The 144,179-nt window shown below is 34.7% G+C and overlaps 3 protein-coding genes across 6 annotated transcripts in view; 1 reads left to right on the forward strand and 2 right to left on the reverse strand.

Annotated features, from left to right (window-relative positions):
* Positions 1–9,472, reverse strand: part of LOC144446889 (uncharacterized) — a 12,391-nt gene extending 2,919 nt beyond the window's left edge. Inside the window, exons 1-3 of the mRNA XM_078136735.1 lie at positions 9,348–9,472; positions 6,663–6,926; positions 4,130–4,300 (exon numbers count right to left, since the gene is read on the reverse strand). Coding sequence (XP_077992861.1) covers positions 4,130–4,300; positions 6,663–6,926; positions 9,348–9,444 — 532 coding nt within the window. The 5' untranslated portion in view covers positions 9,445–9,472. The remainder of the gene's footprint in view (positions 1–4,129; positions 4,301–6,662; positions 6,927–9,347) is intronic.
* A 23,191-nt stretch (positions 9,473–32,663) lies between these two features.
* Positions 32,664–95,166, reverse strand: LOC144446949 (prominin-1-A-like). Of its 3 annotated transcripts, XM_078136796.1 has the most exons (28): positions 94,519–95,166; positions 71,427–71,491; positions 70,669–70,877; positions 69,624–69,744; positions 69,127–69,193; positions 68,172–68,261; positions 65,857–66,053; positions 65,383–65,490; positions 63,535–63,598; positions 62,346–62,422; positions 61,435–61,511; positions 59,800–59,958; positions 56,975–57,101; positions 56,667–56,770; positions 55,469–55,553; positions 53,947–54,093; positions 53,429–53,533; positions 49,356–49,424; positions 48,568–48,621; positions 45,396–45,482; positions 43,179–43,247; positions 42,876–42,965; positions 41,951–42,066; positions 41,060–41,083; positions 40,371–40,403; positions 39,894–39,917; positions 39,109–39,146; positions 32,664–37,015 (listed from the first exon to the last, which is right to left on the reverse strand). In XM_078136796.1, exons 1-27 carry the CDS (start codon positions 94,772–94,774, stop codon positions 39,143–39,145), a joined length of 2,628 nt encoding a protein of 875 aa, XP_077992922.1. In that variant the 5' UTR covers positions 94,775–95,166; the 3' UTR covers positions 32,664–37,015; positions 39,109–39,142. The 3 variants fall into 3 exon arrangements, with proteins under 3 accessions (XP_077992922.1, XP_077992923.1, XP_077992921.1); XM_078136797.1 differs by lacking the exon at positions 39,894–39,917; XM_078136795.1 differs by lacking the exons at positions 39,109–39,146; positions 39,894–39,917.
* LOC144446951 (putative thiopurine S-methyltransferase) lies at positions 90,858–113,866 on the forward strand. 2 transcript variants are annotated; one of them, XM_078136799.1, is made up of 8 exons: positions 90,858–90,963; positions 104,828–104,920; positions 105,631–105,763; positions 106,772–106,824; positions 109,243–109,317; positions 109,960–110,045; positions 110,881–110,925; positions 113,172–113,866. In XM_078136799.1, exons 2-8 carry the CDS (start codon positions 104,907–104,909, stop codon positions 113,285–113,287), a joined length of 522 nt encoding a protein of 173 aa, XP_077992925.1. In that variant the 5' UTR covers positions 90,858–90,963; positions 104,828–104,906; the 3' UTR covers positions 113,288–113,866. The 2 variants fall into 2 exon arrangements, with proteins under 2 accessions (XP_077992925.1, XP_077992924.1); XM_078136798.1 differs by lacking the exon at positions 90,858–90,963 and adding an exon at positions 103,826–104,107.
* Positions 113,867–144,179: the final 30,313 nt, after the last annotated feature.

Genomic DNA, 144,179 nt, shown 5'->3' on the forward strand with positions numbered 1-144,179 from the left:
GATCCGAGCCAGGGGTAATAATTGCAAAGTGAAAACTGGGAAAGTACTGTATAAAAACTGTATTATTACTATTATTACTATCATCATTTCAACGGAAAATTTGTATTGCAACTGAGTGGGTAAGAGAGAAGTGAAAGATATTGTCATTGCGGACAGCATTTGAGCGTTATCATAGTGGAGTGTAATGGACATACAATATCCAGATTGATAGTTAATATTCACACATCGTAGGAAGAGACGATGAAACGGTATGATGGCGAGAGATGAAGTGTATTTCTTCATTTTTATTTCTGTGATATGCCAAGGGAGTAAAATTCTATTTGAGATAAGAGTGACCCTATTTTTTTTCTGTTTCTCATTACCCGACCGCCCCAAGTTTTCAGCTCCGATATCACAATAAAAAATATTTGAATTTTTCGCCCACCCTTAATTTTTTGTTGAACAGTACCCCTGTGGCAAGAATAAGCAAGTGTCTTGACTGTCGACGTCATCTACAGTCATGGCGGCGATGACGACACTTGTTCATGAACAGAGCATTTCTTTCATGGCGGACGTTATTCACGTAGGGAGGCTAAGAACTTGCCAATTTTGTAGACAAGTTCGGAAAGGGATTGTTATCAGGAATCAGTTGAAAAGAAGGGGGGAGAGGCAGAGAAACATGAAGATGATCTTTTTCATTTTTTTTACTTTTTTAAAAAATTGACCGACCCATAGTTGCCATGAAAAAGTAATGAGAAACATAAAACAAGAATCACCCTACTATACACCATACAAAAAATCCCCAGGGGGGTGCCAGATACCTGTGACGTAGTAAGATAGGATAGTCTTATGCCCACGTCCGCGTTAGTTAACACTAACGTCAAGTCCATCATTCTTTACAATTTCAATCCTGGGGTAGAAATTAGACAAGGTTCTGTATGTCGATGCAAAGAAATGGGAGCTTTTATTGACTTCAAAATTATGGAAGGAATTATGTTAGAAAATGTCTGTGGTTGTGGTCATTGTTCATGTCACACAAGTATAGTAGCCATGGGGAACAAGTGATGGGCCAAAACTTGAGAAGCGGTCGTACGTACTTTGTAAAATAAGACGGGTTTTTATGTTAGTTTTCTATGTGTTTAAAGGACTTGGTTAGATTGATAAGTTTTTCATTCGTGCGAACAGACGAAAAGTGAGCACTAGAGCAACGTTAACAGAGAACAGGCATTTCCAAAATTTGCGGCTATATACGGCTTGGATACTGTAAAGCGTCGTTTTCCTTGATTTTGTAGTTGTGGAAGTGATCCAATCTGACTGGAATCTAATGTAGGCAATATGGTTCGAATTCTTCATTTACCTCAGCTCTATTTCCATGGTATAATGTCTTTAACGTTCGTTTTTTGTAGTTACAGTTCTCTTCCTATATAGCTATGAGGCGATCACAGAGGTAATATTGAACCGTATTCCTACATCATAATGTTGGATCGGAGAGAGGGATCACTCCCAGAACTGCAAGATCAAAACCAAACGTTAACGACACTACACGACGAAAACAGACTGAGTAAATAAAGAAATCAAGGCATATCCCGACATCAGATTTTAATCCGATTGCTGACAGCATAGCAGGACAGTTTTAACTATTTCTCGGTACCTGAAATAGAATTACTGCCTGTGTGCATCATAAAAATAACTAACATTCGATTTCATGGTCGTCATCATAACGCGTGTGAAAATAAGTAGACCTTCTTACTCTATTTTGACCCTCTAGCATAAGGTAAAAAGCTCTTTCAGGTATCGAGAATTATAGCCCCACGATACGACTCTGGCAACTTTGAAGTAAGTTTTATTGTAACGTAAACTCTGAATGGCTACGGATTCGTCGAACTTTTCTTTCTTTTCATTTATTCGTTCGGTAGTTTACGATCTATCAAAGTTGAAAGTCTGTGGAAAGCCAATTGACATCATGGGTTTACAGTTCATAGTTCATTTGGAGGCGAAAATTTATTTTATCAGTCACGTGAGCAATTATAACATGAGGCGATGTGTCAATGCGCTACCGCTGGGGAGTTTTATTGGTGGATATGTATCAACAAAGAGTAATTACTAAGCGTACAATGAGTTGTTTGTAAATATTTAAATGAAAATAAACAGGGCTGGTTTACTAACATGTGACGACCTACTTTTTAAAAACCAGGTCAACATGCCAACCAGTCTAAGTTTTGACACAATATTAATTCTCTGGAGAAAAAAAATAAATAAGAATTCTTGAGAGAATGTTTAGACTCAAAGTGAAATTGACAACCTAAAGGACCTCATCAAAATATGTTTCATCAATTTAGCTGAGGCAAAAATGGCAATCTGACGTAAATCGTTCATATCATTTTGAAGTTTGTGAACTTAGGGAAGTTGTCAAACTGTATGAATTGACAAATATGTAAGAATCACAACGTGAAGCGTTTAAAGAAATATTTATGTTGTAGAGTACCGCTTTTGCATATGATTCACTTACTTTACAATCGCTAAGTTCTTCAATTTATTTCTCTCTTTAATATAAAGTTGATGTTTTGCTCATCATTCTTACCATGAATCATTTTGTGATCGCTAATGGAGCTGACTGTGATACACAGTATTCTCTGTGTCGCTATCGAAGAGTTTCATTTAATAGACTTTTGGTGAGTTAGAAACACAAGTCTTGTAGAAAAAAAAATAAAATGGGACGTTTAACCACAGTTAACCTTTTCACACCGGTAATTGCTTATAGTTCAGCCAATGAGGTTCGAGCGGCGACCTCTGAGGGTCAACTCACAGTAATTTACGCGGAAGATGTTTGTTTGTCTATTTTTAGAAGATAGATACTTAAAATTGATGGTTTTGGTATTTCCGATGAATGGGACAATTTAGACCACAAATGCTGACTAGATATTTCTAACCCTACTCGTACAGTTTTTGTCCAGAGTTTCCGGAACAGACCACACAATCCTCGGACCAAACAACATTAAGTTTGGACACACAATTACAGCAATAGTACACAATCGAGTTTTTAGTAAGTGGTACAATATAGAACACGTGTGACTGGATAACATCGTACCTCGAAGCAAGGGGTAATTAATTAAGAGTCATTAGTTCGTAGTTTATCTAGATACCATATCATCTCCTTACTTTAATAGAGTAATTAAACTTGCTTCAGACAGACAGCTTACCGCATCTGAAGATGATACTCAGATATAGGCCAGACTAAGTGGACATCAAAGACAATACTGTCAGTTAGTTTTAGTGGCCGTGTCACAGGAGTTGAAGGTGGCGATTCACAGACTAGTCTGCTTCTTCTTTAGACCCCATTACTTTACAGGCACTCCAATGACTTCCAATTTGACCGCTTTTACATGCATAGAATACACTCACGTCGTTTAAGTAATATTTCCAGCAGTGAACGAGGCTGGAAACTTCGATTAGTTTCGCTCCTCGACAGGCCTTTTCAAGAAGTTTGGATTTTGAAAGTTTTGGTGATATTTTATCGTATATTGTACTATTGCATTTGTCCTTCACAGACTCACGGGGTATTTGCCATATAATTCAATTGTATCGTAGAACGTACGATAAGACATGTTTATGACTTGCTTGTGATTAAGGCCAAGTACAATATTTCTGTTTCGTTTTTGGGAGGGGTTTCTACCGTGATAAATAGATGTGATGACCAATAACGACGATGACAAGTTTACAGTAATCTGACAAGGTTTACAGCTGCCAACAGGTTTTCTATCTACCGTACATTCATGCATTGTTTCGTCCATTCATTCAGTCACCACATACCCCTTCATTCGTTTTCCACTTATCCCCGCCATCCACTCATCAATCTATATATAATTAATCGATCAACCAATCGATCGATCGATCATGAACTGGTCAAATATTTTATTGCGATGGATCGATTGATTGATTGATTGATTGATTGATTGATTGATTGATTGATTGATTGATTGATTGATTGATTGATTGATCAATCAATCAACTAATTGCCAATCAACGAAATGCCGAATCTGAAACTTATTGAATAATAATTAATTGGCCTTTCATGATAATTGATTTCGCAACATTGTTGTATCTTTACTGAATATTATCAATGTGTTCGTAATCTTGTTAAAGTACGTACCTGGTGTCGGCGGGGGTCTTGTAGCACACAGTTTGCCACACAGTGTGGTACATTTACAATATTCGGATTGCTCGCACTCATTGTCGTGATGACAATATGTTGCATTTTCACAAACTCGAGTTCTAAATCCAAGGATTATGACCGCTTTATACTTAGGTTCAGGGCAATATTCTAAAGAGAACAAACCAAAAAGTTCCATTAATTTAGAACTATTAAAACGTGTATTTTCTTACAAGATTCGTTAGATTGACCAAGTTTTAATAAGCAATACCAAAGTTAGTTGAACGCAACTCTCCGAAAGCTGAAATATAAAGGCAAAAAAGTAGGTTAGAAATGATGAACGCAAGACAAGATTAATGTGGTCGCCTGAGCCCATAAAGTCAAACACATAATAGAATCTCGAACATGGATTTGATTCAATCTTTCATACTTCGTTTTTGAACACCACAGCTAAACTGAAAAAAAAACCCTGAGCTACACACAATTCCTTGAGGTAAACCTAGTACGGGCGTAAAATACCGAAGAAAGTTTTACACGTACCGAAACATCGTGATTCCACTATTTTTTGCAGCATCTTATATTTATGTTATACCTAGCAGTTTTGTTAGTCTACTTCACAGTTTCTTTACTACACTGTAAAGTTTATCTCACAACTACTTTGCTGCTCCATAAAGTTTTAAATTGTTGTAAATTCTACAATAAAAACTCAATTCGCATCGTCTTTGCTACAGTACACCCCCCCCCCCCGTACACAGTTTTGTTGCTGCAATATAAAAGTTTATCAAATTGGGTACTACCAAAACTGAGTGACTATACAGTTTCACTTAAGCAGCATGCTTTTAACATCTCACACAACGTGTATTTACAAATGACACAAAAACAAAATACAGACACTGGTAGCGTACAAAATGATATTTTTTATCTCACTGTGAACACAAATCAACATCACCGTCTGATAAAACAAGGAAAATCAAACACAAAATTGTTTATTTTTGTTCACATTGAGATAAAATGTAACATTTCATTTGTTTTATGTTCAATACACCAACTTCAATATTCACCGGTACATTCAGTGTATCGACTTCAATATTCACCGGTACATTCAGTGTATCGACTTCAATATTCACCGGTAGATTCAGTGTATCGACTTCAATATTCACCGGTACATTCAGTGTATCGACTTCAATATTCACCGGTACATTCAGTGTATCGACTTCAATATTCACCGGTACATTCAGTGTATCGACTTCAATATTCACCGGTACATTCAGTGTATCGACTTCAATATTCACCGGTACATTCAGTGTATCGACTTCAATATTCACCGGTACATTCAGTGTATTAACTTCAATATTCACCGGTACATTCAATATACCAACTTCAATATTCACCTCTACTGTTCAATATACCAACTTCAATATTCCCTGGCACTGTTCAATATACCAACTTCAATATTCACCGGTACATTAAATATAATATCAACTGCAATATTCACCTGTACTTTTCAATATACCAACTTCAATATTCACCTCTACTGTTCAATTCAACGGTACATTCAATATACCATACCAGCTTCAATATTCACCTGTACTGTTCAATATACCAACTTCAATATTCACCGGTACATTAAATATAATACCAACTTCAATATTCACCTCTACTGTTCAATATACCAACTTCAATATTAACCATCAATATTCACCTTCACAGTTTCTTATAATATCACGTTTACTTCGAGATTTCTTTGCAACAACAATTGTTTAGTTATATCTTAGTTCTTTACATAAAGTATCTGTCGAAATTCTTTCCCACAACATGAAATTTTTCTGAACTGTCTCTCCTAAATAATCATACCAACGAATTATAGCATTTCAAAGTTAACTTGACTTAAATATTAGTTGATTTAGTAGTTTTCTTGGTATACGATATAAGGTTGACTTGAAAGTATCCTAAATGTGCATTGTTATTCTTTGACAATCTAATTTTTAGAAAGACCATCCTATGTTAGTGTATTTATCATTTCATTTATTAGTTAGGATCATGGACTAGATTAGTCCCCAGTGGACTATATCCATGGTCCTTACCAGAAACATACTATCATTTATTAGTCAGGATCATGGACTAGATTAGTCCCTAGTGGACTATATCCATGGTCCTTACCAGGAACATACTATCATTTATTAGTCAGGATCATGGACTAGATTAGTCCCTAGTGGTCTATATCCATGGTCCTTACCAGAAACATACTATCATTTATTAGTCAGGATCATGGACTAGATTAGTCCCTAGTGGACTACATCCATGGTCCTTACCAGGAACATACTATCATTTATTGTAAACATTTATTGTGGGTACTGTATTACTAGCTATTGTATATATTCAATTGTTTTATGCTATGTTCTCATTTTCTGGTGAAATAAAGTTCAATATATACGTGTAATGTACATAATGTGTGTAACGATCCGTATAGAAGTGTGTGGCATTTGAGTAGTCTTTGACTCTTTCCAACTGAAAAATTAAAGCCTTTGCTCACCAGGAGTTGGAGATGGTCTTTGAACTGTCACATGTTGCTGTGTTGATGACATGTCAGTCACTGCTGCTATAGATGGCAGCACCGGAGACGTTTTAGGTTTATTTACACATACTTTTCCACAGTTATTTATACATTTACAATGTTCCTCTCGAGCACAGTCTCCATTTGTTGTACATTTGTTCCTATTAGGACATATAGTGGCGACATATCCAAAAATTCGAAACGTTTTTGGAATTCTGCGTTGAGGACAATGTTCATTTTTACCTGGAAAAGTACAATGTAAAAGTTATAAGTGTCATGAAAATAATAAGTGCGATGATAAGTCTATCATACACGATTGATTCAATATGCATTGAAAGAACAAATCATGATAACCAGATAACGACAATTGTAATATATTGTCAACGCCAGACTCTTAAAAAATATTTGTCGATAGACTGAGGGCTTGGTAAGCAGTGGCACTAGAGTATCTCCTAAAAAAATCTGTTTTTGTAACAACTCACTCTTCGTAAATAACCTTGACAGTCGTTTTCATTTTTAAAAACACAAGACTTTCGAGCATAGCAATTAGGCCTAGCTGGCATGTAATACTAAGCTAGAGTCAAAGTACAATCGCTAATAGTCCAGGACCTTCTCCACTGAAAGACACAATTTCCATGACGCATTTAGTGGGTGGGTGGGGGGGGGGGGTGCTCTCATAGACGACCATACGACCATACCGGGAGGGTCCGCTGGAAAGGGGGAGGGGCTATGTTCGTAAGGTATGAGGAATGGTATATATTTCACCACAGACGTGTACTGTTCTTGCAAATGGGACATGTCAAAGAATCCCATAGTATCAACTTTATATATACAGTTGCTATGAGAAAAGGTCGTACTCCTTCTTGGGGGGGGGGGGGGTAGGTTTGTCCAAAGTATGGGTTTGGACATCTCAGAGGAGCACCCCTATAATTTTAATGAGTTGTCCCCTGGCTGTTGACACGCAACAAAGGTGTTAAGTTAAAAACTACTTTAAATTGGCAAAATACCTTGGGAAGTAAAGTATATATTTTACCGATTTACCCTCTCAATAAAAAACACCATATATAAACGAAGACAACACTTATTGTACAGAAAAAGTTTTAAAATCACCTGAAATCATGACAAATTTACAAATGTCATCAAAAAATCCGTTGAAAATACTGTTACACGAAACATTGAGTGCATTGACCCAGACTCACAATTCACGTTATCACTGTGGTGGGTATGTTCAACACCGGCACTGGAAATAATTAACAAGGGCAGTGGAACACATAGCGAAAAAAAACACCACGTCCAGGCTTTCGACTTGTTTCAAGTCCTGACAGGCTGGAGCGCCTGCGCCAAACCTTACACTTGTATACTGCAAGCTAACCGCAAAATTTGGTTATGATACCGTACCATCCTGTGTTACATCTCTCCATGATATCGGGTGACGAGATCAAGTACTGGGTAGAGATAGGCAAGCCTCGATAATTTGAAGACTAATCAACTTGAGCGTGCTCAAGATTTGCTTAGGGGCGACATCAATAGTTCAATGTAGGATAAGAATTAAATTCTTTTACTTTGGGGGTGGGTTTTTTAAAATCATTTTTAGTTCTCATCCTACAAAATCGATTTTAGTTTTAATGGATCAATCTTGTAACATTTTATGCAAATATTTCTAAAAAATAAATGTCATCAAATTGAGAAATGAAAGAATTTTTGCTATGGTAAATACATGGCACTAAAATAAATGTAGTGAGGGGGGGGGGGGGTGCTGAAGCAGAGTTTAGTTTTAATCCGATATATTTAACTCTTGGTTTCGCACCGTATTGTCCAAGTATGAAGACTCAACACAAAATATGCGAAGGGTAGTTATCCGGGTCCTTTTAAAGACCCCTCCCCAGTCTTTGTCTGTTCTTAATTCGTGTCTGTTCTCTTCATTCCTTTACCATCCTACGATAACTAATTGGGACATTTCCTCGGTTGGATTAATGATCAAAAATGGAGTGTTGAAATTGGACGTAAATAACTTAAACCTACTGTTGACGAAGTCATCTCCTTATTAAATTGTAATTCCGGTATGCTATACATTTGTATTTTAACCTCACGATTCCACCTTCGAACTCTGAAAGCAGTGCTAAGTTTGAAAACGCTGCTCTAAAGAAAATTATATAAGTCATGAAAGGCGTGAAATTTGGTAAACAGTTGAAAATAAAACGATGTAAGATGAACCCTCCTGTCACAGACACAGTACCTGCAACCAGTTTTTAAACAAATACTTCAAATCTTCCATTTTGTTTTTGACAACTTATACAGAAACTGAGGCAAGAACGACGAACAACATCACTCAAAATAAACCACCAAAACAAAAAGACTATTGCGAAATTCTCTTCGTGACGTACATGTAAATGAAGTTCTTCTCAAAACAACCGATATCACCTGGTGTCTTCCCCACAATTATGTAATTGTGTACTCTGATGAACGATGTCAATCTTCATGATAAGCATGTTTTAATACAGTGACAGAATGCTGGCACACACCATTGTTTTCGCGTTATGTTCACAATGGACTTTACTCTGTCAGACAGAAATTCTCAGGTATATGAATAATATATTAAAGTTCTACAAAGAGGAGAACTTTTCAGTGATTATGAGGGTTTTCGACTAGGCTAAGCATACTCACCCGCAATTGTGCCTGCCATCAGACCGATCAAAATTAGCAAAATATATAATCTTCCTGTCAATATCATGGTGAACAAATTGATCATGAGTACTATCATAGAAGTCCAGGAGCTCCTGGTCAAATTCAACACAGTATTTCTTAAATCGAACTGTAATTATTGGCAAAATATACCCGCCGTCAGAGAGTACTGCCGTCGTCGTGGAGAGATCTGACACGGTGTGGCCGTAGAGTGAGCTGCCCTGTCATCGGATGGGCCTTATATGTATTGCTATCTGCACAGACTACAAACAATGATAAGCTAAACAATGTGAACAGATAGCAACCCCCATCGTCTCCATCACCGACCCCCATCGTTAACATTTGAATGTTTGTTGGCTCCAGCTTGCCAATAAAAGACATCTTTACGGTCTAGGTTATTAGATTTTTTGTCTACAACTTTACGAAAAGGAAATACATACTATATATCGCTAATAAAATGAAGTCACGTAAAACATGAACCCACACTGTTCGTCGTGTCTGGATTCTCCCAACGCTAAAATTTAATTCCGCTCATTCCGAATAAAACACCATCGACGTCATCACAAAATGTGACGTCACAGAAACCAAGAATACAAGGAGCGCGGTCTGTGAACAGGGCCTGGCAGCAGTGGGAAGATACGAAAACAAACAGGAAACGACCGCGACGTCATTTCTTGAAGACGTCATCAACTTGAGTATATGTCTTCTCCTTATACATGGGATGGGTTAGTATACTTGTTAACAATAACAGACTTGCCTTGAAAATTATAAAACTAAACGACTGAGTTCATCATAGCCTTGAGACTGTCGTATACGATACAGGAGATAGCCTCAAGGACACCTGTCTTCCTGTGAAGACATCTCTGTAACTCCCAATTCCCACCCTACCCAATTCCTCCCGTTTCTAACACATATGTAGTAAAATCACTGGTATTAAGTCAGAGTTTTGTCGCATTACAGTCTAATCATGCTAATAGGGTTGATGTAGATATACAACATGGCCTATGCTTTAAAAAATCAGTTTAGTTCAGAAATCACTCGCGATCGTTCCTAGCTTGAGACTAAAGTGATATCTTCTACAAACAAAGACATATTTGCGATCACAGTGTGGAATGCTACTAGACTATGTCTCTCGACAGTCACAAAAATGTAGGAACTTTTCGCGGGTAAAGGTAAAACTTCACCTACATATAGCTAGTGGACAAATCCGAATGATGGTGTTCACGAGGATTTCTACAGCTTAGTGATTCCCTTATTTGCATTAAAAGGTATAGAATTGACTTATTTCAGCTCATATTACACCACAAGCAAGTCAAACTACTAAAGAAAATATGAACATGACAATATCATTCTTGAATTCGACGTTTCCATGATTCATATCATGCCGGTTCTACTGGTTTAGCTGACATTTACTAATTTGTTTGTGTGGTTAAAAGATTGTAATTGCCCCGAACACAAGTTGTGATACAAAATATCTATGTTTGGGGCACACAAAAATGTCACGCCATTGCTGTCCCTATCCCTAGCTTACAACCTTTGTAATTTAGCTAAACTTGACAATGTCCAGTCAACCAACGTTGAGAGAACATTGTCCAGAAAAATCAGCTTGTCTCCCTCCAGCAGTTATGGGTATAAAACTGTAAGAATTGTGAAAGTGAACGATATTATAGAGAAATGTGATTTGTCTTCTGGATTTATAGTTTAACTGATATCTCAGGTTCAACCGAAAATGTTTGAAAGGTACTCTCACGTCTTTCGAACAAAAACAAAAACAACAACAACAATAACAACAACAACAACAACACGTTTCATTGGTTTTCTACGAATTCCAGGAACCGAGTTTAAAAGCTCGGGTCGGAATACATCTCAGAATTGATACACGTAGCACATTATAAAGAGCACGTATTTAACCACTGTCAACATTTTACATGTAATACTAGTAGCAATTTAAGCCTAGTAAGATAGTAAAATAGATGTATATAAACAAGTGTCCTTGGCAGTGTTCTACATTTTTACCGACTAAGCCAACGGTCAATAAATCGACCTAATTTGATCAAACAATTTTCTAACGATCCGCTCTGTGTAGATAATACAGGTTCATGTGACCTTTTATAAGGAACAGTGTTTGCATTATACGAGAGCACAAGTTATAGGTTATGCAGTCCATAACATTTAAGTGAAATCACCGACGTTTTGCGCAATTATTTAACATGGTAACAGTACGATGAGCGATCGCGAGTACCAAGGCATATGTATGTACATGTACCTCTAACCATAATCTATCTATCTAAATCTATCTATCTATCTATCTATCTATCTATCTATCTATCTATCTATCTATCTATCTATCTATCTATCTATCTATCTATATATCTGTCTGTCTGTCTGTCTGTCTGTCTGTCTGTATGTATGTATGTCTGTCTGTCTGTCTGTCTACCTACCTACCTACCTACCTATTGTCTGTCTGTCTGTCTGTCTGTCTGTCTGTCTGTCTGTCTGTCTGTCTGTCTGTCTGTCTGTCTGTCTGTCTGTCTGTCTGTCTGTCTGTGTCTTGAATTGGACAGGAGCAAACCACACCAAATATATTACACGTTTATGTCAGAGTTAGATATATTACCAACACAATGCAAGGATATGTATACAGTTTCCACTTTCCTCGGTATCATATTCGAGTACAATCTTATTTGTTGATAGGTAGGCAGTTGCAGTTTGACAACGACAAAAGTTCTAAACTGAAAAATCACTGTTTTACATGATACTTTTTTGTCAATTTTGGGACATAATTCTGACCCATTGTTTAATGGTCTCTCAGTGGAATGGTCAGGTTTCCATATGAACTACGTGTAGACGGTTATAAAGCCACTTTAACCAGTACGTCCCTTCCATACAAGGAAAGAACTCTAGAGAATGGAATAATTTTAATTGTAGTAACCCTCGTGGGTGAGAATGCATCGAGCCCAAAAATGTACAAGTCGTGTAAACTCACTTGACTTCACATGCAGTGGCCATAGCAGATTATAGGTCCTGGGTAATAACCATGTAACACCATGATTCACGCCACGGGAGGTTGAATTGTCAACCCAATATCTGAGAAAAATGTTGTTGGGAATTGAGCTATTTTCTGTGAAAGTTTGATACGGCTTACAAAACTTGTAGCACTGAGGTCTGAGGCTTTGAATGATAATTACTATTGGTTTAATTTGGGGTGGGTGGGGGCCAAAAAGACCCCGTATAATACCGGAACATTCAGCTATTTTCCTATTTATAGATTGAGATCACAATATTTCGTAACAACAACAACAACAACAACAACAACAACAACAACAACAACAACAACAACAACAACAACAACGACGACGACGACGACGACGACGACGACGACGTTAAGTCGAATTCAACGACTATACTAGAGGCGAGATGAATAGTTCAATGTAGGATAAAAACCCTAGGTTTTTTAGGCCTCAACCCCCCCCCCCCCTTATAAAAAAAACCAACCTATTGGCCATAATTGATAATAGTTTCAGATAATACAATACATTTCTAATCAGCATGTAGTGCTATTGAATACAAAGCCAGTATGCAGTGAGAAAAATGCTCTTTTATTGACACTTTTTGTCCTTTTAGCCCCATAATTTTAAATTCTTCCATTTCTCAATTTGACATTTTTAAAAGAAATATTTGCATTTAGGGGTTCAAACCAGAATCAATTGCAAGTAAAATCGTTTTTGTCGGACGAGAACTAAAATGGTTCAAACACCCCCCCCCCCCCGGCCTCACCCCAAACTAAAAGTATTACATTATGTTATTTTTTGTAAATCTTACATTGAACTATTGATTTCGCCACTACGTGCTTTCATTCCCTCACTTAGAAGGAAATGTATTTTTGCAAGCCTGTGTATATTTTTCCTGCTGGTACGTCTTTTGCCGTAGAGAGACTTGTATCTGATTTTTACTCTTAGACTGGTATTTTCTTGTATTGTTAAAAATTTCAACTTATTTGACCTCAGGTACACAGTTGGAAATGGGTTCATTGCCCTTTGGTATTTGAGTCAATCACGTCATTGCTTGTCAAACTGTCACAGCTAGATTGTGACAGTGATGTTTATAATTAATTGATGTTGCGACGATAATAACATATTCGGTGTTTTTATTACCGTATTTGGTATCTGATAAGAAACATACACATGTTTATCATGATTTTATTTTGACAACTTTCATAAATTCAGCGCTCATCAAAAGGAAAGACATTATACAGAGTTAAAAAAAATTATACATTACATTTATCTAACCAAAAGTTTACACTTTCGTATTTTTGTTAACTATTGTTACTCTAGAGTTTATATATTTACTAGTTTGATTTAGCACCAAATACTTATTGCAGAAAATCCAATGAAGAAATTTAGTTTTCTTGACGAATGCAATAAAGGTTCTATTCTATTTTATTCTATTCTATCCTATTCTATTCTATTCTATTCTATTCTATTCTATTCTATTCTATTCTATTCTATTCTATTCTATTCTATTCTATTCTATTGCTAGTCTGTCTCATTTTTGAGTTGTGTTCTTTTCTCGTATGCGCAGCCCATGGGCCTACACGATGCTGTTTGCCACGTGATATACACGGCAGTGCAGCATGTAGGATGCGCGATGTCTGCGTGTTCGTATCATTCTTGGCATGCATCACATCCCTATGTTCTGTCATGTTCCACTCACGTGGTCTTGTGGATGCGGACTTGGATTATGACGGGGTTCAAAGTAGGTATAGGCAGTATCACTCTTATGAAAATATACTATCTTGGTCATGACAATTCTGACAGGACTTTGACACATATTTGGTCATGCATGCCTTGACCGTGATGAAACTTTTGGTTTTCAGTACAATACAACATATCATGAGTACAAAACTACATCCTAATTAAGATCAATTATTGGGCAAACAGTGTACGTGCTGCATATGGATTAGGTGTCCTTGAAGGTAAAACCAATATATAGTGATGCAACAGGAGTAGAAATAACTGACTTCAACTAAGTTTGGTAGCCAATATAGCAGGTTTACCATCAAACTGACGCAAAATTTGTTTCAAATTTGTCTAGTAAAAACCGTTGGCCCACTTGTCAATTACACAAAGCATGATAAGACACTGTGAATGGTGCAAATAAACAACGTGCGAAATGCCAAATACCAAATGCAAACAATACAAGCGAACAAAAGGGTCTGTATGCACTCTTTTAGCCCGACATTTTGCCTAAAATCAAGCTCACATGTGCGAACGGTATGTGAAAATGATACATTGTTACTGAAAGAGAATGACATTACAATGTTTCTCTGATCGATATAAAGTTCTGGGTTGCTTCACTCCTTAGTAAAATCACAATTTCATTCTACAACTTTTTGTGTTCGCGCCAAGTATTTTCGTTGACGTACCTAGTACCGAGTAGGCAGTGATGTAGATAATAGCCGGTTACCTACCGGTCACAAGGCCCAGCTATAACTTGTAAGTATAACAGTTGTGGGATCGGCTTATTAAAGTACTCAAACCTCACAATCATTGAAAAAAATTCTAAGGTTGGAAAATTAAATATGAGTTGCCCAGAAGTTCTAATAGCAATTAAAACACCCAAAGTGTAATAAAAAGAAATAAATTCATAATTATTTGGAAAACATTTGACGAGTACGGGGTAAAACAAGACTGGCCACGCTATCGCTAGCGAAAGCCTAGTTTCATAGGAACGTTGAAGGAAGCGCGAAGCGAAGTGTGAGGTCAATGTGACGTCTTTTGATGTATGATGCAACAACATGACGTTTACGTACAGTAGAACTAAATGTTTTCTAATCTTCAGTGGAAAGAAATTTTGTCGATCAGACACTGACTATTTCCAAATTCTTAAAACATCTGAGAAAACTGAAGAGAGAAAGCAAAATGTGACACTGGCAGACAAGATAGACGTACGGTACATGTACAGGAGGCGAGGCACACCATGTGGTGAAAACTGGACATCGATCGTGTCACGTATAACTTAAGGCATCAGATGTAATACATGTAGATAACCAAATATTCTTGGAATGCAGTCTTTCTTGTAACAAGTATTGGAAATTGTCAGAAACTTGAGGATTTTATGACTGAATATGTTTCGATCAAGAATTCCCATACTTTCAGTTAAATTTTCTGATGACCGGGAAGCAAGACATTTTTGAAACATTTAGTGCGACGTTTGAGGGTGACCCTAAAACGAATGACAACCCGAATGACGGAAAACGAATGACAGCATTTCCAGTATGTAAACAGTGGAATGACACCCTTTTCTACATTCAGTTAGTTGAATGACACCTTCTGCACTGTAAAACCGGTGGAATGACAGCCGCCACTCTATAAGATAAGCGGAATGACAGCATTTCCAATGCTTTGGAACTGGAATGACAGCATTTACAGTGGGTAAACAGTGGAATGACAACCTAGCTTTTCTGCATTCAGTTAGTTGAATGACACCCTCTGCACTGTAAATCTAGTGGAATGACAGCCGGCAGAGGGTGTCATTCACAGTTTGCATACTGGAAATGCTGTCATTCCAGTTCCAAAGCCTTGAAAACGCTGTCATTCCACTTAATTTATAGAGTGGCGGCAGTCATTCCACTGGTTTTACAGTGCAGAGGGTGTCATTCAATAAACTGAATATAGAAAAGGTTGTCATTCCACTGTTTACATACTGGAAATGCTGTCATTCCAGTTTCAAATCATTGAAAATGCTGTCATTCCACTTATGGTATAGAGTGGCGACTGTCATTCCACTGGATTTACAGTGCAGAGGGGGTCATTCAACTAACTGAATGTAGAAAGGGGTGCCATTCCACTGTTTCCATACTGGAAACGCTGTCATTCCAGTTCCAAAGCATTGAAAATGCTGTCATCCCACTCGTTTTACAGTGCAGAGGGTGTCATTCAACTAACTGAATGCAGAAAAGGTTGTCATTCCACTGATAACCCACTGTAAATGCTGTCATTCCAGTTCCAAAGCATTGGAAATGCTGTCATTCCGCTTATCTTATAGAGTGGCGGATGTCATTCCACTGGTTTTACAGTGCAGAGGGTGTCATTCAACTAACTGAATGCAGAAAAGGGTGTCATTCCAATGTTTACCCACTGTAAATGCTGTCATTCCAGTTCCAAAGCATTGGAAATGCTGTCATTCTACTTATTTTATAGAGTGGCGGCTGTCATTCCACTGGATCTACAGGGCAGAGGGTGTCATTCAACTAACTGAATGTAGAAAGGGGTGTCATTCCACTGTTTACATACTGGAAACGCTGTCCTTCCAGTTCCAAAGCATTGAAAATGCTGTCATTCCACTTATTTTATAGAGTGGCGGCTGTCATTCCACTGGATTTACAGTGCAGAGGGTGTCATTCAACTAACTGAATGTAGAAAGGGGTGTCATTCCACTGTTTACATACTGGAAACGCTGTCCTTCCAGTTCCAAAGCATTGAAAATGCTGTCATTCCACTTATTTTATAGAGTGGCGGCTGTCATTCCACTCGTTTTACAGTGCAGAGGGCGTCCTTCAACTAACTGAATGTAGAAAAGGGTGTCATTCCACTGTTTACATACTGGAAATGCTGTCATTCGTTTTCCGTCATTCGGGTTGTCATTCGTTTTAGGGTCACCCGACGTTTGATACTGATAAGCGACGTTGATGATGGGTAGTGATATAATTCATAAACAAATCTAACGTTGGCAACACTTTTATTTCTGTAATGATCCTCAAATCTCAAGGACAACTGTCTATGTTGTACACATAGATCCCCGGACATAGATCATACATCACTGCCTAGTCTAGTTCCTATACCTGTCGACTGTTCTCTCTACGATCTCTAGCTCTGTGCATGTTGTGGAGATGAACGTAACGCGAACTAACTAGACTACAAGTACAACCATGGCGGCATCAGAAAATATTTGTTTCATTCGAATTTGAGAGTTGAGAAATCGTATTAAATTCTTTCCAGATTTCTCAAAAATTGTTTCCATATATTTTGGCACTATCCGGCATTAACCCTCGTCATGCGTAAATGACATCGACTGACATCGTAGTCAAACATATGGAGACAGAGCGGAGACCAAACTAGAGTCGGTACTCACCCCACCACGACGTATGCATTTTTGCGTTTGTTTTGAAATAGCTGGGGTGGTACTCCTACTACACATCGGGATAACTCGGAGAAGCACATGTTTGCAGGGCCGTAGCCTGACCAAATTGCCAAGGGGGGCAGAACTTTGTCTTGGTGCAATCTTGAAATTAAAATTCAGAAAAGTGCTAATTTACATAAATTTGCATTCAATTTACATATATATTTTAGCATACGCTAAAATTTACATATATATTTTAGCATACGCTAATATCATATGTAAGGTCAGAAAAAAATTAAAAGATGCTGGTCAACGGGTAACCTAACCCATCACATTGGGTAAGTAGGTCGATTTCATTTTTTCACAATGCTTGACAAGGATAAAACAAACCATATATAATGATAGCAAAATATTTCAGGTCGAGTTTAGATAGAACTTATTCAGTCATCTTGATACTATCTCATGCAATTTGTCTGCATAGCTACAGTTAGGAAATGTACACAATTTACGGTTAAACAAATGGTGTAGTTCCTCTCACCCTCTCTTCTCAAAAAATGTTAAGCCCCGCCAATTGAAACTCAAGCATTATTTTAGCCACCCCTTCTGTCACCTACACTACAGTGGAGATATAAAATCATATGGTACAATGATGCATTGGAAGGAGACAACTCCAAGAAAAAGTGAAAAAATGAAAATAAGACAGTGTAGGAGGCCATTTAGAGGCATAAAATATCAAACCATAGACATAATAAAATACCAGAATTGAAACAATTATGCTATGCATTACATATTATTTGGAAGTGTATTTTGTTGTGGCAAAGCTGAAAGATATTATGCGGATGTGCACATTGTAAATGACTTCTCCTGAATTTTATTTTGGTTCCAAAAATCCCGAATAAAGAGCAAAACATTTCAAGACTTTCAGACTTTTGATGGCCCAATGGTCGTAAACTTTTGTTCAATTCTTTTTAGTGCACATTGGATATTTAATCTCAATTCATGCTTGCATGCAACATCAGAGCCAAGTAAACCACTGTATAAGATATTATATTATTTGGAATAGACTCAAATGTATATTGTTACATGTACTATTCAGAAAATATTTAAAAAAATATCCTTAATTTTGAAACAAAAATGCGAAGCCCGTATGAGGATATATTAAAATATTTGGGTAGGTTGAACAGCTTTTTCATTTTTTCGGGCCTAATGTCGTATATTTCGAAGTAGTTGCCGAAAAGATGTCACATTCAAAGTAAAAAAAATGGATGGTGCTTTCTCAAATAAGTAACACAACAAAATAATCATTTTCTTTACCCAACTCCCAAAACTGTTATGGCCTCGTTTATGTCGGAACCCAAGGTGAACTCAGTGAATTCTCCTTGTTATTATCATTATAATGGAAATTGAAGTTTGGATTTTGATGTCGAAGGTACATCCCTGTTTACAAATTCAAGGCCATTCTTTCCATAGCAAATTGTCGCTTCAAAATGAATTGCGGAATAACGCTAGTGTCAGTGTGCAATGAGATATTTATATCAAACAACATTTTAACCAAAGACAACGTCGAACACAATTATTGAAAGAAATATCTTCAAATAGTGGATCTTAAACTGCGTACCTAGTTTAATAGTTTTTCAAGGCCACCGAATATTCCAAAAAGAGATCTGCCGTTTTATCAGTATGACATGTTTTAATATAAGGAACAAGATGTAAATGAGATCGAGCACATCTTCGGAGTCACTGCATGCAGCATAGCAGGCGACCTCACGTTGAACGTCTTTTTTTGAGTTTCATTCGCTGACATTATAATTGCGACTTGCTATCTTCAAATGGAGGAGACTTTCAAGACTACTGTTACTCGCAGAAAATGCACAGTGCATGTGCGCACTTCTTTTGTACTTTCCCGCACAAAGAATTTTTAATTTGCTGCAAAAAGTTACAATTTTTAATTGGACACATTTTTATTCAAAGTTAAGCCAGGGTACAATAGCGATATAAGATACACATTAGCCAGGAATCAGCAGTGAACAATCACTTTAGTTAACTATCCATTTAAATCGCGCATGCTAGGAATCGTCACGTAAATAACGATTTTAATAGCATCGCTATGTATTCAAAAAGTAGCTTTTTTCTTTCTTTTTTCCAAAATCTCGGGGGGGGGGGCAGCTGCCCCCCTTGCCCCCCCCCCCGCAGGCTACGGTACTGGTTTGTGATTAAATTGACTGTTTTCTGAGATGAGACATTGGGTTTGAAATACAAGTTTAATCAATCTGACATAACAGATACTTTCAAAGAATTAGAACACGGAAGGAAAATAACGGGAACATCAATGACATTTCTACCAAACTCGAGATCGCATGTAGCTAGCTACAGTAAGTATGGAAGTGTAAAGCTTAGTCCGCTCTGGTCCGTGCGATACTTGTGAAGTTAATTTTGAAGTTTTCCCGATTATGTTGTTCAAACACGAGGCCTACATGTAATCTGTAATCTGTAAAACAAAAATTGTCATCTATCTAACGATTTTGGTGTTTTCAAATTTACGTAACGATCGACCAAATGCCGACGCTAGTGTACGTGTGCAACTGTAATAGTATTTTGTACAAATGATACGTAAGTAAGTTAGTTCGTACCCAAGAATATTAGTTTACAATTTCAATTATACAAATTTGGATGGTTTTGGAACAGGTCCCTCAAAATATAATTTTCTCGGGCTATAATTTTTATATATATCTTTATAGAAATACGTGTTTCACCAAGACTGGGTGTCTGGCCGTACGTACAACCGGAAAAAAACGTAGCAAAAACACTAACTTGGAAAAAATGCTGTCCTGTCAGAGCTTTGATTATATACATAAGCTTTGGTGAGTTAAATAAGTTACATAATGAGTGCATGCCTGTGTGTGTGTGTGTGTGTGTGTGTGTGTGTGTGCACGCTCATGCATGTATGCATGCATGTTGCTTGCGTGCGTGCGTGTGTGTTTGAGTGTGCATATCTGTATAGATGGATGGATGGACAGATGGCTGGATGTAATTATAGGGAGATAACATTAAGTTCACTACAAACTTACTTACTTTCACTGTTAAGGTGATTAGTGATGTCATACCCAAATGATTTGTTACATTGGTGTCATTTACGGTTGGACTACTCTGGACAAAGGATGGGATATGCTAGCAATATCAAAGAGACCCAAACTAATCCAGCTGTCTCTGTGGCCGAATCTGTCATTGTGTCCAGGGTTTACCTTTATCAACCTTTACCTTTATAGTTTGAAAACAATAATACATACTAAATCAACACAAATCCAAAATTAGAAAGACTACAGCATGTATTGCAATGAATAATATCAGTGTTTCTATGGAAACAAATATTAAAATAAATTTTCACAATGCACTGTACATCTAATAGTTATCTTTATGTGTTGATATATTTTTTCTCTATAGTTGTCCTGTGTGTGTGTGTGTGTGTGTGTGTGTGTGTGTGTGTGTGTGTGTGTGTGTCTGTCTGTCTGTGTTTGTTTGATTTCTGTAAACAACACCTTAGTTGCCACAGTTTTGATCATTTAAAGTCCAACACCACTTCAGGAAATAAACATATTTTTATAAACTTTGGTTCTTGAGAGTCATTTCATGATTTCACCTCACATCATTTTTCACTTGGTTGCCAAGAACCATCAAATTGAAATTTGTTCATCTATATTATATTCGTTCAGTGCTTCACTATTGCATCATGGCTCTTGGTAGACATGAATATTTATTAGGTGAAAAATATACATCCATTCATGACTAAAGGAAGCTCATTTAAATACTACCAACTTAGAACTCAGTTTGGACAGACAGCAAATTGAACGAGTTAATAGCCTCGATCACTTGGGAGTTCACAAAGACAAAAATTTGAACTTTGAGGCACATATTGATAATATTGTCAATAAAATTAATAGAGGTCTTGGTGTTCTCAAGAGAATAGCGCCAATGTTACCTCTAGATATTCGAGTAACCATTTACAATACACTAGTTCTTCCATATTTCGATTATTGTAATACTGTGTGGTCCCATGCTAGTGAGACCAATATTTTGCGGCTGCAGCGGCTGCAAAACCGTGGCATGCGTATTATTTTGAAATGTCACTATAGAACACAGTGTTGATATGTTAACACGCCTGAAGTGGATGTCAGTGAAGCAAAGATTTTACTTCTGTAAATGTGTTTAAATATATAAGATCAACAATAATCTAACTCCTCATTATCTTAACAGTATCAACCAAAATAGATATAAAGTTCATAATTACAGAACCAGGGCAAGTGCCAGAGGAGATTTCTATCACAATGACTGCCATAGAAGTTCTTTGAAATATATGGCATCCAATATTTGGAATAGGATTCCCAGATCTATAAGAGATCTGGAATCTCTGAATGGTTTTAAACAGACATGTGCCCGACACGTACTCAATGTTTTGTAATCGTTTCTTGAACTGTATACATGTTTTAAATCTTTAGAGTCAGTACACGACTTTGTACTCTGTTTTCTTTTGTTTTGTATATTCATCGAGTTACTTATTACTTTGTGTTTTATGTACTTTTTAAAGATATCTTTATGGCTCCATGATAAATAACCACTACTTTGTAGAAAGCTGATTGGATTCCAATAAAGAATAAAGAATAAAGACTATATTTATTAGATGAACAATATACATCAATTCACTCGAGTACATTAGGACCTGTGACGCAACGTTAATTTATTCAAAATGGCGTCGACTCATGAATAATTCATATATTCATGTAATAACTTAATATGTTGAAAAACGCTAAAAATGTGACCATCAGATCACAGTTACAGACGTTTTATTTGGCCACAGAACTTAAATAAAGTAATAAACTACAATTTAATGTAAATTTCAGTGTGTAAAGACATTATTCTCAACTAAGCAAGAACTGGGGTCAATGAACTTTTCTCAATTGCTGATTTTTGCATTTGAAATTAATTTCCGAGCATAAGATCGAATATTCCCGTCCATTTTTTTCTGCCAAGTATTTAGTAACATTCAGTACTTAAATAATCATGGGGGAATGGATAGGTTGTTTTGATCCTTTTCGATGTCTCAACAAATATGTCTATTTTACAGATAATTAGATAAACCTTGTAATTTTAACATTTATGTTTACTAAAAACCAGATTGATTTAGCCATGTCTTCCTACCTAGATATTGTAACATGATAAATGGAAACAATGAATAACATCTCGAGTCGGCGATTGTTGGAGTCTTTGTCCATGAAATTTCGATCTTACAAAACTTACCATTTTCGATGTATAAATAATGACGTCATCACCATAATTTGCATACGAAAAATAAATCACACCAAATTTCAAAAGAACATTATACAGTGAAGGATTGGTGTTAATTTCATAGTGTTGGGGTGACTTTATCCTGATTTTTAACACTGTCATTGATTTTATACTCAATCACATGCCATAATGTACTCGAGCATGACTATATCATTAGATGAACAATATACATCAATTCATGACTATATTTATTAGATGAACAATATACATCAATTCATGACTATATTATTAGATGAACAATATACATCAATTCATGACTATATTTATTAGATGAACAATATACATTAATTCATGACTATATTATTAGATGAACAATATACATTAATTCATGACTATATTTATTAGATGAACAATATACATCAATTCATGACTATATTTATTAGATGAACAATATACATCAATTCATGACTATATTTATCTGAATGAAATAAACAATTTAGGAGTCATGAATATTCCACTACTATTTTCATGTGCTAGCTGTCTTGTAAGTCAGAAAACCTGACAAATCTATTTACGGGTCAAATCAACGTGTGTTTGCATCTCTAGAACTAATTAGAGGATACATCAAACTAATAACTGATAATACATTAAGTGTCCTTTGCCTGATATGATTTAGTCCTTGATTTTGATGAAAAAATATGATGTGTATGATGACTGAAAATACCCCTTTTTTCTCGATAAAAAATAAAGAATTTGACTTGAAGCAGAATTAACTTTAGGGAGCGATCAGTTTGTACGGACGGCGGGGGGGGGGGGTAACCTTATTTTCAAAGACTGAACAAAATTATGAACCCCTTGGCTGTACTTACATTTCCATACATCAAATGTATGTGCATACAATAAACCATATAACAATGGCTATAAATATACGTTCAAATATAACATGAACTCTTTGTCTCTTGATACATCCCAAGCATATGACATGGAGTCATAACATTGCACCTTTTAAGCAACAGTTTTGTTAGAAATGACTTCTCAATATTGCGGGCCATTATTAGTTGCATTGTGTCATCATGTGGTATAAAAACTTGCATGTGTAGCTGTACACGTAACACAAAAGAAATGAAATACCTTGAAATTTACGTACTGAATAAATTGCTCTAAAATCTGTGCCTCCATTGACCTGAACATGTGGAATTGCACACAAACATAGCCAATAGAGAAACACTTTCAAATAATTTAATGAATTTGTATCTCTAAATGGTAACTGACCTCCACTGTGCATGTTTTCCCAAATGTTCTCACTTTCTACTTGATCTTTTTTTATTATTTGTGTCAATATGACTTAAAATGATTTACACTTTGAAACCCTAAAATTAGTGATACTTTTATGATATAACTATATAAAAAGGTTGTGTTTTATTTCTGAATGGTGCAATAAATGGCCTCCAAAGGGTGTTCTTTGCTCTTACCATGCTCTAACCATGGGAGGGACGACACCCCCTCCCCCACACCTGCATAGCAGGCGGGGGCACGACTTGAAATGATTTAAACTTTAAAATTAGTGATACTTTTCTGATATAACTAAGTTGTTTTACTTCGAATGGTGCTTTAAATGGCCTCCAAAAGGTGTTCATTTTCAAACAGCTGTTACCCCCCCCCTTGTATAGCAGGCACACACACACGCACGTAGCGTGCGCTATTTCATACTATTTCAAGTTCTCTCCCTACTTTGAAACTTACTGAAACCTCTAGGTTTACAATTATATTAACTCCATTTCTAATATTGTACTTTATAATTAGCTGAATTAATCTATAATGGTAATAGTTCACTCAATCTAAGAGATATCCTAGAACTTTTGGTTACTAAACCATAAATAATTTGCATGTCCATGAACAGACAATCATACTTCTCATAGGATTCCGGTCTAAAGAGCTTTATACAAGTGATGCAATGGATTTGGGATAGCAATTTACCAGATACACTTAAAATTACTGTAAATGTAACAAGTAAAATTAACTATGCAGTGTGTGCTGTATTGTGCTTTGAGAATCTACAGTGTCTTTTGCAAGAATAAGAAGAATGTTTCTTGTCAACAGATGTCGGGGGGGGGGAAGGGGGTCAGTGTTTTTTTTATTTGTCGGGGGGTTGGATTATTTTGTGGATGAATCGCAGGGGGTCACTATTTTTAAGTACAACATGAACAAGAAGTCACTGGCCCACCCCCGGCCGTAAAAACTGATCGCTCCCTAAACCCATTCACTGATTCAGTCTTGTTACTTGTCTGTAGTGTGGTTGTCACGGTCGGTGTCTCTTAGGGACAGGTCAGTTTCTTCGGCCTGGAGGTGGATTTGAAGGGGGGGGGGGTCACCCTGTTTTTGAAATTGGCAGTGGGGGGGGGGGGGGGTAATTGTGTTTTGGATTGTGATGGAAGACCAAAATCCTTTTCTACAATGGCATATAGCCTTGTCTGAAATGTGGTACATGTCAATATTTGTTCTTGTCCCTGTTTCTTACATGAATTCTTTAATATTATTTATTAGTTCAAACATAACTATACATATACATATACATGTATTACCTAGCTACCACACTAGTTACAGAACATGTCATGTAAATGCTTGGCTGTTTCACAATCAATGCTTAACTTATATTGCACTTTGGGGCAAAAGTGAACTTGAAGATTTCGTAATGGTAATCTTCATAGATAGTTTATAAAAGAAGTTAATCTAAAATGTTCTACTCGTCAGTATGAACTTGTCAGAAGGGATTAATAACACTTTCTATTTTGGACACTATATGTTATTGACACTAAAAATCACCACATCTCATCAGATTCCAGTTTTTATTATACACGAGGTATGACCACCTAAAGTTCTCTAACATACTGGTGACTTTACTATACATGCAATATTAATGCCCCTATACCAATATTACGGGCCATTTTTATGTGACATAGGAAACTCATTTAAAACTCACATTTACGTTAGCTATTCAAAGCTTGAAAATATTACCACAAAGGTTATGAATAACCTAAACATTGCCTTAATAGAAGAAAAAACTGCAGATCTGCCAGGGGAAAACCCAAGGACTCACTCACCCCCAGAGGTCACTCATGCATTCAAACAACAATCAGATGCACCAACAACCTTTTTACTCTGCTAATGGTATTAAATTTTTCTTAAATATTTTCACCCTATTCTAATTTGAGATAATATTACCAAGATAGTCTAAAATTGCCTTAAACTCCAAATCTCCCCTACCAATGATACTATCATTAGATGTGCTCACCTTTACTACATGTATGATGATGCCATTTAACTTTTTAGGAACACATTTCAACCCCATGTAAGTTATAAAGAAAAGTTTCTGATACTTGATGGTGCTGTCTTGTAAAGCATGGATTAAGTTATTGCTTGAAAGGGTCTGAATAGCCTAAATATTGGCTTCAAGAGTAAAAATCCTCCAGGGCTTCTAGAGGGAGACCCCTCGGACCACCCACATGAGGTGGACATATCCTAATCTCAAGATATTCCCCTCTTACTGTCAAGATGCTATCAAAGTATATTTCAAAAGTATTTCAACCCTATGTAGTTGCTATTTACATGTTGGTGCTGTCTTGTAAAGCTTGGAAATTATTTGTCTGAAAGGGTCTGAATAGCCTCAACAGTGACTTTTCAGGTTAAAAAACCTCCAGGGCTTCTAGGGGGGGGGACCCCTATAAGAGATGCACATATTCCCTTTTCAAGCTTTCCCCTACCTTTCAGTCAAGATGCTATTAAACTCCTTTTAGAATATATTTAACCTGTGTCGTCAATAATTATAATTATGATAGTGCCCAGGATCTTATAAAGTAGATGCAAGACAGTCAAGTAGTCCACATTGAGTCACGATAAAAAAAAACCTGTCATGTGAATATTATATATATGGGGGGGGGGATCATCATGTTTTAGAATTAAGTGAGGGGCGGGGGGGGGGGGTCAGCCTGTTTTTGGTTTTTACAGATGTCAGGGGTCAGTGACTTTTTCTCGGCCCGATTTAAGAATCCCCCATTACAAAACCTTCAAGTTCACTTTTGCCCCAAAGTGCAAGATAAGTGAAGCACTGATTGTGAAACAGCCAAACACTTACGTGGCATGGCATGTTCTGTAACTAGTGTGGTAGCTAGGTAATACATGTATTATATGTATAATTTTATGTATAGTTATGTTTGAACCCTTACATGAAGTAATATTTAAACCATTTATGAAAGAAACAGAGACAAGAACAAATATATATATGTACCACAGGCTAACGAAACTGACTGGTCCCTGACATGTGTTTGAAACTGTTTGTCATGATTTGACAAGTGTCCTGGTTGGAGAGGTACGAGCAGGTTGAACAGTATACTTGATCCTGTGCATCATTTCCCTTCCAAGATATTTTTTTTCTAGCAGCAGTGGTCCATCTTTTTTTTCCCATCACCCACTCATATCCGAGTTTTTTTTTCAAGCAAATCCACTTGGCATCTTTTTCCCCCCCGAAATCTTCCAAGCCCCCCCCCCCAGGATATCAAATGGTCCACCCCTTAGGCTGTTTTCCGACGGCGACTACTAACTGTCAGTGTGACATGTCCCCACTTTCATCGCTGATGGTGATGCATGTTAGAGCCCAATTTCACTACAAAAAAAAACACATTATAAGTCACTGTTGAGATTAGTATAGCAGTCAACTATGCTATCACTTGGCAAGAACATGGATGTATTAGTGAGATGGCAAGAACAAGTTGACGGCCCGTTTCAAAAGGAGACTAGCTGCATTCTGCCTTCACTGTAGTAATACCATTGTTACAGTCGCATGGACATGTACACGTACGTATATTCTCCACTGCGTCACAGTGTCACACTGCCACCATCACATTTACACTAGAACATAACACCCTTTTAAATCTTTTAAATTTCTACAAAACATTTCTTCAAATACTTTCGAGTATATAAAGTCAAATATGGTTGTCGATGAAGTTGCATGGGTAAAAACAGGCGAAAAATACGGATTTTGAGAATGGCTATGAGAACACTTACCAACATCAAATTGGGCGCCTGCCTCGTTCTGAGATATATGAACCTTGACCTCGAAAAAGCATCATCGCCGATCGTTAATTTACATCGTGATCTCGTCTTCCAACAGTGATATAAGTTGCAATAATAAACAAGTGATGTAGAATATACAATAAAATGAGATAAAATGAATTAATACTTAGTCTGGGTTATTTTTTTGATAGATCGAGAATGTGCGACTTGTTGTGGAAAAATCAACTAAATTGAACAATAGTGCCTTGAAATGTGCAACCTTGCTAGTCCACAGTGATTCGATAGAACATTCGCCATGGTAACTGTTCAACAGAGTAAACAGTACATCACAACTCAATTTTTACGCAACTATCATCATGTTTTAAGGAATATTATAACTTCCTACGACTTTATGTTCACGTGTTCAGCAATAAATAACATCTCTTGGCCCTTGGGTATCGCAAGTACACATATATCATGAGTCGTGCGCTCCTTTGTACGCGCTGAACACTGTATAAGACCCGGATGTTGTAAAGAGCTCGACCTCTACCTGAACGTTCTTAAAATCGGCAAAAAAAAGTATACTTTTGAGCGTATCTTTTTAATTTGCGTCTTTGGTGTTCTCTATTTTAGTTGTGAGGTTAATCAATTATGTTGTCGATCGTAAGGTGTTGTGTATTTGGGGTTTGATTTTGTGGCTTGACTAGAATTGTTTGGCCTGGGAAGCTTCAACCCGCTCGTCTTCCAACAGTGAATAAGTAGCAATAATAAACAAGTGATGTAGAATATACAATAAAATGAGATAAAATGAATTGATACTTAGTCTGGGTTCTTTTTTTGATAGATCGAGAATGTGCGACTTGATGAGTTAGCTGGATTAAACGTGTGTACAAATAATGACAACGGGTTAGCTATTTATAGAACACCGACATCATTCCACAGTTGACGGTGGCATGGCACGCGCTTCAACAACACTGTCACCTGTACCATGTGTACACAAATATCTAAATGTAGGAAAGGGCGTGGTTGATGTAGAAAGAAATCTTCCTGTTCTCATAGGAAAGGTAAACCCTGCGAGGAACGTTTGTAAAGTAATCCTTGTTTTTTCCCGACGCTTTTCATGATTTTGGATTTCACTTTGTGTCGTACGCGTGGCCGTGGATGGTTGCCGTACTATGGGGGGGGGGGGGTCAATATAGACAACAGTCGGAATCGAGTCACGGACCCACACACGCCATGGAAACTTAACTTCCACCTCTGTCTAACGTCTGCACCGTCGTAACGGCAAAAAGGCACGAGGTTTAACCCCGGGGTTTACTATTTCACACCTGTACATGAGCAGCCACTGGGCAGATTTGTGGTTTTCATGTTGTTTAGACCAAACATGACGATCTTAATAGAATCGCTACTCCCAAAGAAAAAACGCACACAAAAGTGTGGGATGGGTGTTTAGCTGTTCTTACGTGCCATCCCACTGGTGGTGAAGGATATCCGCCCTCTCTCTCTCCCGCCCATCCATTGGGTTTCAATTTGCCCGCCAGCCTACTCACTGTCTACCTACTATCGACTCCCCACCAGGAAAACTATTCGTTATATAGCAACAATTCATTTTGACGTACACAGTGAGCGCCCATCCCCCCACAATTCCATGTTTTCCCCTCCCTTTGTAAAAAGAAATTCAAGCCTTCTCTGTCACAATTCTTCCTTGTTGACTCCATCCCCTCCCAGTAGCTACCGATCGAAACAGTGCCTGCCTCCTGAAAAATTACACAAGAACAGCTTCGTTGACATGCACTTGAAAACATGACTTGACCCATATATGGGTCACTTTTAACTAAACTTCACGCGTGATCGCCTAACTGCGTGAGTGCGCAAAATTTTAAACCAATCAAAATAAACAAGTTCAGTGACAAGAAATTCAGGGTGAATGAACTATTTAAAATGTGAGTAAAATGTTGTATCGACATCTGACTAGTACGTACTACCATGCATGCCAATACAAGGGATGAAAAAAACTGAGTGGCAAGGTTTTCTAAGCTAGCCTAAATCATGTTAAAAGCTTATTTCGTTATTTACTCCTTAATGTATCGTACACATTTTCACAATCAGGCGAGCGATTTTTGAAGTAGGGTGGCCAAATGACCCCGATTTTTCTAATTTAAATTAGAAAAAGTCGGGAGAAAAAGACAGCCGAGGAGCGGAGATGGGCAAATTTGTATGTACAATCTAAAACAAAAGTAATTTCCAAGGTCTTGGTCGAGGGCGCTAAATCTCAACACAGCCAGCGCACGCGCGCAGAGAACTAGAAGTAGAGAAGCGACCACAACATTCAGTTGTCGTCTGCAAAAGTTCCGCTCACATTCTTGCAACGTCTAAAGTGCATCTGTGTTGTCAATTTTGCTCTTGAATCACCATTAATCTATCACACGTAACATTTTTCGACGTTTTTGCTAGACCCAAGCTGTGAGTCGAAGGTAAGGCCATCGTTTTGTAGCTAGTACTAGTTGGACTATACCGTGACAAATTATCCTTGACTTGGTTTCGTTTGGTGGCGAAAGTACCTATCCAGAGCTGACATGTACTATGACATGGTTTTTATTTGATTCATCAGACCTGTTACTGTAATAGATTACCCCTTTAATATTAGCATCGTAGCAAACCACGGCCTGTTTTACGGCAACGTTGTTAACGAGCCTCCCTTTCGGTGTAGTACTAGTGGTAGAAATAATAACTCTGGCTTGTAAGAATGAATTTTAGAGGAGGGACATTGTCAGAATCAAGTCCCGTCCTACCCTGGCCGTCTGCAAGCAGGAATACTTCAGGGCCGTAAGCTATAGCCTGACCAAATTGCCAGGGGGGGGGGGGGGGGGGGGCAGAACTTTGTCTTGGTGCAATCATGCATTTAAAATTGAGAAAAGTGCTAATTCACATAAATTTGCATGCAATTAACATAATATATATTTTAGCATACGCAATTAAATATCATATGTAAGGTCAAAAAAAATAAAAAATGCTTGTCAACGGGTAACCTAACCCATCACATTGGGTAAGTAGGTCGATTTCATTTTTTCACAATGCTTGACAAGGATAAAACAAACCATATATAATGACAGCACAATATTTCAGGTCGAGTTTAGATAGAACTTATTATTCAGTCATCTCGATACTATCTCATGCAATTTGTCTGCATAGCTACATTTAGGAAATGTACACAATTTAGTGTGGTTAAACAAATGGTGTAGTTCCTCGCACCCTCTCTTCTCAAAAAATGTTAAGCCCCGCCAATTGAAACTCAGGCATTATTTTAGCCACCCCTTCTGTCACCTCTCCACTACAGTGGAGATATAAAATCATATGGTACAATGATGCATTGGAAGGAGACAACTCCAAAGGTGAAAAGAAAATTGAAAATAAGACAGTGTAGGAGGCCATTTAGAGGCATAAAATATCAAACCATAGACATATTAATAAAATACCAGAATTGAAACAATTATGCTTTGCATTACATATTATCTGGAAGTGTATTTTGTTGTGGCAAAGCTGAAAGATATTATGCGGATGTGCACATGGTAAATGACTTCTCCTGAAGTTTAATTTCGTTCCAAAAAATCCTGAATAAAGAGCAAAACATTTTAAGACTTTCAGACTTTTGATGGCAAAATGGTCATAAACTTTTGTTCAATTCTTTTTAGTGCACATTGGATATTTAATCTCAATTCATGCTTGTATGCAACATCAGAGCCAAGTAAACCACTGTATAAGATATTTTTAATTTGGAATAGACTCAAATATATATTGTTACATGTACTATTCAGAAAATATAAAGAAATATCCTTAATTTTGAAAAAAAATGCGAAGCCCGCATGAGGATATATTGCCCATCACCAGAAAAAAATATATGGGTAGGTTGAACAGCTTTTTCATTTTTTCGGGCCTAATGTCGTATCTTTCAAAGTAGTTGCTGAAAAGATGTCACATTCACAGTAAAAAAAATGGATGGTGCTTTCTCAAATAAGTAACACAACAAAATAATCATTTTCTTTACCCAACTCCCAAAACTGTTATGGCCTCGTTTACGTCGGAACCCAAGGTGAACTCAGTGAATTCTCCTTGTCATTATCATTATAATGGAAATTGAAGTTTGGATTCTGATGTTGACGGTACAGCCCTATTTACAAATTCAGGGCCATTCTTTCCATAGCATATTGTCGCTTCAAAATGAATTTCGGAATAACGCTAGTGTCAGTATGCAATGAGATAATTATATCAAACAACATTTTAACCAAAGACAACGTCGAACACAATTATTGAAAGAAATATCTTCAAATAGTGGATCTTAAACTGCGTACCTAGTTTAATAGTTTTTCAGGGCCACCAAATATTCCAAAAAGAGATCTGCCGTTTTATCAGCATGAAATGTTTTAATATAAGAAACAAGATGTAAATGAGATCGAGCGCATCTTCGGAGTCACTGCATGCAGCATAGCAGGCAACCTCACGTTGAATGACTTTTCCGTCTTTTTTTTGGTTTCACTTGCTGACATTATAATTGCGACTTGCTATGTTCAAATGAAGGAGACTTTCAAGAATACTGTTACTCGCAGAAAATGCACAGTGCATGTGCACACTTCTTTTGTACTTTCCTGTGCAAAGAATTTTTAATTTGCTGCAAAAAGTTACAATTTTTAACTGGACACATTTTAAATCACAGTTAAGCCAGCGTACAATAGCGATGTACGATACATATTAGCCATGAGTCAGATACTAGATAGCCATGAAGGGATCATGTTGTTTTATAGTCTCATTTATGACACATCAAACACAATTTGTTTACAAAAAGTAGTTTTATTACAAGTCAGTTCTATTGTAAACATTTTTACATTACAGCCCAGGAAAGTTCAACCTCAAAGAAATAGAAGTATTCTGAATATATACAGATAAAATTCATGAAAGTTATAAAATATATCATGACTGTCATAAAACTTCACACGCACCACATCAACAAGCATAATAAAACTTTGTAAAGTTTGATATCAGTGAGAAGGACTGTTAGTTGGTTAGAGATAATTGAGGAGGGATGGTATCTGTTATATGTTCGATATCCCCACAGGGACATGTATTATTGCTTAGATTGCCGTTTTCTCAGGAAAATATCATATGAATTGGGCTGCTACAAATGTATCAATCTTTATACTAGTAGAAATATTAAAAGGGTGGACATCGGGGTTGTAAGTTTAGTCTGTAGACCTGGAAAATAACAATCTATGAAATATTACACGCCCCTATGGATATCCCTACCTCCTACAACAAAAGTCATCATCATTGTAAATTAAGGAAGAATGTACGTCCAAGACATTTAGTTTTCTAGCAGATACTCATATGTGGACCTGATGAGCACATATAGTTTCTCCAATAACCAAAACAGATAGTCATGGATCTGCAGTGTTTATGCATACCAATTACCATGGTCTTAAATGAGAGCTTCTTTTTTCATCACCCCTATCCGATTCAAGAAATGAGGAGCAACCAGATATGTCAGTGGTTTGTGTCCTGCATGTTTTATTAGATAAATTACTTGTAAGAAGTTCTATTATTTACCTAGTGTACATCAATTAATAAACGTTTGGGAACTGGTCGGCATATCCATGCCTTACATTTGTCCAACTGTAAGTTTATTCGATGCTACTCATTTTATAAGATAAACACTTAATTATTCTGACTTAAGGATCAAACAATAAAGGGAGGCTAAGAGTAACTTGGTACTAGGATTGATCTGTCATTTTCTCTTACCAGAAATCAAAGCAAATAAAAAACACGCATATCATTCTGATTCACACTGATCTGTTACCTGATTAAAATCTAACTTTTCTACACTGAAGATTCAATAAGGGTAAATTTGAATACATCAGAATTTTTGTCAAATTGTGGTACATATATGTACATGAAAACAAGCTCAAAAATGTAGAAAGTGGTCTACGCAAATACTGTAATACTGGATATGTGTACAAAATTAGATGTCCATGACAAGATTTACTATTTAACATGATATATTATCGGTATACAAATAGTAAACACACTCCCATATTTAGCACTCTGACCAAAATTATATTAAACACACAATTAAACTTGGAGAACCACTGAGTTTTTCTCCATTGTGCTTGCCTCTTGCTTTAATAGTTACAAAAGCTGACCTTGAGTAGCCCCTCAGAAACATGTAGTCTGTTGATCATGTACTATGTACATTATAGACTTCAGCTGTGTATGAGTAGACTCTGAAAGGGATGGTTGATTAGGACAAAGCTTAAATGTTCTTTTGCTAAGTATGAAAAGTTCCTGCGTTCTATACATTCCACAAATATCTGTTCAATGATTTCTGGTTTGATAATATTAATTGTGTAATTTTGATTGAAATAAACCACACAGACATAAACAGCCATTGAATACATTAACTTCAGTCCATCTCAGTATGTTACAGTAAAACCATGGAGATGAAGAAGATAAATTTGATTTGCTAGTGCTTGTGGCATCATCAACCAAATCTACAAGTTATATGCTTCTGAGTTGTCACAAGTTGCGAAACAGACAATTACATATTTTTCATGAATCTGTCTTCAAGTGCTTGATCAGTGACACCACAGTTATCACCCAGGGGCTTGATGAAGTCATCAAATGTGTGATAATATTAGTTTCATACCAAAGAGTAACTTTGAGCAAGAAACCGTTTGATACCATCTCTGTGTCCCTGTTTTTTATAAAAAGTTAGTATCATCTTGCTTTGCCCAACTTTTATTAGAAAGACATTTCTACTTTTAAGAATTTAAAAGTACTTTTTAATGTAATGATGCATCATTGTACTAATAAAGTTTAGCTTCTGCGTTTAACCAAAAACTTTACATAAGTAGCCTTTACAAAATACATTTTAATCCGAACTGTAAATGTGAAACAACTATTAAAGTAGTAAACTATCCTTTTAAAAATATCTTGAGTAAATGTAATAATGGTGGCCATCATATCATAGATGGCTCTTTCATGTCAAAGCTCAAGTCATTTATGAATATTTCTAACTATCAGACAAAATGTTTTAATCATACACTGATATATATATATATATATATATATATACATATGTATGTGCTTAATGTGGTTAGATTTCAGTACATCACACCTCTAAATAAATGTTGCTACCTTGTGTTATCACACGCAAATGTAATTTGGCCAAATTTTGAAATTGAGTTTTCACTGTACATACTTTGGTAATACTAGTTTGTTTGCCTAGTTTTGTCATGTTTGAATATTTAGCAAAATTTTGATTATTTATTTGCTATAAATTGTAACCTATCTAATATAAACCAAACACACAATTAAAATTGAGTGATGACTAACATTTAGTATGTCATTTCATGTGCTTCACATCCTTTATGTATGATATTAATTATGCAAACACATTATTCTCGAGTACATTGTCAAAGCTTCAGATCTTATTTCTGAAATTTAAAAATGTTGAATGTATAATATAAATCATTCCTATGTGTACATACAGTATGTTTAACAGTTTCTTGTAATTATATGTATGACTCTACTACATTATATGTAGCTCAGTGTTTTTGTAAAGGTTTGGAAGTCCTGTATTAACAGAATGGGAAAAATTTGTACTTTTTGTAGATATATAGCTAAGCCATACTTGTACAGCAGTGCCAAATGTATTCATGAGTTAAATTTACAATTCAGTCAAACTGCATTGTATTTGTAAGCACACAATGCAGTCAGAATATCTTGTATGACAATGATATGCTTTACATATTGCATTGTACAGGCACGGAATGCTAGCTTCCATACTAGGCTGGCAAACATTTTTCCACTTGGCCTGCAATCTCAGTTTTTCAATTATAATATTGTTCATGGATACCATGGTTAGAAGCTGGTTGGTTCAAAATGTTATATGATGCCTATCTTATGCTGATTATTAAAGTCACATGATGCTGATATTAAGTCGGGTGTCAAATTACCCAGATATGACCTAGTTGGCTGTATACAGAAATGTGACCTTCATACAAATAATCTGTTAATTTAATGGTTATTTTTTGTCATGGGTAATGGCTGCAGATATCGAGGTGTGGCCAAAAATACTGAGCTTGAATTACCATGCAAGCAGGCTGAGTGGAAACAATGCATGAAAGGCCAACCATCCAGCCTAGTCTGCTATGATGGCTGCAGAATGCAGTAATACTGCAGCTGCATTGTATGATATGATGTAGTCACACACTAAATGTATACTGTCCATATTGTAACTATTCATGAAAGCATTTCCATCATTGTTTGACCACACGATGAAACAGTCAGTGTGTGACTACGTTATATTTTTAGTAAATGCTAGCCTACATACTAAATATAGACCTTTATCCAAAATATAAAAATAACAAAATATCTTTATGCCACAGTGTTTTAATTCAAATTTGTTAACCAATGTAACGGCTCAGGTATATCCTAGACCCCTCGCTTGGTTGTGTCCTCTCACCACTTGCTTAGACATCTGATTTAAATATTTATTTTCCTTTAATGAAGTAATGCAATGTAAAGTCTTACTGGGTTTTTAAATCTACCTGCTGTGTCATGTCAGTGGAGTCACCAGTGCCTGAACTGAATCAATGAGGGTTGGAGCGAAGCAATATAAACATATTAGTTGACAAGATTAGCCAATCACAGAGGGAAATTTCAAAAGGTTTTATGATGGACTCAGGCATTTGGAAGTGGGTTGAGTCATTGCTATGTGAAATCATAATCTGATTTTAGGTTTGCATACAGTATTGTCAGGCAAATGTCGAAGCAAGGTTTTCGAGAGAGGAGATAGCTGAAATCAACCAAGCGAAGGGTCGATCAAGGCTAGTTCAGGCAGAGTTTGTAAAACCACCATACTTCTGCAATAACATGTATATGCTCATTATTGTTAATCTTTTCAATCTGAGTTTTCAAATACACTGTCAAAGATTCATATAATAATCTGAACCAAGTAAACTATGAAAAAATGTGAAAACAACACAAACTTTTCTTTGACCATTACAATGCGAAGGTTAGTATTTTCTACTACTGCAGTTTGTTAAAATCTCATTTGTAAATTAGTAAATTCTCTTCATATCCCCTGCAGCTCAACATCTGCCATGGTCATTTGTGACTTGCTATAAAATGAATTGCTAAAACCATCTCTGAAAAAGAAATAGGAATGAACAGTTAGTGTCAGGGGTGGGTTTTTTTTGTGTTCAAGAGAAAATCGTACAAAAAGAAAATAATTGTGTCAGATAGTATTGGTTATTTCATTGTCCATACTCCTTCCCTACCCCATCACAATAGTATGCAATTCTTCGGGCAAAAAATATATGGTGTTTTTTCACTTTCTTTTTAATTTAGAACCATACAAATCAAAAAGACATTCCGTTTTGTCAAGATTTTTTTTACAGGGTTTCCTTAGCTATATGGAAGCAGCGTGACATTATTTAGAGAATAAACTAGATATTAAATATGCAATTTGTAGTGGAAAGAAAAATTTTACATTTTGGCTGATAAACAATCAGAGAAATTTGACAACAAAGACTGATTCAATTGAATAACCATTGAAATAGATTCTCTTTTGATATCCATTTTTATTTTAGCTCACTTTTTTCACTAGATGAGCCAAGACAATTATGTTCGAATTCAGCATATATGGTTGACTGAAAATGTTTCAGAGTAAGTTTATTTAACACATGGTAATTAATGTAGTTCCTTCAACAATAGTTTAGCATTCTGGCAGTAGCTAATGATAATTCAACAGGTTTTAGTAATTTATGACTTTGGTAGCATGCATATAAAAACAAAAATAAGTTAGAAAACCCATAAATTTTTGACTGTTTTTCTTCAATATAGTCAGATAGTAGTAAGTGTGCCCTCTGAGATTGCAATTTCTTGTGAGTGACCAAAATCTGGTGTTCCCTTATCTCTTACTGACAATAGTATTCTGGCCTGCAACAACACTTTTTTTGTCTTTCATTAGAGAACACACTGGTAGTACTACAGATTTCAAATTAAGGGATGACTTATGCACAAAGTCTCCCCACTTTTTACTCATGTATTGATGTTAACGTTAATACCATAACAACATTTGCTGTTCTGCAAAAAATCTGTTTGTTACGCCAAGTGTAATGTTATTTTTATAAATTGTCTTGGATTACTTTAGGCATTATTAGGTTGTGTGTCAATAATATACAAAAGCATGTTGCTTTTATTAAGTATGATACAGATGCAATTATACTTCTTAAGTTTTTGAAAAAAACTAATAATGATAATTTTAAATTGAAGATACACTATGCATTAAGTTTAATAATGTTATTTTGCAGCATTACCAACAAATACTATTGTGTTGTGCTTATAAGTAATGAATAAATTAAAATGAACATGATTTTTAAAACAAGAAGATATATTTGGTCATTTGTATTTTATATGAAGAATTGCTCTGTGCGTAAGCTTGTTATGCCCCTAGGCTTATACCTGTAACCATTACTGTAACGATTTGTGCTACATGTATGTTGTAATAAACAACTGACAGCAAATATTTGATTTCAAACATAAACAGAAGTACTGTTACCTCTATGCTCTACTTACTTGCTCCAAAAACTTGTCTTTCATTTTCATCATATATAGAAATTATAATTAGATTATCACCCATATAAGACAATATAAATCATACAATTTGGGATGTAATGTATGTTGAGTGGTGGGTTATTGGAGTAAGAAAAATAGCTGAATACTAGTCCAGTCTGACCTATCAGACGTTTATTGAGATTTCATTCATTTAAAAGTAGTATGTGTCTTCTTAATAGCACAGTAGATTTTGAATTTGCGACTTTTGAGTTGTAAATTTATAAATAAAAGGGAAATGTGAAATACAAAATAATTTTTCATATTGTAGATCATAGATGTTTCATTATTCCTGGATTTACTGTGAAATCAAACACTTGCTGTAATACAGTACCTGTTTGTTGATGTCATGTCAACTGTATATAAAGTGTTAGGAAACTTATCAGCTTTCAGAAGGTTATTGTTATGTTGTAAGCTTTTATTAAAGATATGCATGCTGGTAAAAATGAGGGGAAAAATGATGCAGTGGCAGGAAAGAATGCTGCTTATTTACTCATTATTATGCATGGCAGAAAGACTTTGCTAATTAAGAAACATGTTCAATGGACTTAGTCTAGTAACTTTGTCCAAAGTGAACCTGTAGTGGTACTTTTTAACTATTTAAGAAAAAAGATATGAAATGCACCTGTTGTGTCCCTGTAGGTTCTTCAGTCATGCATTTAACTGTAGAATAACACACCAAGTATTATAAACCAATGGCGAAGATGAAAGGAAGAGACAAATTAAGACAGGACATTGTAAAAACATGTACAGTATAGTAAGACACACAGAACATAGACTCAGACTGCATGTAGCAGTCCCTTCCACCACGTATATGAACAACACAACATTTTACACATCTAATGGTAAAGATTTTACAGATTGCTGCTTCAGTAAAAAAAATACAAAGAATGTCAGTATAGATAATTAGATATTTTTAGTGTGTATAACAACATACACTTATTCCCATTTGGACAGCATCACATACATAAATGCATTTTGCACAAATTTAAGTATGGCAGAACAGCATTGGTATAAATGTTATTGTGACTATTGTAAAGACACTGAACAAATTGGTAAACATACATACATAAACATAGATCCATTTACTCATCAATGCTACTATGATGTGATATGCCAATATTCATGCATCGATGCATTTTCTACGGTATACCTCAGTTTACATCTTACTAGTTAACAATTATGGAGTCGGTTTGACCATGTCTCCCTAATACATCCATGGTTTGACAAAAATACATGACATTGTGCAGACTCCTTCATTTAGTGCTTCATGCAATTTGGTGCATTCTAAAATTTAATCATGTTATATAATTTTTTTAAGCATGCATTGATTTTCATATTGACTATTTTAGAAAACGAATAATTTGGAAAATAACAAGTAATTGCAAATACAAGACATTCCAAACTCACATAGGCCCTGCTGCCACCTTGTTGCTATGTGAAAAAAAGAAGAGAGCAAAAGTTGTTAGATTAGTATGCTGTGTATTAATATGACAGCAAGAAAAAGGAGATTTTGTAAAAATTGTGTACAGTATTATTGTAATTGGAATTTATGCATTTAGATGTTTACAAATGGAGCAGTACGGAGTCATCTAAAGTGTCAATCTTACTGACACATTCTGTATGTGCTATTGTGATCATTCATTCAGTGATGGAGCTAAATTAGTACTCACACATATAACCTTGTATTATGATAAAAAAAAATTGTAGTTGATTTTCTTTTGAAAAACAATATATATATTCTTTGTGCATGACTTACACTTCCACTGTAATATCTAGTACAATTGTAGGGTAATTTTCTGAAAGCACTGCCAGTCACAAAACAGTTGCAAAATGTATGTTGTTACTTATAGTAAACTGAATGTGAAATTTGTTCTTCATACTTACTTGAAAGGTGCTCCATGCCCATCATCAGGGTAGCTATATAAAATGAATTCAGACAGACGTAGATAAGCTATAAATTATGTAATTGATATTTGGAAATTGAATAATTCTGGCACCAATTGGTATGAGGAGTATATACTAATTATTACTAATTATGACATTGTTTAGTGTAAGCCACTTTGACAGGCTTGAAGTTTGCACAGTGAAACATATTCCATTGTAGGAATGTATGACCTCCATGTCTGGTTTAGTGTAGAAAACCTATTATTAAACAAACACTAAAAATTTTTTTACTCACAAGAAACATTTGTGCTGTGTTTTTATCAGTTGATTCTTATTTATTACCTTAACATGTATTTTTTGTCAGCTTTTCATAACATAACCCCAGACTTGAAATTAGCACATACACTACACTGCAAAACATTGTATCGAGACTAGCAAATTTATGAGGAGGTAGTCTTTTAAGACCAAGGGAACTCAATTATGGAAAATTGTAACAAAAACAGTTGACATGGTTATAAATCTGAATACCAAATGTAATTAGTAGGCATGCTATCATGTGTTGAACAGACTGTTATGCTTTCCTTTCAAAATGAAACAATATTGTTAAAAGTAAAACATTAGTTGACATAGCATTACTGTATATATTTTATACAGTGGTTCTGCATAAATTAGTGAATATAGTTACTAACCCTTTCATTTCTATATCATCATCACTGAAATAAATAAAAGGAAGATAAGGTATTTTATTTTAATAGAAACAAATATCAATATTCAATGACAAAATAAAAAAATGAAGAGAAAGTCTGAAAGTACTTGAGAACATATTCTTAAAAGTTCACTGCAGTTAATTACTTCTTTGAAACGTTAACAAAACATTTCAAAAAACTTCAAGAAATCATTCCTGTATCTTTGTGTAATCTCATTTAGTATGACCAAATATTTTTGGATAATAACTTTTAACATGTATTAGAATTTTTTCTGCAAATTATCTAAACCATGAAATTATGTATTGTATGCTTTGTTGAGCAATTATCTTAAGTATGTGTAGAACAAGATGCAAAGGGATAGACATTTATAAAGTAGATTTGATGTGAAGTACACCATGGATAAAAGAATCAAGCCAGCTCTGAAATAAGTTTTTAATCTGATTAATTGATTGAGCATTGGATATTTACAGTTGTTTCTGAGATCAATCAAGTAGTCACAAGTTATCAGTCATTTGCAACATCAAACCAATGCATCATTTGTATTAGAATTACATTAATCTTTTCATACTGTACAGCAGTGGGATCTAAGGGAAAAGTGAGTGTGTGAAATGATTGTATTCCATATATGCAAAATAACCAGAGAAGATAGTTTGCTGAAATAAAAGAATGCTGCTACATTTTCAAAACAAAAGCCTTCTGAAATAGTAATGTGACAATGAGAAATATATTCCAGAAAGATTAAAGCTCATTCCAAAAAAAATAAGAACATTAGCAGAAATATGGTACAGTACTGTACAGTACAGTAGATGTTTCATTGCTATCTTTATTGATGTCACATTGTCAGTCAAGGGCATTTGGAGAACATGTACTTACTCTTCATATGAATCAGCAGTTTTCATTCTTCTAAAGAACTTGGCCAACTTAACACCAAATATTATGCTTGGCATGAAGAAAAATACATACCATCCATTGACAAACCAGAAAGCATTCTAGTAAGAAAAGGATTTACATGTGTTGGTCAGCAAAGTTATCTTTTTACTCTGAAACTACAGGGGTATTTTTTGAATCTGGAACAATTATTGTAATTTCAAAATTTCCCATTTCCTCCTCATATGCATATTCATTGTAATTTGGGTAAAAAACACCATCTGATACATGTAGATACGTTCACTTTGTTAATTTCAATCTCAAATGTATCATCCTTTTTGTGTCCTTTTTGTCCTTCCATTAACTTTTCCATGTTGTTGAATGTTTATGATGATATGTTATTATATTATGCAACATATATTCAAACATTGCACGTTACATTGTTTTCAATGGAGAAAGTGATGACATAGCCATCCGTATATAATGGTACAGGCCGAAATCAACCCAGAGCTGTTTTCTATATTGACTGACATCAAACTAAAACTAGTTTGGTAGATTGAAAAAGCAAACAATTTTGCTAACATCAAAATCAAAATTTCTTTCTGAAAAAGGCTTGTGAATGGAAATTCTGTCAAAACCTACTCATGTTATAGACTAGTGTTAGATTTGAATTTGCATACAGGAAATATATCACAATAACGTATCAATATCTTTGTCCTATTGTCCTAATGTATGTCAGCAAAAGTGAGGTACCCAATATTCCACAAGCAATATAAGCCAGTACAGATGATCAATAGTTTACATGTGAAACAACAATATTTGATAAATTCAAAGATTAGTTAAAAATCATTTAGCGTCATTGTTGTTGCTGGAATTAGACTCACTTTACACAAATCCAACACAAAAATGATGGTATATATAGTATACTTACAAAAGGATCCAAGAATGATCGGCAAATCAAATTGAACACATTATCAATGACATTTGCAACAGGTTCACATTTACCAACTTCTTTTTTCAACTGTCAATAAATGATACAGAAGATATTATATATATGTATAAGAAAACCAATGATGACAATCATTGTTACAGTAATAATATTTTTAGCACATAATTTATTCAGACTGGATTACAGTAAAGTGTTGGCAACAGCAGAGAGCAAACTTTAACTGAAGGTAGAAATATGAATTGTCATCCTCGAAAGAGCTATGGATGTTTCATAATAATCACTCACCATATTTGTGATATAGCTGGAAAATTGTTCCAGATAGGATGTTATACGGTTCTTGTATGCGTCAGTTTGCTGAAAGTGGAAACGAATTAATGTTAATTAGTATAACATTTAAAAAGCATGTATTTCAATGTAGAAAGTTGAAGGTACATGTTCTGGAATTCAGAAAACCCTTTCTAAAAGTGGATATAAGTAAAACCTAGTCTAGTATTGTTTTACTCAGGGAGATACATGCCCTGAACTGAATCCAAATGCATTCTAATTCAAGTGTTGTTTTCACATAACACATTTGTGGTTGACCTTGATTCTGAATGAACTACCCTCTTTGATGTTTGCAAATTCTATTCATATAAAGATTCATATAAAAGTAAATGCAGTAGTAATAGTATATCAGCACATCATGTAAGAGTTTTGCAAGTGACTACTAACTTCTAAGGAGGCATGTTCCAATGAGTAGTAAAGCATAATGAGCTTTTTATTATGAAACAAAAATGATGAAGTTCCAGACCACATCTCTTTAATATTCAGAATACATTATGTGATGGTTGAATATAAGTACTAATTTTATACTTTTATACTTTGCTTCAAAAAATAAGTTTATGTGTGAAAAAGATTTTCTCCAAATTTATGGTGAACAAAGCTTAATAGCTCGCGCAGCGGCATCGAAGCTGCCGCGAAGGGGCTCAATGACTAGTACGCATGCGCGTCGTATATACTATTCGAAAAAATTTGGTGGTTCTCCCAATGATGCATTGCGGCGCGCACTGACTACGCATGCGCCTTCCATATACTACGTGCATTCTCCACGCGCTACCGTATCATCGTATATCATAGGCGACATAACATCACCATGCATTGCAATATTGTAACAGTAGGCCTGTTGGCACGATTATCGTAACATTGTAACGAGTATCGAGGCATCACTGTACCTCAAGGAGAAATTGTTACACTATTTGGAAGTTTGATGCACGGCGGTACGCGATACGGACCACTGATGACATAGCGCAGTTTAATTTCCGGGTTGTGGAAGTGTGGTTTTGATATTTATATTGTCGATAATTGTTTTTTTTTACATGTTTTAAAAAGAATATCTACTTTCCTATGTTTGTTGGTACAGTAACATTCCTAAATCATCGAGTTGAATTGTCCAAAGACCAACGTACGTTGGTGGATGGTCTATGATAAGTTGGCTGATTGAAAATGAACAATATTAATCTAATGGCTATGATGGTTTTTGAAACCAACAACTGCATAGAGTGTTACTTCTCGTCCATGTCAGAGAATTAGTTGTCATTCAATAAAATAAATTTTGATGGTCAATACCCCTGGAAAAGGACCCAAATCAAGTGTATCAACCCTGGCCCAGGCAGCCGGTCACAAATGAATCTACCCTGCGCGAGCTTATGGGCTTTGCCTAGTTATGATATTATACAAAAAAGAAAAGATCATAGTCCTATGTGGTGACAGTGTCTTCATGCCACATACATGTAGTTTTTAACTATTACTATGATATATTGAGCCCTGCATAAATAATAGCAAAATTTAAGATTAACAATCAAACAGTAAAATCATTAAAGGAAAAGAAATGTTTGTATCATACAGAAAAGACAAAAAAATAATAATGGTATTTAAAAATGAAAATAAATGATTGGCACATCAGCATTATATAATTTATAATATATTATCTTAAGTTTTTAAACCTTTATATTTGTAAATTTGGTAGTAACCCTTAAATTTGGCAAAGTTAAATGATTGTGGCCCCTTCCCCCTTTGGCTTTAAAGATAGTGTAAAATAAGGTCTGACAAGTCTTATAAAATGCATACAACTAAAATTATTTTGAACATAGACCCCTCATGTGTAGGGTATGTGTTTTGAAGCATATCAGAAGTGACACAATACAAACTTAAGGTATGTTAATGGATATCATATGTGTACAAAGGGAATGGTAACTAAGACTATGGTGGTGATTTTTGAAATAATTGATAATCAGTCATTCTGAAACTATTTTTATGTTACACTGAAATTCCTAATCCCAGTAGACCATTAAAAGTATGTTATTAGTAGTTGGAATTAGCTAAAATTTCAAAACAACGTACCCCTCCATTCACTACTCCATCACAGTGTTTCAGCTTGTACCCTTTAAAGCTTTAATCACCAACATCACCAGAAAATTATAATGTACAGTTTTGAAACTCAAACAATGTAATGAATGTACTTACACCTGTTAAAATTCCATCTATATTACTTGAATCAGCAAGGAAGTCATCAGCATCATTACCAGATGCAATAGTATTATCAACATTACTCTGAAAGATGAAAAATTTGTAATAATATTTCACTGTGACAGCTAGTTGTAAAGGCTGATTAGGTATGTGAGATATGAATTTTAATTGTGTTTGTGAACAGATTTGTTGGAAATACACTCATGACCTACTCTTCTAGTTGTACTTATTGAAGTTTGTTTAAATAAAACATTAAAAAATGACATATAGTTACAGGGCTCGAAATTAACTTTTTTCTTTGGTAGTCGTAATGGGCTACCAGGCTCAGAAATTGGTAGCCCAAGGATTGTGACATGTAGTCCTATATTCCTGAACTGAAAACAGATTTCCTATATTGGAAATATTTGTATTATTGAAATACTTTCATGTCCATAAATCTTCCATCCTCATCACATAATCAGTGGTAGCCTGAGTGGGCTACCAGCTGCAAACTATGGTAGCCCCATGACCAGAATTGGTAGTCTGTGGGCATGGGACTACTGTTAATTTCAAGCCATGCATTACTATATAGCTACCCCTGGTAGCAGTGGTAAAATGATGGACCCAAATGATGTGTATTGCAATTAGTTAATAACAGGATTGGATCAGCATGTTGATAATCATTTGAAAAAATAACAAATAAATAACATATTCTGTTGTGCTGTATAATGCCAATGGTGATAATTTATTTCCCTCATAGTAACTCTGTCAATGCATCTGTCCAGAATTCATCACTTCTCTATGATACAATATTAAATGCATTCAGACTTGGCTCAATGTGGCAAAGTTCATCATGGAAAATAGGCATGTCACTTTGTTTTACAATGGTGGACTATTTGTAGTTAAAAATCAATATCTTAACTCAAAATCTTTGATACATAAATTCCATTCAAGTGTTCACATCCATATTATAAGGGGCAAGTTTTGTTTTTGGGACATTAATCTTTGACCTTGGCCTTCAGGTTCAGGTGTCAAAATCAAGCCATTTCCTGCATGTCATAGTTGTATTTATTTGCTGACATTTCCTAATTTCATGTTCGCAGGTACTCAGTAATACAGAAGAAGAGTAATAATACTAAATATTAATATTATTATTGGTGCTCATACCAGTTACCACTATGATTTACTGTAAATCTGATTAAAATCCGATGTACATGTAGATGTCAGCTAATCATTCATTGCTATTTTACCTTCGTTATTTTGCCTGAATTGACCTTCATAGTACATATTTACGTTTATAGCCTGATCGCCTCCTCTACATCTGAACTGGCGCCCATGCAAACGAATTTCTGCTCAGTGAGCCACACAGCCAATCAGGTTGCGTCTTACTTGTCATGTGCATACATGCACGCATTGAATATCAACAAAGAACATGGCGTTACTTGTGCACACAGGCAACCAACAACGTACAAAGTATTTCAACTGTAAAAACATTCAGTGATTGCATTGCTATATATTTACGGGAATTAAAGAATTCTTGTTTAGATGTACCTCTATGCATTTCGTCTTATGTACATGTTAGCTACATTGGAACGCGTTTCCCCCGGTAGTGTTCATGTTTATCTCAGCGAATGCCTACGCGTTCTCTGTAGTACATTGTACGATTCATAGAAATATTTGCGACAGTTGTGTTATATGAATTTAGAAAAGAGGAAATTTAAGATATAATTTCTAAAAAACAGTCCTTATTGTGAAAATTTTGGTTGCTTTGCATTGCATTGCATTGCGTTGCGTACACTACAAACTGTCTTCAATAAGACGCAACCTGATTATGTTCGATGACAAGTAAGACGTAACCTGATTGGCTGTGTGGCTCACTGAGCAATAATTCGTTTGCATGGGCGCCAGTTCAGATGTAGAGGAGGCGATCAGGCTTTAAACGTAAACATGTCAATTCAGGCAAAATAACGAAGGTAAAATAGCAATGAATGATTAGCCGACATCTACATCGGATTTTAATCAGATTGGATTTACTGTATAACTCAAACAAGGTGATGCATAGAGACTCCATTCAAGTGTCTACCTCCATACTATCAAGTACAAGTCTTCTCCAAAGACCTTCACAGTTGACCTTCACCTTCAAGGTCAGTTTTAGAATCAAGCTATTTTGTGCATATTGCAGACCCTGTGATATTTACGTGTGGCCATTTTTTTGTGAACTTGGGGTCATAAACTAAAGAATGAGGACAACATACCCATGCATTTATTTCACCCATTATTTACACAGAAGTAAGATTTTTGTAGGACTGACATGTTTTCTACAAAAAGTTGTTCTTGATGATATAGCTGGACTAAGTAAGTGTTTATCTCTCGCAAATCCATCTAATGTTCATTTTCATGATGGAAATGTCATTATATATTGCAACAAACCTAAGCCATTCCTCATGTCCATTTTGTGGAAACATGATAATTTGATATTGATAATTTTTATGCACTGTTAGTGCAAATGAGATCACAGGACAAGCATTTTTGTATGGATACTTTTCATACCAGGTGAATATGACGTCTTTGGCTACAGATAGAAGATATGCCAGAGTGTAGGAAATCTATAATTTTTGCAATTTTCTAAAGATAAAGTAGTCACACTTTTTTTTCAAAAAGTACTTTGGAACTATTGAAAGAACAAATTTGGTAATTAAACAAGCAAGGTTTTGCAGATTTCTGTGTTGTGCTTGGAGAAATATTCACTGTTACAATAGTTGTGCACTGAGTTACAGAATTGCCTGGGTTTACCCATCACTATTATAATTTCTACTAGACAGGCAAATCATATATGACAAAGGATACAGATGAGGTGTATTTACTTACAACACATGTGATGTTTGATCTTACAACATCAGTCAGTTTCTCTACTGTCTGTGGGTCACCCCAACACAGACTGTTTCCCTCAATTGATATTTAGGCTCTGCCCTAAAGGAAACAACTATGTTGGGGTAAAGCACAGTCTGAGGAAACAGGTGGATGTTGTTGCCATCCACCACTTGTCAACATGTGTATAATGAAGACCAATTGTTTTACAATGTGTATGGATTATGTTTTTGACCAGAATAACTTGTTTTTAAAAGTTAACAATAGTAGTGTAGGAGTTGAAGCATTATATATTTTGAAAATAATAATAAATTTTATTTACATTTATTGAATTTGCATTATCCTTAACAGTAGCCAACTTTGCTTCTACATTGTCCTGTAAAAAGAAAAAAAGACAACAAAAATTATATTTATAAAAATAATAGAAAAAGTTGTCTTCAACTTTATCATTAGACATATGTATGAACTGTGACAGTGATAATTAAGATACATATGCTTCTTATTTGAAATACATGTTCATTCATAGTATATTTTTAAACATGTAATTCTGAAATTGTGGGTTTCTATGAATGATTTCATATACTTCTCAATTCCATACAAGGTAAATTGAATGTATTTACAGTTTCTTGTCCAATGTAAAATGCCAAAAGAGATTTAAGAAAACATGAGGTTTACAGAATTATATCTGCTATCATGTTGTGTGAAGTACTTCATTTCTTGGTAGATATCAAACAAGATCTTTGTAAATTGCATTGTATGATCACTTTTTGTTTGTATTGTTAAATTCCTCGGACAGAAGCAAGGTTGAAATCATAGATTTGTGTGAAAATTCTTCAAAATTTGTTCCACTTTCTGAAATGTGATGAATTTTTATGATGCACTGAGACCTTGATTTTATGATAGATCAAAATAATTGTTTATTTGGGCTAAAAAGAACGATAACTTTTTGTGTTTTGCTTTCATTGTTGTTTTGATCAAGAACCTTTCTTCCTCTGAATTTCACATATTTAAGAAAAATACAAAAGTGAATTAGTCACAACTTGTATACTACATGTAAAGTTGGATTGAACCCTTGTTAGAATTGCAAATTTGAATCTCTAATGACCTTACCCTTTGCGCTTTCATTGGAATCATTTTATCTGTATTAAATGTCCTTATCTTGGCAATCGCAGCATTTGCCTGTAGGGAAAGAAATATTGATATTCTAGGTTATCTATCAATAGTAAATTCTCTCTCCATTATAAGGAATTGGAGATACTGAAGAAACAACATTTGTCCCATTTGTAAGATTGTCTTACTGATGAAAGACCAGTTTTGTTTACATGCTGGACTTGTATTCTGTGCTGAAGTATTTTCAAACTGTATATGCAGATACTAAAATTTCGCACTCTGTGCTTTGATGCCTTGCAGATCAGACATCATCCGACACATTCAACTTTACAAAATGTAAATTAAATCACATTTAACATCTATAATGGCTATGCGCATCATTACATGAGAAACCAAGCACAAATATACAGAAGTCATTATAGTTATACAAGAAATAGCATTAATTCATCCTTCATGTTCCCAATTCCCCAAATAAAAAGTTGACATTCAGTCTTTGCATTATGGAACAGTTTATGACTGTCAATAAGGACTAAGTCTTAGCAGTATGGACAGTCTCACTCTAAAAGTGTATTAAAAAACCATGTAATATCTCAAATGCTTGCCAACATTAAAAATGAGTTATGTAAAACTATATCATGTTATTAAGTATGTTATTATGTGTATGTAATTGTATTTTCAGGAGTCATTTCAATGATTTATGTACAATTCCATTTTACCAAAACTTACTTCAATTATATATGACCAGAGGTGTACCGGTATGCCCACAGCCATTTTGAATTTTTTGAAATCGAGGACCACAATGGAACTAAATATTATTTGCTTTCTTGTGTTATACTCAACAGCACTTTTATATGTATTTTTTACTATATTATTTTGCCAAGTAAATAAATCAAATAGAACTAGATTTCAACTGAATGCCTCCCGTAAGGGAATCACTAATTATGCAAATAACTCATTAAACTAAAAAACTATGGTAACAGGCTTTTTTGTGGTCAAGTGTGCTTTCTTAGGTTAATTATACGGAATTTGAAGAGTGCATGATAATGCTTAATTACTGAATATCGTTCATTATTCAAAATACTCATTAGAGGTAAAAGTTGAAGCAACAAACTTCATAGGACAGGTGCGTATTATTGTGGTTGATATATGTACCATATTATATGAAATTTGAAGCTTGCATTTTTAAGATACAGCCTAGTTACCAAAAATCATTAATTATGCAAATTTTGCATTAAAACTGTAAGCTATATCAACAAATTGTATAGGACATATCCGCTTTGTTATGGTTAACGTATGTACTAAATTATATGCATTCTTATGATATATCCTAATTACTGAAAATCAATAATCATGGAAATTACTTATCAACACTGTAAGGTACATCAACAAACTTTATAGGGTGTATAAACTTTGTTACGTTTAATGTATGAAGTAAATTATATTGAAATTGAAGTGTGCAGTCTTAAGATATAGCCTAATTACCGAAAATAATTAATTATGCAAATTATTCACTTAATCTTTAAGCGAAATCAACTTTCATAGGACATATGCACTCTGTTATGTTTAACGTATATTGTATTGAAATTGAAGTATGCAGTCTTCAGATATAGCCTAATTACTGAAACTAATTAAATATGCAAATTATTCATTAACACTATAAGGTACATCAATTAACTTTATAGGACATACACAATTTGTTATGGTTAATGTATGTACTGAATTGTATTGAAATTGAAGTATGTGGTTGTAAGATATAGCCTAATTTGAACCAAAAATCATTAATTATGCAAATTATTCATTAACACTGAAAGGTACATCAACAAGCTTTATAGGACATATGTGATTGTTATGCTTAACGTGTGTACTGAATTATATCAAAATTGAAGTATGTATTCTTAATAAGATATAGCCTAATTGCCGAAAATCATTAATTATGCAAATTATTCATTAACACTGTAAGGTACATCAACAAACTTGATAGGACATATATACGTTTTCTTATGATTAACGTATGTACTAAATTATATTGAATTTGAAGTATGCATTCTTAAAATATAGCCTTATTACCAAATATAATTAATTATGCAAATTATTCATTAACGCTGTAAGGTACATCAACAAATTTTATAGGACAAATGTATGTTGTTATGTTTAACGAATATACTAAATTATATTGAAATTGAAGTATGTAGTCTTAAGATATTGCTTAATTAGTTGATTTCATTGATATGCAAATTTCCCTAATTAACATGAACAGATGTCGCTCAAAAACTAATCAGGTCTAGCCATTACCCCAAACATTATATGTACTAAATTTCATTATAATTGAGCCAGCCGTTTTTAACAAATTGGTGACACACACACACACACACACACACACACACACACACACACACACACACACACAGACGGACACATGACAGACACACAGACAGACATCTCCCTTTTAATACCTCCCGTATCCTTACGGGAGGTAAAAATTAAAAAATTAAGTGTTTAACCAAATAGGGAACTTGAAAACTGCAATAGTAGATCAAGCATACTGAGATGCGAGGGATGATGGGAGTTTGATACTTTTTAATGTGTGGCAATCAGTTAATAATAAGTTTTCAAAATTCCATCCAATTCAAACTTCTTCAGAACTCTGGGTCATGATGTGAAACTCAAGCTGATTTTCTACTGAATTACTACTGAATCAGTTATAGAATAACACAGTGTCTCATACAAGGGTCTGCAGTGTAACCATGCCGTCACTACACATCATTTGATAAAACCAGATTTAAACTGAATGCCTCCCGTAAGGGAATAACTAATTATGCAAATAACTCATTAAAATAAAAAAAACTATCATAACAGGCTTTGTTTTTGGACAAGCGTACTTTCTTAAGTTAATGTATGTGCGGCCACTGCCAAATTATACGGAATTTGAAGAGTGCATGATACTGCTTAATTACTGAATATCGTTCATTATTCAAAATACTCATTAAAAAGGTAAAAGTTGTAGCAACAATCTTCATAGGACAGGTGCGTATTATTATGGTTGATATATGTATCATATTATATGAAATTTGACGCTTGCATTTTTAAGATACAGCGTAGTTACCTAAAATCATTAATTATGCAAATTTGTCATTAAAACTGTACGCTATAGCACCAAATTTTATAGTTATGCAAATTATTCATTAACACTGTAAGGTACATGTACATCAACTAACTTTATAGGACATGTGTTTTCTTATGGTTAACATATGTACTAAATTATGTTGAATATGAAATATGCATTCTGAAGATATAGCCTAATTACCAAAAATAATTAATTTTGCAAATTATTCGTTAACGCTGTAAGTTACATCATCAAATTTTATAGGACAAATGTATGTTGTTATAACGAATATACTAAATTATATTGAAATTGAAGTATGCAGTCTTAAGATATTGCTTAATTATTTGATTTCATTAATATGCAAATTTCTGTAATTAAACATTAACCGATCTGGCTTAAAACCTAATCAGGTCTAGCTATTACCCTAAAGATTATATATTCCAAATTTCATTACAATTGAGCCAGCCGTATTTTAGAAAATGATGACACAGACACACAGACAGACAGACAGACAGATGGACATTTGAATTTTAATACCTCCCGTACCCTTACGGGAGGTAATGATAAGGCCTAATAAAGCAAATTGTGTGGTTCAAATTACACAAAATTTTAGAAAAGGTGGATTTTATATGATTTTTTCTCGCATATGTGAAAAAAAGTTTAGGGTCGGCAGTGAAAAACTAAGGTGGGGTCAGGTAACCAAAACCATATTTTAGGCCTAATAATATGATTTTATAGTACTCCTAATCTATGCAAGCAAAGCTCTAGTCACAGTTTGTGTTTACAGAGAATATTCCATGCTTGTTTATAACAGAAGATTGATTAATAAACAAGCTTGGCATATTATATTTCCCATGATTCACCATTCAGGATATTCATCATGGTAAGTTTGCAAGTTCCCTTTTGATTATTACAAATTCATGTGAATGATGTTGATCGTGGACATGAAAAACAATTTCTTAAAACATACTTTAGATATATCATTACTATCAGTTAGTCCTGCAGCCCAGGTCTCCCAAGCATTGAGAAAATCATCCAGATCATCATTTGGTATGTCAGTCAGGTCACCTGCTAACTGGAAAATTTAGATAGAAAATAGAAAATAAACCTATTGTGATGATAGCGTGTTAGTGAAATTAATTTACAATATTTGAGAGAATGATGATTGAAAACACTTGAACCATATATTTCCTCAATATTAAAGGACACTGTGGTAGATTTTAAGAAAAACACATTGATTACAATATTAAACAAAGATGAAAATGGCTATGGTCCATGCCATATATATCAAAGACAAAATTAACTTAGATATTTAGCAAGGTTTAAACATGAAATGAGTAGCACACTTCATCTAACTTTTAATTCCTATCATCTTTTGCAATCAGTGTACACATATAGATGTTCTGGACATGAAAAAGATGAATCTCAATGCAGCAGCCATGGAGCTGAAAAAAAAGCTATTTTATATAATTAAAATATGTTATTTACCTCAGTGTCATAACCTGACCAGTCTATTGCAGCGACATTAGCAGCTTTGAATTGATTCAGATTATTCTCAGTATCCGTTGACATGATCTCAACACCACTCAGATCAATGTCGTCCGCCACCTCATTAAACTGACTGTCATCAATATACTGTAAGTCAATATGACAATTACTTGTGAAATCTCTGCTTCACAAATGGAGTTGCATTCATTTTCATTTTCCTTAGAAGTGTATCAAACTAAAAATCTACCTTCATACAAGATAAGTTATTCAAATTCTCAGTACCTGCAATAGCTTTTTCGCACATTACTGATATGGTTCAGTAGTGCTATATAAGGCATGTGCGGTGTCTGTCTGTCTGTCTGTCTATGGGAACGACATTAACTCAAAAACTGTCAAACTGTTTGCCTTGTAATTTGGTGGCGACATTTATACTTTTAGACTCTATAGTTGGGAATTTTTTCAAATCAAACTTACACTCCAAAACTACTGTGCAGATCGGGGTGAAATTTGGTGGGAAAATTCTTAGGTGTGTTAGATTAAAAATTCTTCATGACATGGTGATACCATCAGTGATATGCAAATTAAGGCTAAAAATATGTCTTTTTGGTCAAAAATCTATCATTCCAAAAATATTAAGCAGATTGGGCTGAAATTTAGTGGCGGTGTATCTGAGTATGTGTAGATGAAGGTGTATTCACAACATGATGATCCCATCAGCAATATGCACATTATGTCTAAATATCTAACTGTTGGTCACAAACTATAAACTACATGGTGAATGGGGCTGAAACTTGATGGGTATATTTCTGGAGGTGTTATTCTGCAGTTATTCAAAACATCTGACACAACTCCATGGCCCTAGCAAACCATGGCCATGCCCATAGCAACAGTGAAATGATGCATATTACAAAGATAACAACAGCCTCAGGGATGGGTAGGTAAGTGAATAAAAAAATTGTACGCAAATATGCCCAGCAAATTTAACAGCTAAATACAGTGTTGTGCTGTGCTATTGGTGCTATTTTGCCCTCATGCTGGAGGGTCGAAATAGAACAAGAAGGCAGACTTATTCTCATGTGTGCCTATAGTCATGCATGTGAAGCGCATGAAGTGTGTGGAGCAGAAGTTATGGTGTTGACCAAGAAATTGAATGTACACTATATTTTTATGATGTGTGCCTACAGTAATGTATCAAGAATTTGATGTATGTGCATTCCCTCAAGTTGCTGTCACAACAATAAATCGTTTGGTCAACTCAGAGTTTGAGCTTATCATTATCCAGTACAGTATACATAAATGTGTCATGAGGTTTGTAACAGTTGATGTTTAAAAAATTTATTTTGAATGAACAAACGATAAGTATTAAATGAGATATAATTACATGTTATTTCCCAATATTTTTTATTCATTAAGCCAAGGAAAATATAAGTGACATGAATCGAAGGGTCTTTGTCACTATAAGTTGCTAGACTGACATTGGCTGGTATACGTGCCTATATACAGCACATTTATATATACTCACCTGACTGAAGTCTGTGTATTTTGATATGTCAACTAAATTCTCTAGACCAAAGGCAGTGTATGATGTGGCACCATTGTCACATTGGCTGAAAATAAAAAAGCAATTAATTTAAAACATCTTCCATTAAATATGCAGTGGTTGTAACCAACACATGCATGTATGCTCATTCATGTTATAAATAAATGGCAGCAGTGCAGAAAATAATGTGTATTATACCATGCACAAGCCAAGTTGAACAAAAAGTCTGGTTGTTCTGCATCACGACAATGTTTGTCTGTGTCCCCTGACAACATGTGTCTACATCACTGGTTCTGCTGTGTGTGAAATGTGAGTCAAAATGTTCAAAATTGCCATGAATTTCTACTATTCTTCTTTGATATTAATGGTGCTGGTATAATTATGGTATTCTCCAATATTTGTCTTCATTCAGCTGGAAAATACTCTGACCTAAGTCTTGTCACTGTGTGTCGCTATAGTGACAAAGGCCCCTTAGATCACTAGTATTTTTCTTGGCTGAATGAAGAAAAACATTGGGGAATAACATCTATAAAGTGTAATGTAATTGCCAGACTTGTACATCTCATGACTGAAGACATTTGAATAGTAGTAATAGTAACAGTGGTGTTGTTACTAGAACATAAATGATGCTCACAGACACAAGGCTTGGCTACAGCACAAGCCAGCACAGGCTGTCTTCAACTATGCAGCATTTAGATGCTGTAAGATATTTTAAATAATTATAGATAATGAATAATAACAATATGCCGTATTCCAGTGACTGAAGTTCCAGCCATTTCCCAGGTAATCACCACAAGAGGAATCAACGTTGGCAAACTCAGGATTAAAATTTGTGTCATGGCCACTGGTTGCATGAAGCAGTGAATGAAATGTGTGTGAAAGAACTCTGAATGTTCATAACTGTAGTATTACCATGATAGTGGTTCGGCATGTTTTGATTACTGATAATCTCTAATAAAATAGTATTGTGGGAAAAACTTAGAGAAGGTGTGGTAACTTAATGTTGGCTGTCTTTAAATTATAGTACCATACTGGCCCTCACTTCCTACCATCAAATGGCTTGTGAACAGCACTCCTAGTGGCCATACCATGAAAACTGTTATCTTTCTTATATCTGGAATATATCGTATTGAAAACATGATATGCTAAAATCAATAACAGTAACTTATTTAGTGCTTACTTTAGTGTTCCAGTGACAGTAAAGTTGATTGTTCCATCACCAAATATTGTGTCACCCAAGAAGTATCCATTGGAACCCATAAACCCATCTGAATTATCAATTGTCTAAATATAATAGAAATATATTAATAATAATATGTGAAAGGGTAAAATAAAATAAAATAAATATGAATATATACTGAAAATATGATAAAAAATGAATTATGTATAATAGTGATGAGTTCATATTGCATAGTTTCCGTTTTAATTGTGCATGTTCCATTGCTTGGTAGATTTTCCTGAAATTGAAAGTTGTTACTGACTACTTACACTTTCTAGAATTTGTCCATTGAGAAGAGGCTGACACAAAAACTTGTTAATTGGTGCACCAATCATGAATGGAATAGTTGTCAGGAACATATAGAAGCAGGCAAAGATAAAACAGAAACCAGCAGACCTTTGGAGAAAGAATAATAGGATGTCAGTAATAAATTTGGATACTAGCAAAATAAATCTCACTATGCACTGAGGGTCTACAGATACAATGCTTTCAGATACAAATGTGTGTAGAAGTTTTTCAAGCAGAGATTTGCATTGTTTTTTAATAGCACAACTGAACTGAGGTTCTGTAGTGCTATAGGCAAGGGAAAATGTGTGTGTGTGTGTGTGTGTGTGTGTGTGTGTGTGTGTGTGTGAACGACTTCAATTCAAAAACCACCAGACCAATTGCCTTGGTATTTGGTGGGAATATTACTTTTTGGTGTGTAGATGAAAATTGTTCAAATGAAAATGTTCACATCATACATATGTGTTTTGGGTCAAAAAACATCATTTCTTGTCAAAAAACTTGAACTCCAAAACTACTGGGCATGTTGGTCTGAAATTTGGTCAGAACATTCTTAGGGGTGTGTAGATTAAGAATTGTCCCTGACATGATCCCATCAGCAAATTAGGTCCAAAAATGTGTCTTTTTGATCAAAAGCTTTAAATCCAAAACTATTGGAGATTGGCCAATCACGTGGATAAGTAATGATAATATACCCAAGACATGCTCTCCATGTCAGGAAATGGTCATGGGGCACATGAAACTGTATTCAAATTTCACAGGTCACACTGCACAGAGATGAGAAAATAGTTACAAAGAGAACTGACTAAATTTTCTATGTCTTGTTCTACGACTTCGAAGCAAAGATGATAACCGTACGTTTGCCTACAGTAAGCCCCATTTGTCCCCTGTTTATGACATGTCCCCACTGACACATCCCAAAAATTGCGTCCCAAGTGTCAAATAATGTGTTAACGTGACCTCTGAAAGAATACAGTTGTGCTACAATACCATTTGCACTATTTTTTACAATGGGATGAAAGTTAAATCTATCATGCTAATTGTCAAAAGATAGTTAATCGATATTCTTGTAATACTTTGAATCTTTCTTGGTATTTTCACAATCATGTTATCCCATCCAACAAATTTGCAGATTGAAATATTCCGTTTATCACATAAACACATGCAAATCTTCGCCTGTGTGATGTCAAAACAGGGCAGATAAAAAACGCAAATCACCCCCGTAAGGCCTGTTCTACCGAACATTGTTCTCTCAACTGTTCAGAATGACTTCCCTGTTCATGCCCGGCGAGGCATTCTATGCTATGATCACATTATCATAATAATTATGTACTTCCAAAACTGGTAAATGTAGACATTACTTTACATACATCTTTGGGTAGTATGAGTCTGATGTGTGGAGGTACTTTTATTTGAACTTTATAATTCTATCTAAAAATTATGTAGATGATCGATGGTGATTTGTGTACCATCCAGTAGCTTATTTCCATTGAGCTCAGCTCCAAACTTACAAAATCCAAAACAAATATAAAGAAAGTAATTAAAATGATGGAACAAATGTCATTTTTACCTCCCATAAAGGTATGGGAGGTATTAAAAGGGGGATGTCTGCCTGTGTGTGTGTGTCTGTCTGTCTGTGTCACCATTTTCTTAAAAACGGCTAACTCAATTATAATGAAATTTAGTACCTATAATGTTTGGGTTAATGGCTTGACCTGATTAGTTTTTGAGCAAGATCTGTTCATGTTAATTAGGGAAATTTGCATATCAATGAAATCAACCAATTAATTTCAATATAATTGAGTACATTCGCTAAACATAACAACATACATTTGTCCTATAAAATTTGTTGATGTACCTTACAGTGTTAATGAATAATTTGCAAAATTAATGATTTTCGGTAATTAACACGTACTTCAATTTCAATACAATTCAGTACATACATTAACCATAACAAATTGTGTATGTCCTATAAAGTTAGTTGATGTACCTTACAGTGTTAATAAATAATTTGCGTAATTAATGATTTTTGGGAATTAGGCTATATCTTAAGACTGCATACTTCAATTTCAATACAATTTAGTACATATGTTAAACATAATGAAGCAGATATGTCCTTTAAAATTTGTTGATACAGCTTACAGTTTTCATGAAATATTTGCATAATTAACGATTTTAGGTAACTAGGCTGTATCTTAAAAATTCAAGCTTCAAATTTTGTATAATATGGTACATATATCAACCATAATAATACGCACCTGTCCTATGAAGTTTGTTCCTACTTTTACCTTTAATGAGTATTTTGAATAATGAACGATATTCAGTAATTAAGCAGGATCATGCACTCTTCAAATTCTGTATAATTTGGCACATACATTAACCTAAGGAAGCACACTTGTCCAAAAAGAGACTGTTACCATACTTTTTTAGTTTAATGAGTTATTAGTGATTCCCTTATGGGAGGCATTCTGTTTAAATCTAGTTAAACAATTATGTTTACTTACGTTTTAAAACTAAATTTGATATTACATGCACATTGCAAGGTTATACAACCGATGATTTTGGTTGAGAAACCACTGTAGCATTGACCTGTAGGTAAGCATGGTAAGCATGACAGATCATGTGATTACATAATTTGCATAGCTGTTGGATGCCTTTTTTCTATGAACATGACCTTGGAAAACAGAGTATAATTTAATCTTTTGAAAGTAAGATATTTAAATGATAAGATGGAGCAATATCAAAATGACAGAGTTTAAATTGTCAAAAGTAATCTTCGAATCCAGTAATATGATATCATAGAACTTACGCCATAAGGAAAAGCCCACCACAATTTGATAATCCAGATCGTTTGGTTGGGTTTGAACTCGATGAAGTACATGAACCAACCATTCCAAATAAAATGCCAATCAGATTAAACACAACAACAAGCAACACAACAGCATGTAGGCCTGTCATTGCATACCACCTGTAAATGATAAAATGACAACAACATTTAAGGTTTTGGAAAAACAGAGTAAAAGTGTTGCACACATTTAAAAGTCAGCAGGACTATCATAATGGCAACATAGCCATTGAGTTCATGCCTGGATTTCAGTACTTTAATCACTCATTCATGGTACCTTTAATACATCATTTTGCATTAGCTTAGAAATAGCTTTGATAAAAAAAGACATCCCTTTGGATGGTGTAGATTTGACATATAATCATCACATCAATTGAATTTTACATTGTTTATTCCTTCAAGTCAACAAGATCCACGATGTGAATTCAATAACAGCACTGTCAGTAAAAGCTAATGAGTTATTCACTATGGTGCAGTGAATATAATTTTGTTATTTTGTAGAGTGGCAATTTTAATATACCCTGAGAACACTACACTAGCACTCGCATGTCATGGGGTTCTGGCATATTATTGTATCTTGACCAAACATATCTCTGCTTTCCCTTTACACCATCAATATACTGGACATGTATAAGTACCTGTTATTTGCCAAATACCATTCCATATCTTGCTGCGAGAGGTAATTTTTCCGGTAATAACGGAGAGCCAGAGGCGAGCCGTTATACCGGAAAAATTACCTCGAGCAGCAAGATATGGAACCGTATTTGCGGATAACATACTTATACGTCACCTGCAACTACGAAATTCAATTTTTGAATGTCTAAAAATGCTGTTTCATTTTAAAACAAAATCACTTCCGCGTTATACTTTTGGGCGTAGTATCACATACCTCTCTAATGACTGCAGTGCGGTTGTTCACATCTCAGCCTTAACTTTATCATCCAATCAGAGTGTGCGTTTGCTCAGTAGTATGACGTAATGTTTACTATTTGCATATCACTCAAAGATATATTCAAACTTATAACCTTCAGCAGAAAAATGAGTGCGTCTTTGTTTTGCGTACTGTATTCCATTAAATGTACAGAAATGTTCGTGATATACTTTGTTGTTCTAGTTAAGGAAAAATTGCACCCTCTGTGGTGGTAATTTTGATATCGTTCATAAATTTAGGAATTCATGTTCACGATCGCGTGACGACCGTGCGTTTGCCGTATCTGGACTATCACCGTTCTGCATGGAATTTTTGACATTTTCCCTCCGACACAAAACATACATTTCAAAGACTTGTTACAATGTATACAACGATGATATTTCATACGGTTGACAATAAATTTGGCATTTGGAAATGTTGGTTATAGCTGTATTTCTAGTTGTCTGCTTGGTTTGTTTACAAGGGGACATCCAGTGATCACGTGATACAACAAGCAAAAATACGGCTGTTGGTGAAAAATACGCCTGTGTATCTGCAGGGCTCTTGACCAATCAGAATGCGAGATTGGTGACAGGTGACGTATAATACAATTAAATTAGTATGAGATACAATATTTGAATTATATAATTGCATAATGATAATGCATGTACATGACTAAGTGCACTTACCTATATTGATCATACTCTGTAAGTATACTTGAAAAGCCTGTAATTTGATCCTTTATATCTGTCACCCCACTTGTCATCTAAAATAGGACATTTGAAGTTTTAGGTAAAGAATATCCAAGACGGTGTGACATACTGTACATCCTATTTTCAGAAGTTCTATGTTTCAGTACTACGGTACCCCATAGTTAGGTGGCTTAATAGTAGAAATAAAAACAATCTGGCACACTGACACACTGGATTAAAAGCACCATGGCACAATTGGTTAACAGGGTATATAGAATGACTTGACAGCGGGGGGGGGGGGGGGGGGGGGGGGGGGTTCAAGTTATTCTCTATATATACCTTGTTAACCAACTGCCATGATTTCACTCAAAAATAGGCCTAATAGCCACCTGATTACCTATGTACCGTATACATCTATATATGTAACACTTGCATTTATAATCTTCTCTACTGAGCATGATGATTTTATAGTGACAAAATAGAAAATTACACTAGGAATTCATTTGAGGGAGTATGGTATGATTATTTAGAAATAAACCAGCACCTGGGGATGGTTTATTGCTGTAACATATAATTATTATTATACCAGCTGAGAATATTTTTAAAAAAACATAGATAACAAGTAAAGGCTTTGTGGATTCTTTAGCCACTGGAATATGAATACAGTTGTATTAATTATTCACACAATTACTACAATGAATGATATTCAATCTTTGTTTAGAGTTGATTTGCTTCCCGTCAGCTGTCAATGTCGTTTTATAAAAGATTGTGATGACATATACTATCAGCCCACAGAAACAGACACATTTAACTTGATTCAATCTAGTATAATGCAATGGGCAGGTACATAATGCATTAAATTTTGGAGTTCAATGTAATATGACTAGCAAAAAAGCACTTAAACTTACCCCAGATAATTGATCTATTAGTGGATTGATTTGACCATCAATTTGGGTAATAAAATCTGAGAAAGTTGTATTGATGTCTGGTATCAAAATGAAAAGTAAATATACATGTTTGTAATCAATACTTATAATACCAGGTAATCATGCTGTCGTTTTCCACACCAAGGCTCAAAACAGTAAGAACAGAAGTCTGTGATGAATTTGAAATCAATTTGCCAACAAAAGCTTTGTCATGGCAAATCTAGCTTGGCCACAACTCACTCCACCATCACATGATGCAGATTGGAAAGGAGTTGAGTCATAAACAAATGCAATTTAACAAACTGAATATTGGTAAATAATCATTAGAACAGAATCAGTTATAATCTATCACATTATGATATGAGGCTTGGCATGAAATGACAGCAATAAATAAGATATATATAGTAAACATGGCAGGTTATCTTGAAAGTGACACGTCCCAATGTTCGTTTACATATGAGCAACCTATTGTAAATATGTAATACAATTACTCTGAGGCCTAATAAAAAAAGTTTTGTGGTTCTGGTTACACACAATTTTAGAATAGGTAGGGTAGGTAGATATTTTATTTTATTTTATTTCATTTTTTTCTGTGTGAGTGCCTAGTTCAAGTTTTCCATTGTTTTCCAAATGGTCTCTGTGTTATTTATTTCTTCATATCAGATGTAAAACCATTACAGATTGGAGGAACAGTTTTAGAGTATCTTGTTAAGTTGATGGCAGTTTCTGCATCCACTATTTTTCATTTTAGTATTTTTTTCTTGATACGTAAGAAAAAGTTTATGGTTGGCAGTGAAAAGCTAGGTTTTGTCAGGTAACCGGAACAAAACAATTATTTTTTTAGGCCTGATGTGTGTGGCAATTGAATCATAATGAAAGAAGAGGAAAATCTCCAGTGTCAGCCAATTGTCATTTTAACTGGGTCTTCACCTTTACACAAAAAAGTATTCAAAATTTCTTTTGGCGATGATATAGTTTGACCTATATTTACACTAGATGTGTATACTTCTCAAACAAAGTAATATTCTGCAAATAAGTCACATGTATATGCTTATTAAGAAACTATGTATGAACTGATGATTATTGATTGCGTAAGACACGATTGTGAAAAGATAATTCCTATTAGTACAGGTTGATTAATTTTTTTAAAAATTATAAAGAATCTACATACCTTGAACAATTGTTGCAGTATTGGTAGAAACTGTGTCAGGTATATTATCAAATGTAGCTTTACTCTGTGGAAAAATACATAATTATGGTAAAAATTGCAGGATTGTTCTATATCGCAATTACTAATATGCTTCTGTATTTCAACTTTCTCCAAATTCATACGGAAGTGAATTGATCAATTTATTTTCACAAGATAACAAGACAAAGTTACATTAAATTTTGCAAAGGACATTACAGATTAAAGTAGCCATATTGATGAGGATTGGGAATAAATTTTGGATTTTTAATTTATAAAACAATTTTATCATGGCTTCCTTCTTGAACCAGAGATGAAGTGAAAATGCTCCGGTATAAGGGGAAATGTTGTTAATGTGCTTGCTGAGACTTTGAAATGTCTCTCTGTACTGTTATACCTTTGTGTAATCAATATCTGTAGCAAGTTCACTTGATTTCAGTACAGTCCTGGCTATATATCTGTTATTGCCAGAGTTCATCATTTATGCAAATTTGCTATTGAATTGATACCATCATGTCTTTGCTCGGTCAAATTCTTTATGATCAATATCTGTGGCAGTTTGCAGTTTAATTGCCAAAGTTCATTAATTATGTAAATGAGCAATTAACTGACACCACTAAATTTCATTAAGAACTATAACATCTCTATGATCAATATCTGTGGCAAGTTTCATCAAATTTGGCATAGTCTTTCTTGGTCTGGGCCCTATTTGCCAAAGTTCGTTAATTATGCAAATGAGCAATTAATTGACACAAAAACTTCTCAGCAGATTGGTCTGAAATTTGGTAGGGAATTGTGTTCTAAAGGATAGTATAGATGAGGAATTGTTCATGACATGATAAAAATGCTATCAGTAATATGCAAATAAGATCTAAAAATGTTTTTTGGTTAAAATGTTTTCATTCAGAAATTACTGGGCAGATTGGGCTGGAATTTGATGAGTACATGTCTAGGGAGTGTAGATTAAGAACTGTTTGGCACATAATGATCTTATCAGTGTTATGCAAATTAAATGTAAAAATGTGAATTTGCCTTGTCAAAAATTACATATCTCAAAAATTATTTGGTGGATAGGCCTGAAGTTTGGTGAGGATGTTCCTATAAGTGGTATTCTGCAGACTGGTGTTGTTTAAAACACATTTTGACAAAATTGCCCTCAGCAACCATCAAAATCCTAGCAACTTAGCATTAACCAAACGCCAGTATAAACATAGCAACAGCCAAATGATGGTGTGTATTGCAAAGATAAAAACAGGGATGGTTAGGCAAGTGGATAAACATCCAAAAAGTGAATGCACATATATGCCTAACAACAAGGCCATGCCCACAACAATTAACAGCCAAATGATGTATATGGTAGCAGTAAAAACAGGGCTGGCAGATGGATAAACAATCAGCAAATGAACACACACCCATATGCGTAGCAAGTAGACCATGCCCATAAGCAACAGTGAAATGATGATGTATATTGCTAAAATAATATGGATGCATGGTTAGGCCAGTGGATAAACTAAACATTTACATATATGATATAATCATCCAGCAACTAAGACCACCACCAATAGTAAGAGTAAAATGATGGGTGTATAATCCATACTAGGTAACAACAGGGTTGGATTGTTGTGTGGATACACAGTCATTTAAAAAAACAAAACCCATATACATTGCACTGTACATGCAGATTATACCACAATGAGATTGGCGCTATTTTTGTTCAGGTTATCTCGCAGCAATATAGCGATTGCAACTATTACACACAATTATTTCCTATTGATTGTTTGAAAACAATAAAATATGGATAGCTAAAGAGATTAAACTGTTATTTATACTTACATCTTCAGCAGTAGTCTTAGGATCGTTTGCTAAGACAGCATCTAATGCTGCTATTTTCACAGTGACTGAGTCTGCTGGTGTGATCCTAGGATAACTTCCACTACCACTCTGTATGATGTAGAAATCATGACAAGCTTAATATGTGAATTCTATCACTGTTGTTACAGTACCATAGTTAGACTGTTAGTGTTACAAAGTACTTTTCAGAAATTCCTAGTAAAACAAAAGATATCATGCCTCACTTGCTAATACTGCTTCAAAAGTTTGAAAGATAAATAGAATTGGTAGAAGTAATCTTAGCACATGAATAGCATATAAAAGTCTACTCCTCTCTCTCCCATAATAGTTAGTTACAAATTTGTTAAATTATCAGTGTATGCAAACAGTAAAATTGCTTATTATCATGAAGTAACAATGTTTTAAGTATAATGCTTACTTGAACTAGGATATGTAGATTATCCATATTTTACTTACAGCATCACTAAAGTCACGCCCAGTTTTACATGTTAAAAGATCCCGAGATGGGATGGCACTATTGCAAACACCACATGTAGGTGCACCAACATCACCTCTCAATGTGTCCAATGCAGTACAGAATGTTCCATAATCATCATTAAGATCAGTACTCAAAGTGTTCATGTTGTTTAAACCATCACGAGTCGCTTCGATATCTATGGTGAAGTGAAATGAAAAAAATCAATTTGCCTACAATGTCGAATAACACTGAGACAAAACATTAATTCATAAATGTGCTAGTATATGTCTTGTACAACCCTTATCCAGGCTTGTAGTTGTGCAAGACTACAGAAATTGTACAGTAAAGTTGAAGTACAGTCAATATCTGGAACTTTGTAGTGAGATGATGTAGATGAGTTTCATCCCCCTCCAACTGTCTGTTTCCATCCAGTTTTTACATGTCATACTAGAGTGATATCATTTAGATTTGAATATTTCTACTACTTTATTGTATTTCATCCACACAGTAAACACAGGTGTACATGTAGTTCTAGTCCATGAAGACCAGCGTACTTGGTGCATCATTTCCTAAATTGGTAACTCAACCCAACTGGTTTTTGCTATTAAACCTAAGACTTCTGAGATCACTGGTTTTAGTCGAAGAACATTTCAGATATAATCTGATGGTTTTGATTGGTTTAGAGTGAACATTAATTGTAATAATGATTAATAATATCATGTACAGTGAAATACATTGCAGATATACCCCCCGCCCCAAACAAAGAAAAAAAGAAAAAAGAAAAAAAATAGAATTATTTCTGGTCAGCATGCATCACTTAAATATCCTTGCATCAGTCCTTTTTCTCATGCTTGTCCACCCCATGTAGTCTGCAGATATGAGGAAATGCAAAAATAACCCTCCCTACTTCAGTGAAGACAACTGCAGACCCAATCATGAACAAGCAAATGACATCTGCCCCACATACATGTACACACGTGCTCTAAAGTATGTATTAAAAAGAATAGTACCTGCCATAAACAGTAGATTTAATGACAGGTTTGTTGAGAATAAAAATTTGTTTCGTTGCACAAAGACAAAATGTCCTGAACAGAAACAATTCTTCTTCTCTTTTTTTGGCCCAAGCCAACAATTTTTGATCAATTTGGAAAGTACATAACAATGGAATAGATTAACAGTGAAATACAATTTGTAATATGAAATTGACATAACATTAATGCATTTCAGATATAATCTGAACATTTTGATAGGTTTGGAATGAACATAACGATTGAATTAGATTACAAATTGACTACTTAATATTTTATTACATATTAAATTCTTCTCATCAAATCAATATGATCAATTCTTTTTTTCAATTCAGTGACAATAAATGCAGACTATAAACGTCACAGTCAAGAAATTAATTAAGAAATATTTACACTAACTTATGAGAAGATGTCCCATGATAAACTAAAGAGGTTATACTTGTGAACACTCAGGTCAGTAAGATATTGATTTAATAATAATTTATGACTTTGGGAAAGGGATTGAAAAATAGTTGCCTGCCAACTAATCTAGTCCCACCTCACTGTTTTAAATTCATTCATCCAAAATACTTTGGAAGTAGTTAAGGTATAAATCTGCACAGACCAAGAAATAATGTAAAAACATAAAATACTAGAATTGTGTTGATAAAATGTGTTCATATATTATACATAAGAGATGTATATATTCTCTTCATAAAAACGTTGCTGTAGAGTTCTATAGTCAGATGGACTCCTCTCATGAGCTATGCAACATTTTGTGTTTGCTGTTGATGATATATCATGACAAATGGTTTGATTAAAAGGAACATGTACATGTTTCTTAAGTTTTCTAAATAACTGTTCTGCACTATATAATTATAGATGTATTTATGTGATGTTGCTAACACAAAGATACACAAAATTCACCTCTAGATTAATAAGAGAGACATATAACACAAACACACAGTGATTGTTTACCCAATTACATAGAAAAGTAAGCATTGCTGTTCATTTGAAGTGTTAGAAACAGACTTCTGTTGCAAAATGTATACACACATGGATGTGAATTATGATTTTAGCGACTTCAATTGTTTACTGTCCCATTGATAACCAACATGATTTAATTTACATGTACTAGTCTAGTCTCTCTGATGTGTGTGTGTGTGTGTGTGTGAGATAAAATATGTCTCATGAGTGAAACACCAAGGTATCTTTATTTCTCCTGCAATTACTGTGTACTTGATTCAGGTGTTTTGTGAATGTTTTTGATTGATTAAATGAAAAGAAGTTAATATAAAGATACTTACTGTCAACCATTATAATCATACTATCTATTGCTGGTTGTACTTCTTCTCCTAAAGCATCTCTGATTGCTCCACCTAGAACATCTCCAATATCTGTTATATAACAGAAAATGAATTTTAAAAGCTTTTACCAGAAAATATGATTATTTCATGCCAATAATTAAATCAATAAAATGTGTTATAGCTCTCACAATTCTTGTAAAATAGTGATGATGTGTATGATGTATCCAAATCTGTCCATTATGTTGCTTTTTAAAGTGGTCATATGGACGAGGTTTGGTTTGGATTTTTAATTTATACAACAATTTTATCATGGATTCCTACTTGAAAAACCAATGTGAAACATCATAGATAAAGTCTGTGCTTGAGACTCAATACATGAATAAAAAAGTTTAAAAATGTGTGAAAAGTTTGTTATTGTATGTACAATAACAAACATTTTTACACATTAATCTTTTGCAATGTATTGAGTTACAAACACTGACTTGGTCAATGTTGTTTGAATCACATTGATTTTTCAAGTAGGAAGCCATGATAAAATTGTATTAATTAAAAATCCAAAATAAATACCCAATCCTCGTCCATATGGCCACTTTAACATTTTGTTAGCCTATCATTTACCTAAAGGTTACAGGCATATTAGTGTGACTGACAGGTACAAATGGGGCTCAGCGAATCGAAACAAATGTCATACACCAAATGTTAGCAAAATATAAAATATACCCATGAGTGGTAGGAATTTAAAAAAAGAAAATACAAAGACACTGGTATGGAAAAGAATTGATGGGAAATAGGATGCCAATCTTTTGCTACACTGTATCAAGACTTATACATTGTATAACCACATGATTATTCATTTTAGTTCCAGCTAGGTCACATAGTAACAGTATAGCCCAACGATGCATAAGAAAGATGTCACTCAGCTGTTTATTCTCTCTTGTTGTATTTAAATACTTACTTGAGAAGTCAGATAAAATTTCTCCAATAAGCCACGTTGTCTGTTCAATAGCTACAAATTTCAATTCCTGGAAGAATAACAGATCAAAATTTTTAAAAATCTTTTCAGGATTACATACACACTGTTGGATTATTTTTCGTTACTAGTTTGAAAATTGACATCACTGCATGTATGTAGATTAAACAAAAAATTAATGAATAAAAGAACCAGTTATAGATTAACCATTACAAATAAGATACTTTATTCATTATACTCTATGGTTGATTTTCTCCACAAATGTTCAAGGTCATTTCATGTAGCTTGTACAATGTATGCAATACTTTTTCTTGAGTGTAAATAAACAGTTTTCAATGTAAGTTATTTTTTATTTTGACAGAATTGGTTTAGGAAATACTATGATGATAGTGGCCAAGAAAGGAAAAACCCCATCATTATTTGTACTGGTTGATTAAGGAGAATGTCAACACAAAAATCACAGTACTTCATTGTCAACTTACATCTACTGTATTATTTGAAAACTTCAGCACATCATCCAAAGTGCCAATTATGTTATCATCAAGACCTTTCAGGACATCACCGGTACGTTCATTGGTAAAATACCCACAGGCAACTCCAAATCTGTTCACAATCACAAAGAAAAAACAAAATGAGGAGAAAACAATATAGTCTTTAGACCAAATAAAAAAAGTTGTTTGGTTCCGGTTACCTGATCTCACCTAGTTTTTCACGCCAACCCTAAATGGTTTGTTTTTTTAGATATTTGGGGGGAAAAAATAAGAAAAACGTGTGAAGTCTCATCAGAAATAGTGGAAGCGGAAACTGTTCTTTCAATCTGTAATGGCTGTACATCTGATGAGAAGAAACCAATAACATAGAGACTATATAGAAATCAACAGAAAACATAACTACGTTAAGTAGACACTCACATATGAAAAAAAAATAAAAAAAATAAAATAAATAATCTACCTACCCCACCTATTTTAAAATTGAATGTAATCAGAACCACACAAATTTTTTTTTTACGCCATATCTCCACTTTTTAATCTGACTACAAGTGCCTTGATGTAAGGTTTTTTAATAAAACAAAAGTAAGCAGACGAAACTATATGGTCTCTAGGTGGCGCTAGATATACCTGTTCTACCGACAATGCAAGGTGTAAATTCTGTGCGACATAAGAAAATTGAATTATAATTGGAAGAAAAGAAATCATTGAACAATTTGGATCTCAGTATGGAAATTAACCAAGCTTAGTTCTGTATTATGCAAAAATAGTCTGAAAATTCTGTTTTTTGAACATATTTTTACGACTTTTCAAAAATTTTAGCAGGTCCATCCCCACTCACATTAAGAGTGAAAATTACTGATTAGAAGATCCACTGTAGGCTATCTATCATGATGTCATTATCAAAAACATTGATAAAACATTCATTATATATTTATATTATATAAGCTATTAATTAGAAGCTCTTATCATTAAAAGTTGAGCTTTAAAGATTTTGAAATTCAAAAAATTTCTCAGAATTAAATAAAATTGTTCCTACCCTAAAATACCAGAAATACAACTCAGTACAACAAGAAAGACAATTTTTTTGCATCCATTGGAACTTGAATGTTTCTGGTGCATCTTTCCACCGCAGTTTCCACACATTCTACAGCAACAGAAACAGCAACACACAATAGGGAAGATAAGTAAGAATAGAATTCCTATGGTTATACATGCAGCAAATCCCAAGAACAGATTGGTCAAGTTCTAGTAGGAAAGTAAACAGAAAACAAGAATGTCAGCTTTAATTCATGATATCATACACAAACCTAATTCTTAGAATGGAACATAAACTTTTGTTGTTGCCCCAAAGTGGTTGAAGAAGCTAATACCTAAAACACTACTAGCCATAAATCAAGCCTTTCAAAACAAAATGTACACTTGTGCCATCATTGAAATATAGACATGTTTGGGTCACAAATTGTTAATTTTCTTAGGGGGGAGGGCAGTGTTTGGTTGTTCGTTGGTTTGTTGTTGTTTACTCATGTATGTATCTACTCATTTGTCAGTTTATTTTGTTTGTTTGTTTGTTTACTTGTTTGTTTTGTTTGTTTGTTTACTTGTATGTTTTTTTTTGTTTTTTTTATATTTGTAAACAGAACTAAATGAGCCTGGGCACCCTGTGGTTAAACTTCCGACGGAAACATTCTATTTGTTTAAGTTCATGAAGTAACTTTCCCTTTTTATGTGGAATAAGTGTAAAATTCCAAATGAAAACAAAATGAACACAATCATATGAGTTATATATCTACTTACAGCCTGTAAGAATTCTATCAATACCGCCATATCACTCAAGTCACTAAATATGCTTCCTAATTTACCTGTGAAAAAAGCAGACAACAGATAATAGGTTACTATACCATGCATAAGCCATAAATATAGAATTTATACCGCGGTTGTTCTACAATGTACATCTATGTCACAACAATGCATGTCACTCAGGTTCTACTGTGTGCAAAATATCAATTTTGAACACAGTAGAAAAAAACATTCAAAATTGTCATTACTTTCCCTGATTTTTCTTTGATATTACTGGTGCTGGTATAATATTCTCCAATATTCTTCTTCATTTTCCGTGGCAGAACGAAGACAAATTTTAGGGAATAACATCTAATTATACCACACAACCAGGTCTGATGTGTTAGAACAGAAAATATGGGTTCTTATGCTAACACTAGTCATTCTAGGTCATAACAACCTGCTTATCAGCATTATTTTCTCGATTTTCATAAATTGTGCTCGAGGAGGCATAATTCAATAATTGAAGTCTGCTAAATCCAGCTCTGGAGTGTAAATTGACATTTTATTATATATCTCTGTATCATATAATATTTATGTACAAAAATGTCAAGATATATAATTATATAAGTATAAGAAAAAGATCACTGAGCGAATACATTTCAAAGAAAGTGTGCCTCAATGGCATCCGATATGGCACACTGGTTCAGTGTGCATGCTCTCCATTGAATTACAAATGGGAAGCAATTATACTGGATACATAATAACTTGTACTGCTTGCATGACTTGTAAACTGCACAAACAATAAGTGTATTGTATCTGTTAGCATAAAAGTAATAAGAAAAATGAGATCAATTCAACAATAATATTGAGGGTAAGAGCACTTTTTACTATCTATTGTGGTTCTAGTAGCATGAATGACTTTGTTATGGAAACCCAACATGGTTGCCAATATACACACTTGCAAGTCTTCTTATATGCGTCACTTTGCTTTTCCTTCGTATGATAATTACATGGAAGTCAACATTATTGCACATGGATGACCTATTTTCAATGCGAATGTGGCATGTTTAAGTTGCCCATAGCATAGATTTAACTTGTATTGAGATAAGTGACACATTGGATTCATAGATTGAATAAACTGACTTCACAAAATAAAATAATGAAAATATGTAATTAGTGGATAGATGAAAATAGATTCTTTATTTTCACTGAAAAGCAGAAGTGAAGATCAATGAGATTGGTTCAGTATATGATATTATAACTCTGACATTCATTCAATATTTGCTATTTTAATAGAATTTACCAGAGAGAATTTTCCAGATTCAATATTGATTTCATGTTTCTGTTCTCATTTATCAACTGCAGACTTTTGTACTTTGATTATTATAGTTGGCAAGACTAATGATGTATAGACTTAGATATGGAATGGCAAAAATTGACCTTCATTTGTCTTTTAACCTCATTATGGGTTCATTGAGTCTTGTGGCCATGACATGTATTTTATATCATATTATGTACTGTTGCTATGGCAATGAGCATTGTAATACTCTCTATTCATACCAATATAATGTGCCACTGATACATATTAGCAATTTCTGATGATGCACCAAAATTTGGTGTTCCTTTATCTAGTATATATTGAGTCACAAAAAAACACATCATTTTGACCAACAACAAAAAATGATGTTTTTTATTAGAAGGTACACTTGTGAATAGTGTTTATTTGCCCACCATGAGGGCTAATACAATTTTTACAATAATTGTATGTCAAGCTATTATGCACATTTTTATCAAATGAAATCATTCCATCTCAAAGTAATTCCTGTAAAGTTTGGCTGAATTATTCCACATTAAATTTCATTAGTCTAAACAATTATTATTATTTACTTGGAAGAATGGGATACATAGATAATAATAATAATAATCAAACAGTAATGTACGCCCTCCCAGCCCATAATGGATGAAAGCAAACTTTGAACGACATAATGGGCGAGGCGACAGCCGAGCCCATTATGGAGTGCAAAGTTTGCTTGAGTCCATTATGGACTGGGAGGGCGTACATTATTGTTATTATTTTATAGTTTTGCCAATTCCAGTGAATTTGTAGCCCGAGAAACGCAAAACAACGTATAATATACACAGCGCTGAACATCGTCTGCCATGTTTGGCCCGGAAGCTGAATACTAATCCTAGCGACACACGTACGTACATAAGCTTGTATTGTTATGCTCGTTCCGGGGCCGCGATGCCCAATAACGGCGTACATTATCAGTAATAATGTACAGCGATGACGTCACAAAATTCACTGGAATTGGTAATGCTATAATATAATAATAATAATAATGATAATTTATTGTTTAAGGACTATTACACAATACACGTCTTAACAGTCTGTTCATAACAATTCACAAAATTTAAAAACATGATTCAGAGAAGAAAAAAACATAAAAAACTGCCAAGCACATCACATCATAAAATTACAACAGTTTGATTAAAAACAATAAAAGACTCACAATTCAGGACACACCAAAAATCCATACAAATTAAGATACAACAACTTCAACAATAAATAACATATGAACGAAATATGAGAATGTTTTAAGATATGTCTTGGATAATTCGAAATTCTCTATTAACTCTGTAACCCTCCTCCGGGGATAAACGGAGGTATTTTCCATTATTGGAATAAAGAAAGATTATACTATAGAGAAAGAAAGCCTATATACTATACTATCAACTGAAGATCAGATGGAAAATGTGGTGTTTGAAGACAAAATATCCCAATATATTGACAAATTTGTAGTGTTTTGTGACAAAAATGTCCAATAATATGACAAATTTGTAGTGTTTTGTGACAAAAATGTCCAATATGACAAATTTGTAGTGTTTTGTGACAAAAATGTCCAATAATATGACAAATTTGTAGCACAAGAAATCTGTCCAAGAACATGCAAACAAATTTGTTATTTTGCAGAGAGTCTTTCAAAATTCTTACAACGTTGTTGCAGTTTGAACAAACATTTGTCCAATGTGACAAAATTATCATGTTGTGTGAACAAAATATGCCAAATGTTTAGAGTTTTGAAATCAATATTTCCAATACTCTGACAAATTATGCAATGCAAACAGCTTTTTAACCCAGGACTGTAGTATTGACTAGTTGAGTTACAGTTATTCTAGACTACATGTAGGTAAAGTTGTTTTCTAGTAGACTCGTACAGTTGTCATGGGTCACTAAAACACCATTGAGGCAGTTTCACCCTATTACAAAAGGTGTTTACTGCAAGCTTTACAATTGAAGCAGGATCTCCACACAGTCAGGTTATAGTATGTTATATGATCTACACTTCCACCCACAGCTATCTGGACAACAAGTATAGTCTTACTTTTTTTCTTTCATTGTTTCATGTGAATGTTTTAACTTAAAAACCTCTCCATTTCCAGACTGGATTAAATATGTTTCACTCAAGTTTGAAAGGATTCATACTAAAGAGAAATATATTATAACTCTTATTTCTGCTTTTGCACTGAAATATTTCTCTGTATATGAAAGACAAAACTATAAAATTAGAAAAATAATTAAAAATTCAATTTCACAGCATATTTTTAATTTATAGTTTTAAAATTACATTTTGTGTAATTTTTTGAGTTATTTATCATGGCCATAATGATGTAAATTTTTATATAGCACTATTTCCCACACTGTGCTCATTTTACAACTATTACTGCTAACATAAACCTATTTACATTGTAACGAAGGGCACAACTGCATTTATTACATACTTTATCAACTCACTGTAGAGTATACTATCCCTGCTACTTTATCTGTAAAAACATAGAATTAAATCCTTCACATACCAACCATCTCTCTTGCAAGGTCCCCATTTCTACACATTTGTTGGGACACAATATTAAGCAACGATAATAATGGATATTTCATTTTGTACTTTCACATATATATTGAAAGGCTTATTATAAATTTTATAAATTTAGATTAAAAACAAATGTATTTTTAAAGTAATAAATATTTTTCCATGATAATAACATCATTTATGTGAGTACAGTTCACTGTAAATTTGTTCACAGACAATTCTGTAATATATGTGATGTCTTTGTGCAGTACTTGCTGAAATATTAAATCCTTATTAATTCCATACATTCAGGTTATTAACCAGCAGGTAATCTTTGCTAAAAAACACAGCAGCTGCTGCTTACTGCCTGGCTATATATGCCAGATATATATTCAAATGAAAATTCATCCATGTTGGTAGACCAAGTAAATTTCAGGTTTAATATGTAGCAATTTTGAGTTTGTGTATGTGTGTGTGTAATAAAGGTAAACTTTTATTACATACACACACACACTCTCATACATTTACTTATTGATATACAATGGAAACCACAAACCCTGAAACAAAACATCGCCAGGTTTGACAAAAATCTCACTAACATTGCCACAGTTTTTGTCTAGCCAGACAAAATATCTCTTTGATGTTGTAAATGTTTGGCTCGACAAAAATCTAATTAGTATTTCCACATGTTACCGTCTGGCACAGCAAGAACTGAACTACAATTGATACATTAGTCAATTGACTCAAAAAAATATCAAAGAGCGTGCCAGACCTTAGGTTTACCAGGCAAAGACATCGGTAAAGATGTTTGTCATGCCAGACAATTGACGAAACGCTGTTGGTAAGATTTTTGTCTAGCCAGCCAATAGAATGTAGCTTTGTTAATGAGATTTTTTGTTGAGCCAGACAACGTTTTGTTTCAGGGTTTATGATTTCTGTTGTATTTTGCTATAATAGGAATATTCTCTTTGTATGTACATATCGTCCAGAGAAATTTATGTATGAAGGTCTCATGGGTGTTTCCAGGGTCATATAAAACATACATTTTAAGGTAAAGTACAAACAGTGTAAAGGGTTATTTATCACAGATTTTTTTACACAATCCCAGAAAAACCAGCATTTTTTAATACATTTACTCCAGGGTAATACATTAGATTGGGTGCACAAACTAAATTTTTTCTGTCTACTTGATGACCACATTAAAAAAATTTAAGTGTGATTACAACAAACTTTGCTGTCTATTATCTCATGTTGATAGTTTGACAAGTAACTGAAGCTGAAAATAAAAGAAATTGTTGAGGGACATATCAAAAGGAATGTGAAAAAAGTGAAGGCTTAACAGTGTATTTCTGAAAAATAATTACATAATTTAGTTTGTATATGCTACAATGTTAAGAGTTATGCTAATACTTCAATACTCGGTAGTACTTCTCAAAATGAAGAATCTGATACCTTTTTTTTTGGCATATGCAGGCACTACATAATTTCTCAAAGATATACCCGGTAGGGCCAATAAATGTGTAGTGTTATTTGGGTATGATGGAACTACATGTATTACTGGTGTTTTCTGGTATGAAGGAACTACATGTATATGAAAGTATTGTATAACACAATTGAAAAGATATACACAATATTTTATAAAATAATCTAATTTCCGCATTGTGGTATAAAAGCCATAAGCTTTACTGTAGACCAACATTTCTTAATTTTATTGACATATGCTGGCTATAGAAAGTAATACTGAATGTTAATAAGTAGTTCCTGTTACACAACCCAGAGTTCTAACTATCTGCAGGAAATGTTTCACCTGTTCAGGTCAGTATTCATTGTTGAACTGTTTGTTGCCTGGCTTTACCATCTAAGGTTGCAATGATCATGCAATGTTAATAATATGGCACAACATACCCTGCCATAAAGCCAGCAAAGAAACATTTTGACAAAGCCTGTCGACCTGACCAGGTGGAATGTTACAGTAACTATATGAACTGATATACAACTCCTAGTTGTGTGATAAGAACTATCGATATCTACATTGTTTTGTACACTTTGATTTACAGACCTAGAATACCATGATGAAAGCACATGATGCATGGATGCAAATGAGGTGTTCTATTTGCATGAATGCTTGAAGTGTTCTCTGTGGTTGTACGTACGTTCATGAGTATAGCAAGTGAAAGTGCAGCAGAAAACACTATAAGCACAAGTGCAAATATCCATGAGGATGATATCCATTCTGACAAACACACACACAGCATGGAGTTCTGTTATTACAACATGAATTATGTTTGTCTGAAACAGTGAAAATCATATTGTACAATCATATGATTTTGTGTGTAAGGAATGGCCATGTCTTCATTTGCATATCATTTGCATGGCTGCAGCTATGCAACAATGTTTTCAGTATACTGTACTGCAGTGCAAATACCACTTAGTATGCACACAAACCTATGCAACTAATCTCTGCAGTACAAATGTAATAATACACATTACTCTATTTGGATAGCGTAACTTAATTATCATATGAACATGTAAATATTCATTATTTTTTATGATACTAACAATACTGAGATTTTGTTTCTGCCAATTACTGATTGAAGAACACATTTCATTTTAATTAGTTGTTGGCAACAGATATTTTGAATTGAGATGTACGGAGAGATATCAAATTTGTGCAATTTATGCAGACTCTGTTTCTGATAACAACATTATCAAAATAGATTTCTAGACAGCATATGACAAATTAAATATCTATAAAGTGTAACGACCTATCAGAAATATGGATTTCTGGAGAGTATTGAGAAGGCTATTTTTGATTGGCATTGCATTTGATTGCATAAGAAGCATACATTTGCTACAGATTTTTTGGTGACACTGCTTTCAAATAACTGTTCTTCGATTTATGTTTTGTTGGTAGTAGTTAGTTAATAGGTTAGATCTGCCTTACTTCCGCAGTCAGTTTAAAAGTGGCTAAATTTATTAGGCCCACATAAATTACCAATGTGTGATAACACCTGGAACAATAGGAGTCAGACCAGAATTGCCTACTTGTAGGTTATAAAAACTAGCTTATATGGGCCCATATCCCACAACTGTAATTTACAGAGTTACACAAAATAGATCACATGATCTTTACAAGCGGCATTGGAATTCTTTGCCTCCTTTCTTTCTGAATTGTAACACTCCCCAGAGGAATTACAAAAGGTTGGAGAAGAAAAAAATATTAGTAAATTTGAATAAAAAGGTAAAAATTGCAAATTGTAAGTATTGAGAAATTAAGGGAAAAAATTGTTTCTTGTCAATACAGTTTGTCTAAAATGGTGTGACAATGCTCTTTTTTATTCTCAACAAACCTGTCACTCAGTTTACTTTTTATGGCAGTTACTGTTCTTCTTATTTATGTGGGGCAAATATCATTTGCTTGTTCATGATTGGGTCTGTAGTTGTCTTCATTGAAGTAGGGAGGGTTATTTTTGTGTTTCCCCACAGATCTGTAGACTGCATGGGCTGGACAAAAAAAAAGACCAACCTTGAAGGGTTTAAGTGATGCGCACGCTGACCAGAAACAATACTTTTCTTTACTTATGAAGTCATATTAAACAAATTTTATGTCTAGATATATATTTTCACAATCCATTTACTGTAAGTAAAAAATTTCAGTGTTCAGGACACTCTTTTTTAAAGGTAATGTCTTTGCTTGGAATAGGCACCTTAAAGGTATACCAGTTGCAACTGGAAAATTGTTTGTTTTTTAAAACTGTTTTGTAATAGACATAATGACTTACTTGTAATACCATACATGCTGAGCAGTATTGAATCACCTGTGGTTAAAATGTCATTGTGTAGTTGTGTAGTATACATTATATGATACAACATATCACATCAAATTGATATTTAGGCCCACACCCAAAAAGTCAGCACGCTAATGGATGAAAACTTCAACCTGTTGTTGTATTATTGTGAATGTATTTATTGGTTGTGTGATCGAAAAAAAAATACTCTAGTTACAATTAGTGTAACTTTAAGAGAAAGCTAGCTTACATAATCCTCTATGTTATGTGTTTACAAAGTAAGCATGTTCTGTTGTTCTAGGGGAGTTATAGGTGTAGTGATAACCGTTGCCAAAATAGAAATCATGGAATACATCTTCGACAATAAATACAAGCCACCACTGTGTTTTTATACAATACTGTATAAACTTTTGAATCAGGACGGCATTATATATCATACATCATACCAATTGTCACACTATATATAGGTGGTCAATGTCCCCTTTGTACTTATTTTACCATGTGGACAATAAAGTACTAGTATTTGCATCACGTAGTCATAGACACTTGAGAAAGGTGCTGGCAATGCAGGAATGAGCCCTACCTAGACCTTACTTACACACTTATACATATTGTACAATGTTGGCTAAACATTCATCTGCATGGCTATACCACGGCCGTATATTTCTATGATGAGTCATCACAATGCTATTTCATCCTCAAAGTGAAAATCAGTGTGATGTTGCCATGATGATTGTGATGATGATGATGATGATGATGATGATGATGATGATGATGATGATGATGATGATGACAACAATGATTATTATTATTGAATTGTGTACATGAAGATCATACATTCGTGTACAATAAACAAAATAATTATGCTAATGAAGTTCACAAAAAAACATAAGCACAGGAGCAAAAGTAAAGACATGAGATAAGCAACCAAAGAAGCACCAACTGTGTATCCAACTGACGTCAAAACCACTTTTCTGAAATGTGTGCTGCACAATTGTAAACATTGTGTTCAGGTTTTAAAACATCCTTAATGCATTTTTGACAATTATATAAGTGATTGCCATTGTATTTAATGAGGCGGTGTGCAAATTATTCTGCACGACTGAAACTATTAAGGATAGTGACATTAGAGTGAAGGATATTATGGGCTATATAGTCAGAAGAAATATCTACCAGCTTTATCTTTTGTAAAATCACCACTCAAGGTTTGAAAATTCAACAGTTCTTTAAAAAAAACAGTACTAGTGTCATAAAAAATGTATATTTAAGTTTTGGGGAATACAGATAGTAAATGTATTTAAATTTTTTATAATCACATCTGTTATGGCATGGTTGTAGTAATTTAGATGTTAGAGATCGACTTTCAAGAGCTGCAGACATTAGAGTTTGATACAATGGTAGTCAAATTTGTCTCACTGATTTTACTAAGTTTAACAACTATCTTATAAAGTTACTTTCACAGTGGCTATTGTATCAAATCTGTTTGCCTGCTGTGTATAAAAGGAATGATTTACAGCAGGAAATAAGGAAATGTAGTAAAACACTACAAGTGAAAAGCTTTATTACTTAATTGAAGCATGAGTATCGCACCTCTGAGAATTCCACATAAACCTATAATAAAAGTAGGTGTAATATTCACAATATGGTACACAGGTTGTTCTTTGAACCTAACATTTGAAGAATGTACTTCAATAAAAAGAATAACCACATTGTATAGCACCAATGACTAGCTGTCAGAGATCGGTGAGCGAGTTCAGAAAGTAAGATTTATAGTAGACACAACTACTTCCTAGTGTTTGTCAAATCAGTGATATATGTATTTTGACCACCTACTTTCATGGAGACTACCCAAGCTGTCAAGGATTTGCATTTTGATGTATTTTATTCTCATTGCAGTGATATGGATATAACTACAATGAAAATCATAAACCTGGAAACAAAATGTTGCCATGGTTCAACAAAAATCTCATTAACAGCACTACATTTTACCATCTGGCTGGACAAAAATCTTACCAACAGCACTTTGAGCTCCGTCAATCGTCTGGCATGCCAGACATCTTTACCGATTTGTTAGACACTTTTTTTGTAAGAGCTACCACTATCTTAAGAACTCATCATCAAATTTATTCAATGTAACTACCATGCATTTACAGACAAGTGACCTAAGAACAACAAATTTACCAGGAAATGAATATCAGATTTTCTGTGCTTATCTGCACATTTATTCATTCATTCATTAATAGTAAACTCTACACTTGTTTATTTATGTTTATTATATGTAACATTATATCTGTCAATAACCAGTTTTTCCATTAACTCCCATATACCATGCAGTGCGATATGGCGTCATGTATAACTGTCAGTAAATTGTCATGAAGCAATTGCCTATAATAGTCGCGCTTCTTGTTGAAGCAGTTTGCAACTGGAGTAGAATCCAGTGAGTAAGTCCAGGGTCATCTACCCTAAACAGCTCAAAGTCCTACCTGAGGTAGGATAGGTTTGTGTCTACATGTAGGATGGTTACTGTGTAGATGTCACATGATTCCTCCTCACCCTATCCTGACCCACTCCTCAAAATATATGTTGTAACGTAATGAAACTTTGTTCACGTTAGTTTTACACTCTTTTTTTTTTTTACTTTACATAAATGAAGTAAAGTATTGGGGGGGGGGGGGGGGGCTGTGGGTTCTACGAAAACTTGTTAAACAATCTTTTGCATAAAGCCTACACTATCAAAAGTTGACGGCTAAGGTCCTCAAAGCTTCTCCCCTCAATTTAAGATTGAGCATATGTAACTAGTGAGGCATTAGTGCCCTGAGGCTTGTAAAATATTTCACAGCTTCACATTCCATATAACTAACTTCTAGTCTTCTGTTTAATTACCTAATCCAGAAATGATTGATGGCTGAAATGCATATCTTCTATTTCATGTTTTCGGTATTGCACTGCAGTGAAAATACTTCTAGTATGCACGCACATCACTCAAAGTAATCTCTGGTACAGATGTAATAATGTGTCACTATAGTAATCTTAATTCCATCAGTTTTTCGTCTTTTATTTGAAAAGGTAGAATAAATTAATTTAAATTTTTCTTTCAAGCAGTAAAAATGTCATGTTTGTTTGATTTTGAAGAAAACTTGTGACGATTTCAGCCGAGGTTATGTTGTTAGGAAATGATGTAGCATGGACAGCCTATCAAGAATCAAACAGTGAATCAAATCCAACTATATGATTAATTTGTTTGTGTTTTGCCAAGTAAGTAAATTGTATTTGTTTTCATATCAGTTGAATCAAATTTATAAGAGTTTAGCTAGACATTCAATGATCCTAATCTTCATTATTTGACATATCTGGTTTTTTTGCTTGCTATAGTCAATATTTGTAACCATAAAACAACTGAATACACCATTCTATGAGCTGCAACTTGTTTGGAAATTGTATTGATCATGTCACCCGGAAATTTCCACCCAACAACTGCTCTGAACTTAAATCTTGATTAATTATAGTTATACTAATATGTCAGTCTTGTAAATGTAATGTTGTGATAAATTTATGAATAGGGCCTATTCATTTTTACAGCTCCTAACATCATTTAAAAAGAAATGATTCAATACAAAATACACTGAAAGTCAACAAAATAACTTTCAATTTGTGAATAATAAGTGCGATATTTTAGCAGTACTTTTTCATTATTGCATGTATTCAAATATATAAGCCACTTAAAAGTAATTCAGAAATTATACGGAAATATGTTACAGTAATTCAAATTTTTCTGCAAATTTAAGAAATGCAATTTGTAGAGTAAGGTATGAGTCACCAACCTATACTGATAAGTCGTCCCCTTACTTCCATTTCTCTATCAGTACAGGGTGCCGATACTTGAATCTCATGGTTCCATGTAGGAAACAAATATTAACAAACTGACTAATGTGGGGTACTTTATCTACATGTACTACCTATTAAACTACCTTTACGATGCATTGGTGCAATCTTCAACCAAACCTGGATTGCACTTCATATAGATATGACATAGACAATCAATCCAGTGTCAAATTTCATTGTTCTCATGATTTGTTCAATTTTTCTAATTGTCCTGGAATTAAGTCACATGTGATGTCATATTTTATGTTGAGATGCATCAATGTTATGTTGCAATCACAAATAGTCTAAACAAGCCATTATGCTATTGCTGTTATCTTCAACTTGCTACACAGTGATGTTTTTATTTTATGTTAGCTTTTTTAAGTTTGACTATAAACATTGTGGCATAATATATGATGTGATGCTATCAACATCAATCAGGCTGCTGAGTATAAGCAATTGGTATACTGTGTCGCGCATTTTTAATTTCGCGCAATTTCGCGCTTGATAGTGAGCGCGAAATTAAAACTGCGTGGTTCAGTTTACACGTTGTTTGCATGGTTATTGGTTATTCATGCCATTTTATTCATAAACGTTGACTACTGCTTTGGGGCTGTGAGATTTCCAACTTTCATATTGTGTGATCTGGTAACTTGTCTACATAATTGAACTAATTAACACCTACATTTGTCACAAATCAACGTGTTACAGTATGTTAAATTCACAGTTACAAACAATAGAGGACTGCAACTGATGGATGCCGACAGCAATACTGCCCATAAATCCAGTGTCAAATTTCATTGTTCTCAGCTCAACGTATTGTTTATGTTCACACACAAAAAAAAACCACTGACAGCCTTGTGCAAAATTAAACTGCGCGTAATCACCGTGATCTCCCAAAGCGCGAAAATAACATTGCGCGATAATTTCCCAGTATACAGTATACCAATCAAGGTGAGTACCTAAACAATGGTATATGGTGAGTACCTAAACAATGGTATATACCAATCAAGGTGAGTACCTAAACAATGGTATATACCAATCAAGGTGGGTACCTAAACAATGGTATATGGTGAGTACCTAAACAATGGTATATACCAATCAAGGTGGGTACCTAAACAATGGTATATGGTGAGTACCTAAACAATGGTATATACCAATCAAGGTGAGTACCTAAACAATGGTATATGGTGAGTACCTAAACAATGGTATATACCAATCAAGGTGGGTACCTAAACAATGGTATATACCAATCAAGGTGGGTACCTAAACAATGGTATATGGTGAGTACCTAAACAATGGTATATACCAATCAAGGTGGGTACCTAAACAATGGTATATGGTGAGTACCTAAACAATGGTATATACCAATCAAGGTGGGTACCTAAACAATGGTATATACCAATCAAGGTGAGTACCTAAACAATGGTATATACCAATCAAGGTGAGTACCTAAACAATGGTATATACCAATCAAGGTGGGTACCTAAACAATGGTATATGGTGAGTACCTAAACAATGGTATATACCAATCAAAGTGAGTACCTAAACAATGGTATATACCAATTAAGGTGAGTACCTAAACAATGGTATATGGTGAGTACCTAAACAATGGTATATACCAATTAAGGTGAGTACCTAAACAATGGTATATGGTGAGTACCTAAACAATGGTATATACCAATCAAGGTGAGTACCTAAACAATGGTATATACCAATCAAGGTGAGTACCTAAACAATGGTATATACCAATCAAGGTGGGTACCTAAACAATGGTATATGGTGAGTACCTAAACAATGGTATATACCAATCAAGGTGGGTACCTAAACAATGGTATATGGTGAGTACCTAAACAATGGTATATACCAATCAAAGTGAGTACCTAAACAATGGTATATACCAATTAAGGTGAGTACCTAAACAATGGTATATACCAATCAAGGTGAGTACCTAAACAATGGTATATACCAATCAAGGTGGGTACCTAAACAATGGTATATGGTGAGTACCTAAACAATGGTATATACCAATCAAGGTGGGTACCTAAACAATGGTATATGGTGAGTACCTAAACAATGGTATATACCAATCAAAGTGAGTACCTAAACAATGGTATATACCAATTAAGGTGAGTACCTAAACAATGGTATATGGTGAGTACCTAAACAATGGTATATACCAATCAAGGTGAGTACCTAAACAATGGTATATACCAATCAAGGTGGGTACCTAAACAATGGTATATGGTGAGTACCTAAACAATGGTATATACCAATCAAGGTGAGTACCTAAACAATGGTATATACCAATCAAGGTGAGTACCTAAACAATGGTATATACCAATCAAGGTGAGTACCTAAACAATGGTATATACCAATCAAGGTGAGTACCTAAACAATGGTATATACCAATCAAGGTGGGTACCTAAACATTGCTATATACCAATCAAAGTGAGTCTATAACACACAAAGAAGGAAGCTTGTCTGTGCTAAACAATAGTATATATACCAACCAACCTAAAAGCAATCATAATACCACAAGCTTAAGCCTCTGTAAGGCAAAGCCCAAAACACATTGCTATTATTTTCTGTTGCGTCGGAGGAACTATTTGCTGGAGTTTGCCTATGAGTACCAAACCAGTGGTCATAGTGTGTTTATTACTATAATGGTATTTGGTACAATTGTTTATGATTCAATAGGTGAAACCTTAGAAATGCATTTTTTTTCATGCCTCATATAGCTTTCTATCCGTAGCACTCCTTCTATTCAGTAAGGTATGTGTAAAGCTATACCTAGACTGCAATAGGTAATACATTGTGTTACAATTCATTAAAGAGCATGTTGAACCCCAAAATTCTTCATCTGATTTCTCTTGTCTGTGGATTATTCTCTTCTCAATATAGCTGTGTGCTTACATTAGTATCGAGTTTTCTTTATATCAATATTGCCAAGAATTGTCCAATAGATTATTTGACGAAAAAAATAAATTTGCCAGGCCTTTGAAACCAAGGGAAATCATTTAATTAATACTTCTATTATATAAAATTATATCAAAGGATCAGGGTGATGTAACATAGCTTTTGATTTTTAGGAAAAACTTTTCGGATTACAGATGATCATGTTCATACTTTGTGATAAAGAAACTGTTCAATGATAATAACATCATTGATAATCTTGTTCCTGAAAATAATTGCATTTACTGGGTAATTATTCAATTTGTATAGATAGTAATATATTAGTCAGCTTGAAATTGTATTTGTTCGTTAGTCTTTTAACCATTAATATAATTTGACATTTCGATTAATAACTATTCGCCTTGAAAAATCCTTGTATTCTTTACTGAGAAGATTGAGATGACAGTAAATAACGTGGGGGGGGGGGGTACTCATCCTCTAGTTTGATGGGGGGGGGGGGGTACAAAATAAAAATAAGTACAAAATGCCAGTCTGACCCCATTTTAAACTAATTAATAGTTATGAAAATGTACCCACATTCTAGACCAAGTTGTCATTTTTGTAATGGAAAGATTAATACCATTTTAGACCAAAGCTTGATGAACCCAATTTGCCCAAATCCAGCCCACCCCTCCCAGATGATTTTAGACCAATACTAAAAGTGATTACCCATAATTTACATTCAGTAACACCATTCCCCCCCCCCCCCATTCTCCCCCAGGTTAATACATAGTAATTCAAAATTTGGAATAGCTTCCAGACCTCAGTCATAAAGTCATAAACTATTGTCCCTTTCAGCCGAGATTTTGGTCTTTATTCAATAACCTTTAGGGTACCAAACACTGTGCATTTAACATGGAACTTTTATTGGTACAATGAAGTAAAAGACAGATGTTCAGTTGATGAATATGCTCCGTTTCTCTTATCACCTTGACAGTAACATAACATGATTGTCTGGTACATCTTATAATACACAGTGAAAACATAACATTCGTTATATTACAGGACTAGTTTCAGAAAGTGTGAATATATGCTGTAGTCATGTAGGTTTATGCTCCTTGGTATATAAGCACTGTGCATTTAACATGGGTTGAACTTTATTGGTACAATAAAGTAAAGACAGTTTTATGCTCCATGGAATATAGGAATGTACTAATCTTTTGTTGATAATTTATCTTGTTATGTATTTATGGTTTAACTATGCTCAAGCATAATCTTATGCCAACCATTCATATAGGTGTTTTCAGTAGACAATGGAATTTCTGTTTTACCATGTACCTATACATGTTTGTGTATCTACCCTTTACTTAACATATACGCAATTCAATTCAATTAAAATCAGTAAACTAATATCATCACAGTTAAAGTGTTGTGTAATTAGTTTTTCAAGATTTTCACTGTTGCTTACTTTACAGGTTACAACTGTTAAGACACCTTTTAAAGTCAAAACAAAATATTTGTACTTTTATGACTACTTTGATGTTAGCATTTCTATAATAATTTATAATATAGTTTGCCAAAAGGTGTATTCAATTGTCCTATATGCTTGACCAATTCAGTCTGAAGTATTTCCCACAGTGCTTTACATGTAGTTAATTCATTGACAGGGTATAGAAGCTATATGAAGAATTTTTATTTCATTTTATCGCATAAAACTTCTTTTGTCAGTTCTGTCAGTTCTCAGTGATTAATTTTATTTCATTACCACATAAAACTTATCTGATTATTGAATTCAACGTTGAACAAGAATTAACTTGAAATCTGAAACCAAATGTCTGGCGCAACAAAAATCTTACTATACTGCTACATTTTATCGTCTTGCTTGACAAATATCTATATTGGTAAGATTTTTATTGAGCAAGATGATAAAATGTTGCAATGTTAGTAAGATTTTTATTGAGCCAGATGATAAAGTGTAGCAGTGTTAGTAAGATTTTTATTGAGCCAGACGATAAAATGTAGCAGTGTTGGTAAGATTTTTATCAAGCAAGGCGATAAAATGTAGCAATGTTAGTAAGATTGTTATTGAGCCAGATGATAAAATGTAGCAATGTTAGTAAGATTTTTATTGAGCCAGATGATAAAATGTAGCAGTGTTGGTAAGATTTTTGTTAAGTCTGATGACATTTAGTAAACATTTTCCTAATTTCAAGTAATTTCTCAAATCAGTGTACCAGGTTGAGCCTTTTACACTCACTTGTACAGTGATTGCATTTTGTGTTATACTTAGTATTGATCTACTTTTATTGATGTAGTATAAGGTAAAATGAAAAGGGAAAATAATGTAACGTGACGTCAGAATGTAATTTTATCCTTTTAGGAAAGATATGATGGAGGAATGATTGAATGTAAATCACACACTGAATATGTTGATAGCCAATCCCATTTTCAAACCATGTGAATAGCAGGCAATACTCAATCAATGGTTGCTATAGATACAAGTAAAAGGGGTAGGATGTACCTTTCAAAGGTTAACCTGTGGTTGTTCAGTATTTCTGGTAAGACTTCTGTAATTATGGGGGATGAAAATGCATTGAAATGCTAGTGAAGTGGAGAATAGCTTGGCACATCACTAGCAAAGTGGGACATATTCTAGGATTTCAAACAAAAAAATCAGAAATACTTTTGCTGAACTATATTCTAAAAGATTCAAATACTAATAATGTCATACAACAATATTTAAAAATAAAAAAAATAAATATATTTTAAAAAATATTCTTTAATTTTCAAGGACCAATCATATTATACAACAATATTTCAGGAAGGAGGAACTCATTTCCATCTCCAGTAACAGATAGTCTTGGATAAGCAGTTTGAAGAGGAATACAGCTGCAGACATCAGACTGTGGACGAACGGAACCTATTACAAACAGGGAAAGTATACAACTGAATTGGATTAATAACACTTGGCACCACATGTTGGAAGTACAGAGACTTGTATTATATTCCATCATATTTGATAAGAACAGTTATATGGTCACTTTACATAATAGTTCACGTTCACAAACAAATTTCCAGTTCCCCTGGCATTGTATATGCACATAAAGAAGCCATAAAACTATTCTTATCAAACTATGTCGTGTAATACAAGTCTCTGTACTCCCAACATGCAGTGCCAAGTAGTATTAATCCAATTCAATTGTTTACTTTGCCTGGTTGTAACAGGTTTCATTCGTCCACAGTTTGTTGTCAGCAGTTGTTATTTAACCATGAAGCATGTTATTAATGTTTGAAAAATTATTATCAATAACTAGCAATTTATGAATGGCACCATTTATTTGAAAACCCTTCTTTCAAACTCTTCGAACTGGTAACATATTTGTATTTAGTGGAAATTTAACATTGGAGCATTTACAACGTGATAATTGTCTAGGCTTTACAAGCTATATAGGGTGGCACACTGCTGTTTATATTAATATTCAGAATCAAACATGCATGGAAAAAGTCGTATTCACTAATGTTATTTTTAAGATAATTTCATATTTTGTGATTAATTTTGTAGTCAGTCTGAATGAAGAAATGCCACCAATGCATTATTTCAAGGTAGGTGATGAGTGTGCATTTGTATTGTATGTACGTGTGTATGGATGTGTTTCCTAGGATACAAGCAATTAATTATGTTCAGCAGGTGCTAATAATCACATTCTGGTGGATTGGGCTGCCAAGGCATGTTCATACTGTTTATTAGCCTTACTGCTAAATAGAGGACAGATTCCAATTAGTGTTGATGTTTTTCTGAGTTAATGGAGTGGCGACGAAGATTGTATCATTTTACAGTTGAATGATTGAGTACCAATTGCCAGTGTGACTAGTAGAGGCATCCAAAATATTGTTAGTTGTAATAACCCTAGCATACTGTCTGCTAGACATCAACTGCAAAGTTGCTCCATTTTTGTAATGTATTGGATTGCTTTATTTTCACTAATGTATGAATAGTAAACATACACTTGCAGACACCAAAGGCACAATAGTAACATCGTCGCAAACCACGGCCTGTTTTACGGTACCGTTCTTAACGAGCCCCTCACTGAAGTGTAGCGGAAGAAATAACAGCTCTGGTTCAAAGTTGCGAGAATGAATAGTGAAGGCCATGACAAATACCTCAAATACCCAATTTACCTATTTCCAAGTCCATGTCTCCAAACTGATTCGATCGTTATTCTGGTTGACCTGACTGCAATTTTTTAAAATAATATTATTATATCATGACATTTCTTTAAATTCTCACATTGAGTGACCGAATTGACATTTAATATTGTATTAGATTAGTTTTTAATTGAACGCTCATAGGTTGTAATTATTTTTGAAATGCAAATTGTCTTGATTAATATAATGTAATGATTTCATTGCTTGCTAATTTGCGCTTGGCTAAATCGGCTGCATCATTTCAAATTATAAGTTATGATCACAAAATGGATGGACACAGTCGTCCTTTAATATATTAGCAGACAATCGTAGCCCCTTTATGATAAAGGAGTGGAATGTTTTTTAGTACAGCTGAATGCAGTGCTATAGGTATGGTGAAAAGGGCGTGTGTGTGTCTGTCTGTCTGTCCGTCTGTGTCTGTGTGCGCGTGCCTTTTGTCTGTGTGTAAACGATTTAAATGCCAGACCGATTTCCTTGATATTTGGTAGGGACACTGCCAAGAGTGTGTGTAAATGGGATGTGTTTACTCCGTAAATGAAAATGATCGCGTCAGTGGTGTATGTGTTTGGTTTTAAAAATGTGATTTTCTTTGTCAATAGTTTGTGGTGGGGGTGTCGTCAGTGTGTGAACTTACTGTGGAGCTTTATGTCGATTGAGTACGAAAATACCTTTGTCACTCATAGTGATGGAGGTTATCTTTTATTCAATGTGAGTCACTCCAAAATAAAGCACGTATAACACTTGGCATTACTCAACATACTTTCAAGTTATTTTTTATGTTGTCACACCCTATCTCCGGTACCAGTGAACGTTTTATAAAGACCAAACATCGAATTTGATACAGGTCATAGTGGCATCCGTACAATGAAAGCGCAGTGTTACCGATTGTGTTCATATATTGTGTGTATATATGCGAGAATAGACCGAGAACAAACAACGTTTCACAATAAGGTAAGAGGTGATGACGACCCTCCCTTTGTATTCATCCTGCTCTTGTGTAGACTTGAGCACAGTGTGGCTGTCCGTTGCTGTTGGTAACAAAACAGACGGTTACCTGGTAACGTAACAAACTAAACACGTGATCGTAATTTGATGCCATTTCATAATGGAGTCATTTATATGTATACGTGCATGTTTCACCTATATTGTATTAAGTGATCAGTCTACTTTATATTATACAAACACTTCTATGCATGTATTTATACCAGCGTTAACAATACGACGGATTGATTCCGCTAAAATTAGTTTACGCTAAACATGCTAATTTCACGCATGCAATGGATGCACACATGTACATGCATTCCAAAGACCTTAAAAAGTCTTTCTACATGGATGTTGTTGAAATGAATATTTCCCGAATTTAATTTTATGTGTATGTATGTATATATATATATATATATATATATATATATATATATATATATATAGCACTGAATTCTGTTAAGCATATATATGCCTATTATATATCGCGCCACGGACGTAATTATTCTATGGAAATTAGATAGTAACCGGGCGATTTTACTGCTGTAATTCGCGGCCAAAACTGCAATGGGTTTTACGAAAACGGCAGGAAATGGTGAATAAACATGTGATTTATATGGAGATAATAGCGTTTCGTCATGACTGTCAACTCACAGTTATCAAACTGATCTCCATTTTGTTTGGCATAGTTGGCAATTTAATGGAGAGACGGGCGATTTGAAGTATGCCGCTGACGAAAACAAAAACCAGAGATGATTTTAATTATAATGCAAAAACAAAGGACGACTTTCCATGATTGTTCTCAGGTTATAGGATAATGATGTTCAAAATGAGACGGAGTGGAAATTCCTTCGCTGGGATGCGATTGAATGCTTCGAATGTTCAATATGGTTTGACTCCGTAAAAAAATACCCTACAACCTATTTGTTCTCCGTGTGTATGTGTTTGTGTCAGATCAAATTAAGTGCAAAAAGCAGAGATGTGCATGTATGCAGAGCGACATGAAAGTAGCATAGTGTAACTGTGTTCATCTTCAGTGTCAAAATACGTACATGTATACATTATCGTATTTGCAACAGGCCTGGAAATGGGCCAAGTCATAGTCATGGCCTATCACAGAACAAAGAAAGATACCGGATAGAGAAATACGTTCGTGGGTTTTGTTTGTCATCTCAGTACCATATATCACAAAATCTGTTCTTTGTTGGTACGCCATTACCGACCGATCTCACACGTCGTCTGTATTTCCCTTCACTTTCTCTTTAAATTCCCAGTATTAGACCACGCCCCATCGATGTATTAGTCATGACCTTGTTATTTCGATTGACGTTGACAAACTACTGTGACATCTAGATCACTACGTATATTTACTGATAATTTCGTACTGATGGCACTCATTTTTTTACAAGAATTTTTCGTTAGTGCAAGCGCTAATTTTGGCTAATTGGCTAATTTTGTAGTCCGTCGAGTAAAAACCTGCACACTGCAAACATAATTTGTGGTCAATCTTTTCGTAAGGAGTATGTAACAACATGTAAAAGGTACACCAATTTATTTATAAAGTCTTTTTTTTTTTAAATGTTAGCTTGAAATAAAGTGAATAACATGTTGATATAAATCTTTTTCAGATGTAATTTCAGATTTGTAATTATAAAGATACATACTGATAGCTTATAATAATGGTAAGTATGCCCTTCATCCGGCCCGGCTAAGCAACGTCAAATTTGTATGGCGACCCTTGTGTTTCCTTTCGATTTTAGTGTCACCTATATAACCGTTGACCACGTCACAGAAGTATAACCGACGGTTATATACTTCCATGCTTTGACATAGGTGTACTAGGAAAAACTCACGATCGGTCGCACACTGATTTTTTCATCTCTTTCGATTTTCAGAAAATTGTCTATGTCAACTCAGTAATATTACAGGCATTGATAGGGGTCTGATCGGCAGTGATTGTGTGTGTATGTGGGGGTGGGGGGACGAGTGTCAAGAATAGTGGCTACAAAGAAATTTACACCTGTCTGATATGTAGTTTACTATATGTCAGTGTAAAGCTTCAACTATAACAACCACCTGTTGATGGTGCCTTGAATATAATCTTTGATCTGTAACGACAATTTGAATCAGGTAAAAATCAGCAGAGACTAATTGTCGCATAATGACAGGTTGTCACACGTCTCTTTGTTTACAGTGTGTATGCATGGTTTCACAACTAGGACAGGAACAGGATAAAAACTTGTTCATGGGCCTTGTCCGTCATCTCAGACCATCAAACCATGTGATATTTTCTTAGTACTCATTTTTACACGTCGGTATCTCCAATCACTTCCTCCTTCACTTTCCCTTCTAATATTCCATCATAGTTTTTCCCCCATTTGTTCTTATAACGTGTGGAATTTTCTTGCTCGTAAGAACACATGAGAAGTTATAAAATCGTATATAGTGTGCAACACAAACTCAGAAGCTATAGGTTTTCAGTTTATGGCATACTGCTAACGCTAGCTGACTGTTCATACCCATTTGAAATCAATGAAGGAGCGTTTCAATGAAAGTGCATATATATGTGTGACTGTGTGTGCTAGCTTTGATTCAGTTTGTACGTAACACTCACGGTATTTCATCCACATTCATCGTATATTTGTAAGGGGCCTTATATGATTTCATTTTACTGTGCAATATACACAACTCTGTCAATACTTTAACCGTGACGAATGTGTACTAATTCTATAACCAATATTGCACATTGTTATATTGTATTGTATCAGCGGGTAGAAAAAACTACACAAGGTTGACACGTTTATCAGGGAAAGACATCTAGTTGGTACAACATTGCGTCGTTTCTCTGACTATCATCCAATGATTACCTTCTACCCAATAGGTGAAATACAAGTATTGTGTGTAGTCCAGAAAAAGACTTCGACATAATTCGTTCTAGCTTACTAACTGTGGTGTATGAATTGGGAGATAAACATCTAAATTTCAAAGGTTGCACTTCCCATTTTATACCATGATCTTAGATGCTGACAATCAATAGCTTGAATGTGGAAAAAAGAAATCCGTTTACTGTTTTGTAGTGATGTTATATTAGAATAAGGTAACCGTTAAGGTTTCATGTACAAATCTTTGAACAACTCCAGTACATTCGACTTGTCACACAGATTTACCCAACGTATGCTAAGTCCTTGTTTGTAACTCAATAAATTGCAAAATCATAACAAATGACTGAAATACGTACAATAACAAACATTTTACACATTAAATTGTAAAGCTTTTTGCAATGTATTGAGTTCCAAGCACAGACTTAGTCTATATTTTTTCACATTGATTTTTCAAGAAGCCATGATATAGTTGCTTTATAAATTAGAGATCCAAAATAAATACCCAATCCTCATCCGTATGGCCACTTTTTTTAAAAGTGGTATGTTATTTTAAGTACGGTTGTTTAGGGGAAAATAGAAAATAACTTATCCTGTAATCTGTGATCAGTACTATGACATTACACATGATTTTTTTAAAACTTACCGTATGGTACTGAGCCTGGAGATATAGTATTTATCCAGCCATACATCATACTCCACACCGCTGGAAGGGGTGCTGGTCCTTCGTCGTATTCATCAGGGGTAGTGTATGTGGAGTCCGGCGTCGGTAAGTCAGCCCAGGTGATGGTACCATCATTATTCTCATTCGTAAGCTGAGGTCCTTGAGTAGTCTGTGCGTTTGTCACAGCAATCACTAAAACCACTGCCAGTATATGAACAATTACACTACGCGACTCCATATTGGATCTTGGATTTCCAATAAGTAGCTCTGATTAAACAGAGTCACTGTTACAACTCCCACAGGTTTCGTTTAACCTAAATTCCCTTGTCTGACTCGAAGCAGAACACCTCACAAAATAGTGGTTTAGCGACGACTTCGTAACGTGTGGTCACACTTTGGTTAAGTGTTAAGTACAAGCTTAGAGGCAATAAGTTGTGCTATGGTCTTCAATACACAGTTGAAAAGTAATAAGGCACGGCGGCACGTAAAAGGAACCTTTAGCTACTACAACAGTAGTAACACCTTATGGACCACTGCTCATAGATGTCGTGGTGCTCAGCATAAACTGGTTTTTCGACTGTGATATATCAGTGGCATTAAAACAGGGTTAAATATTCAATCGATCATTCAATGTACGTTTTATGGCTTACAATAGTACAAGTATATGACCTGAGACATAGCAAGGTAAATTGTTGAGGTTCATTCCATTTTTTCACAGGGTTAGTAGCTATGAGAGAAAGTGAGAAACATGAAATGAGATCGTGTGATTATAATCTATACATGGGATCAATCAACAGACTGTGAAGTGATTATATAGTAATTTTCTTCTGGTTATATTTTGATAACGTTGTCATAATCTTTTTGAGGGTGGCAAAGGAGGGCCTATTTAGTCAGCATCCAATATCACCCAAAAGTAACAATCGACTGGACGTGAATGACGTATATATTATAGAGGTCAGGTTGCTATGCCGCAACTGCCGTTCAGTAAATAGCTCTTTTCGGGTACGATCATTTGTCCTATCACTCTTTACTGTTGTATGATGATCGCACTGAGCGTGAAACTCGGAGTAACAACTAAGCACCTCAAGTTCCAACCAACTTACTTTGATTATTCCCGCCCTGCTTACCCAAGCACCGAGCACTCTATTCTACGAGTTTGATACTATTTACTATATATTTAATATATATATATATATATATATATATATATATATATATATATATATATATATATATATATATATATATATATATATATATATATATATATATCAGCAAATAGGCTTTGTTTACTTATCACCAGAAATGTTTAGTTTTGAAGTAAAGTAAAGGGTGTGTAATTTGAGTCTGTAATAATACACGAGTTCAGCGTAGTTGTTAATTCGATCGGCCCGATCTGCTTAAAACCGATAACGCGGTCGGTTATTATTTGTTCACTTCCACCTTAGGGTGTGTTTTTTGCTTTGATTGTCCTTTGTATTGCGTTTTCACGTTTTCACCTTGATCTACCAAAACGTAAAAATATAATACAAATGGGGGTATAAACAAAGACAAGGTTGATCTATCGAACAGAACAACTCGTTGTCGACTCGGACCACTAGCATTACATCTGATAGTAACCTAATTGTGATCGATCATGATGTCTTTCAGACCATATATGCATGGTGTTGTGGTTACTCAATCCCCATACACAGACATGAACAGACAAATCAGTGGATGTTTTACAATTCCCAAAAATGCCATAATAACCGAACACTATGATTTGTGAGTTTGGTAAGCTTTAAAACTACGGCTAGATGTGACATAACATCTATCATTAAATAGGTTGTGTAAACCTATATAATACGGGAGAGTTGGCTAAGAACTGAAGTTTGGGTATATTACCGGAGAGAACAAAATGCGATGAAATTCTCATCAAAAAACATCATAACAATGATAAAATCACAATACACAGATGCAACGAAAACGAGATAAAAGGAAAAGTTAAAGTTGAGTAAACGGCTTGGAATTTTCCACACTCGGTCTGGCATCTCCAGATCTAAATATTAAAGGAAATGGGTCCTGTTGACATGCCCAGAAAATGTCAGCTGACGTCAGCCTGGTATCATTAGCCATCAAGGTTATGATAGTATAATAATGTCACCTTGACAACTGTATATACAATTATATCAACAAAAACTAACCACTGTGACAGGACGTCAATGGAAACCTCGTATCGGCTATCGTATTGTACTTCAGACGTCGTGGTAGTTTCAATCGAAAGCCTCACCTTAACAATTCAGTAAAACATTTCTTGTTTATTCTCAGATATCCTTATCAGCATATAAAAATTGAAATGATAGAAACGCAAGCCAAATTTCATTGTATCGTTTTAAGTTTTGTTGTATCGGTTTGATAACATTGGCCCATTTGCACGAGTTCAGAAACATTTTTGTGAAATTATATAGTTTGTTTGTCATAGGGCGAATATGAGTGACCTATACTAATTAAAAGGCCTTTGTCAGTACAAGTCGCTAGACGAGTACAGACAATCCTTGGATCACGAGTATTTTCCAAGCCAAGCTGAACAAAAAATATGGAATATATACTCCGGTCGTTCTACGTCACTGGTTCTGGTGTGTTCGAAATATCAAAAGTCAAAACGTTCAAAATTACCATTACTTTCCACAATTTTTTCTTTGATATTACTGGCGCTGGTATAATTATGTTATTCTCCAATATTTTTCTTCATTCAGCCGGAAAATACTCAAGACCTAAGGGTTGTCACTACTCCGCGTCTAGCGACTCGTATTGATAAAGGCCCCTTAGGTCACTCGTATTTTCCTTGGCTGAACGAAGAAAAATATTGGGAATAACATCTGATTATTGGTCTTCTTGAATGTTATGTGTGTTATCTTCAATAAAATGTTGATGTGTATTTCTCTCTTATGTATGTGACGACACAGTAAAAAACTGATCTTCATCTCTAAGGCGACACGTACACAATTTTAACACAAGTTTTGGTATCAAGATCGACTTTGTATCACAAATGATATTTTACTTATTACGTCACTGTATTTGACAAATGTAAGCTTATATTACCTGTGAGTCTTGTTGAATTTCTAAAACAAGGAAAAGTTGTAGATGACCGCTAAATCTGTGCTCTAAACTTATAAGTGGGAACATCTGATTACAGAAGTAACATGGATACTAGTCGATTGTTTTTTTTATATTAGTATTTGTAAATATATGTTTTTAATTCAATTTTCTTTAATTTTGTAAAGTATACTTTTATAACTTGAAAACACGCGTTTGTATACTAACTATAAACATGAAGTCAAATTATTACAACGATACACGGTAGAAAAAAAATGTCAATTAACACGTACATCATCGTGATTTAAGGGCATTTGTGGATTGAATGTCGTACAAAATTGTAGAAAAAAGAAACTTTGATCTCTTGATTGCATCGTGACAAAGGCTCGGGTTTAATTTGGTTGGGCTTAACCCCACGCGCGACATTCGACAGAATGACGTCATGGGGATAATTAAGGTACACGTAGCATGTGTTGCAATATACATCTCCTGATATAGTTTGTTGTCAACAAATAACAAACAAACAAGGGTTCGTGAGAAAATGCACGTCTTGTCATGGTAGATTGCGTGTGAATCACGCAGATTTCCAACAGTTATGTGATTGAAATGGTAATGTCCAGCAGTTAGGTTTTTCACTTTTAAAACATTACTAATGGCATTATCGTACGCATGCATGCAAGAAGGTAGTTAGGTAGGTAGGTAAGTAAGTAAGTAAGTAAGTGTGTGTGTGTGTGTGTGTGTATGTATGTGTGTGCATGTATGTATGTATGTATGTATGTATGTATGTATATTGTAATCACTTCAAAAGAAATCTACTGTCTACACCTGTGCAAAAAATGGTTGAAAACTCAAAAAGAGCATTCCCAAACCCAACACAGGTTATACGTAAACTAAATGAAGCCTTAAAAGAAGCAGGTAAAGATGGTCAGATTAAACCAAGCAATCGTAGAAGTCAAAGGTCATTGCACTCGCCCTGGTTCAATGAACTTTGTCAACGAGCCAAGAGTAACACGTACGGGAAATTAAAGCTTTTTCGACAGCTCGTTACCACTGATTCCTTAAGTGACTTCATAACCGCCAAGAAATTCTTTAAACAGACCTGCAAGAGTTGCAAACGTAACTATCAAGAGTTGATTCGTAATCGCTTTAGAGAGGCCGAAACAAAAAACTCTAGCGAATTCTGGACCATCCTAAATTCAATAATTGGTCGAAAGAAAATACCGTCTAATGATATTAGTATCCAGTCATGGTATAATTACTTTAGCAACCTGTATAAAAGCTGCAATGATTTAAGTTCGGGTGACATGGAGTTCTTGCATTCTGCTGAAGAGATTCTCTGCGATCATGTTGGTCAGGTGGAATCAGAGGCTACCGATCACACTAGTAATATTTTAAATTCTCGAATGACAGGTAGAGATTGAGGTTCTAAACTGGCTGAGAAACTTGAAAGATGGGAAAGCTCCCGGTCCAGACGGGATTCCCAACGAATTCTATAATTATTCTGCAAATATAATTTCACCAGTGTTAGTGGAGCTTTTTAATCATATTTTGGACACAGGAAACTTTCCTAATGGTCTTCTGCGATTGTTATTCCACTACTGAAAAAGGGAGATTCGAGTGATCCCAACAATTACAGAGGAATATCTTTATTAAATGCTCTCGGAAAAGTCTTTGCTACAATTCTAAACGAGCGTTTAACCAAGTGGGCTGAAGCCACAAATATAATTTCAGATTGTCAAGCAGGCTTCAGAAAAAAACACAAAAACACAACATTTTTGCCTTTTACACTATTATCCAGAAATTCTTGAGTATAAGACGTGGAAAACTATATTGTCTCTTTATAGACTTTTCCAAGGCATTCGATAAAGTTAACCACTCACTTCTGTTGTACAAGCTAGCATCAATGGGTATTCAAGGCAAAATGTACCATATTCTACAATCTATGTATAGTGAGATCAAATCGTGGGTGAGAGCCAGCAATGATACATCGCAATACTTTGATTGTCCAGCAGGTGTAAGGCAAGCCTGCATTCTCAGTCCCATTCTTTTTAGTTTTTATATCCAAGAACTTAATACGATGTTAATGTCATCCGGTCAATCAGGCATACAACTAACACAAGACATGTACGATTTATTTGCCCTCCTTTACGCAGATGATGTTATCATTTTTGCCGACTCAGTCACAAATTTACAGCATCTAATTGATATCCTTTCTACTTTCTGTACAAAGTGGCGTATGCAAGTCAACCTTGCTAAAACAAAAGCCATGGTTTTTAGAAGAGGTGGACATCTCTCCCGTTTTGAAAAGTGGTACTTTGATGGCAACGTAATTGAAACAGTGTCGTATTACAAATACCTTGGTCTTCTTTTATCTTCAAGAAATAATTGGTCGAAGGCGGTGAGTTCATTAGCTAAACAAGCCAGTAAGTCTATGACCTCGTTATCTATATTGCAAGAAAGAAGCTTGAATTTGTTGATCCCAATGTGCATTTTAAATTATTTGATGTAATGATTTTTACCCATTTTGACATATGGGTCGGAAATTTGGGGATACCAATATCACGATGCTTTGGGGAAAATTCAGAGAAGCTGGTGTAGAAAATTAATGGGGGGGGGGGGCAACCACTACTGCGAACGAGGCTGTAGTCGGCGAATGTGGTTGTCTGCCAACAATTTATTATTCCACTTTAATTTAAAGCGCTGTATCAAATTTTCAGTGAAGTTCTCTCAGAACGATTGTATATTCAGAGTCTTTCAAATTGTATTTATCTTTTCAATTGTTTTTGTTAATACCACTTTTTTTCTGATGTATCCACCTTGCATTTGGGCCGGTGGCCGTGAAACGCAAATAAAACCTACTACTATGTATGTATATTTGTGTGTGTGTGTGTGTGTGTGTGTGTGAATGTATGTATGTATGTATGTATGTATGTATGTATGTATGTGTGTGTGTATGTATGTATGTATGTATATGTATGTGTGTATGCATGCATGCATGCATGTATGTATGTATGTATGTATGTATGTATGTATGTATGTGTGTGTATGTATGTATGTATGTATGTATATATGTATGTATGTATGGCTCATATCTTCCGATCAATACATCTTTGAATTGTTTAAATATTTTCAAAACACAATCTCGTTGCCAACACCTTGTTGATCCCAAACGTCGGCAAAACCATAGCTTTAATTTGATGGAGATGTGCCACATTTCTAATCTACAAATCACGCTTACCTATATACTGTATCTATTTTACTCATAACAATTGGAAATTATAACATTTCTATACAACTAGTCTGTCTTTGTCCATTTCAAACATGCTAAATCAACTCTACAGTATATGTGAAACTTCAAAGTTACTCTACCCAATTCTCACCTCATACATTAGCTCGGAGTACTTGAACTTTACAGATTTTGCCAGCCTACTGCATCGGCCTACTTCATCAGCAAATGTGGGAAGTTACCCAAGAGGCTGTTTCAGCGAAGTTAAACTTATCAATGATAAAGTTTGAAAGTCAGATTATCAATTGAAAATGCACAACTTCAATATATACTGTTATACAGTGTGTGTATATATACGTGTGTGTGTGTGTGAAGGTAGGTATGTGTGTGTGTGTAGGTATGTCGGTTTAATTTGTGTGTGTTTGTATGTGCATGTGTGTGTTTAATGTATGTATGCTTATATGTATGATGTATATGTGGATGGATGCATGAAAACGCTTAATTTTCCAAAGATTTTAATGCTACACCATTTATAAACTATGGACACATACACCAACAACACAAATTAATTTGTTTACAAAAGTAACTTTACAATGTGCAATTGAGGGCGCTGTCATACTTGGTAACCGCAGCGACTCAATAAATGGAGTCACGATGTGATTGAATCAATCAAATCTTTATTGTGCCTAACACACACCAGCAGAGAGTGTGGTATTTTACAATTCAAAACAACACCAAAATGAAAATACAATAAGAGCATAAGAAGTATACAGGCAACTTTCATCTACTGCATGGAGATATTTTCCATAAAATCCATTTACCCTAGGGTCCGAGTAAGCATCGATTACTACTATACACAGTACTGTCTGTCTTTCTCTCGGTTAGCCGGCCCTATATCTTAAAAACAGCACCTTCAACTTTGTACTTTACCACAGGGAGCCTTAGGGACCGGTCAGATTCTTCGGCCTGGGGGGGGGGGTGGATTGGTAGGGGGGTCACCCTGTTTTTGAAATTGGCAGAGGGGGGGGGGTCATGCTGTTTTGAAAATTGTGGATGGGGGGGGGGTCATTGTGTTTTAAATTGTGATGGAAGAAAACAATCCTTTCTACAATGGCATATAGCCTTGTCTGAAATGTGGTACATGTCAATATTTGTTCTTGTCCCTGTTTCTTACATGAATTCTTTAATATTACTTATTAGTTCAAACATAACTGTACATATACATATACATGTATTACCTAGCTACCACACTAGTTACAGAACATGTCATGTAAATGTTTGGCTGTTTCACAATCAATACTTCACTTATATTGCAGTTTGGGGCAAAAGTGAACTTGTGACTTGAAGGTTTCGTAATGGCAATTTTCATTGATAGTTTATAAATGAAGTTAATCTAAATTGTTCTACTCGTCATGTTATTGACACTACAAATCACCACATCTCATCAGATTCCAGTTTCTATTATACACTAGGTATGACCACCTAAAGGTCTCTAACATACCGGTGACTTTATTATACATATATTAATGCCCCTATACTAATGTTACATGTCTATTTTATGTGATATAGGAAACTCATTTAAAACGTACATTTAGGTTAGCTTTTCGAAGCTTGGAAATATTACCTCAAAGGTTATGAATAACCTAAACATTGCCTTAGTATCTCAAGCAAAAAACTACATATCTGTCAGGGGGAAAACCCCAAGGACTTCCTCACCCCCAGAGGTCACTCATGCATTCAACCAAAAAAGTATATTTCAAAAGTATTTCAACCCTATGTAGTTGTTTTTTACATGTTGGTGTTGTCTTGTAAGGCTTGGAAATTATTGTCTGAAAGGGTCTGAATAGTCTCAAAATTGACTTTTCAGGGAAAAAACCTCTAGGGCTTCTAGGGGGAGACCCCCTAGGACACCCCCCCCCCCCATGAGGTGTACACATCCCAGTCTCAAGATCTCTCCCCTACCTCTTACTGTCAAGATCCTATCAAACTATATTTCAAAAATATTTCAACCTTATGTAGTTTTTTTTTACATGTTGGTGCTGTCTTGTAAAGCTTGGAAATTATTTTCTAAAAATGTCTGAATAGTCTCAAAATTGACTTTTCAGAGTTAAAAACCTCCTGGGCTTCTAGGGGGAGACCCCCTAGGACCCCCCATGACAGATGTACATATTCCCTTCTCAAGCTTTCCCCCTACCTTTCACTGTCAAGATGCTATTAAACTCCTTTTCAAATATATTTACCCTGTGTAGTCAATAATTATAATTATGATAGTGCTAACCCGGGATCTTATAAAGTAGATGCAAGACAGTCAAGCAGTCCACACTGAGTCACGATCAAAAAATACCTGTCACTCATGCGAATATCATATATGGGGGGGGGGGGGTATCATGTTTTAGAATTAAGTGATAGGGGGGTCAGCCTGTTTTGGGTTTTACAGATAGGGGGGGGGGGGGGGGTCAGTGACTTTTTTTCGGCCCGATTTAAGAATCCACCGCCCCCCCCCCCCCCAGGCTGGAGAACGTGACCGGGTCCCTTAGATAGCAACAGTTAGACTGTCGACAGTCGCTCGCGCCTTTTTTCCCCTACGTTTTATCTAAACTTAAGTCGTTGCGGCGCTCCGATCCGGCGCAATACTACTAGTATAATCGCATACTGATATCGAGGGCCGAAGCTTCTTCACCCCCCCCCCCCCAAAAAAAAAAAAAAAAAAAATCAAACAAACAAACTCAGGATGTCATGTGATCGCCACGAATATTAAAAAAAATACCGTCATCGGTGTTTGCACAAGTCTTATCGCAGCTAGTCCTGCTTGCAGACGGTGCACTGATCTAGATTACTGACATGACCCTCAACGCAACGTCACACCCTCGAGGCGATCGAAGGACGACTGTCGCAGCTTGATAAGAGATTGAACTTTGACCTCAAATATATGACCAGGTGTATAATATACGGAAGTGTATGCATTGTGATAGAGCAGCTATAGTTGCACATGCATGCGATCATGCGATGTCGTACGTGGGAACTTGTCTTGGGAAAATAGGAACCTAGTTCACAGCAATATCGCGAACCTTAGATCTGAACCTTTACTACAACTTACTACTAGTACTAGGATATCGGTGCATGCTCAGAATTAGAACACATCATCATGTCAGAAGAGAATCCGAAAGATAAAGTACTCCTACAAGAAGAAGCCGACGTGTTAGATCCCGATCTGTGGGATGAAAGGTGGCAAGAGGGAAGAACCGGATTTCATTTACAAAACGTGCACAAGTAAGGTCTAAGGGCGCCTACAGTAATAACAATGGGGCGGGGAATTAGTTGGAGTTACATTTTACAAATCAGTTGTAGTTTAGAAAATGGAAATTTAATAGGGGAGGGACACGTTTTACTTGGACTTGTTGTATTGTCGAATTTGCATTATTTTGCGATGAACGGTGGCGTTCATGTTCCACAGTTCCGGCAGATCACATCACTGCTACTTTCGAACATATCATCAGTCAAATCGCTGCTGACAACCATGCAGTGAAACAATTGTTAGTTATGGTGTGTTAATTAGATCCAAACATGACATGGGAATTAAATGATACAGTGTCTAAGTTTACCATGTTTACACAAAGTCACGAGTCTCGTGTCATGGTACTCAAGTTGCAAAACCCATATTCGGGCTTTCTTCCACTACGATACGACAAGCGACCAAAGGTCGCTTTATGGAGGGTGGAACGCTAATACACTAATACTCTGATCCAACTTTAGAGTTTAAAAAAAAGACATCATTTTGTTAAAGTGAATGTCACATCAAAGATTTCTAAACAGTGTAAACATGCATATTTACACTGTTTAATTATTAGCATAACTGAACTGAAGTTTTGTTAAGTGTAACACTTAAAATTTATATTATTTTCCTAATGCGCATGAGCAATAAACAATCAATAAAATTAATGACTTCAATTTTTCCTCTTTGTAATTTTGTTTTGTCACTCATAATTTCAGATTATTAATTCCTAATGTAGACACGCTGACAAATGGAAGAAAGGGGATCAACATATTCTTTCCTTTGTGCGGAAAAACTATGGATATGAAATGGTGAGTGAGTTATGGCATTCAATTATTACATTGCCATAAAAGTAAATGTATATATGTATGCATTATGTATGTATGCAGTGTGTGTGTTTTGTATGTATGTATATATGCATGTATGTATGTATATATGTTAATGTTGTATGTATGCATGTATGTGTGTGTGTGTGTGTGTGTGTGTGTGTGTGTGTGCATGCGTGCATGCTTGTGTGTATGCATGTATGCTTGCATGCATGCATGCATGTATGATAATGTATATATGTATGAATGTATGTATGTATGTATATGTATGTACGTACATATGTGCGTATGTACGTACCGTACGTACGTACATACGTATGTACATACATACGTCTGTATACATGTATGTATGTATGTATGTATGTATGTATGTATGTATGTATGTATGTATGTATGCATGCATGTATGTATGTATGTGTGTATGTATGTATGTATGTATGTATGTATGTATGTATGTATGTATGTATGTATGTATGTATGTATGTATGTACATACGTACATATGTATAATTATTTAACACAAAATAAGGACTATTTAATATTAACATTGCAAGTACTTATCCATGTACAACATTCATATAAAAAACAGACCCTGTTCTGTGTGGCACCTAGCTGCAACAGCATTAGAACACAAATCATAAACAACAAGTAATACACATAATTTTCAATTACATTTTGCTTGTTTGTGACATACAGGCTAGCAGACCAAGGTTATTACATCACTGGTCTGGAGTACTCCAAACTTGCCATTGAAACATTCTTTGAAGAGAATTGTATGGAATATAGTACACAGTGTGTTGACAACATCAAGGATTGTGTCCTGTATAAGGTAAATCAGAGAGAGATTGTCACAAATACACACCATGTCTTGATTTGATTTCAGAATTAGGCTTGGTAAAATCAGATTACTGGTCTTCAAACCTAGATGTACAATTAATGACTTGGACAGATTTGAGGGGAAGCCACACAACAGATAGGGGTTGAACACAAGTTTGTTCAAGCTGTTTGACCATCACAGTTCAATAATCAAATCAAAAGTGTCTGGAAACTTCTTACAGTTTAGAAATTATAACTGCAATCCAGTCCCCAAAACCTATTTGCTTAAATGTACTAAATTAGTTTTCTGGATATTCAAGTTTGGAACCGAAATTATGATTATGTATCTGGGAACTAGATTAAGTTGCAGATGTTCATTATGGTAGATTTCCCATCAAAGTTGACCACATACCCTGCCCCCCCCCCAAAAAAAAAAAAATAAAATAAAATAAAATAAAATAAAATAAAATAACAACACAATAAATAAACAGACAGACAGACAGACAGACAGACAGACAGACAACATAAAAAATGTGAATCCATTTCATACCCATTAAAACTGTCACACTAACAGTACCATAGTTTATAGATATACTACCAACAACAGGCTAGCATGAACAAGTTTAACTTGCTACAAACAGAAAGTAAGCAAATGAATTGGATTAATAACACTTGGCACAGCATGTTGGAACAGCAGAGACTTGTCTTACATATCATGGTTTGATAAGAACAGTTTTATGGCCTCTTTAGGTGTACATTAAAATGCAGGGGAACTTGGAATTTGTTTGTGAAAGTGAGCTAATATGTAAAACGGCCTTAAAAGTGTTCTTACCAAATGAGGGAATGTAATACTAGCTTGTTTCTGTAAGTTCCAACATGCCGAGTGAAGTGTTATTGATCTAATACATTTGTTTACTTTCCCAGGTTGTAACATGTTCTGTCGGTAAATACTTGCCTGTCATTGGCTGTAATCATTGGTGAATAAATTAATAATGAGTAATCACACTTTTGATAATTACAGAGTAAAGATGGGACAGTCAGAATCTACCAGTGTGACATATTCAATGTGTCAGGGTATGTATAAAGTAGTAGTTTACAGTGGCAGTCATTATGGTTTCCATAAAATCCCAAAGTCCGTTAAAACTTAAAGCTGCAGTAGCGGCAACTGGAACATTTTTGTCAAACTGTTTTGTTAGGATATATTGACTTACTTGTACTATTGCAGAGCCTGAACAATGTTGATTCCCATATGGCTGTACTGTGTAGCTGTAACATATAATATAGCACAACAAATCCAATCAAACTGATTAATTTATTTTTAGGTTCGCATCCTAAAATCAGTTTCCAATAACAATTACAATTTCAACCTGTTACTGCAATATTTATGGATGAAATCGACCTCTAATTAACATGTACAACGTCTAAGTATTGACCTTTCAACAATTTTCAGTGAATAAATTGTTCATTGTCCGATCGAAAAAATAACTCTCCCAGCTGCAGCTAATGCAGGTTAAATGACATCATACATGCAAGTTTGTTGAAATCTTTACATATCAATTAATGAATTTGAATCAGTTGATGTTGATATCTATTCCAACATAGACTTGCCTAAGTCTTTTAAAACAATTTTGATAATAATACATGTATATGTTTTCCATGCCACTTGTAAGCTAGCGAGGAGATATTTCAAATTGAGGCATGCAGATATACACGGGGGGGGGGGGTTGTCGGGTGTCACTTTTACCAGCAATACAAATACATTGTGTTTACACTAAATCTGTAGGGTTGAACAACTATCACTACTATATTCTGCTATCTTAACTGACATTTTGATTTTTCAAATTTTTGCTACTGTTCCAAGTCAATTCTGATGACCATTCAGAGTTGTAGTCTCAAATGGCATTCCTATATACACAGCATGATTGGTCGAATGCATAATTAGACATTTAAATCGAGCAATTAGGTCACATCATTGACCCACACACGTCAATTCTCAGCATTCATATTTATGCTAGTGTTTTGCAGGTTATGTGTATAGCATGGCAGGGCTTAAATACTAGTTGTGAATAATCATCAGGGTACACTTGGGAACACAGTAAAAATTCAAAAAATCAAATTGTCAGGATAGTGGAATAGTGTAGTAGCGATAGCAATTCAAGTCTACAGGTAGACTAGTGTACATAATACACTGAAAAAAGAAAAACAATTACTTCAGGGAACTAGTGCTATAGTCTATTGTATGCTACTGCAATTGATTCAGGGAACTAGTACTAGTCTATTGTATGTTACTGCAATTGATTCAGGGAACTAGTACTAGTCTATTGTATGTTACTGCAATTGCTTCAGGGAACTAGTACTAGTCTATTGTATGTTACTGCAATTGATTCAGGGAACTAGTACTAGTCTATTGTATGTTACTGCAATTGCTTCAGGGAACTAGTGCTAGTCTATTGTAATTTGCTTCAGGGAACTAGTGTTAGTATATTGTATGTTACTACAGTACACTTAAAGTGGCACAAGCTGAGTTTATAAGCTTTTCACTTATGTGGAAATACTCACAAAATACTTATAAAACTATTCTAATATAATGTTATGCTTTCTATGACATTGTAATTTGTGTTCTGGTATTGTTAGAACTGTCAGTTCCATAGCAGGGAGTAGTTCCGCTGTACATTTTGTACCGGTATGTATATAAATTACATCTTTGGATCATTTATATGTTATATACTAATACCAAATTGGAGTTCAGTGAATTACAAGTGATGGACAGTCAAGAATACATCAGCAAGTAGAATACTGTGAGCACCTTTAATGTGAAAAAAAGTGCATTCCAAAAACAGATAAACTCAGCTTGTATCCCTTTAAAGTTATTCTAGGAATTTTAAATGAGAGCAATGTTTTGAATTAAATTGTTTATTGCCACAAAAAAGAAAAGAATTGTAAAGTTTAAATATAAATCTGATGTACGGCGCTACTTTATATCTCATCTTCCATTAAGATATAATGGAGTGCCACTAAGGCAATAGACAGGCTATATATCTGGTGAGGGACACAGAAATAGTGCAATCTGAACTTGTCTAGTCTGTGGCCCTGACAAATTACTATATAAGAAAAAGTAAAAGTGTGCAATTGCAGAATAGGCTAAAAAGAAAGAGAGTAGAGAGGGAAAGAAATGAAATAATTAGAAGTGTTAATGAACTCATGTTCTTGTTGCCATGGATACTGATGTGAATATGTAAATATAGAATATGGAAAGTTTCAACTATTATGTTGCTGTAATCACATCTGGCATAATAGGTTAGAATGATAGAAGTACCAGTACTCCAAACACTTTACAATGTGAATATTGTATGTTCATATTATGTGCTTGCAATTCCCTTTAATTTTGACCTCTCAAAATTACCTTAAGATTTGTCTAATGTGTAGCAATAAATATAATTGGATATATTTGCCAGGTGACAATTTGTACTATGTAATACTGCTTCCTTGCAGAGCCTTGATTGGTCAGTTTGATGCAATATGGGACAGAGGGGCTTTTGTAGCCATTATGATTAAAGAAAGACAAAAGTAAGTTATTACTAAGTAGTGTTTTTGTGACATCTGGGTGTTATTTATTAGCATACAGTATTTTTGAAATTATCAACTGTGCCTTAGTTAATAAAAGTACTACTAATAATTTTTATCTATACTGGATAGTTTTTTTAAAAATAGAAACATTTGTCTCCCAAGAAGTCCAGTTAGTAACTTAGAGTATAAAATGGTTTTAATCTTAATCATAATCCTTTAATTCTTATGAAGCACATTACATTAAAAAAATAATCACAATGTGCCATATAACTGACAGGAAAACAAAACACAAAAGAAAACAAAAATACATGATTTGAAAAACTGTTAAAATGTCCAGATATTAGGAAAATACTAGTAAAGGGGTACACATGCATAAAGGTAAAAAATAGAAAATATCTAGTGATAAAACGACCTAAAAAAGTAAGTTTTCAAACTTCTTTTAAAACTGTCGAATGAAGAAGCAGCTCAGATCTGTTATGGCAAGGCATTCCGTAGACGAGGGGTACAGATTGAAAAAAGCTTGATTACCATTATAATACATAGTTGTTGCCAATAGGCTGGTGTAAATTAATGATAGCATTGGACTAAGAGTGAAGGGTATGACCAGTTAATGATTGCCATAGTTTTCTTGTTTTTCTATAGATACAGTGATCTTATTGTGTCATTGATGAAACCAGATTCAAGATATCTCATGGTAGGCCCAAACTATGACACAGCTATAACAACACGTAAGATTTGACTCCTCAACTAGTTATAGATGACACATAATAAAATTAAAATCACAAAACTGGAAACAAAACATTATCTAGCTCAACATTATCAGCTCTAGCTTACCAACATTGCTACTTTTTATCATCTATCTCAAAAATATTACTAACATTGTTACTTTATCATCTGGCTTAACATAAATCTTACTAACATTGCTACATTTTATCATCTGGCTCAACAAAAACCTTACTAACATTGCTACATTTTATCATCTGGTTCAACATAAATCTTACTAGCATTGCTACATTTTATCATCTGGCTCAACAAAAACCTTACCAACATTGCTACATTTTATCATCTAGCTCAAAAATATTACTAACATTGCTACTTCATCATCTGGCTCAATAAAAATCTTGCTAACATTGCTACATTGTATTGTCTTGTTTGACAAACATCTCTGTTGGCAATATTTTTGTTGAACTAGATGACACTTTGTTTCATGCGTCATGATTTTAATTGTAATGTCTCCATACAATGACATTGATGCTTATGATGACTGTATTAAACAGAAAATCATAGTAGGACACCAGTCAGAAACAAATGGCAGTGCCAACGCTTGAATTAGCAACCTAGAGATACTGAACCAGCCATCATAACTCAACCAGATTTAATAGCTAAGCATATAAACAAGAACATTGTGTTTTTTCAACATGCTATGTAACACTGGGTAATTCAAGGATTTTTAAACTTTCATTCATCTGCACAGAAAAATGATAAATCTGTGAACATTTTACAAGTGTACCGGAAATTTTCATTCTTCTAGTATTAAAATAAAACCTTTATCTTATCTTACAGCACCACCATACTGTATCTCAAGTGAAGTTGTTAAACAATTCTATGGTAAGATGTTGGCGTGCTTAATTTACAGTCTAGAGGCTATCCATGGCTTCAAATCTCATCTCATGTCTAGCTCAATGAGGTGTTGAGATGAAATTTCAAATTCAAACAAATTAAACCATTCACACTGTCACCAGCATCATTTCTTTGTTAATCAATCACAGAATTCTACCCAATTATAAGTTGGTGTTTATTGAGGGCAATTACATTATGTCCATATATGGGTATATTTGTTATTATCAGGATGCTACTTCATCCTAACCATTGAGGTTCATGATTTCTCACTGAGCTTAGGTGAAGAGAGATCTTGAGATCTAAAGCCATGGATAGCCTCTAGACTAACCAATTAGAAAGCCTATTTGTTTCATTGTGTACTGGTATATTATTTTACATTCAGTTGAATGGCAAACAGAATGAGACAACCTACAGATTGCACCGTATCATGAGCACTTAAAAGTAAGTAGAAAGTTGACGTTCAGTGAAGAACATCATTCTGTCCCACATTGCTTAAATGGAAATACAGCTCCATGAAATAAGGTATTTTCATAAACTTTGGTTTCTGGAGAAGTCGCTTCATGCTTTCACATCACAGAAATTTCACTGAATTGCCAAGAAATACATTGAAATGTCAAATTGAAATTCATTTTCACTTCTATTGTTCTTTCAGTGTTGCCGACTGTTGCTCCATGGGTCTCAGCTGATATGAATATGTATTAGATGCACAATACATATTCATAACTGTTTTTAAAAAGCACTTGGGGGTCATGAATATTCATAGTGCATCTAACAAATATTCATGTCTGTTAAGACCATTAGCATCAGTGTATCACTGAAAGAACATTAGAGGTGAAAATTTAGTTTCAATTTGGTGTTTCTTGGCAATCGAGCAAATTGTATGTAGTGTGAAATCATAAAATGACTCTCTAGAACCCAAAGTTTATGAAAATACCATTATTTCCTGGAGTGGCATTCCCCTGTCAAGAAAATATTATTTGTTTGTGCATTTATATTGAGTTTGCATGGTAAACACAACCGCACTCCATGGCAATCAACCGCCACCTAGTTCTACCGAACATCCAGTAAGCACATATAGGTAAATGAAAAGTTGCAATCTAAGCTTCTTATCATTATTTGAACACTTACAGAAACTGCTATTACCTGCATCATTTTCTCCTTAAAGTGGCCATATGGATGGTGATTGGGAATTAATTTAGGATTTTTAATTTATAAAACAATTTTATCATGGCTTCCTACTTGAAAAATCAATTTGACACAACATATGCCAAGTCCTTGTTTGTAGCTCAAAACATTACAAAAAATAAATGTGTGAAATGTTTGTTATAATTGTATGTACAATAACAAACTCTTTTATACATTTTTTTAGCTTTTAGTGTATTGAGTTACAAACACAGACTTAAGTCTATGTTGATTCACATTGATTTTTCAAGTAGAGAGCCATGATAAAATTGTTTTCTGAATTAAAAATCCAAAATGAATACTCAATCACCATCTGGCCACTTTAAAGAAAGTGCTCTTTGTTGGTGTTTTTTATATTAAGTTTTGCATAGTAAAAGAACAAGTGGCCACTCAACCTCTACATTGCATTATCAAACTCCTTGTAAACACATTCTGAATGCCTCCAGTAAGGGCAAACTATAGCTTTTTGTTCCTACACACGTTGTTGGAATGCAAAATTCTGAACTATAGCTATGATAAACCCCTTAATTGGAAAATTTATGATATGAAACTATATGAAATTTGAACATATGCCAACAGGCTTTATAGGATATCTGTGCTTTGTACGTTGATGTACGTTCCAAATTATATTGAATTTGAAGTGTGCATTCATAAGATATAGCTTATATTATCGAAAACTTTTGATTATGTGCACAGACAGACAGACATATTGAAACAAGACATAAGACTCCCTTACAGGAGGTAAAAACAGCCAGTTGCTGTTGATTGATGTGTTCAGTTAAAAAATTTACAGGAAATTATTAAATATGAAAGAAAAATTGATCAATTTGGGGAAAAATTTCAATCAAATATTTTGTTTGCTATAAGTAAGTGCAAATTATTGCGTTTATTATCTGACCATGGTTGTGCTTAATTATTATTTGTCATAATATTATAGGAACGCCAAAAATACAATTGATGACCAAATAGTACAATAGGGACTAATAACATTGCTAAAAAAAATTACTAAAATATCTCCAATATTACAAACATTTGTACTCTTTTCTATTCAGGAGACAGATGCAGTGTGGAAACAATTGCTGAAAATGATGGCATGAGGGAGTTCTGGAGAAAAAAGGGACACAAGTATTGGACAGAACTACTATTTCTTATCACTCTTAAGAACTAACTCTTCACCAGAGATGTTCTGAGGGATAATCATATGATGTCACACAAGCTCAATAAACAAACTTCTTTCATTTAGGGGGAGGGGGTCTGGTATCAATGATCAATGAAATTGCTGAAATTTGCATTTTCACAAAAGAAATTAGAAAACATTAACAGGTTCTTTATTTACTACTGAGATGTTGATAAGTTAAATAAAATGTACTGCTCAATGTGATATACAGTGCTGGGTTTCCAATAGTATCTAAATGTTTTCTATATGTTTACATTGTATTGATAGTAGTGGTATTATCGCTTCAATTTTCATCATAGTTTACATCATATATAAACATGTCAGTGTCAAACGTTTGCTTAGTGGGAGCGAAAGGGGATTTTGGCCTAAACGAATGTTTATTGAGCTTGTGTAACACTGTGTGATCATCCCTAAGGGGAAGTGATGGTGATTGGCTGATTATTAACCAATCAGAACTCAGTACTGAATTATTCCACAAATATCAATTTGATGTTATTACAATAACTGCTAAATCTCCACGATATGATTGCCTATTCATTTACCAAAACTGAGGTGTCTTGATTTATACATGTTTCACATACATATGTTGCATAATTGTATACGACTAAATTAAATTTTACATATTTTCAATCAACATGAACCTACTATATGCAAATCGCCTCATGTTTTTATCTTCCATATTAAAGGAAATGCAATGTTATGCTGCTGTCTGTTTGTCTGTGTGTGTGTTTTGTCTGTCTGTCTGTGAACACAACATCTCAAAAATCACTGCATCAATTCTACTGAAACTTTCTACACATCTTCCTTATGGTAACAACTAGAACTGATTTAGATTTTGGTAAACATCCTATGAATAATAATAAACATTTGCATAATTAATGATTTTCAGTAATTAAACTATTTACAGAGTGCAAGCTTCAAATTGTGTACATACATTTGTGATACCAATGTGCATCTGTCCTGAAAATATGTTTGATGTTACACTTTAGGTTTTAGTTTTAATTAGTCAGTTGCATATTTATGTTTTCGGCAATTAGATCGCCACATTGCAAACCGTTGAAAAATCTTGGTACAGTGTGACCTATGCTAATTTGAATATTGACCCAACGATCTATAATAAATGTCACACATTGCACGCTAGCGGTCATTCACTACCACGATAAATAGAGCACATCTGCAGGCAATCCTGCTGGAGAATTTGCCAAGATAAGTTCATACCATCTCTTTAAGTCAGTGAGACCAAGTGCATTGTCCCGTGGATTGCTTCAAAACCAAGGTCTATAAACAGGGGTTTTTTCCCATCAAAATCAGTGTGAGGTTATTAAACCTTTGACTGATGCTTTTCCGCATCAAACCTGTGGGGCATAGTAAAACCTCACTACGACATGGTATTGATATATATGTTCAACAGAAATAAAAGTTCCAGAAAATTACAACGTCTGACCATTTATGAAGGAATGAATGAACTTTATTTCACCAGAAACAAATACATACATGATAAGTATACTGATTAAATCTTACAATCATGATATAAGAATTGTGGTGAGAACCTAGTCTGTATTCAGACGCGAACTATATTTTGTCATATTCCTAAAAAAAATCTTCTGAAGTATTTGTTTATTTATTACTAATTGTGTGCACATCTATAACCTATAACATGCGATATAATAATCAGAATGTACGGTGCACATTCTATATCTGCCGCTTGCTACTCACTGAGTCGAACACATAAATATGTAACATCGCGACGTCGTGTTGACTTCATCGAACGTACAACGCACACCATGTTTTAATTAGAATATTTCATCAACAAAATATAGTATTAAAGATAAATTACAAAAAAGTCGAAAACGTTGACAGTTTAATGAGGACCATGGATATAGTCCAATGAGAGCTAATCCAATTCCAAGACCTAAAATAATAATTGTTTGGTTCCGGTTACCCATCCCCCACGTAGTTTTTTACTGCCGACCCTAAACTTTTTTTACGTATTCAAGAACAAATAATAAAATCGCGAAAATTGTGAAGTCTCGCGAGAAGTAGTGGATGCGGAAACTGACATCAACTTAAAAAGACACTATAAAACTGTTCTTCCAATCTGTAGTGGTTGTACATCTGATGGGAAGAAACCAATAACACAGAGACCATATGAAAAACAACGGAAAATATAACTATCAGAACGCGACATTTACACATGTAAAGAAAATATTCTAAAACTCATTCTAAAATTGAGCGTATATCGGAACCACACAATTTTTTTAGGCCTCATAACTCTTTCATTAGTGAATATCATAACTATACAGTATAATCATTTAGTATAATATTGATATGAAAATGCACATCTAAATATGTAAGCTTACATGTTTTGAAAATTGTATCTTTGAAAAGAAAGTTGCTGAAATTATTATTTCTGAACGTCTTGATAGTTCGAGCAAGTCTGTAAGGTACGCCGTGACGGGGCGCCCTCACACATCGGTCAATCCTTCCCACTATGAGGGAGGAACGACTCGATGTATCTTACAGGCTATATATCATAAAGAGTAAATGTAAATATGAAATACACATGTAATGTAAGTATGTCAGCTTACATGTCTTTAAAAATGTATGTTTGCTAAAATCGAAAAAAATCAATATTACTATTTTTGAACGTTCTTGTAAGACTGTCATTGTATCATGAAGAGTAATGTAAATGAAATGTAAGTAAAATGTAGATGTAATGTAAGTAGATATGTAAGCTTAATGTCTTGAAATTTAAACTATATCTGAAAAGAAACCTTTGATGTTGAAATAAAAGTAATGACAATATTGCAATTTTTGAACGTTTTTGATAGTACTAAATCTTTGTATAAGATCTGTTTCATGTAGACTGAAAGTTTCGTCGTTGATGGCGCTCTTGTCAACTATTAGCTAAACTCGATTTTAAACTCGATTTAAATCACATTACAAACGACTCAGTCGTAATGAGTATACACAACTATGCATCTTGCAGTCGAGATTTCCCCGCCAAAATAATTCAGACCAAAAATGCTGTGGTATACGTAATCCAACCTCATTCTATGTAAAGAAGAGTGTACTCTGGCTAAAGGAGTCGAGGAGTGATTCAAAACTTTTTGAGACAATTAAAACGAGTGTAATACAATGATCGTAAGACCAATAAATAGAAAATGTTAGAGATATATTAGCATAATAGCAGTGTCACACAGTATACTTCACATACATACATACATACATACATACATACATACATACATTACATACATACATACATACATACATACATACATACATACATACATACATTACATACATACATACATACATACATTACATACATACATACATACATACATACATACATACATACATACATACATACATTACATACATACATACATTACATACATACATACATACATACATACATACATTACATACATACATACATACATACATACATACATACATATACATACATACATACATACATACATGTATACATACATACATACATACATACATACATTACATACATACATACATACATACATACATACATACATACATACATACATACATACATACATACATACATACATACATACATACATCACATTATGCAATTCTTTATTCACTTCAAGTGCTTGATACTAATACTAAAATATAAACTCCCAAAATTGAATATTATAGATCAAAAATTCAAATTTGACATAAAAATCTGTGTTAAAGAATTGATCTAACAAGTTAAGTCGTGATCATAACCTCACAGTGAGTGATTACCATCATGTGCTCTACTACTTGAAGTCACACTCCATACGACATATGTTGTATACTAGTATTACATGGGAACAACACAATACCATGAAGGAATGCGGTCTTATTTCTTGTTCAGATCTTAAAACTTTACATATTATGGAACTGACGCAACTTAATTGCTATGTTTCTGTATTTATTAATTGTGTGTGTGTGTGTGTTTAAATGTTGCCATCCTCATTACTTGTTAGACACAAAACAAATTTTAACTGTTCTATGATTACATCACGATCGCCATGTGTAAGCTTAATATTAAAAATAAACGGGATTAAGATATTAATTCTTTGATAATTTAAAATCTTCAGAATAAGAACAATCAACTTGAAGGTAAGTTTTCTTTATATATCAAACATAGATAAAACGAAGTACTAAATTATTGATAAAAATCCCACACTTTTCCTTTTAAATAGCCAAGTCTTTACTCTAGGGTAGGGTATTCACGAGGTTCGCCATCGCCCTCAGAACTTTCGATACTCTCTCCTGCCTCCACCTCCTGTTGAAGTTGATGGCGTTTACGAGATCCACGTAGATATCTGCATTGCAGAAGATAAAATCTATCTGTATTGGTATATTTTACACAATATAGTTACCTGGGATCTAGGGTCATTTATTAAATTTATAGGATTTATACAACTTGACGTTCTCTTGACACTGCTGTGAGGTATTACAGACAACGTTTTCTTGAGAATGAGTTTTCATGTGCGAATAGGGAAGTGTTTAATTTTGATTTGTATTGAGAAAAGACAATTAAAATCACAACTAAAGAAGAGAGATGTTGATTTACAAAGAGTTTAGTTTTTAGATACCAAGAATGGAAACAGGACAAAGTGAGCAAAGTGATTAGAAACATCTATTCATGATATAAAGTACATTGTATACATGATGATGGTGGTGATGATGGTGGTGGTGGTGGTGGTGGTGGTGGTGGTATTGTTGTTGTTGTTGTTGTTGTTGTTGTTGTTGTTGTTGTTGTTGTTGTTGTTGTTGTTGTTGTTGTTGTTGTTGTTAGAAAAAAGCATCAGAGGAAATCACGTCTTTGTAGAAATAGGGGCAATAACAACTGCCTTACGTGTAATTATATAAACCTACTATGTAGTAACCATCATCACCATGCATACCCATATACAACCAACTGTTACTTATTAGTGACACGATTGTGTACTCACTTTCTTCAATGAGTCTTAAAAGTGATTGTGAACCGGGGGGAGGGGACAACACCGTAAGTCATCGTACGGGAACACTCCTCGCAGACCAAAATGTTGTCATACCACATTTTACGAATCAGTAGCTTTAGACCCTTCTCATAACAAACCCAGCGTCTGACCATAATATATTGGCATATTATGACATGGCCATGAATCTAGTGTTACATTGGCAGTACTGGGTTTTGCTAACCCTGCCTGACATGAACAGTAAATATGGCTACAATTATTTATAATTGTGGATGCGAAGATTCTCAGATTTGATCGTTAACCCTCTAAAGAGCCTTACTGCGATGTGTGTTAAATATCTGAAGAAGGGAATAACTTATAACATAAAACTGCTTTACCTTTTGACCAAACACTCTGTTACTTCCAACACCAGGCCAATACCAAATAGGACTGATGCAAATATCAAAATCATACTCGCACCACGTCCCTTTGTATTCTCCTGTACGTTGCTATCCCTTTCGTCAGCTGAAAGAGATACAAAGAGATTATATGTTATATATCATTTTATCAACAATAACTAGGCAGATTATCGTAAGGGCTGCTACAGAAATCGAAGAATCGATAAATGTACACAATTTATCTATTTCATCCTAATGTAAAAACGAATAAAGACAAATAATGAAATAAATATAACAGAGTTGAAGTTTAATTTTCCTGATATATATTTTTGTTTAAAGTTCAGTTGTGTACAGCATTACGGCGTTCTGCTGAATCCGTCACGAGGCTAACAATCGATGTATATCAACGGACTATCAATTTTATATAAAATACGGAAAATGGCACTTGATAATTTCTACCTAAGCCCTTTTATTTCATTTGATAAATTGAATTTATCTGTACTACTGTTCTTTATATTCTGCTCATTAAAATTCAATATATTTTTGTATGAATTGATTGAACAAGGCTGTGAATATTTTGCAGTATTGTTAATCTTTACCCTTTTCCGTTGGTTCTAAGGAAGTAGACATCGTCAAAGTACTTAACACATGTGGTGTTTGATCTGTGGCAGGTTGTTGAGCTGTGTTTACATCAGAGGTAGACGTCGCCATGGACCTAGTACCGGTAATTTGATGTGATGCTGATGTTGACTTCATCGGTAATTGTAGTGATGTGATCGAGATTGTTGGCGGTTGTGACAGGTTGCTTGTTTCTGGTGATTTTGTAGCTGGCAGTCTCGATGATGGCGTAGGTGGTGATGATGATGATGATGATGATGATGACGATTTTGAATGAAGAGAAGAGGGGGAAGTGAGGTAAGATTGTGATAAATCCGAAATGGCCCTCGTAGTTGTCGATGCAGGCAGTTCTGATGTTGGTGATACTGTAGTATAGGTGCTCGGCAATGCTGTCAATACAAGTCAGTAATCATTTTAATATAGAGAGCCATGATACAATGTGCGTGCAGGCGTGTATGTATGTATGTATGTATGTATGTATGTATGTATGTATGTATGTATGTATGTGTGTGTGTGTGTGTGTGTGTGTGTGTGTATGTATGTATGTATGTATGTATGTATGTATGTATGTGTGTGTATGTGTTTGAGTGTGTGTACTTTTAATCATAAATAAACACAAGTATTAAACCAAACTATCAATCTGATTAAAATCTGATGTGGTGAAAGCGGCTAGATGTCTTTATTTACCTCTATTTCCATCGTTTTAAATACTCTCCTCACACAATGGAAACCGTACTCACCCTCACACAATGGAAACTGTACTCACCCTCACATAATGGAAACTGTACTCACCCTCACACAGTGGAAACTACACTCACCCTCGCACAATGGAAACTGCACTCACCCTCACACAGTGGAAACTGTACTCACTCTCTTATAACGGAAACTGTACTCACCCTCACACAATGGAAACTGCATTCACCCTCACACTAATGAAACTGTACTCGCCCTGACACAGTGGAAACTGTACTCACCCTGACACAATGGAAACTACACTCACCCTCACACAGTGGAAACTGTACTCACCCTCACAATGGAAACTGTACTCACCCTCACATAATGGAAACTGTACTCACCCTCACATAATGGAAACTGTACTCACCCTCACATAATGGAAACTGTACTCACCCTCACATAATGGAAACTGTACTCACCCTCACACAATGGAAACTACACTCACCCTCACACAATGGAAACTACACTCACCCTCACACTAATGAAACTGTACTCACCCTCACATAATGGAAACTGTACTCACCCTCACACAATGGAAACTACACTCACCCTCACACAATGGAAACTGTACTCACCCTCACATAATGGAAACTGTACTCACCCTCACAATGGAAACTGTACTCACCCTCACATAATGGAAACTGTACTCACCCTCACATAATGGAAACTACACTCACCCTCACACTAATGAAACTGTACTCACCCTCACAATGGAAACTGTACTCACCCTCACACAATGGAAACTGTACTCACCCTCACATAATGGAAACTGTACTCACCCTCACATAATGGAAACTGTACTCACCCTCACACAATGGAAACTGTACTCACCCTCACATAATGGAAACTACACTCACCCTCACACTAATGAAACTGTACTCACCCTCACACAATGGAAACTGTACTCACCCTCACACAATGGAAACTGTACTCACCCTCACACAATGGAAACTACACTCACCCTCACACAATGGAAACTGTACTCACCCTCACATAATGGAAACTGTACTCACCCTCACAATGGAAACTGTACTCACCCTCACACAATGGAAACTGTACTCACCCTCACACAATGGAAACTGTACATTCGTTTCAACTTCATAACTTGATTTGCTGATGTGATAGGTTACCGTAAAATTGTTTATCGAGGTCAAAGTTAGGTCAAACGGTGGCAATTGGCTCCCAATGTAGTAATTGTGGATATTTCGTTGGAGTTCATATGCATATGTTCCTATGGACTCGTGGTTGACCGTGACGGACATCGCTGTAACTGGGTATAGGGTATCCACAGCTCTTACTGCAATCATTGTACTATCAGTTACATTTAGAAACTAGAAAGAAACGAATATTCACGATAATAATAAAGACATCGATCGATCACTGGGGAAAAAAAACAGACGTGCATGAAGGTCAAGAAGACAAATAATTTCTTATCTTTTGTGTTTTAAATATTTAAAAAATGTTTAGGGTCGGCTGCTTTAACTAGGATTTTTTTTTTATTTTGCTTAATCGACGTTCCCGCTATCGTCACTTACATTTCATTTTGGTTCAGCCATCTCGAGCGAAAATAATTGTACGTAGCATTATTATGGTTCTCCGTTGATGCTGTATAACTTTGGCAGTTGTTCTAAACTATATAAGCTTACATGTTGTTTTTTCTTGAAATTTGTAGAGCTGTACGTTAGGCTTTGTATTGTGGAATACATTTTTAAAAAATCCTAGCAAATGTAAAGAAAGTTAGATGATTCGCTGTTTGTTTTAAAAAGTTTCAAATTTTTATCGAGTAAAGCGACAGTATGTGGTCAATGTGTAAACAACTACAAAAGTGATGAAGTGATATTTCAAAAGGGGGACGATTAAATTATTCAACAACTTACAGTAGTATAAAGAACACATCTATCATCTTGTGTACTTGATAATTTGTTGTATATTATGATATAAAGCTAGACGGCTGTTATTTACTGTATGAACGAAAATATTGTGTTTCCAGTGATTGTGAGAAACATACACATGTACATTTCAAACTGCATTGTCTGATGACGTTTAAAACGATCGATGCTAGATTTTCACTTCATATATTGAAACTATGTTTTACTCCCATAGAAATCTTCCTGCTGACTCTTCCTGAGAGAAAGTCCAACAATAAATGTATTCAACGGTCATTTACTTTGAACGGTAAAGGTAGATACGACAAATTAGTCCCAAACCCTCTTAACAAAGACATCGACTTACTTATTACCAACGCATTACCGTTCGTAATGCGATTCAGATCGTTTAATAAAGCAGTCACATTTCCCATAGCAGTTGCTAGACTTTCATATTTACATAACACTAGATTTTTAATTCACCCTATTTTTACTTTTATTATTATTTCATTGTAAGTCTATGTAGATCTTAAATACATGTTGTAGGAAGGTGTATATTTCAAGAAAGATTTTCACTTGCAGGACACCTGAAAGACATTGAACTCAAGTTGTTATCATTTTCTCGAGATTAATTATTATATATATATTATTAAACTATCTAGGTGTCTTACATGATTGAATTGTTAGTATGTTACATTAAATATCTAAGGTATATCAATACCAATATTAGGTTTTACGACAATTGCTAAAAACCTACGAGAGAAATACAAGTTTTTGCTCTTGTACTTCGCAATAAACGACATCAAAGTGAAATCTTAAAATCTATCTAGGGATGAAATTATTTGTTTTTGACTCACTTTCAAACTGAATTCGTATTAAGCAATCAACATTTTAGAATAACATGCGATTGTGGAATTTGGTTTTCGGGTGTTGATATCGAATTTCGAACATTCGTTTTTTTCTATAATGATAGGGAGGAGGGGATCGTGTCATCCAAATTAGTGTGGGAATAAAGATTTCTAAGGCACACATGCGCATATCTCTAGATAGATTACGATTTTACTTGGCCGTCGTTAGTCACGCACACCCGCACTGTCTAAGCAACATATTTACTTCCACATTATATAAAATTATTTCATTGAAATGTTTATATCACTTCTTTTACCTCCAACTTGATTTTGCCCAAATGAGAACACGGTATCATCGTCCACTGAACACTTCCAAACTTCTTCTGAGCCAGCATACTGTACCCATCACTCTCAAGTGTGACGTCATTTGGTCCCGTACAGTTGATACACTGATCAGTAACCTTGGCAACAATTGTGACATTAGCTAAATAAGGGTTGATAATCTCAACACAGGAACCACAGAGCTACAAGGGAATGCATTGAGATAAGGAAAGAAATGAGTCACGTAAATTAAATAATGGTTAGCTCAGGCTGAACGTCGATAACTTGAACATCTTTAGGGGTGATAATCAATAGTTCAATGTAGGATATAAAAAACACTAAATTATTACACTTAGCCTCAGACTCCTCATCCACTAAATTGGCCAAAATTTAAAATCGTTTCAAACCATTTCAAATCAGTATGTAGTATGTAGTGCTATGAATATAAAAACCGTATGTAGTGAATACAAAATAGTTCTTTTGCCGACACTTTTATTTCAGTGACATGCATTTACTGTAGCGATAAAAATCTTTCTTTTCTCAATTTGACATTTTTAAAATATTGTAGGATGAGAACCAAAACCACGGCTAAAATCCCCCCCCCCCCCCGATAGTCAACATTTCCACTTTACTACTTCTACATCCCCACTGTGCCCAACACCTATATAATTGTTTCTTTTGCATTAGAAGTTCTCTGGGGGTGTGTTATAAAATTTTAATGTCATGTTGCATGAGTGAAACACCAAGCCTACATCATTTTAGCTGTAAAAAAAGTTTAGGGTCGACAGTGAAAAACTAGGTGGGGTCGGCTAACCGGAACAAAACAATTGTTTTGTTATGCCTTACGATACTTCAATTTATTATCTATATCTGGTTTCAGATTGGCAGATGTACGAATTTTTCTTTATTCTCTTTGGAAAACATACCCAATCATTAAGTGTATATTATCCCACGCGTAACGCAGACTTCATGAAAAGACAAATATTGATTTTAGTTACTACCTGAGTTCGTTTCTGCATTTAATAGCCTATATGCATTCATATCATGTGGTGGTGAATACAGCCTTTGGCATAACAACATCAAATAAAGACATTTTGTTTTTATGTGCTATAACGCTTTGAGGCGATTAGGCCATACTTTTCTGTTTTTGTATTAGCTATAGATTTCAACCTCTCCCACCTAGTACATTTTTTCCTTTTCAGGATTCATTGTGTGAGCGATCAATCTGAATTTCTAAACGTTTGCAAAGAAATAACAGTAGCCTTGTAATCAATTCTCCACCATAACGTATTACTGACTAAATGCTCGAGTTGTTTGTAAGATTAAATACTACAAATATTCATATTTGAAATCCCAATAATAGATATCTGATGAATATGAATATTAAAACCAGGATGTTCTTTTTAAGAAATTGGAATCTCAGTATTAAACTATTTTCCTTTTTTATCTCGTCATTTTGAATCATGTCAGTTATACATTTCGCGAAATCCGACAAATTTGAACATTGGCATAATTAATAAAATTACGATTATGATAGACACACTTTGTACACCTTGGCATACACACAGACAGACAGACAGACACACACACACACACACACATCACACACACACACACACATTACACATCACACATGCAAGACCTATTATTGTAACAATAATTAGTGTGTTTATGTTTAAAAATAGCCACTATACCGCATCTTGTAACTCATAAGTTATATGTTCACTGTACTGTTCATCTCTTGAATTAATCTCTACTATGCATTACTTACATAGGCATCGTCAGTACTGCCCGTACCGATTCCCACTACATAGCCATATTTTGGTCGGTCTATCTGACAAACACCGTTATCACTAACTGGTCCCATCTTTATTTTCCCCATTTCGGGTAGTCCGGCACTGCAAGGTATTTTAGTGTTTCGGTATTCTGCAGTTTGAGATATCAAAGTTATACTAGGATGTATTAGGCTGTTAAAACACACGGATATGCAGACGTGTACACCAGTGTCGATGAACAAACAAAAGAACAACGACAACAGCAATATACAAATCCAAACCATCACCTGTAAACAGGGCATTAAAGATATCGTTTTTCAGTTAGTTCAAGTTTTGACCAAAATCCAAATATGACTTGTCAGCCAACAGGTTAATTCAAATCAGTTATGAGACTGAAAAATGCCTATCTAAATATTTCCAAATATGTATGGAACGACTGGCAGAGGAAAAAATAACGAACTAACCAACACTAGAGTAAATAGGAATGTTTTTCATTGTCATGTACGTAGAGGAAGAGGTAAATGGACTAGGAACTTCACTTGTAAATATTGTAATCAAACTATTGACGTTTCAATATATGGAAAAGTAACACATTTAGCACACACTAGATAAACGTGACGTAGTGATATTCGCATTTAGCTAGTCTATTAAATTTGCATATGTAGCGCAGACTAGACGTGACATAGTGATACTCGCATTTAACTAGTCTATTAAATTTGCATATGTAGCGCAGACTAGACGCGACGTAGTGATACTCGCATTTAACTAGTCTATTTGCATATGTAGCGCGGACTAGACGTGACGTAGTGATACTCGCATTTAACTAGTCTATTTGCATATGTAGCGCAGACGAGACGGGGCGTAGTGATACTCGCATGTAACTAGTCTATTTGCATATGTAGCTCAGACTAGACGCGACGTAGTGATACTCGCATTTAACTAGTCTATTTGCATATGTAGCGCAGACTAGACGCGACGTAGTGATACTCGCATTTAACTAGTCTATTTGCATATGTAGCGCAGACTAGACAGGACGTATTATCACTTGCGTTTCCACTAGTAGTTTACTTAAAATCACTTCCTGTATTTGTAATAAAGTAACTGTTAACAGATTTTTAAGTTTCTTGTAAAAATGGACTTGGTCTGTATTGTTTCAAATTATAATTTAAATAATAAAAACACAATTCAGTTGTTTCATAATGATTCAATAAAATTAATCCATAACAAATGTCCCATTTGTCATCCCTGTGGTTACTTTACACATCAAATGAAGGTGACAAAAGTTGACTTCTAGATCTGCAAAGCGGATTTTATTATAAAAATGAGAGACCAACCTTTGCATACTGGAAACTGTACATCACTTTCAATGATAGATTCTCCCAAAGCTTTGATATCAAACTTGACAGTGTAGTTATTAACCACAGATACGACTCGGAGTTCAAAAGGAGGAAGTAACCCGATAGGTTTTTTCGGTTTGACATAAATGTTATCGTAACCTCTCACAAGACTAACCAATCTGTTACCCGTATAGAGGGATACGTCGCTGACAGGATATAAAGGGTCCAACACACGTATGCCGTACCAATCATCATTGATCACGTCAATGAACTGTAAAAGAAGAGGGAGGGGAGGGGGGGCGCAAAGATCTTGTTATAGTCAACTGATACTGTAAATTGCTACGAGATAGAGTTGTGATATCACATTACTGATATTAAAGTTGGACGATAAAACCAGGTTACCACACAAACGTCGTTATTGAAACTTTTTCCATGACAACAAACTTGAGTCACTTATATAAGGGAGATAGTCTGCTTATACAATTGAAGTGATACAAGTCCTGACAATCTAACAGGCAGGATTTGGGGTACTATTGCGTCGTTGAAGATTATATCGATAGCTGAAATTGACAGATTTTTGTCGTGGGATTTACTCAAAGATCAGAAAGACTACTATAGTGATTAGGGCTTCATAACATAACTTCTAAATGATAAAGAAGCACTATAGCTGCATAAAGTTTTCTTGCTGTTGATTTTGGATCAAGATTGTCTTGGCTCTAGATTGTGTTTAGAGACTTCAGACACAAGCACGACCAGACAGACAAACGAACAAACAAAGAAAAAACAAACAAACAAACAAACAAACAAACAAACAAACAGACGAACAAACACACACACACACACACACACACACACACACACACACACACATAAGCAGAAACTATGCACACAAGACATACCTGAAACGTGATGTTGCCCAAATTTGGACAGGGTGTTACCTCCCACATGACAACCAGCTCTCCAACGCCCTCCTGTGTTAATTCTTCGAAAACACTGGGTTCAAGTATGATGTCACCCGTTTGACCACTGGGAAATATATCAGTAACCTTCGCAACGATGAACGTTTCGGACGAGACATCTCTGATTTTGATACACATTCCACATACCTATGTGACACATAAAATGGAACTGTACAGTAATTACGAATAATTATGTACACCCGAATGTAGTACTAGTATAAAGCTCTTTTATTTGGAAGAAAAAATACACAATCTTCAATGTTCTACTCAATTTTTGTTTGCAATACAACTTGAAATACTAATTTTAGAATATATACTGCACAGATAAGAGTATATTCCAACTTACGTTAGTATCTGTTGTATCGTTGACACCAATAGCCACGACAGATACATTGGATTCGCTCATCTGACAAACTCCATTTTCTAATATCAAACTTTCTTGCCATGCCGTTACTTCTTTTGGTTTGAAACGTTGACATGATTTTTCATTACCAGTGGTGTCTACAACATAAACTGACAATGTACACAGAAAAATTAGATTTCAAAGCAACGCCTCACTACCCACGACCACCTACTCGTCGCTGTTTTCGTACTGGCGTCATTTTTTTTGGATCGTTTATTTTTTAAACGTATAAGCTTAGGGACGATCGCAGAATGTTGCACAAGCTCAATAAACGTTTAGGACAACACCCCCCCCCAAAAAAAAACAACAACAACAACAAACAAACAAACAAACAAACAAACAAAACAAAAAACAAACAAACAAACAAACAAACATACATACATACATACATACATACATACATACATACATACATACATACATACATACATACATACATACATACATACAAACATACATACATACATACATACATACATACATACATACATACATACATACAAACAAACAACGAACGTTTACAAGTGTGACATCGACACATTATATATAATGTAAACTATGATTAGAATTGAAGAGGTCACATAAGTACGAATCAATGTAAGAACATATAACATATTAAAATATTACTGGAAACGTGAACCCTTCACTCTATCTCACTTTAGAAGTAAATTTTAGTCAACTTATCAACATCTTAAGTAGTAAATACAAAACCTGTTTCATTGAAGGCCTGAAAGTTTTTGAAATTTTGTTAGAAGTGCGAAAATGAAGTTCAGCAATCACATTGGCGCCAGACTCCCTCCCCTTAAAGAACGAAGTTCTTTTATTGAGCTTGTGTGACATATACGATCGTCCTTAATAGGTGCTGTGGATTACATGGTGTACGCAGTAATAGATATAAAATTGATAGAACGTATGTTCAGGCTCAAAAACGTCACTTTGAAATTTACCTAAACTTGGCGTTGCTTCGGATTTGTCTGGACATTGCATCAAGTTGAAGCACATCCTATAGTTTGTTGAATCGTGTAACTAAACATAACATCAGAAACGGCTGATAACAACTCATAAATTACAAAATGGCTCACCTAGTCAATGATACATATATAGCGAATTTTTTTACATTGGTTATAATCATACGATATTAAATTTCCCCAAACGTGAAACTTTACCTGGTATCACCAGTACAATCCAGATATAGTAGAACACGGTGGACATACACCATTGGTGTCGATTCATTGTCATCGGTATAGTTGTTGGCTTCAGCACTGCAACATATTATATATGCTGTGAAATATTTGAACGAGGACGTTACGAGTTTTGATCATTCTTATGAGAAAAATATCTCGTTTAATAAAAAATAGACCAGATGGTTTCTATATGTATGCGTAGTTGTCATGGCAACTGGTGTTTATGAAAAATCTATATCATGATGTTTCAAACATTGCACCGATATTTATCAGCGGTGTTTTGTTTACAGCACTGAAAAGAAAACCGATTTCCGACATAATTTTGCATTTATTTGATGATCTGATCACCGGTGCACCATAATAGGATGTTCGACTTGACGTTTCAAGTATTGATGAGTCTAAGAAATGATAGCCCCCAATGAATATCGTCGCTATGTTGCCACACAAATATTATCATAAAAAAACTTTTTGCGATCAATATATGAAAGCGAAATGTTTGTTCACGGAAACTCGAAAGACTTGTTTCAGAAATTTATAAATGTATAATGTTTCACAAAGACTTGGCTTCTGCACTACTATAACAGGGGAAACAGCGCTTTCAGAGTACATAAACACAACCTGAAAACTAAACTAGTGTTATTCGATGTGCTAGATTACACAAGTGGGCGATAGCGGTGCCTCTGTTTATGCGGATACAATCATCGTGTAATCAAGACAGTGGAAAGACTTGAAGTCCCCAATCTTGTACACTGCAAGGTGATCAGGAACGTCATTCGATTTTAGTGCAATTCAATCAACGTTCAATAAATAGCTTATATCACCATGTTGCAACACTAGTTTTAGTTTGTCTACATCTATCTTAGTTAACTGAAAGCTTGGTTTCTATCGTCGTATTATAGTGTGGTTTAACCTTCCCAGACATCTGGTATGTCTACATTGATTTGTGTCTCCAAACCATGAATCTTTATTTGGTATCATAATAACAATATCAATGCTATATTTATAATCTATATTCCATCGATTGTTCTACAATGACAATTAATACAAAGACTATCTATACACGGTATTCCTTTTCCGTAAGAGTCCAGTTATTGATTTTCCATTTGTCGGGTGATATTTCTCATATTACGGTTTATCTGGCGAGTATTTTATATTTTCTTAGATGGTGTGGAGGCGCCTGATTGGATGTCTGTGCAGTGCCTCAACAATGTTTGTAGAAATGCGACGCCTGTGTTGGGGTGCAACTTTCGTTATTACAACTTACTCAAGAAGATGGCATTGTACTTTTGGTGTTAAGCATTTTCATCTCATTATCTTTAATAATATCTAGAAGTATCTGGTAACAAATATTATATCTATCTATCTATCTATCTATCTATCTATCTATCTATCTATCTATCTATCTATCTATCTATCTATCTATCTATATATCTATCTATCTATCTATCTATCTATATATATATCTATCTATCTATCTATATATCTCTCTCTCTCTATATATATATATATATATATATATATATATATATATATATATATATATATATATATATATATATATATATATATATATATATATTTATTTATTTATCTATTTATTTATTTATTTATTGATAAGCTCAGAATTCCAACAATGTGTGTAGAACAAAAATCTATGGTTTTGCCCTTACGGTTGGCATTCAGTTTACATCTGTTTCGCCATGTTCAACGACTTAGATTTTCCTAGACGTTTTGTTATTCAGCATACAATCTGAGGAGTAAGACGGACTTAAAAATGTTTTTGTTGCAATTAGTTCAAGGCCAAACCTAAATAAAATATTAATAACGTTTTACAAGAACAACGTGCATACATTGTAGATACAGTAATACATACAACGAATGATGTATAACCATATATATATATTTTATTTCATTCTAACAGTTATGATACAAAGAAATGTGACGTGTACACTTAAAAGATAAACTTGCTAAGTGAAAACACACAATACATGCAATTGATTTGACAAAGATATGTAACTTTGCTTCTTTTGATCGGACTATGGACTAAAACTATTTAGTAGCAGATGAAAGATTGACATCGCCTTATACATTTCAGAACGAAGAATCTCTCTCTCTCTCTCTCTCTCTCTCTCTCTCGATATTATAAATTATTATAATATCGTTATCGTGCCTGTGGATTATACGTCAGTAGTGAGACAACTCATGCTGACAGTCAAACTAAGCCATCGATCATGGCTATCCAAGAATATCGCACTGGAGTAGTCGACGAATACTTCTAAGATCTTTCTCTGTCTGCAGTTCCGGAGACACTTTTCGAAAACTTCATGTACGATATCCTCTGGAGGTTGTTGGGTGGGTACTTCATGATGTTTGCCACACAACTGAAATGATAAATTTATGACAGTTTTTTAAAGGAAACATGGGAAAGGAGATTGGAAGCAAGTATGAAATACAAGCATTGCCATAATATTGCTTACGAAAAGTAAATAATTATGCAAATGACTTATCAACATAAAAAGCAATATCAAGAATTGTTTTTAGAACATATGTGGCTTGTTATCATTGTACGTATTATCTGTTACACTAAATTCAAAGGATGTTGCTGGTTACATATAAAAAACACTACTATGCAAATGACTCATTAATATGCAAGAACCGCACACCAAATTTATGAACAATATTTTGTTTAATATAGTATCAATCCTGTGTCCAGAAAATGACATCATTTGAATTAAACACTACAGAGATACTTAATGATAATATTTCATAGAAATGAGAGAAAAGAGATAAGAAGAATTAAAAGTGTTTGTACAGTATATGATTCTATCATTTTATGCCACTATGCCACTATGACTTCAGAGAATAGGGTAGGTAGGTCAGCATTTTATTTTTACATTTTATTTTTTTAAAATTACTTCGACCCAAAGACAAGATGGTCACAATACTTTCGTGACAGTTGTTGAGGTATAAAGGAAATAAATGAAGACAATTACGGTGTATGTGATTCAGAAGCAGACTAACACAATATGCAGACTGTGTTGTTATAGGCTACATGAAATGTCATCATTTCTCAGAGTCTCTGGAATGTGACGTTTTAAAAAAGTAACCAAAGATACTTTGACAAGAATATATACAGGGAAATAGAAGTAATTTTACCTTTTTGCATGTAAAAAAATGTTTTGGGTCGAAGGCTTAAAGTAGGGTCGGTCGGGTTAACGGAAACACACTATATTTTGTATTTGACCTAATTCGGTGTCTACTTGTTCATTAATAGGACAGTGTTTTGAAGGACAACACACACAATCATCATCAAATGTTGCAATCATCTCACTAGTTTGCTATTGATGACAAAACAGAGTGGGTTTGCACCTAATTGAATGAAACTCGTACATAATGAGATCTTATTAAAAAGAAAATAAGATCTTACCAACATAGCAAAATAAATGTCATTATATCGTCTGGTTCAACTACAAAATATTACGCAGCTTCTATTCACCATCTGGTGTATCATATATCTTACAAATATTCCAAATTATGTTTGCTTGAGTTACAATTATCTTGGAATATAGTTACCATATAATATGCATTGCAACAACATATACTTGTTCAGGTACGCCCCGGGAGGTATGTCAGTCATTTAAAATGTAACAATTGTATTTCAACGTTTGTTGTGCAAGATGATTAAGATCTCGGACCACTAAAACTAAAGAACTTTTATTGTAAGATATTTGTCAAGCCAGACAATAAAATGGATCAGCTTTAGTAAGATTTCTGGATCGAGACGACGTTTTGTTTCTTAACTGCCTTCCATCGTACTTTAGATGAATCACATGCACAATAAACACTATAAGATTAAGATTTTGTATGTTGATGACTGTTAGTAGTGCGCCACCACCATCTCTTAACATCTTTTCATGCGTTTTTTTTGCACATCTGGACTGATATGGTTCAGTAGTGCTATAGCCATGGCAAAGTGGTTGTGTGTGTGTGTGTGTGTGTGTGTGTGTGTGTGTGTGTGTGTGTGTGTGTGTGTGTGTGTGTGTGTGTGTGTGTGTAAACAACTTAAAGTCAAAAACCGCCGGACCGATTGCCATTATACATGGTAGGTATATTACCTTTGGTGTCTAGTTGGGAATTTGTTCAAATCAAGATGATCTTACCTCCGGTGTGTGATTTTGTCAAAAAACTTAAACTCCAAAACTACTCAGCAGATCGATCTGAAATTTCTTTGGAACGTTCGTAGAGGCTAGGTGTTTAGATCAAGAATTGTTCATGACATAAAGATGCCATCAGTGATATGCAAATTAGAAATTCTTCTCTTTTTTTGGTCAAAAACCTGGAATTCCGACATTATTTAGCAGATTGGGTTGAAATATGATGGGAACGTTCTTAGTGGAGTTAAGATTAAGAATTGTGCATGACATGGTGATCCCATCAGCGATATGCAAATTAGGTCTAAAAATATTAATTTTGGTAAAAAACTGTGATATCTTGAAACTGCATGGTGAATAGGTTGAAACTTGGTGGGGGTATTTCTGGAGGTATCATGCTGCAGTTATTGTTGAAAAAATTTCGACACAATTGGCCCTAGAAACCATGACCACAACCTTAACAACAGTGAAATGGCGATGCATAATACAAAGATAACAAAAGGGATGGGTAAGTAAGCGACTAACGATTCAAAATAAATTATGCAAATATGCCTAGCAACAGGACCACACCCATAGCAACAGCTAAATGATGACATATTGCAAAGATGAAAAGTGAAAAGTGTAGGCAAGGTACTAAAGATTCCAAAATAAATTGAAATATCTCTAGCAACAAGACCCTGTCCATAGCAACAGTCAGATAAAGCTGTGCTACAATGCTATTGGCGCTATTTTTAAGGTATGTTGCAATGGTGGCATTCTGACTCACCAGTGTATTCACTTTTGCAATTGTTCTTCTGCATAATATCACAATGTTTTGAAAGTCTTCATGGAAACTATTAGTCAAGCTTGATTCTTCTTCCATCAACTGTTCAAAGTGTTGCTTGTAGCTGATAAGATTCTCTTTGTGCCATAACAACAAATCTGTTTCCTGTAGACATTTGAAAATCACACTTATTAATGGTGACAGTTGCTGTTATGCGTCACTGCAGAGAACAGTAGGTGGTACAAAGTGCACGCATAGTCTTTGTCGCAATGACCTAACTGTGCATCTTTGAACAACACATGTACGGAGCACAGAAATACATGTAGGACTCGGTAACCGGTAAATACATTTAGCTCTAAATTGAACCTGAGTGATTGCCATTATTAATCATTTAGTTTTCAAGATCATATTAAAAATCTACTTACAGATATGTTACGTCTTTGGTATATTGACATCATCGGTGGTAAACGTGAGACTTCCAAGTCGATATCTCTACCAGGCCTCTCTTCTTTCTACATGTCAGCAACCAAACAAACAACATATTTCAGTAGGAAAACTTGTAAGTATGTATGTATGTATGTATGTATGTATGTATGTATGTATGTATGTATGTATGTTCGATGTATGTATGCATGCATGCATGCACGTATGTATGTATGTATGTATGTATGTACGTACGTACGTGGGTGTCTGTATGTGTGCACGTGCACGTGCACATGCACGCATATATTATATCATATGCAAACAAACATTTTGAAAGCGTTTGAATAAAAAATATGGGATTTCTACGCAGGTTATTTAAAAATATGTTATTTACACTCTGATTTTTCTCCATCACGACTACGCATGTCCCCGTCATCGGTTTTGGAGTGCTCGTATAAAGTCAAAATGTTGAAAAACACACTTTCCCCCTTTGAAATCATGCTAAAACGCAGGAATATTTCTCTTTATTCAATCGGAAAATATACTCGTGCCCTAAGGGCTTTCTCACTACTCATTATATAGTCTGATGACGTCAGTCATTCCGGGGTTTTCCTTGGCTGAACGAAAAAATATATTGGGGAATAATATTTGTATTTTTTTTTCATTGAGTTACCATTGGATGTTATTCCCCAATATTTTTCTTCGTTCAACCGAGGGAAATACCAGTGACCTAATTGATCCTTGTCACTACGAGTAGCTAGACGAGTAGTGACAACCCTTAGGTCACGAATATTTTCCGGCTGAATGAAGGAAAAAATTGAAGAATAACAATTATACCAGCGCCAGTAATATCAATTGTAATTTTGAACGTTTTGACTCATATTATGAACACAGCATAACTAGTGATGTAGACACGCGTTGTCGTTATGTAGAACGACTAGAGTCTATATTCCATATTTTTTGTTCTAAATGGCTCGTGTATAATAGAATACTTAAAAGAATACAGGAAAAAGCGTTGTCTGTGTTATGTGAAATTGATGATTTCCTAGTAACACACACCAAAGGAACGGAAAGGGTGTTGTCTATGCTTTGTTCAAATGGTGATGTATCAATACACGATGAAAGGGATATGATGACGTCATTGCCTATTGAAACATATTGTCCAATTGGCCATGGAATATAATATATGCATTGTCACAAATCCGAGAGTAAATTACGCCGTTGAACCTGGTAGATCTCATGTTATTTCTAGTGTTTAAACATAAATAAACTTACATATTTAGCGTAGACCTGCACAGCCTCGTGATGAAGAACACTGCCGTCCTTTGACAGTACATGGTACGCCTGGCATTTGTCGCCACAGTTGATGTCGTCCACAGGTACCGGGCTAGTACTAGACAGTCCACACACTATCCACAAGATACACAGCACACTAAAACTTCTTAGGACTAAACATTGTGGAAAATAAAATACGATCTATCAATCTGAAGATGCATAGACTCGCACTAATCATACATGTCTGAGGTATATATAGATAAGATATTGGATTCTAACATGAAGTAATTGCAAATGTAATGATTGCATATATTAACAATAACGTAAACAAACAATTAGCTATTTCGTAAGGTCTACTTACAACCTTTGTTTACTCCGATATAGTTACCAGTACAGAATTAGAATCAACTTTTCTCTAAGAACACACGCATTGATTATAAGATGCATCCTGACTTATATATAAAATGTAAATTTCAAACCGTATTCGACTGCACATTCTATCTACAGTACTAAACACTTGCGAACGCTGAAGCTAAATCAATCCAAACCTTTTAAAGATGTGTGTTAATCAAGTTCTAGTCGATATACTTACCATCCATACTTATTATATTTAGGACACGGTTATAAATCTTATGCACTATCTCTCAATGTGTCTTCAACTGCATGAATGCTTTGATAATTTCGTATGTTGAATTTATATAGATGGCATTAATGACTATATCTATATTCATCTTGATGATGTTTTTGGAATAAACATAGATAAAAGATGGAAATTATTGTTGTTTTGTTATCATTCACTTTGTTTCTATTGTAACAGTTGTGTCGTGACAGTGTAAATAATAATACGTGAATCGTCACCTAGATACCGGGAACAACCCCTTGTTTACCCGATGATGTCCTACACTTACAACGTGGAAATATGACTGGGTTTACTAGTTACTGCAGCTGCTGAGCCCCAAAGCCCGCAAAACAATATGATTCAAGCTTAGGCATTTTGACTTCCCATTCGGGCATGGTTGCAGGTTTGATTCCTATTCGTGTAATACTATATATATATGCATGGCTAGTGATGTTTGTATCCAGCACTGGGCGAGATAACGCTTTGCTCTGTTATACTGTAAATGTATTTATTTTGGCGTATGGAAACTTTGGTGGACTTATCAGGCGAACTTTAATTGGCGAAAGATGCAAAGTGAGAGCAGACACTACTTGTAAATAACTTATCAGGTCGTCCCATTGTATATTAAAGCTCCCTATCTACACTATAGTGTTGTCTTGATTGATCGAGAAGTGGGTTGGCCGAGTGTCCTCTAATGAGTAGTGTGTTGACCTAATGATGTGTATCTGGTGTACTCCTAGGCCTCTCCTGCGCAATTCGTCATCACACGATACTATTAAAAGGAATCACTACATACATACATACATACATACATACATACATACATACATACATACATACATACAGCATAGCGTGGGCAAACGGGGCCTGTTATAGACAGGAAAAATCCACAAATGAATTGGATTTGTCGCACTTGGCACAGCATGATAAAAGCACAGACATGTCATTTGATGGGCCTCTTGACATACAAGTAATGCGTGAAGACAAACCAATCTTAGATCAAAACTCGTGGTTTTCATTCCTAAATGTAAATACAGAGGATTATGGTCTGAACAATGTTATTTTTGTTAATAATCAATTTGCATGTACACTTTAGGTATTTTTACTTCCATCTGGACAAGAGAAATGGACAAGTCGTGATATATTTAAGATACATGAGTACTTTCGTCAATCCTGTGATCATATGAAATACATGAAAAGGTGTTCAAGACATTTTTAAATTTATTTATTTATTTATTATTTATTTATTCATTTTTTTCAGTAGATAATAAGCGTAAAGTTAAAAAAGATGAACCAATTTTCTTCCAAATGACTAAATTCAGTGAAAGAGAAATTGCCTAGCTTTGTATCGGTACATTCAGTAACTATGACATTCAGGGTATTTTTATTTTGAAAAATAAAGCGGCTGCCAAATCTACATAGTCATTAGCATATAATTGACATTAGTGAGTGACAAAATGTTTTCAACAACAAAAAATACTTCAATCAATGAAATTCCTATTATATTTTATCCATTCAGAAAACTAGAATTCACAGAAATTTGTTCAGATCATTAATTTCCTAACACAATTCATAATGTACAAATTTTAGGAAGGAGAGTCACAGTTACACAGCTTTGTCAACGTTGGCAAGCACACCACACATGCTTCACACAGTTGATACATGCACCTAAAAGGCTGGCTATTAGTCAGTTTTGATAAGTTGCTGGTTTCGCCTTGTCATTGCATATTTTGACACGCCAACGCACCAGAAATCATGTTATGCATTGTATTACTATATCGATAACGTGCTTTCCATTCATTATGATTAAATGCCATTTCCATATTTTGTGTTTTAGGTGGAAGGGCCATGAATTTTGAACGTTTAGCAGTGCGCCATCATATTCCATGTCATCATTTCAGTCGTTTTTCTTTCATCAATTTTTGTGTAAATTGGACACGCGTTCACTTTTGAAATTATTTGTCTTCATAACACCACGATGTTTTGAAAGTCTTCATGGAAACCATTAGTCAAGTTTGATTCTTCTTACATCAACTGTTCAAAGTGTTGTTCGTAACTGATAAGACTCTGTGCAGAAAGAAACAAACTCAGTTGGAGGCCTGGTCACACGAGAATTGTGGAGGTCTCGTAGGCAGAGTACTCAGTGGCGAGAGTCTGGGTAACGTGGGTAAACGAGACTAGGTCAGACGAGAAATGTGAAGAACAGCAACGATATTTTAATAGCGCCATCTATTGATGAAATGGGGCAAGTGGTTATTTTGTCAAGTATGAATCGAATGATAACTTAGATACCCAGGGCCAGAGGTCTTTGCAGAAAATGTGGAAAGGAAATTTGAGAATGAGTAAATTATCTTGAACATTCTTTCATGCATTATATGAGATGACAGAAATTTAGAAAGTCCAGACTTGCATCACGTGCACCAATTATGATTCTGTTATTTAGAAGAAAAGGAGAAGAAATTATCATGAAATTTAAACGTAAGGACATCTTTCTCCATCACTTTCAGTGAGACTAAAGAAAATTGATATTGTATGATATCTGTCAAGTCTCTTTGTTTATCTGTTCAATCTAATTACCATTCAAGAATCTCTCATGATTGTGACAATGCTCGGATCCAACTGCGTATATATCAAACGTTTTAACCAGGCATGTAGCTGCCAAGCACTCTAAAACACATTCCAGTTTTAATTCATGGGAAAGGGGAGAGGGCTAGGTTCGATGAATTTGTAGAGGGAAGGAATCGCAGATTTTGTAGGTTCTGTCCATCTGTCCGTGCGTTCACCCTGATATTTCTGGAATACACCAACTGATTTCACCCAAACATAAAGGTAGGATACTATGTGAGCCATATGTACGTCACTTTGTAATGCCACCAAATCAAATATGGCTGAATGGTGGCCATTTGTGTTGTATGTGCATTCACCCTCAAGCTCTGGCATGCACCACCTGATATCAATCAAACCTGACACAAAGGTTAGATGCTGTGTTAGACTTATATATGTCACATTGTCTTGTGACTAAATAAAAAATAGCCGCCATTATGGTCGAATTAAATTTCACAATATACATCATAAATTTGGAGGTTTAATACATAGTGACTCCATTCAAGTGCCTCCACCCATATTTTCAAATGTGAGCTTCCATTTAAGACCCTAAGCTTTGACCTCCAAGAGCCAAATTCGGGTGATTTCCATAGTTTCTTTAAATTAAACATTTAACAGACAATATTGTAATCATGACTTCGTGCAATGTGAGGCATACGCAACTCACTTAATATCATGACTTTGACCTTTATAGCGAATTGATAGCTATATTTGTGATAGAAAGTCCATTTTGCCTGTTATTTCCAGACGTTTGAGAGACATGGACACCATTCAAGTGTCTACTCTCACATTATCAATGATGAGGTTTCTAATGAGACATTGACCTGTGATCTTGACAAACATTGTCAATGTGAAATGACCGAAATCTTTCTTCCTACATTAACTCTAGAAATTGAATTCACAAAGACTCTATTTTAATGTCTATACCCCAAAAGTCAGCTTTATTTTTATACCTTGACCTTTGACTTTGACCTCCGTATTCAAGGTCAAATACCTAATTGGTCAATAAATTATGAAGGTTTGTATCTAGAGACACCATTCCAATTTACGCAATAACTTAAAACACAAGCTTGGGGTAATGTGGCGATTCAAGGTTTTTTCAAACATTGCACCGATATTTATCAGCAGTGTTTTGTTTACAGCACTGGAAAGAAAACTGATTTCCGACCATAATTTTGTAATTATTTGATGATTTGATCGCCGGTGCACCATAATAGGATGTTCGACTTGATGTTTCAAATATTGACAAGTCTAAGAAATGATGGCCTCCAATGAATATCGTCGCTATGTTGCCACAAAAATATTATTATAAACAAAAAACATTTTGCGATCAATATAAGAAAGCAAAATGTTTGTTCATGGAAACTCGAAAGACTTGTTTCAGAAATTTATAAATGTATAATGTTTCACAAAGACTTGGCTTCTGCACTACTATAACAGGGGAAACAGCATTTTCACAGTACATAAACACAACCTGAAAACTAAACTAGCGTTATTCGATGTGCTAGATTACACAAGTGGGCTATAGCGGTGCCTCTGTTTCTGCGGATACAATCAACGTGTAATCAAGACAATGTAAAGACTTGAAGTCCCCAATCTTGTACACTGCAAGGTGATCAGAAACGTCATTCGATTTTGAGTGCAATTCAATCAACGTTCAATAAATAGCCTATATCACCATCATGTTGCAACACTAGTTTTAGTTTGTCTACATCTATCTTAGTTAACTGAAAGCTTGGTTTCTATCGTCGTATTATAACGTGGTTTAACCTTCCCAGACATCTGGTATGTCTACATTGATTTGTGTCTCCAAACCATGAATCTTTATTTGGTATCATAATAACAATATCAATACTATATTTATAATCTATATTCCATCGATTGTTCTACAATGACAATTAATACAAAGACTATCTATACACGGTATTCCTTTCCGTACGACCCCAGTTGTTGATTTTCCATTTGTCGGGTGATATTTCTCATATTACCGTAACGGTTTATCTGGCGAGTATTTTATATTTTCTTAGATGGTGTGGAGGCGCCGGATTGGATGTCTGTGCAGTGCCTCATCAATGTGTGTACAAATACGACGCCTGTGTCAGGGTGCAACTTTCGTTACTACAACCTACTCAAGAAGATGGCATTGCACTTTTGGTGTGATGCATTTTCATCTCATTATCTTTAATAATATCTAGAAGTATCTGGTAACAAATATTTTATCTATCTATCTATCTATCTATCTATCTATCTATCTATCTATCTATCTATCTATCTATCTATCTATCTATCTATCTATCTATCTATCTATCTATTTATAAGCTCAGAATTCCAACAATGCGTGTAGAACAAAAATCTATGGTTTTGCCCTTACGGTTGGCATTCAGTTTACATCTGTTTCGCCATGTTCAACGACTTAGATTTTCCTAGACGTTTCGTTATTCAGCATAAAATCTGAGGAGTAAGACGGACTTAAAAATGTTTTTGTTGCAATTAGTTCAAGGCCAAACCTAAATAAAATATTAATAACGTTTTACAAGAACAACGTGCATAGATACAGTAATACATACAACGAATGATGTACAACCATATATAATATTTTATTTCATTCTAACAGTTATGATACAAAGAAATGTGACGTGTACACTTAAAAGATAAACTTGCTTCGTGAAAACACACAATACATGCAATTGATTTGACAAAGATATGTAACTTTGTTTCTTTTGATCGGACTATGGACTAAAACTATGTAGTAGGTGATGAAAGATTGACATCGCCTGATACATTTCAGAACGAAGAATCTCTCTCTCTCTCTCTCTCTCTCTCTCTCTCGATATTATAAATTATTATAATATCGTTATCGTGCCTGTGGATTATACGTCAGTAGTGAGACAACTCATGCTGACAGTCAAACTAAGCCATTGATCATAGCTATCCAAGAATATCGCACTGGAGTAGTCGACGAATACTTCTAAGATCTTTCTCTGTCTGCAGTTCCGGAGACACTTTTCGAAAACTTCATGTACGATATCCTCTGGAGGTTGTTGGGTGGGTACTTCATGATGTTTGCCACACAACTGAAATGATAAATTTATGACAGTTTTTTAAAGGAAACATGGGAAAGGAGATTGGAAGCAAGTATGAAATACAAGCATTGCCATAATATTGCTTACGAAAAGTAAATAATTATGCAAATGACTTATCAACATAAAAAGCAATATCAAGAATTGTTTTTAGAACATATGTGGCTTGTTATCATTGTACGTATTATCTGTTACACTAAATTCAAAGGATGTTGCTGGTTACATATAAAAAACACTACTATGCAAATGACTCATTAATATGCAAGAACCGCACACCAAATTTATGAACAATATTTTGTTTAATATATAATCCTGTGTCCAGAAAATGACATCATTTGAATTAAACACTACAGAGATACTTAATGATAATATTTCATAGAAATGAGAGAAAAGAGATAAGAAGAATTAAAAGTGTTTGTACAGTATATGATTCTATCATTTTATGCCACTATGCCACTATGACTTCAGAGAATAGGGTAGGTAGGTCAGCATTTTATTTTTACATTTTATTTTTTTAAAATTACTTCGACCCAAAGACAAGATGGTCACAATACTTTCGTGACAGTTGTTGAGGTATAAAGGAAATAAATGAAGACAATTACGGTGTATGTGATTCAGAAGCAGACTAACACAATATGCAGACTGTGTTGTTATAGGCTACATGAAATGTCATCATTTCTCAGAGTCTCTGGAATGTGACGTTTTAAAAAAGTAACCAAAGATACTTTGACAAGAATATATACAGGGAAATAGAAGTAATTTTACCTTTTTGCATGTAAAAAATGTTTTGGGTCGAAGGCTTAAAGTAGGGTCGGTCGGGTTAACGGAAACACACTATATTTTGTATTTGACCTAATTCGGTGTCTACTTGTTTATTAATAGGACAGTGTTTTGAAGGACAACACACACAATCATCATCAAATGTTGCAATCATCTCACTAGTTTGCTATTGATGACAAAACAGAGTGGGTTTGCACCTAATTGGATGAAACTCGTACATAATGAGATCTTATTGTGAAAATAAGATCTTACCAACATAGCTACATAAATGTCATTATATCGTCTGGTTCAACTACAAAATATTACGCAGCTTCTATTCACCATCTGGTGTATCATATATATCTTACAAATATTCCAAATTATGTTTGCTTGAGTTACAATTATCTTGGAATATAGTTACCATATAATATGCATTGCAACAACATATACTTGTTCAGGTATGACCCGGGAGGTATGTCAGTCAATTAAAATGTAACAATTGTATTTCAACGTTCGTCGTGCAAGATGATTAAGATCTCGGACCACTAAAACTAAAGAACGTTTAGTGTAAGATATTTGTCAAGCCAGACAATAAAATGGATCAGCTTTAGTAAGATTTCTGGATCAAGACGACGTTTTGTTTCTTAACTGCCTTCCATCGTACTTTAGATGAATCACAACACAATAAACACTATAAGATTAAGATTTTGTATGTTGATGACTGTTAGTAGTGCGCCACCACCATCTCTTAACATCTTTTCATGCGTTTTTTTTTGCACTACTGGACTGATATGGTTCAGTAGTGCTATAGGCATGGCAAAGTGTGTGTGTGTGTGTGTGTGTGTGTGTGTGTGTGTGTGTGTGTGTGTGTGTGTGTGTGTGTAAACAACTTAAAGTCAAAAACCGCCGGACCGATTGCCATTATACATGGTAGGTATATTACCTTTGGTGTCTAGTTGGGAATTTGTTCAAATCAAGATGATCTTACCTCCGGTGTGTGATTTTGTCAAAAAACTTAAACTCCAAAACTACTCAGCAGATCGATCTGAAATTTCTTTGGAACGTTCGTAGAGGCTAGGTGTTTAGATCAAGAATTGTTCATGACATAAAGATGCCATCAGTGATATGCAAATTAGAAATTCTTTTTTTTTTTGGTCAAAAACCTGGAATTCCGACATTATTTAGCAGATTGGGTTGAAATATGATGGGAACGTTCTTAGTGGAGTTAAGATTAAGAATTGTGCATGACATGGTGATCCCATCAGCGATATGCAAATTAGGTCTAAAAATATTAATTTTGGTAAAAAACTGTGATATCTTGAAACTGCATGGTGAATAGGTTGAATCTTGGTGGGGGTATTTCTGGAGGTATCATGCTGCAGTTATTGTTGAAAAAATTTCTACACAAATGGCCCTAGAAACCATGACCACAACCTTAACAACAGTGAAATGACGATGCATATTACAAAGATAACAAAAGGGATGGGTAAGTAAGCGACTAACGATTCAAAATAAATTATGCAAATATGCCTAGCAACAGGGTCACACCCATAGCAACAGTTAAATGATGACATATTGCAAAGATGAAAAGTGAAAAGGGTAGGCAAGGTACTAAAGATTCCAAAAAAAATTGAAATATCTCTAGCAACAAGACCATGTCCATAGCAACAGTCAGATACAGTTGTGCTACAACGCCATTGGCGCTATTTTTAAGGTATTATGCAATGGTGGCATTCTGACTCACCAGTGTATTCACTTTTGCAATTGTTCTTCTGCATAATATCACAATGTTTTGAAAGTCTTCA

Source organism: Glandiceps talaboti, chromosome 15 (assembly GCF_964340395.1).
Source record: "Glandiceps talaboti chromosome 15, keGlaTala1.1, whole genome shotgun sequence".
Taxonomy (NCBI): Eukaryota; Metazoa; Hemichordata; class Enteropneusta; family Spengelidae; genus Glandiceps; species Glandiceps talaboti.

Bases quoted from the DNA above. Each gene is read 5' to 3' on its own strand.
- LOC144446951 (XM_078136798.1), top strand. From the start codon at position 103,983: ATGTCAGAAGAGAATCCGAAAGATAAAGTACTCCTACAAGAAGAAGCC. The intron at 106,825-109,242 runs GTATGTATAAAG...GCTTCCTTGCAG, and splicing joins GACATATTCAATGTGTCAGG to AGCCTTGATTGGTCAGTTTG. The intron at 109,318-109,959 runs GTAAGTTATTAC...GTTTTTCTATAG, and splicing joins ATGATTAAAGAAAGACAAAA to ATACAGTGATCTTATTGTGT.
- LOC144446949 (XM_078136795.1), bottom strand. From the start codon at position 94,774: ATGGAGTCGCGTAGTGTAATTGTTCATATACTGGCAGTGGTTTTAGTG. The intron at 69,194-69,623 runs GTAAGTTGACAA...TTATTCTTCCAG, and splicing joins TTTCAAATAATACAGTAGAT to GAATTGAAATTTGTAGCTAT. The intron at 56,771-56,974 runs GTAAGTAGTCAG...TATTATATTTAG, and splicing joins ATGGACAAATTCTAGAAAGT to ACAATTGATAATTCAGATGG.